At 38.0% G+C, this 136518-nt stretch overlaps 1 protein-coding gene across 5 annotated transcripts; it reads left to right on the plus strand.

The window, feature by feature from the left end:
* The first annotated feature begins 213 nt into the window (after positions 1–213).
* On the plus strand, positions 214–65755 carry RBM41 (RNA binding motif protein 41). 5 transcript variants are annotated; one of them, XM_033849448.2, is made up of 9 exons: positions 214–265; positions 3375–3491; positions 4054–4246; positions 4940–5144; positions 7026–7097; positions 36418–36821; positions 43617–43730; positions 57820–57967; positions 59916–65755. In XM_033849448.2, the coding sequence occupies exons 1-9, from the start codon at positions 258–260 to the stop codon at positions 60080–60082; spliced, it is 1428 nt and encodes a 475-aa protein (XP_033705339.1). In that variant the 5' UTR covers positions 214–257; the 3' UTR covers positions 60083–65755. The 5 variants fall into 5 exon arrangements, with proteins under 5 accessions (XP_033705339.1, XP_033705337.1, XP_033705338.1 ...); XM_033849446.2 differs by lacking the exon at positions 214–265 and adding an exon at positions 272–573; XM_033849447.2 differs by lacking the exons at positions 214–265; positions 7026–7097 and adding an exon at positions 272–573.
* The last annotated feature ends 70763 nt before the right edge of the window (positions 65756–136518 follow it).

A 136518-nucleotide genomic window follows, 5' to 3' on the forward strand; every position in this document is an offset into this window, starting at 1 on the left:
CAAAGGCGACTCCTAGGCTTATGAGCTGGATATTTTGGATGTTACCTTTAACCTATACAAGAAATCCAAGAGAAATACTTGAACAATTCACAATATACCGGTTGCTCAGTACGTACTCTGGGTTCCTAGCAATGCGAGACTACAATTCCCAGAGCCCTGCGCTCCACCACAATCCCCTTAGAGTCGGCCGCGCAGAGTTCTGGGACTCGAAGTCCGCGGCCTATTTACCCAAGTTAGAGCTAGGGGCCTGTGGAAACATGAAGAGGTAAGGGCTTGTCTGAGAGCAGACGGCGAAGGGAGGTCTGTTCTATCTTTTAACTCTTCAAGTGGCTTTTGTTACTTTGGGTTTGGGGTTATGTCACGTTCTGGGGATGCGGTTTCGTGTGAGCGGGAAGACAAAGGAGGAGGGAAAAGGGGAGACGGGCTGGACAGGCCTGTAGGGCGAAGTTCAGGAAGGGCCGCCGCTGCTGCCGGTCCCCGTAGGCATGTCCTCCCGGCACAGGCACCTAGGCAACGGCGCCGGCCCCGGGACGGATGCCGTGACTCCTTCCTATTTCAGACGGACCTACCCAGGTAAAAGGGTCTTGGCCGCTTGATGAAACCGGCCTGCGCCGGAGAAACGCGGGCCAGCTCCTCCCTGTCCCGCCCTACCTCCACCCCATTCTCAGAAAGGGGCCCAGGGTGGGCGCGTTTATTCGCAGTGTTTGTGTGTTAAAGAGGACTTTCTCGGGCTCAGAGACCATGTAGTATTTTCAGGTCTTAAAGTAAGCAAGTGATACTTTGTTGTTACAAATTTAGAAGCAGGGTGCCAAACCGGTTCCACGTACTGTAAGAAAAGAAAGGCACCGCTGCGAGCGGTTCCCCCTACTGGTTCTGCAGGAAATGGCAGCTTTAACGTGGCTGGTCTTTGTTGAAAGCCTGAGCTTACAATTATTGACAGTACACAAAGCCTTTTTAAAGGATCCTCATTAAATTAGTTTTGTATTCATTCTGCAAGTAGAATAATCACTCTGGAATAGAGCGGTGCATTTAAATTCTTACTGGTATAATGCTCTCCTGCACTGTCAAGTTTCTGCCTCTTTTTCAAAAAAAGTTTCTGATTTTCCTTGTCTCAAAATGACTTTTAAAAAATGTTTATGATATCTTTCATACATGCAAAATAATGTATATATACAGGTTAAGGAATAATAATAGACTCGTACTCACTACAAGCTTTAGAAACAGAACATTACCAGTATCAGTAGCATGGATGCTGTATCATTTGATAACAGCAGTATCATCGATACAGTATTCATAGAACATTACCAGTATCAGAAGTCCCTTGTGTGCCCTTCCCTGAGTGCTTCTCTTCCCTCCCTGAGGGGATCACTAGCCAGCATTTTGCGTTAATCATTCCCTTGCTTTTTTCTTTTTAAATAGTTTTATCACATACGAATTTATATCTAAACAAAGTGTTGCTAGTGTTATCCAATTTTCAACTCTACGCAGACACATATTACATGAATTTTTTCTGTGACTTGCTTTTTTTCACTCCACATTTCTTTTTGAAATTCATGTGTACTGATGTATTTAGCTATGGTTTATTCATTTCAAAGCCACTTTAAACTTAGCAGGAACTTTCAGAATTCTAAACAATAAGTAACGATTAAGATACTGAAAATGAATTTTTGAAAACCCTGGGCCTATGGATACTTTAAAATTTCCCAAAGTTGGTATAAGTCTGTCTAAAGTATGGGAATCTTGCTTATAATTATGGGAGATACATCTTTTACGTCTCATCATAACCCCAGTAGTAAAGGGCTATTTTTGAAGAAAGGTATTTAATATTTATTTTCCTCATGGAATTAACTCACTTTGTTTTTGTCTTTTATAATCATTTGTTGCACACTTAAATGGTCCTGCTATTTCTTTACACTCAGAGTTTTTAATTATTTAGGGTTAGTTAGCTCATATTAGCATTACCTAGATTTCTACACAGTAGTGCTTAAGCTGTAAAATGTTATGACCCCCTTGATCTTTGTTTCTATACTCCCTTCTTTGGTAATCTTCTCCTCTCTCACAGCTCCAGATCCTGACAACACAGATGACTAAAGATTTCCATATGCAGCCTCAGACTCTTATCTATGCAACAGTTCTGCTATCACTTTCCTTTTAGCCAGTATCACATTGTCACCTCAGACTCAATATGTCTTTGGAGCATTCCTGATACTTCATGTTGGTATTTCAATTGTAATAGGTAGTTGACTCAACACGGCTAACACAATAATGACTTCCCTTTCCCAAACCATTTAGTCCATCTGGAATTTCCTCTTTAGTTCATTGGTCCCATCTCTCAGTTACACAGCTTGAAATTCAGGGTTATCTTTCACTTCTCCCTTACCCCAACCTTCAAAAGGCCTTTCTCATCTAACCCTTCCTTTCAGTTTCTATTACCACTCCAGTTTGTACTTCCATCACCTTATGCTTGATAAATTATAGTTTCCTAACTAGTTCTTCTGGTTTCTTTCTTACTATTCCATACTATTCCATAGGCTTATTATAACCACATTCATTTTCCTAAACCATCGCTTGTACCATGTCACTTAACTACCTAATAAATTGCTTTCTACTACGTGTACATTAAGGTCCAGACCTCTTAGTTGGTGTATTTAAGGCCATTCACAGTCTGAGTCTAATTACCCTTCCGACATGATCTCCCAAGGCTCCCATACATGAATGCCAGCTAAATTGAACTTCTTATTATCCCCCAGAACGTATTTCTGTCTCTTCATACTCGTTCTCCCTGTTCTTTCCTTCATCATACTCAATCCTTCAAATGCCAGTGTAAGAATTACCTTTCCCAAGTCTTCATTTACTACCTTGCCTCCCAATTATCTTTCTTCTGTGAACTACTGATTTGGCATATGCTTCATAAAGAAGATATAAAAGATATAAAATCTTTCTTCCTCTCTCTCTCCCTCTGTCCCTCTCTCTCTCCCTGTCCTTTTCCCTCTCCCTCTCTCTCCCTCCCTCCCTCACTCACTCTCTCTCGCTCTCTCTCTCTCTCTCTCTCTCCCTCCCCCCCCTTCCCCTCTGCCCCGCACATGCACTCAACACATAGGTATCTGTTACCTTCCCCTAAATAAATTGCAAGTTTTTTGATGATAAAGACTCTGTCTTGAATATCTTTGACTCCATCAGTACCTAGCACAGTGCATTCATTGTGTGTAAACAGGTATTTAGTTAATGTTTGTGGAATGAATGATAAAGGACAACAAATAGAGAAGTGTCTTTGAACAAATGGGATCACTAATGGTAGATAATATAGATAAAGAATATATTTTGAGATTAACTGTCTCTTCTACTTTCCACATATATTCTTGTATCTATTCCAGGGTAAATAGCTGTGTGAAGAGTGATGAGCATGTCCTGGAGGAGCTGGAAACAGAAGGGGAGAGGCAGCTGAAAAGCCTCCTTCAGCATCAACTTGATACCAGTGTCTCCATTGAGGAGTAGGTATTGGTTTTGCAAACAGACGATCATAGACCCTCACCTCCAGGTGACAGACGCCTCTTGAAGTCTGGATGTAACACTCCTCTCCCAGCCCGCTTTCCTTGGCAAACTTCTACTTATTAGGCAGGGTTTTACTTCTGTGTCTCTTCCTCTAGGAAGCCTCCCATATCCCACTCCGTCTGGGCTAAGTACCTTTCCTGTATCTTCCTTTAACATACATAGCACTTATAATCCAGTATTATCATTGCCTGTTTACTTGCTTCTCTTCTACAGTTCTTCCACAAAAGCAGAAACTGTTTTTATCTTTTTTACTGTTTAATCCTCAGTACCTGGCACAGTCTCTGATGCGTAGTAGGTACCCAATAAATAAATATTTGATTCAGTCATTAGTCCTGGATTATTGGTGGAGTTCCATATCATTACAGTGGTGCTTCAGCCTAGAAATAGTATGTGAGAGAGAAATTGCCACTGAGTTTCATTGTGCCTCTTAATGGCGAGCCCCATTTCTGTGAATTGTGGTAACCTGAAGATGTCCTTACTCTCTTCCTGCTTGTTTTGCAGATGTGTATCTAAGAAAGAGAGCTTTGCTCCTGGTACTATGTACAAGCCCTTTGGGAAGGAAGCAGCTGGGACTATGACTTTGTCCCAGTTCCAGACACTGCATGAGAAGGACCAGGAGACTGCTTCTCTCAGGGAACTAGGGCTTAGTGAGACAGAAATCTTGATTTGGAAGAGCCATGTTTCAGGTGAAAAGGTGAGTGGGGCAAATTTTTTCTGGAGAACAAAAAGTAAGATCTTTTCATTTTGGTACTGAGAACCTTTTCATTTTTAGTTCTCACAACACTGAGCTTTGTGTCTGAATCTTCTTTGGTTTTTAGGATAGGGACCTTGGTAAAAAAGAAGCTGCTCCTTGACTTTTTTTTTTTTTTTTTTTTGCAGTACGCGGGCCTCTCACTGTTGTGACCTCTCCCGTTGCGGAGCACAGGCTCCAGACGTGCAGGCTCAGCGGCCATGGCTCATGGGCCCAGCCGCTCCGTGGCATGTGGGATCTTCCCAGACCAGGGCACAAACCTGTGTCCCCTGCACGGCAGGCGGACTCTCAATCACTGCGCCACCAGGGAAGCCCCTGCTTCTTGACTTTTTTCCCCCTAAACAAATGGGATTTTATTTATTTTTTTTAATTTTATTTATTTATTTTTGGCTGTGCCATGTGGCTTGTGAGATCTCATTTCCCTGACCAGATGTTGAACCCGTGCCCTCGGCAGTGAAAGTGCAGAGTCCCAACCACTGGAGCGCAGGGTATTCCTGCTCCTTGACTTCTTAGCTAACATGTCTGTAAATGACCATTTCTGGGCCCTGATCATTTTCTTTCTTGTTTAAGCCATCAGATTGTCACTTTTAGGGTGTGTCCTCTGTGATATATGCCATCTCATTTCTCTTATTTCAGAGGGCGAGACTTAGGGCAACCCCTGAAGCGATACAGAACCGTCTTCAAGATATTGAGGAAAGAATCTCAGAGCGTCAGCGCATCCTTTGCCTGCCACAGAGATTTGCAAAGAGCAAACAGCTGACCCGGCGAGAAATGGAAATAGAAAATTCTTTATTTCAGGGAGCTGATCGTCACTCCTTCCTTAAGGCTCTTTATTACCAAGGTATGTGATCGCCACTGACTTGATATGTTCTTTCACTGACAGGAAGATTTAACATCAGGGCATTAACTATGAAGAGTTAGTGAAGGGAGTAGGGGAAAGATGAACTATTGCTACTCTTGAGGAATGTATAGTCCCTTGAGAAAGACAAATATGTACCTAGTTAGTTGCAGTACAACATGAAAATTGCTATTGTAGAGACGTGAATAAAATGCTGAGGGGACACAGGGATAGAACATCTAAGTCTAACTGGGGGAGTCAGGAGTTGACATTTGTACCAAGTCTTGACTGATCAACAGGCACTTGTCAGGTAAATAGTGGGGAGAGGGCATTACAGATAGTGGGTGAGTAGGAATAGGATTGTGAAAGAACCTGGTGTGTCTAGGGAACAGTGAAAAGTTCAGTGTGGCAGGAAGTATAGGACACAGTGAAGACTGACAGGAGATGACGCTGGAAAGGTAGGTGAGGCTAGATTGTGAAGGGTCTTTAGGTAGAACTATAAACTAGCACAAAATATATAGATAAATGGTGTGTGTCTTAACCAGAAAGAATGGGTTTAACAGGTAAGTTTTGCTAGGCACTGTGGAAGGTATGCAGAAGTTTAAGAAATGGTTCCTGACTTTGTGCCAATTGCTGGTTGGAGAGAGAAACATAACATTTAGTAACAATGCTAGATACAGTTGTTAAGGGCTGTAGGAGTTCAGAGGAGGGAAAGGCCACTGTGCATTGACTGGCATTACTGAACATGGCCTCTCAGAGGAGGTAAAATTTAAATGTTCTTATAATACCACCAAGTCTTCAGGAGAGGGAAAGGCATTTCACTAGCAGCAGTTGTCGCAAGCACTATGGCATGTTTGGAGTTGTCATGAGAGACAAGGTTAGAAAGGAAGCTAAAATTTTTGAACTTTATTTGGCAGGTAGTATAGACCTATACAGAGTTCGTTATTCAGTTAGTCATTTTGGATATGGTTAAAGGTCTTTGAGCCAGGGGTAACATGATAAAAGCAGTATTTGAAAGTGATTAATCTAGTGGCCAGTAAGTAGGATGCACGAAAGGGAGAACTGGAAGCAGAACAATTTAGGAGGCATTACAGTCATTTCAGCAGGAAGAGCTGACTAGGATGATGGCAATGGAATTGGAAAGAGAAGTAGGTATGATTATAAGAGACATTACAGAAGAAGAATTGGTAAAACTTGTTGACTGAGAATGAAGGTCAGTGGAGAGAAATGTGTCAAAGATAGCCCAGGTGCTTCAACGCTGTGTAATTTAACAGTCGGCAAAATTAAGGAAGCCTTTATGGGGAAATTTTGAGGAAAGATGATGAGTTTGATTTTAAACATGTTAAATTTGTGAGACCGCAGGATCATCAAATGCAGATATCGAGGAGGCTGTTGGAAATGCAGCAGTGAAGCTCAGGGGAGAGGGCACAACTAGATCCATAGAATTGGGGCTCATCTATGCTTAGACCATAGGTAAAGCCAACAGAATGAATGAATGATTTGTTAGAGACAGAGAGACCATAGACATGGAAGAGCAGTGGTGAAGGAAGGAAAGAAAGAATGAACAAACAGCCTTTGGTGGAGAGACATTTATAGCATACTGATTAAGAACATGGGCTCTGGAGGCAGACTGCTGGGAACATCCTGGCTCCCCCCGCTTACTAGCTATAAGATGTTGGCAAGTTACTGCTCTATGCTTCATTTTCTTCATGAGAATATTAATGAGAATATTAATAGTAGCTATGTTTTAGGGTTGTTAGGAGAATTAAGAGAGGTAATACATGTGAATCACTTAAAGCAGTACCTGGTATTTGGGGTGGGTGGGTGGTATATGAATCTGTTCTGTTTCCTATCTTTGAAACTCCTTGCTTTACACCTTCACAGCATACCACAAAAAGACAAGTGCAGACAAGTACATGACCTCAATGAAGAGGAAGATAAAATTAGGCACAAAAGGCAAGTCGAGAGTTTTCTTACAGTGTTAGATTTAGGAATGTAACCTAGGGTCCCAGACTTCTAAGTTGAGTTCTTATTTAATTCCATATTCAGTATATGACAATGTTTATAGGACATGATCCACAGGGAGCATATTATCCTGATACAGAATATTAAAGAGAGGAGTTAGTAGAAGTTGTAATAAAGCTTTTACATTTAGTGTTGTTGATATTTTTCTCTATACCTTTAAGTTATTATACCAGACATAAAATGACCTTAATGAATTTTAGATCCTATTTTGTAACTAATTCTGAATACTTTTATTAATCAGTAACGTATAACTATTGATGATGATATAATAGCTAATATTTTACTTTTGAAATGAACTTAAAATAAAATTGCCTGTTTATTTGGGGGGGGGCTATGTGTACAATTCTGTGAATTGTAAATCGTGTAAATCACATAGATTCATGTAACCACCACCACAATCAGGATAGAGAACAGCTCTATGGCCCTCAAACTTCCTCATAGTATCCATTGATAGTCACTCCCAACTCCACCCATAATCCCTGGCAATCACTGATCTATTCTCCATCACTGTGATTTTGTCTTTTAGAGAACGTCATATGAATGGAATCATACAATATATAATCTTTTGAGAGTGACTTCTTTCACTCAGCATAGTGCCTTTGAGATTCATCCAAGTTGTTGTGTGTATCATTCATTTTGCCGAGTAGCATTGCATTGTATGAATGTTCCAGAGTTTGTCTATCCATTCACCCATTCAAGTGCATTTGGGCTGTTTCCAGGTTGTGGTGATTATGAATAATACTGATATGAATACTCTTGTACAGGCTTTTGTGTGAACATAAAATTTTTATTTCTCTAAGGTAAATATCTAGGAGTGGGATTACTGGGTCATATGGTAAGTGTTTGTTTAACTTTATAAGAAACTGCCAAACCATTTTCCAGAGTGGCTGAACCATTTTGCATTTTCACCAGCAATGTATGAGAGTTCCAGTTGCTCTACATCTTTGTCAGCATTTGGTATTGTTGGTATTTATTTTAGTTATTCTAATAGCTGTGAAGTCTTATCTCATTGTAGTTTTAATTTGCATTTCCTTAATGGCTAATGATGTTGAACATCTTTTCATATGCTTATTTGCCATCCTTATATCCTGTTGCTAAAGTGTCAGTTCAAATCTTTTGCTGTTTTTTAACTGAGTTGTTAATTTTTTCCTGATGACTCTTGAGAGTTGTTTATGTATTCTAAACACAATTCTCTGTTGGATATATGATTTGCAAATATTTTATCCCAGTGTGTAGCTTGCCTTTTCATTCTCTTAACAGTGTCTTTTGCAGAGCAAACTTTCTTTTATTGTGGTAAAATATACCTAACATAAAACTGACCATTTTAACTATTTTTTAAGTGTATTAAGTATATTCACATTGTTCTGCAACAATTGTAACCATCCATCTCCAGAACTTTTTCATCTTCCCAAATGGAAACTTTTTACCCATTAAACACTAACTCCCCATTCTCCCTTTCCCTCATCTCCTGCCAACCCCCATTCTGCTTTCTGTCTCTATGAATTTGAATCCTCTAGGTACCTCATGTAAGTGGAATCATAGCAGTGTCTTTTTGTGTCTGGCTTATTTCACTTAGCATAATGTCTTCAAGGTCATCTATGTTGTAGCATGTATCAGAATTTCCTTCCTTTGTAAGGCTAAATACTATTTCATTGTATGTATCTACCACATTTTGTTTATCCATTCATCTGTCAATAGACCCTTGTGTTGCTTCTACCTTTTGGCTATTGTGAATAATGTTGCTGTGAACCTGGATATACAACTATCTGTTCCAGTCCCTACCTTCAATTCTTTTGAATATATACACAGAAGTGAAATTGCTGGATCATATGGTAATTCTATGTTTAATCCTTTGAGGAACCACCATACTGTTTATAGAGGCTATACCATTTTAAATTCATACCAGCAATGTACAAGGGTGTCTTTTGCCCATTTTTTAGATGAGTTGTTTATTTGTTGTTGAGTTGCAGTTCTTTATATATTCTGGATATTACTCCCTTATCAGATATATGATTTGCAAATATTTTCTCCGATTCTGTGGGTTGCCTTCTTAGTCTGTTGATAGTGTCCTTTGATGCACAAAAGTTTTTATTTTTGATGAAGTCCAATTTGTCAGTTTTTTTTTTGTTCCCTGTGCTTCTGGTGTTATATCCAATAAATCACTGTCAAATCTAATGTCATAAACCTTTTTTCCTATATTATCTTCAGAGAGTTTTATAGTTTTAGCTCTTATGTTTAGGTCTTTGATCCATTTTGAGTTAACTTTGTTTATGATATAAAGGGTCCAAATTCATTTTTGCATGTTTGATATCCAGTTTTTCCAGTACTACTTGTTGAAACGACTGCCTTTCCCCATTGAATGGTCCTAGCATACTCTCTGAAAATCATTTGACTATAAATGAAAGAGTGTATTTCTAGGCTCTCCATTCTATTCCATTGGTATGTATGTCTGTCTTTATGCCAGTACCACACTGTTTTAACTACTGTAGATTTGTAGTAAGCTTTGAAATCAGGAAGTGTAAGACCTCCAACTTTGCTCTTCTTTTTCAAGATTGTTTTAACTCTTTGGGTCCCTTGAGATTCCATATGAATTTTAGGATGGATTTTTCTTTTTCTTTTTTCTTTTTTTTTTTCGGCCATGCCGGGCAGCTTGTGGGATCTTAGTTCCCCAACCAAGGATCCAACCCAGGCCCACGGCAGTGAAAGCACTAAGTCTTAACCACTGGACCACCAGGGAATTCCTGGATTTTTCTATTTCTGCAAAAAACGTCATTGGTATTTTGATAGGATTGCTTTGAATTTGTAGATCACTTTGGGCAGTACTGACATCTTAACAATATTAAGTCTTCAATCCATGAACATGGAATGTCTTTGCATTTATTTCATTTATTTGTATCTTTAATTTCTTTCAGCAACATATTGTAGTTTTCAGTGTACAAATTTTTTTGCATTAATGCAAATATTTTAAATTTTGATACAGTCCAGTTTACGCATTTTTTCTTTCATGGATTGTGCTTTTTTTATGTCTAAGAACTCTGTCTAATACCAGATTATGAAAAAGGATTTATTCCTTTACTTTCTCTTTTTTTTAAACCTTATTTTTTATTTTTATTTTAAATTTTTGGCTGCATTGGGTCTTCGTTGCTGCACATGGGCTTTCTCTAGTTGCGGCGAGCAGTGGCTACTCTTCGTTGCAGTGCGCGGGCTTCTCATTGTGGTGGCTTCTCTTGTTGCAGAGCACGGGCTCTAGGCATGCAGGCTTCAGTAGTTGCAGCACGTGGTAGTTGTGGCTCACGGGCTCTAGAGCATGGGCTCAGTAGTTGTGGTACACGGGCTTAGTTGCTCTGCAGCATGTGGGATCTTCCCGGACCAGGGCTTGAACCCGTGTCCCCTGCATTGGCAGGCAGATTCTTAACCACAGCACCACCAGGGAAGCCCTATTCCTTTATTTTCTTCTAACAGTTTTATGGTTGTATATTTTACATTTAGATCTATGATCCACTTTGACTTACTTTTTACATAAGGTGTGAGGTTTATGTTAAAGTTCACTTTTTTGCTTATGAATGTCCAATTATTCCAGTACCAATTGTTGAAGAGAGTATTCTTTCTTCATTTACTTGCCTTTACATTTTTGTCAGAAGTCAGTTGACCATATATTTGTGTTAATAATTAACATGATAGTTAATGGTGAAAGACTGAAATCTTCCTTCCAATACCAGGAATAAGACAAAGATGTCTACTCTCACCACTTCTATTTACAGTGGAATGAAATTAGAAATCAATAATAGAAGGACGTTTAGGAAATTTACAAATATGTGGAAATTAGACAACACTCTACTGAATAACCAAGGGATCAAAAAGAAGTTAAAAGGGACATTAGAAAATACTTTGAGATGACTGAAAAAAAAATAACAAAACTTAAGGAATGCAGTAGAAGCAGTACTTAAGGGGCTACCTAAAGCTGTAAATGCCCATATTAATAAAGGAGAAAAGTCTCAAATTTATAATCAAAACTTCCACCTTAAGAAACTACAAATCTTTGTCCAAACCCACAGAATATACAATACCAAGAGTAAATGGTAATGTAAACTATAGACTTGGGGTGATTATGATGTGTCAGTGTAGGTTCATCATTTATAACAAATGTCCCACTCAGGTGAGAGATACTGATAATGAGGGAGGCTGAGCATGTGTGGGGGCAGGGGAGCATGTGGGAAATCCCTGTAACTTCCCCTCAATTTTGCTGTGAACCTACAGCTTCTCTAAAAAAATAAAGTTTAATGAAAACAAAACTACAAAAAGAAGAGCAAACTAAACCCACATCAAGCTTAAGGAAGGAAATAATAAAGATTAGAGCAAAAATAAATGAAAAAAAGAATTAAAAAATAGAGAAAATCAAGAAAACCAAAAGTTGGTTCTGTGGAAAGATCAACAGAATTCACAGTCCTTTAGCTAGACTTACCAAGGAAAAAAGGGAGACTCAAATTTCTTGTACCCTGTTCTACTTTGATTCTTTTTTGCATGGAATATCTTTTTCCATCCTTTTACTTTCAACCTTTTTTTTTTAAAACAAAACAAACCAAAAAAAAGTGTGTCTCCTGTAGACAGCAAATAGTTAGATCATGTTTTCTTTTTTAAATCATTTTTTAATCCATTCTTCCAATTATGTAGAGTGTTAATTTATATTTAATGCATTTAAGTGGAGTCTGTTGTTAAGGTAGGATTTACATCTGCCATTTTGCGATTTATTTTCCGTATGTCTTGTATCTTTTGTTCCTCTATTATTCAGTTTATTCCTTCATGTTAAATAAGTTTTTACAGTATGTCATTTTAATTAACTTGTTGCTTCTGTTACTTTCTGTTACTCTTTTAGTAATTGCCCTGGGAATTATAATTAACACCTTAGCTTAAACAAATTTGTATTAAAGTGCCAACTTAATTTCAATAATATTAAAAAACTTTGTTCCTTTTTAGCTCTGTTCTCTCCTTCTTCCTTTGTATTATTATTGTCATACAAATGACATCTTTCTAGATTTTAAGCCCACCAACAGAGTTTTATAGTTATTGCTTTACACAGTTATCTTTTAAGTCAGATGGAACAAGAGTTACAAGGACAAAAATGTTTATAGTGTCTTTAATGTTTACCTATGTAGTCAAATTTACTAGTGTCTTTGTGTGAATTTGAGTTACTGTTTAGTGTCCATTTATTTCCGTCTGAAGGACTCCCTATAGTTTTTCTCATAGGGCAGATCTTCTACTGGTGAACTCTGTCAGTTTATGTTTATCTTGGGATGTTTTAATTTCTCCTTTAGTTTTAAACTATAGTTTTTTGCTGGACATTGAATTTTTGGTTGGCAATCTTTTTCTTTTAGCAGATAAAATATGTCATCTCACTGCCTTTTGGCCCCTTGTAATTTCTATTGAGAAGTCAACTAATAATCTCAGGACCCCTTGTCCATGGTGAACCTCTTTTTTCTCACTGCTTTCAAGATCCGTTTTTCATCTTTTGCTTTTGACAGTTTGACTACTTGTCTTAGTGTCTCTTTGGACATACTCCACGTAGGTATCTTCGTGTTTATCCTACTTGGAGTCTGTTGAGGTTCTATGATGTATGGATTAATGTTTTTCATCAATTTGGGGAAGCTTTCAGCCATTAACTCTTCAAATATTCTTTTTACCCCTTCTTCTTCTTCTGAGATTCCATTATGCATGTGTTGGTATGCTTGCTGGTCTCCCATAGGTCCCCAAGGCGCTATTATTTTTTCTTCATTCTTTTTTCTTTCTGCTCCTCAAATTTAGTAATCTTCGTCAGATGAGGTAGTTGACATATCTTCAGGTTTGATGATTCTTTCTTCTGTCAACTCAGATCTCCTGTTGAGCCCCTTTAGGGTATTTTTCATTTCAGTTATAGTACCGTTCAACTCGAAAATTTCTATTTGATTCTTTATTATAACTTCTATCTTTATTTTTATTCTCTGTTTGGTAAGATATTCTGAAATATTCTTTTATTTCTTTATAAAATGATTTCCTATAACTGTTTGAATAACTTACGATAACTGATTTAAAGATTTTTCCTGAGAAGCCCAATGTGCTTCCTCAGGGGAGTTTCTATCAGCTCTTTCTTTTTTCCTGTGTATGGACCATACTTTCTTGGTTTTGGGGGGTTTCGTTTTGTTTTTCTCAGTGTCTTTGTCTTAGTCATCTCAGGCTGCTATAACAAAGTACCATAAACTGGGTGACTTATAAACAACAGATATTTATTTCTCACAGTTCTAGAGGCTGGAAATCTAAGATCAGGGTTCCAGCATGAACAGGTTCCGATGAGAGCCCTCTTCTGGGTTGCAGACTGCTGAATTCTTGTTGGATCCTCACATGGTAGAGAGCAGAGAGAGGAACCAAGCTCTGATGACTCTTATAAAGGCACTAATCCCATTTCTGAGGGTTTCACTCTCAGGACCTCATCTAATCCTAATTACTACTCAGACATCCCCATCTCCTTTTATCATCACACTGAGGTGTAGGGATTCAAGATACGAATTTTGGGGGGACACAAATATTCAGTCCATTACAGTCTTATAATTTTTTTTGTTGAAAATTAGACATTTAAAATGATATTATGTGACAACTCTGAAAATCAGTCAACCCCTCCCCACCCAGTGTTTGTTGTTGTTGCTCTTTGTTTGTTTAGTGATGTTCCTGGACCAATTCTGTCAATTTTGAATTCTTTGTCATGTAAAGCCACTGAAGTCTGTCCAGTTAGCATAGTGGCCCACTAATGATTGGAGAGTTTTTCTTAAATGTCTTGAATCAAGAACTCTACCAGCCTTTACCAAGGCGCTGTGTGTGTCTGCGTCTGTGTGTGTGTGTCTGTGTGTATCTGTGTGTGTGTGTGTCTGTGTGTATTGGGTCACTCCTTCAGTGCTCAGGCGGCCAGTTTGCAACTTGGTCTTCAACTTCACTTCCTGCTTATGCAGAGCCTCAAGATCAGTCATAAGTGAGAGATTAGTGACTTCTCAGGCCCTTACTTTCCTTGGCATATGCATAGCCCTGCACGTGTACCTTACCTTCTAGAGTCCCAGGAATATGTCTGAATATTTCAAAGCCCCCTATGGATATCTCATTCCCTATTTTTCTTTCTTTTTTTTTAAATTGTGGTAAGAATACAACATGAGATCTACCCTCTTAACAAACTTTTAAGTGTACAATACAGTATTGTTAACTATAGGCATAATGTTGTACAGCAGATCTTTGGAACTTAAGTCATCTCATATTATTGAAACTTTATAACCATTGAATAGTAACTCCCCATTTTCCCCTTTCCCCTGGCAACAACCATTATACTCTTGGCTTTGATATTTGTGATTTCAATTCTTTTGGATAAATACTCAAAAGTGGGATTGCTTTATCATATGGTATTTCTATTTTTAATCTTTTGTGGAACCTTCATACTGTTTTCCATAGCAGTCATACTATTTTACATTCCCACCCAAAGTGTACAAAGATTCCATTTTTCCAGATCCTCACCAACGCTTGTTATCTCTTATCTTTTTGATAATAGCCATCCTTACAGGTGTGAGATGATATCTCATTGTGGTTTTGATTTGCATTTCCCTGATGATTAGTGATGTTGAGCACCTTTTCATATACCTGTCGGCCATTCATATATCTTCTGTGAAGAAGTGTCTATTCAAATACTTTGCCCATTTTTTAATCAGGTTTTATTTTTATGCCATTGAGTTGTAGGTGTTTCCTATATGTTTTGGATATTAACCTCTTATCAGATATGTGGTTTGCAAATACAGTTGACGCTTGAATAACACAGGGCTTAGGGGCACTGACCCTTCGAGCAGTCAAAAATCCATGTATAACTTTATATTCAGCCCTCCATATCCATGGTTTCACATCTACAGATTCATCCAACCACAGGTCTTGTAGTACTATAGTATGTATTTAGTGAAAAAAAAATCTGCATTAAGTGAACCTGTGCAGTTCAAACTGGTGTGGTTAAAGAGTCAACTGTATTTTCTCCCATTCTATAAGTTGCCTTTTTACTCTGTTAATTTTTTCTTTTGCTATGCTAAAGCTTTTTAGTTTGACGTAGTCCCACTTCTCTGTTTTTGCTTTCGTTACCTATGTTTTGGAGGTTATATCCAATAAATCATTGCCAATACCAATGTCAAGAGGCTTTTCCCCTGTGTTTTCATCTAGGAGTTTTAGAGTTTCAGGTCTTATTTTTAAGTCTTTAATCCATTTTGTTTTGTTTTTGTGGTACGCGGGCCTCTCACTGTTGTGGCCTCTCCCGTTGCGGAGCACAGGCTCCGGACGCGCAGGCCCAGCGGCCATGGCTCACGGGCCCAGCCACTCTGCGGCATGTGGGATCTTCCCGGACCAGGGCACGAACCTGTGTTCGCTGCATCATCAGGCGGACTCTTAACCACTGCACCACTGGGGAAGCCCAATCCATTTTGAATTGAGTTTTGTGAATGGCATAAGATAAGGGTCCAGTTTCACTTTTTTGCACAAGGATATCCACTTTTCACCATTTGTTGAAGGGACTATCCTTTCCCCATTGTGTATTCCTGGCACTCTTGTCAAAGATCAATTGACCATACATGTGTAGTTTATTTCTGGGCTGTCTATTCTTTTCTACTGGTTCATACATCTGTCTTTAAGCCACTACCATACTGTTTTAGTTGCCATAGCTTTGTAGTATATTTTGAAAGCAGGAAGTGTGATTTCCCTATGTTTCGTATTCCTTATGTTTCCTTTTAAGTTTTTTTTTTTGTCAGCCTCTTGTTAGCTCCAACTGATAATGCCATCTCAAGCAGCTGCAGTGTTAAACAAGCCCCACTGATTGGTTTTGACATGATCTAGGGATGGGCTGTTCCACAGAGTGAGATATGAACCAAGTCAAAGACAAACCCTTGGAGTGTAGCTTTTCATTGAGGTGCTAGGAAAGTCAAACAGTGACAGTTCTCTGAGGATGGTGCTTTTGGGGAGCACCAGAACTGCTCTGCTTCCTCTAGTGTCAGTTAGGCTGCTGTTTTTCACAACTATCATAGTGGCTACTGAAAAACTGGAGAGAGGGAAATGGGATTATGGAAGTTAAAGTGCCACAAATCTTACTATTCTGACTGCTACTCAGCTGTTTTTCTTGAATAACTGTTCCTCATATTGTTGCAAGCCTTTACTTAATTTCCAGACTTATCAAAAGTTTGATTTTGACAACTTTTGCTGGTGTTCTTTTTGCTTTTATGGAGCAGCAGATTTTCAGAGGTCCTTACTCCAACATTCCAGAATTGCTTTCTCTCCATTTTACTTTTATCCTATCTATATTGTTATATTTGAAAGTGAGTTTCATATTTTGAAAAAAGCGAGTTTCTTAAAGAATGTAGGTGGGTCCTTTTTTTTCACTTCTTTATTGAGATGTATTTTACATACCATAAAACTCATTTTAAATGTACAATTCAGTGGTTTGTAGTAAATTTAACAGAGTTGTTCAACCATTACCACAGTCTAATTTTAGAACATTTTCATCACCCCAGAGATTGTTTTCAGTCACTGTTTCTACTTCCAGCCCAGGCAGCCACTGGTCTACTGTCTGTCCCTATGGATTTGCCTATTCTGGACATTGCATATAAATGGAATCATATAATATATGGCCTTCTTTAACTTAACACAATGTTTTAATTATGTCTAGAACTAGTACTTTTCCCAGTACTGAGGGATTTCCCAGTACCAATGGGCTTTGTGTGTAAGCTGAAGACATCTTCAACAGTCATCTAAGCAGTTGATAACTCCACTGTAGCCTTTACTCCCTGCTTGCGCAGAAACTCAATATTAGTCAGTGGTGAGAGCTTACAGATTTTTCAGGTCTTTCCTGAGCACACACAAAGCTCTGGCCATGTGGACAGTCCTGTGCACATGCATGGCCTTCTAGATTCCTAGAAATATGTCGGAGCTTTTCAGAGCCCCCTAAGGACATTTTATTCCCTAGGATTTCCTTCTAAGCTTTTTGGTTAACCTATTGTTTGTCTCAGCTACACCACCTCAGCTAGCCAGAAAATTCAACAACTGCCTCTGATTGTTTTTGACAGAAGGTCTCGGGAAAAAGGCTGTTAGCACTGGATGAATTTTGAGCTGAGTCAGATAAAGAGAATGTTGCTTGTGTGATCTTCCAGGGAACCACTAGACAGATCAAGTAATGACAGTTCTCTGGGAATGGGGCTTTAAAGGAACTCCAACTCTGTTCTTTCTTCTTCAGCGGTTGCCAGGCTGCCGATTTCACTGTGATTTGGGGTTGTTGGTCTTCAAGGTTACTAATGACATGAGAGAAAGGGATGAGAAAAAGGCAAGTTAAAATGCCACAAAACTTATTATTCTTACTGATATCCAGCTATGTTTTTTCAATAAATGTTTCCAAGATTGGTTAGTTTTCAGAGTTCTGAAAAAGTTAATTCTGACATTTCTGCCAGTGTTCTCATTGCTTTTATGGCAAGAGAAATTTAAGAGGTTCTTTTTTTTTTTTTTTTTTTGGCTGTGCTGGGTCTTTGTTGCTGCGTGCGGGCTTTCTCTAGTTGCAGCAAGGGGGGCTACTCTTCGTTGCAGTGTGCGGGCTTCTTATTTTGGTGACTTCTCTTATTGTGGAGCATGGGCTCTAGGTGTGTGGGCTTCAGTAGTTGTGACACGTGGGCTCAGTAGTTGTGGCTCGTGGGCTTTAGAGCACAGGCTTAGCAGTTGTGGCACACGGGCTTAGTTGCTCTGCGGCATGTGGGATCTTCCCGGACCAGGGCTTGAACCCGTGTCCCCTGCATTGGCAGGCGGATTCTTAACCACTGTGCCACCAGGGAAACCCCAAGAGGTTCTTAACTCTGTCATTTTCACTGACATCCCCTTTCTTAACAGCATTTTCTGAAGCTTGAGAGTTTGTGATTTTGGTGAAGTCTAATTTTTTTTATGACTTCTGCTTTTGGTCTTGTAACTAAGATTTCTTTCTAACCCAAGATCACAAAGATTTTCCTCATATGGCTTAAAGCAACAGAAATTTATTATTTCACAGTTCTGGAGGCTAGTTCAAATCAAGGTGTTGGCAAGGCTGTGAGGATGAATCTGTTCCATGCCTCTCTGCTAGCTTCTAGTGGTTGCTGGCAGTCCTTGGCTTATAGATGTTTCACTCCAGTCTCTGCTCCTATCATCATATGATATTCTCCCTGTGTGTCTGTGTCTCTGAGTCTTCACATGGTCTTCTTAAAAGGACACCAGTCATTGGATTTAGGGCCCACTCTAATCCAGTATGACCTCGTCTTACCTAATTGTATATGCAAATGCTCTATTTCTAAATAAGATTACATTCTGACGTCCTGGGTGGACATAAATTTGGAAGGGATAATGAAAAGGATCATGACAAAGAGTACTTAAAACATATGTTCAGTCAGATCAATAAATAAAACCTTGCTAATACTCCAAGAGTCGCCATATGCCCTTCAGAAATCACAATCCCTGTTAATTTTACTTACCCCTATGCTATAATCACACAACGCATTGTTACTATTATTATTTTGAACACTTATTGTTTAGATCAACTAAGAAAATGAAAAATAATATTTGATTTTACCTTATATTATTGCTTATTTAATACTCTTCCTTTCTTTATGTAGATCTAAGTTTTGCCCCTATATTATATTCCTTCTCCCCAAAGAACTTCTTTTAACATTTCTTGCAGAGTAAGTTGTTTTTGTTTGTCTGAGAAAATCTTTATTTCTCCTACACTTTTGAGGGATAATTTTTGCTGGATATAGACTTCTACACACCACTATGTATAACAACAAGGATTTACTATATAGCACAGGGAGCTATATTCAATATCTTGTAATAACCAATAATGAAAAAGAATCTGAAGCTATATACCTGAAAGTAACACAATATTGTAAATCAACTATAGTTAAATAAAAAAATTGTAACTATGAAAAAAAAATGATATCACAACCCCCTGCCCATCATATATAACCAGTGTCCAGACTTGTGATAGTAATTTCTATGTATTTCTTTGTATTTTTACCACCCATACGTACAGCACTAAACCGTGTTCAGTTTTACCAGTTTTTAAGCACTATACCAATGAATTTTACAATATGTATTCTATTGGGTCTTTCTTTCTACTTAACATTATATTTTTGAGATTTATTCATATTGAAATGTGTAGCCATAGTTCATTCCTCTTCATTGCAGTATAGTATTCCTTTATCTGAACATACCAACCTTTATCCATTCTACTGTGGTTGGACACGTGAGTTGTTTCCATTTGTGTGGGTATAAGTATCAGTGCTGCTACTGTGATCATTCTTGTACATGTATCCTGGGACACATGTGCAAGAGTTTCTCAGGGTCTAAGAGTGGAATTGAGGGGTGAAGAGTTCACACATCTTCAGCTTTAATAGATGTAAACTCTCTTTACATCTATTAAAGGGATTGTCCCAAGTTAAAATTCCACCAACCATGTGTGAAGGTTCAGGTTGCTCCATATCCTTGTCCATGCTGCGTATTGTCAGACTCTAATCTGATGGGTATTTGCTTATATTTCATTGTATTCTTCTTCCCTTTCTTAATAATTAGCATTCATTTATATTGCTTTTTATTTTCTTAGTCTTTAGTAAAGTGTTATTTTCCATGCCTTCTATTTTTAAAATTTCAAACATGGAGAAAAATTGAAAGAATAGTACATCCATACCCCTCACCGACATTCAACAACTGTTGACATTTTGCAACATTTGCTTTACATCTCTTTTCATCTACATGAGAATGGTTTGTGTGTGTGTGTTTGTGTGTGTGCGTGGTTTATCACTAAACTGTTTGAAAGTAAGAGACATTAAGAAGTTTTACTCCTAAATACTTGATTATGTATCTCCTAAGAATACAAAATGTCTCCTATATTATCACAGTATTATGATCTTAAGATATTTAATATTATCACACTAATATTATCTAACATAGAGTTTGTAATTAGATTTCTCAATTTTAAATCCAGGATGCAATCAGGCATCACACATTGCATTTACTTTGCTTTAGAATAGTTCCGTTGACTCTGCATGTGTGTGTGTGTGCATGCGTGTGTGCGTGCACCTGCACATATCTGTCTGTGTGTCTGATTTTCAGAACATTGATATTTTTCAGGAGTCCAGGTCTATGTTGTTTGTTTCATTGTGATTTTAATTTCATTTTCTTGATGAGGTTGGAAACCTTCTCAGACATTTATTGACCATTTGGATAGCCTCCTTTGTGAAATGGCCGTTCAATTCTTTTGCCCTTTTAGCAAATGTAGAAATGTCTGTTTCCTGCATGAATGTCTTTCCATCTGTTTTTATCTGTGTCCAGATGCAGTCTTGTTTCAGAGGTCACTCTAGGTATGCATCAAAGCAGTAGTTCAGCCCCAAAGCCCTGTGGTAGATATGGCAGATCTCAATGATAACTACTTACCTTCAGTACTGCTACAGAGAAGAGGGAGGTAGAAAAGTGTTGTGATTATATGTCATGAATAGTCTTATCTCCAAACTTCATCTCTAATCTTACATGCATTTCTTATAAATTTAAAAAAGTTCTTTATCATTGTGGATACTTGCTCTTTGTTGGTTATATGTGTTGAAATTGTCTATTCCCATTCTTTGGCTTATCATTTCACTGCCTTTATGGTTTCTTTTCATGAATAAAAGTTCTTCTTTTTTTTTTTCCTCCCGGTACACGGGCCTCTCACTGTTGTGGCCTCTCCCGTTGCGGAGCACAGGCTCCGGACGCGCAGGCTCAGTGACCATGGCTCACAGGCCCAGCCGCTCCGCGGCATGTGGGATCTTCCCAGACCGGGGCACGAACCCAGGTCCCCTGCATCAGCAGGCGGACTCTCAACCACTGCGCCACCAGGGAAGCCCTCTCATGTGATTTTGATTGAGATTCCATCAAGGAAATCAGTTAAGGACAATTGACTTGTTTATAGTATGAATCTTCAAATCTTGGAATGTAAATATGGTATATATTTTCATTCATTTAATTGTTCTTTAATGTATATTTTCTGTTTTCTATTCTAACATTTTGTGAAACTGAATAGGTTTTTTTCTTAATTTTTAAACAGCTTTATTAGGTATATAATTTACATATAATGAAATTCACCTATTGTGTTCAATTAGGTGCATTTTACTAAATTTATTGAATTATCAATCATTACTACATCCAATTTTAGGACTTTTCCATGACTGCAAATTCCCTTGAACCCATTTGTGGTAAATTACTCCCATGTCTACCCTAAACCTTTGTCTCTACAAATTTGTCATTTCTAGATATTTCATATAAATAGAATCTTATAATATATGATCTTTGAAATTTTGCTTCTTTCAGGTAGCATGATGTTTTTGAAGTTTGCTCATGTTGTAGCATGTATCAGCAATTCATTCCTTTTTGTTGCTAAATAGTTTTCCGTTGTATAGATATACCACATTTTGTTTATCCCTTTACCACTTGATGACACTGGGTTGTTTCCACTTTGGGGCTGTTATGAACAATGCTGTAAACATTCATGTCCAGGTTTTTGTGTGGATATGTTTTCATTTCTCTTGAGTGAATAGAATTTCTGGGTCATACAGTAACTCTATGTATAAACTTTTGAGGAACTGCCAAACTGTTTTCCAATGTTTCCAACTGTTTCCCAAGTAAAATGGAGGCACCATTTTACTTTCTCATCAGTGATGTATGAGCGTTCCTACTTCTCTACATCCTTGCTAACACTTACTATTGCATATTTTTTTATTCAGCTATTCTTGTGGGTGTGTACTGTTATCTGATTGTAGTTTTAATTTAAATTTCTGTAGTAACAAATAATCTTGATACTTTTTCAAGTGTTTATGAGCCATTCGTATGTCTTTTTTTGATGAAATGTCTATTCAAATCTTTTACCCAGTTTTTGATTGGGTTGTTTGTTTTCTTAGTATTGAGTGGTAAGTGTTCTTTATGTATTCTGAATACAAGTCCTTTACAAGATATATGCTTTGCAATTATTTTCTTCCAGTCTGTTTCTTTTTGTTTTCTTAATGGTGTTTTTTGAAGCACAAAAGTTTTTAATTTTAATGAAGTTCAATTTATTAATTTGTTCTTTTATGACTTGTGCTTTTGGTATCATATCTAAGAAATCTTTGCTTAATTCAAGGTCAGAAAGATATTCTCCTATGTTTTCTTCTAGAATAGTTTTAGCCTTTACAATTATATTTATTATTAATTTTATTTTTCTGTGTGAGATAAGGAATCAAAATTCATATTTTTGTATGTGTATGTCCAATTGTCCCAGCATTGTTAATTGTAAAGATTATTATTTCCCCATTGAATTTTCTTGGCACTTTTGTAGAAAAATCAGTTGATCACAAATGTTAGTGTTTATTTCTGGACACTCATGTTGATTCCATTGATCTATATGCGTACACTGTATATATGCCTATCCTTATGCTCTGAATCTCTTTACCTTTATAGTAAGTTTCAAAATCAGATAGTGTAACTCCTCCAATTTTGTTCCTTTTTCTCAAAATTGCTTTGGTTATTCTAGTTCCTTTGTATTTCCATGTAAATTTTAGAAGCAGCTTGTCAACTTTTTTACAAAAAAAGCCTGCTGGAATTTTATACAGATTGTGTTGAATCTGTAATTCAATTTGGGGAAATTGCTGTTTTAATAATATTGAATATTCTAATCCATGAATATGTAATGCATCTTCCTTTATTTTGATTTTCTATAATTTATTTCAGCAATGTTTTGAATTTTTCAGATTATATATACTTCTTTTACTAAGTTCTAAATATTTTATTCATTTTGAGGATATTATGAATAGAATTTTTCTTATTTCATTTTCTGATTGTTACATGTAAATATATAGGAATACAGTTGTATATCCATCTTGTATTCTGTGACTAAACTCTTTTATTAGCTATAGTAGTTCAGTGCATACCTTAGGATTTTCTACATAGACAATCATGTTGCCTATGAATAAAGACAGTTATTTTTTCCTTTCCTATCTGGTTCCCAGTCTAAGGGGGAAAACATTCAGTTTTTAACCATTAACTATGATCTTACCTCTAGGGTTTTTGTGCATGCTCTTTAGCAGTATATTACTTTCTTATGGGTACTGTAATTACCATAAATTTAATGGCTTAAAGCAACACAGAATTTTTCTCTTACAGTTCTAGAGGTCAAAAGTCCTAAAATCAAGATGTCCACAGGGCTGCATTTCTTCTGGGGTTCTCTAGGAGAGCCTTTTCCAGCTTCTGGAATCCACCTGCATTGCTTGGTTAATGGCCCCTTCCTCACATTACTCCAACCTCTACTTCCATCCTACCTCTCCTACTGTTTCTGACTCTTCTTCCTCCTTCTTATAAGGACCCTTGTAAATTACATTGGGATCACCTGCATAATCAGTGACTTAATCACATCTGCAGAGTTCCTTTTACCATGAGACATTTTCACAGATCCTAGGGTGTAGGATGCAGGCATCTTTGGTGCCTACCACGTGCACGTAGAGGAGATTCCCTTCTATTCCTAATTATTTGAGGATTTCTTGAAAATCATGAATGGGTGTTGGATTTTTTGTACTACTTTTTCTGCACCTACTGTAGTGAGCATGTGGTTTAAAGTTTTAATCTGTTAACATGACATATTTTACTAATTGATTTTTAGATGTGAAAACAATCTTTCATTCCTGGGATAAATACACTTATAAGTGTATCATGATAATCATTTTTATATGTTGCTGGATTAAGCTTGCTAATATTTTGTTAAGGATTTTTGTGTCTGTTTTCATGAGGGATATTGGTCTGTGGTTTTCTTTTCTTGTGATGTCTTTCCTTAGCTTTGGTTTCGGTGTAATAATGACATAGTAGAATAAGTTGGAAAATATTCCCTCCTCCTTTATTTTCTGAAAGTGTTTGTGCAGGGTCGATATTATTTCTTAAATATTTGATAGAATTCACAAATGAAACCATCCGTACCTGGACTTTTCTTTGTGAGCAGTTTGTTGATTACTAATTCAGCCTGTATATCTTATAGGTTTTTCAGCTGTTCTTCTTGAGACTGCTTTGTTAATTTATATCTTCCTTTGAATTTGTTCATTCATCTAAGCTTTCTCATTTGTTGGCCTAAAGTTATAATTAATGTTCCCTTTTAATCATTTCCATTTCTATAGGGTCAGTAATGATGCCTCCCTTTTAATTATTGACTTTAGTCATTTTTGTCTTCTCTCTTATTTTCTTGGTTGGTCTAGCTAAGGGTTTGCCATTTTGTTAATCTTTTCAAAGAACCAGCTTTTGGTTTCATTGATTCTTCTCTACTTTTAATGTTTTGTGTTGCACTGATTCCCTAATCTTTATTATTTCCTTCCTACTCCTTTGTATTTAGTTCGCTCTTTTTCTACTTTCCTAAGTTGGAAGCTCAGATTATAGATTTGAAAACATTCTTTACTGATATAAGTGTTTAAAGCTTTGTACATTGTTTTTTGTTTGTTTCTTTTTGTTTTTTGTTTTTGGCCAGTGACAACATCACGCACAGAGTGCATGATGCATTTTATTTTTTTTATTTATATTTGTTTACATCTTTATTGGAGTATAATTGCTTTACAATGGTGTGTTAGTTTCTGCTTTATAAAAAAGTGAATCAGTTATACATATACATATGTTCCCATATCTCTTCCCTCTTGCATCTCCCTCCCTCCCACCCTCCCTATCCCACCCCTCCAGGCGGTCACAAAGCACCGAGCTGATCTCCCTATGCTATGCGGCTGCTTCCCACTAGCTATCTACCTTACGTTTGGTAGTGTATATATATCCATGCCTCTCTCTCGCCTTGTCACAGCGTACCCTTCCCCCTCTGTGTATCCTCAAGTCCATTCTCTAGTAGGTCTGTGCCTTTATTCCTGTCTTACCCCTAGGTTCTTCATGACATTTTTTAAAATTCTATATATATGTGTTAGCATATGGTATTTGTCTCTCTTTCTGACTTACTTCACTCTGTATGACAGACTCTAGGTCTATCCACCTCATTATAAATGGCTCAATTTTGTTTCTTTTTATGGCTGAGTAATATTCCATTGTATATATGTGCCACATCTTCTTTATCCATTCATCCGATGATGGACACTTAGGTTGTTTCCATCTCCAGGCTATTGTAAATAGAGCTGCAATGAACATTTTGGTGCATGACTCTTTTTGAATTATGGTTTTCTCAGGATATATGCCCAGTAGTGGGATTTCTGGGTCATATGGTAGTTCTATTTTTAGTTTTTTAAGGAACCTCCATACTGTTCTCCACAGTGGCTATATCAATTTACATTCCCACCAACAGTGCAAGAGGGTTCCCTTTTCTCCACACCCTCTCCAGCATTTATTGTTTCTAGATTTTTTGATGATGGCCATTCTGACTGGTGTGAGATGATATCTCATTGTAGTTTTGATTTGCATTTCTCTAATGATTAATGATGTTGAGCATTCTTGCATGTGTTTGTTGGCAGTCTGTATATCTTCTTTGGAGAAATGTCTGTTTAGGTCTTCTGCCCACTTTTGGATTGGGTTGTTTGTTTTTTTGTTATTGAGCTGCATGAGCTGCTTAAAAATTTTGGAGATTAATCCTTTGTCAGTTGCTTCATTTGCAAATATTTTCTCCCATTCTGAGGGTTGTCTTTTGGTCTTGTTTATGGTTTCCTTTGCTGTGCAAAAGCTTTGCAGTTTCATTAGGTCCCATTTGTTTATTTTTGTTTTTATTTCCATTTCTCTAGGAGGTGGGTCAAAAAGGATCTTGCTGTGATTTATGTCATAGAGTGTTCTGCCTATGTTTTCCTCTAAGAGTTTGATAGTTTCTGGCCTTACATTTAGGTCTTTAATCCATTTTGAACTCATTTTTGTGTATGGTGTTAGGGAGTGATCTAATCTCATACTTTTACATGTACTGGTCTAGTTTTCCCAGCACCAGTTACTGAAGAGGCTGTCCTTTTCCACTGTACATTCCTGCCTCCTTTATCAAAGATAAGGTGACCATATGTGCGTGGGTTTATCTCCGGGCTTTCTATCCTGTTCCATTGAGCTATGTTTCTGTTTTTGTGCCAGTACCATACTGTCTTGATTACTGCAGCTTTGTAGTATAGTCTGAAGTCAGGGATCCTGATTCCTCCAGCTCCGTTTTTTGTTCTCAAGATTGTTTTGGCTATTCGGGGTCTTTTGTGTTTCCATACAAATTGTGAAATTTTTGTTCTAGTTCTGTGAAAAATGCCAGTGGTAGTTTGATAGGGATTGCATTGAATGTGTAGATTGCTTTGGGTAGTAGAGTCATTTTCACAATGTTGATTCTTCCAATCCAAGAACATGGTATATCTCTCCATCTATTTGTATTATCTTTAATTTCTTTCATCAGTGTCTTATAATTTTCTGCATACAGGTCTTTTGTCTCCTTAGGTAGGTTTATCCCTAGATATTTTATTCTTTTTGTTGCAGTGGTAAATGGGAGTGTTTTCTTGATTTCACTTTCAGATATTTCATCATTAGTGTATAGGAATGCCAGAGATATCTGTGCATTAATTTTGTATTCTGAACTTTACCAAATTCATTGATTAGCTCTAGTAGTTTTCTGGTAGCATCTTTAGGATTCTCTATGTATAGTATCATGTCATCTGCAAACAGTGACAGCTTTACTTCTTTTCCGATTTGGATTCCTTTTATTTCCTTTTCTTCTCTGATTGCTGTGGCTGAAACTTCCAAAATTTTGAATAAGAGTGGTGAGAGTGGGCCACCTCGTCTTGTTCCTGATCTTAGTGGAAATGCTTTCAGATTTTCACCATTGAGGACGATGTTGGCTGTGGGTTTCTCATACATGGCCTTTATTATGTTGAGGAAAGTTCCCTCTATGCCTACTTTCTGCAGGGTTTTTATCATAAATGGGTGTTGAATTTTGTTGAAAGCTTTCTCTGCATCTATTGAGATGATCATATGGTTTTTCTCCTTCAGTTTGTTAATATGATTTATTACATTGATTGATTTGCGTATATTAAAGAATCCTTGCATTCCTGGAATAAACCCCACTTGATCATGGTGTGTGATCCTTTTAATGTGCTGTTGGATTCTGTTTGCTAGTATTTTGTTGAGGATTTTTGCATCTATGTTCATCAGTGATATTGGCCTGTAGTTTTCTTTCTTTGTGACATCCTTGTCTGGTTTTGGTATCAACATGATGGTGGCCTCATAGAATGAGTTTGGGAGTGTTCCTCCCTCTGCTATATTTTGGAAGAGTTTGAGAAGGATAGGTGTTAGCTCTTCTGTAAATGTTTGACAGAATTCGCCTGTGAAGCCATCTGGTCCTGGGCTTTTCTTTGTTGGAAGATTTTTAATCACAATTTCAATTTCAGTGCTTGTGATTGGTCTGTTCATATTTTCTGTTTCTTCCTGATTCAGTCTTGGCAGGTTGTGCATTTCTAAGAATTTGTCCATTTCTTCCAGGTTGTCCATTTTATTGGCATAGAGTTGCTTGTAGTAATCTCTCATGATCTTTTGTATTTCTGCAGTGTCACTTGTTACTTCTCCTTTTTCATTTCTAATTCTGTTGATTTCAGTGTTCTCCCTTTTTTTCTTGATGAGTCTGGCTAATTGTTTATCAATTTTGTTTATCTTCTCAAAGAACCAGCTTTTAGTTTTATCGATCTTTGCTATTGTTTCCTTCATTTCTTTTTCATTTATTTCTGATCTGATTTTTATGATTTCTTTCCTTCTGCTAACTTAGGGTTTTTTTTTGTCCTCCTCTCTCTAATTGCTTTAGGTGCAAGGTTAGGTTGTTTATTCGAGATGTTTCCTGTTTCTTAAAGTAGGATGGTATTGCTATAAACTTCCCTCTTACAACTGCTTTTGCTGCATCCCATAGATTTTTGGGTCCTCGTGTCTCCATTGTCATTTGTTTCTAGGTATTTTTTGATTTCCTCTTTGATTTCTTCAGTGATCACTTCGTTATTAAGTAGTGTATTGTTTAGCCTCCATGTGTTTGTATTTTTTACAGATCATTTCCTGTAATTGATATCTAGTCTCATAGCGTTGTGGTTGGAAAAGATACTTGATACAATTTCAATTTTCTTAAATTTACCAAGGCTTGATTTGTGACCCAAGATACGATCTATCCTGGGGAATGTTCCATGAGCACTTGAGATAAATGTGTATTCTGTTGTTTTTGCATGGAAAGTCCTATAAATATCAATTAAGTCCGTCTTGTTTAATGTATCATTTAAAGCTTGTGTTTCCTTATTTATTTTCATTTTGGATGATCTGTCCATTGGTGAAACTGGGGTGTTAAAGTCCCCTACTATGAATGTGTTACTGTCGATTTCCCCTTTTATGGCTGTTAGTATTTGCCTTATGTATTGAGGTGCTCCTATGTTGGGTGCATAAATGTTTACAATTGTTATATCTTCTTCTTGGATCAATCCCTTGATCATTATGTAGTGTCCTTCTTTGTCTCTTCTTATAGTCTTTATTTTAAAGTCTATTTTGTCTGATATGAGAATTGCTACTCCAGCTTTCTTTTGGTTTCCATTTGCATGAAATATCTTTTTCCATCCCCTTACTTTCAGTCTGTATGTGTCTCTAGATCTGAAGTGGGTCTCTCGTAGACAGCAAATATATGGGTCTTGTTTTTGTATCCATTCAGCCAATCTGTGTCTTTTGGTGAGAGCATTTAGTCCATTTACATTTAAGGTAATTATTGATATGTATGTTCCTATTCCCATTTTCTTAATTGTTTTGGGTTCGTTATTGTAGGTCTTTTCCTTCTCTTGTGTTTCTTGCCTAGAGAAGTTCCTTTAGCATTTGTTGTAAAGCTGGTTTGGTGGTGCTGAACTCTCTCAGCTTTTGCTTGTCTGTAAAGGTTTTAATTTCTCCATCAAATCTGAATGAGATCCTTGCTGGGTAGAATAATCTTGGTTGCAGGTTTTTCTCTTTCATCACTTTAAATATGTCCTGCCAGTCCCTTCTGGCTTGCAGAGTTTCTGCTGAAAGATCAGCTGTTAACCTTATGGGGATTCCCTTGTGTGTTATTTTTCTCTTGCTGCTTTTAATATGTTTTCTTTATATTTAATTTTTGACAGTTTGATTAATATGTGTCTTGGCGTATTTCTCCTTGGATTTATCCTGTATGGGACTCTCTGTTCTTCCTGGACTTGATTAACTATTTCCTTTCCCATATTAGGGAAGTTTTCAACTATAATCTCTTCAAATATTTTCTCAGTCCCTTTCTTTTTCTCTTCTTCTTCTGGAACCCCTATAATTCGAATGTTGATGCGTTTAACGTTGTCCCAAAGGTCTCTGAGACTGTTCTCAGTTCTTTTCATTCTTTTTTCTTTATTCTGTTCTGCAGTAGTTATTTCCACTATTTTATCTTCCAGGTCACTTATCCGTTGTTCTGCCTCAGTTATTCTGCTATTGATCCCATCTAGAGTATTTTTAATTTCATTTATTGTGTTGTTCATTGTTGTTTGTTTCATCTTTAGTTCTTCTAGGTCCTTGTTAAATGTTTCTTGCATTTTGTCTATTCTGTTTCCAAGATTTTGGATCATCCTTACTATCATTATTCTGAATTCTTTTTCAGGTAGACTGCCTATTTCCTCTTCATTTGTTAGGTCTGGTGGGTTTTTATCTTGGTCCTTCATCTGCTGCGTGTTTTTCTGTCTTCTCATTTTGCCTGTCTTACTGTGTGTGGGGTCTCCTTTTTGCAGGCTGCAGGTTCGTAGTTCCCGTTGTTTTTGGTGTCTGTCCCCAGTGGCTAAGGTTGGTTCAGTGGGTTGTATAGGCTTCCTGGTGGAGGGGACTAGTGCCTGTGTTCTGGTGGATGAGGCTGGATCTTGTCTTTCTGGTGGGCAGGTCCACGCCTGGTGGTGTGTTTTGGGGTGTCTGTGGACTTATTATGATTTTAGGCAGCCTCTCTGCTAATGGGTGAGGTTGTGTTCCCGTCTTGCTAGTTGTTTGGGATAGGGTGTCCAGCCCTGTAGCTTGCTGGTCGTTGAGTGAAGCTGGGTGCTGGTGTTGAGATGGAGATCTCTGGGAGGTTTTCGCCGTTTGATATTATGTGGAGCTGGGAGGTCTCTTGTGGACCAGGGTTCTGAATTTGGCTCTCCCACCTCAGAGGCACAGTGCTGACTCCTGGCTGCAGCACCAAGAGCCTTTCATCCACACGGCTCAGAATAAAAGGGAGAAAAAGTAGAAAGAAAGAATTAGTAGAAGAAGAAAAAAAGAAAGAGAAAGAAAGAAAGAAAGAAAGAAAAAAAAAGGAGGGAGGGAGGAAGGAAAAGAAGAAAGAAAGAAAATAAAGTAAAATAAAATAAAGTAATATAAAATATAATAGTTATTAAAATAAAAAAGTAATTATTAAGAAAAAAAACGGACGGATAGAACCCTAGGACAAATGGTGGAAGCAAAGCTATACAGACAAAATCTCACACAGAAGCATACACTTACACACTCACAAAAAGAGGAAAAGGGGAAAAAAGTCATAAATCTTGCTCTCAAAGTCCACCTCCTCAATTTGGGATGATTCATTGTCTAAAGGAGGGAAGGAAGGAAAGAAAGAAAGAAAGAAGATAAAGTAAAATAAAATAAAGTTATTAAAATAAAAAATAATTATTAAGAAAAGAATTTAAAAAAAAAACAAAAACGGACAGACAGAACCCTAGGACAAATGGTGGAAGCAAAGCTATACAAGACAAAATCTCACACAGAAGCATACACATACACACTCACAAAAAGAGGAAAAGGGGAAAGAATCATAAATCTTGCTCTGAACGTCCACCTCCTCAATTTGGGATGATTCGTTGTCTATTCATGTATTCCACAGATGCAGGGTACATCAAGTTGATTGTGGAGCTTTAATCCACTGCTCTTGAGGCTGCTGGGAGAGATTTCCCTTTCTCTTCTTTGTTCTCACAGCTCCGAGGGGCTCAGCTTTGGATTTGGCCCCGCCTCTGCGTGTAGGTCGCCGGAGGGCGACTGTTCTTTGCTCAGACAGGACGGGGTTTAAGGAGCCGCTGATTCAGGGACTCTGGCTCACTCAGGCCGGGGGGAGGGAGGGGCACAGATGCGGGGCGGGCCTGCGGTGGCAGAGGCCGGCGTGACGTTGCACCGGCCTGAGGCGCGCCGTGCGTTCTCCTGGGAGAGTTGTCCCTGGATCCCGGGAACCTGGCAGTTGCGGACTGCAGAGGCTCCCTGGAAGGGGGGGTGTGGATAGTGACCTGTGCTCGCACACAGGCTTCTTGGTGGCGGCACCAGCAGCGTTAGCGTCTCATGCCCGTCTCTGGGGTCCACGCTTTTAGCCACGGCTCATGCCCGTCTCTGGAGCTCCTTTAAGCAGCGCTCTTAATCCCTTCTCCTCGCGCACCAGGAAGCAAAGAGGGTGGAAAAAGTCTCTTGCCTCTTCGCAGGTCCAGACTTTTCCCTGGACTCCCTCCCGGCTAGCCGTGGTGCACCAGCCCCTTCAGGCTGTGTTCATTCCGCCAACCCCAGTCCTCTCCCGAGCCTCAGCTCCCAGCCCCGCCCGCCCCGGCGGGTGAGTAGACAAGCCTCTCGGCCTGGTGAGTGCCGGTCGGCACCGATCCTCTGTGTGGGAATCTCTCCGCTTTTCCCTCCGCACCCCTGTTGCTGCACTCTCCTCCGTGGCTCCGAAGCTTCCCCGCTCCGCCACCCGCAGTCTCTGCCCGCGAAGGGGCTTCCTAGTGTGTGGAAACCTTTCCTCCTTCACAGCTCCCTCCCACTGGTGCAGGTCCCGGCCCTATCCTTTTGTCTGTTTTTTCTTTTCTCTTTTACCCTACCCAGGTATGTGGGGGGTTTCTTGCCTTTTGGGAGGTCTGAGGTCTTCTGCCAGCGTTCAGTAGGTGTTCTGTAGGAGTTGTTCCACGTGTAGATGTATTTCTGGTGTATCTGTGGGGAGGAAAGTGATCTCTGCATCTTACTCTTCCACCATCTTCCCAGAAGCTCCTCTGTACATTGTTTTATCTGTATCCATAAGTATTATGTTGTGTTTTCATTTTCATTTAGTTCAGAGTATTTTAAAATCTCCTATGGAAGTTCTTTGACCTATGGATTATTTAGAAGTGTGTTGTTTAATTTCCAGATATTTATATTTTCTCAGATTTCTTCTAGCAGTATATCTCTAATGTGATTCCATTATGGTCAGAGAAATACTTTGATTTCAGACTTTAAAATTTTTTTGAAGCATACTCCCACCTTGGAACCCTCACTCCAATATCAGGATGATAGATTACTTCACTTCCTGTAAGGCTTCTCTCAAATGTCACCTTCTCAATGAGACCTACTCAGACCAACAGTAAAATTGCAACCAACACTACCACCACCTTCTAGCCCTTCCAGTTATCCCTTATGCTGCTGTACTTTTTCTTTTTCATAGCACTCATAACCTTCTAGCATACCATATAATTTACTTAGTTCTTTGAAGATAGGGATCTTTGTTTTATTAATGTGTCCCAAGAACCTAGAATACTACCTGGATCATAATAGTCACCGAATAAATATTTTTGAGTATATACATTAGTATATTCATCCACTTGGTCATATGTAACCAAAATTTGTTCACTTTTGTTGTAATATAGGATTTCATTATATAAACTTACTACAATTTTATAATTGATTCTTCTTAGGTGGATACTTATATTTTTGCTAGTTTCAGGCCTGTTATAAATAGTACTGATCTAAATATTCTTATTATTGTATTCTGGTGCACTATGCCCAAATTATTCTAGGGTATATATGTAGGAGTGGAATTGATGGGTCATATTATGAGCATATATTCAGCATTAGTAGGTAATGTCATGGTGATTTGCACTGTGGCTGCACATTCCTACCAGCAATGTATGGGGGCTCCATTTGCTCTACAGCCTCACTGACATGTGGTATTGGTATTCTTTTTTATTTTTTGCCAATATGGTATTCCCTTCTTAATTAGTATTTCCCTGAATTCTAATATTGAGCACTTTTGCATATATTTATTAGCCAGTGTATTTCCTCTTTTGTGAGGCACCTTTTTCTGTCTTTTGCCCATTTTCCTAATGATTGTGTTCTTTATCAGTTATTTGTATAGCAAATATCTTTTTCCATTCCGTGAGTTTTCTGTTTAGGATATTTTGATGAACAGAAGCTTTTAATTTTAATGTAGTTGAATTTGTCGATATATTCCTTAATGGTTAATGCTTTTTGAGTCTTAAGAAATCCTTCCATAAATATTCTTATACCTTGCTGGTGGAAATGCAGAATAGTACAATTCCTACAGAGTGGAATTTAGCAATGTATAGAAAAATTACATACACATTTGCCTTTTATCTCAGCAGTGCCACTTCTTGGAATCTATTTCAAATATATACTGAGAAAATACAAAATCCTGTATGCAGAAGGCTGTTTGTCAGGGCATTATTCACAATAGCAGAAAAGACTGGAAACAACACCAAGGTGCATCAGTAAGGGAGTAGTTGAATAAACTATTGTACATCCACACAATGAAGTACTATGCAGCTATAAGAAGGAAAGGGAAGAGCTCTATACATTAATATGGAATTATCACCAGGATATATTGCTAAGTGCAAAAAAGTAAATTGTAGAAAGTGAAGTAAGTTACCTTTTACGTAGGACAGGGGGTGTAATGAATTTTATATATATATATATATATATATATATAAACACACACATACACATAAATATGTGTGGTGTGTTTGTGCCTATTTGCTTATATTTCAAAAAATAAACAATGGAACCATAAATCCAAAACCTAATAAAATTATAACTTATGGAGAAGGAAAGGAGTGGGATGAAGGGGACAGAGGTGGAAGTGAGACTTCTGTGAAGGTACTGTATAACACAGTTTTCACTTTAGACCCATGTAAATGTTTTGTGTAGTTTAAAAATTTAATCAAAAGGGAAAAAAGATCAATCCTTAACATTTGTAAACAGCCTGAAGCAAATGAGCCTAACTATGAATAAAGTTGGTAGCATAACCATATAGAGAAAATAATTATTTAAAATAACTTCAAAACAGTATTTGTATATTCCGAATGGGATATATTTTAAGGTCAAAAGTAACTGCAAAGAATTATAAAACTGTATTAAGTAGTTTTGTTGTTGATAGTCATATTAGTATTGTTGATAACCATATTAGTATTGTTACTGACACTTAAAAGTTCTATATATTGTAGGAAAAAGCTAATAAATAATTTTGTTAATATCATTAGGAGCCAATATCTTAAGCACATGTGAAAAGAGATACAAGTCAAAAATCAAGGAGTTTGAGTTAAAACCTTGTAATCTTAAATTTGAAGTGGAAATACCAGTATGAATTTATGATTTATTTTTCGTAAAAATTTTCCTACCTTTGTTCACTGAAAAGGCCTAGAAGCAACAACAACTCAACATTTATGAACAGAACTAGCAACGTATTGTGGTTTCTAAACACTATTTCCCACTAACAGGAGCCAGTGGTCCTTAGAGAAATATTCCAGCTTTGAGTCAAGAAATATGCAAGATGAGCTTAAGACATCTTGCTGTGCCAGAAAACTGGAAAGCAATACAGGAGCCAATTTTAAGGGACTTTCACTAGTCCTGAGTGGGATAATTTGACTACTAAAAAAAATGACTACATTTAATTGAAACACATCAAATATATGAAAATACAGGTCTCACAATTATACTAAAAATCATCATTTTTAACACTTTTAAAGTACCAACTTGGGCTTCCCTGGTGGCGCAGTGGTTGGGAGTCCGCCTGCCGATGCAGGGGGCGCACGCGGGTTCGTGCCCCGGTCCGGGAGGATCCCGGGTGCTGCGGAGCGGCTGGGCCCATGAGCCGTGGCCGCTGGGCCTGCGCGTCCGGAGCCTGTGCTCTGCGGCGAGAGAGGCCACAGCAATGAGAGGCCCACATACCGCCAAAAAAAAAAAAAAAGTACCAACTCATTACTTTTATAGTTGGTAAATAATGGGAAGCAAATCAAGCATTTATCCTGCTTTTGCTGTATGAACTGTATGTAGGGAAACCACATAGTTGATGACGGTAAGTCCATTATAGAATTCCAGATAATAAATACAGAAGAAATAATAGAAATAATAAGTACAAAATAAATAATAGAATTAGGGGAGCCCCGTTTTACAACTCTTAATAAATTAATGGATTTAGGCAATGGTCATCAATAGATGCAAAACCCCTTAGGTGAAATGTGAATGGGAAAACTTCATAATGGAAAGATCAGACTAATACCACCTGAATCCACTGATCAATTTTAGCATCACTAGAAAGGGGACCACTAAACATTATGTGCCTTATGACATGATGTAATAGGAAATACACATCTATATAATATAAGGAGGATTCTTGCCTAAAAATATTGAACCCAAATCTAAATCAGCACTATCCAATTCACCTTTCTACAATGATGTAAATGGTTTTTATTCTGCCCATTATGGTATCCACTAGCCACATGTGCTTGTTGAGCATTTGATATTCCTAATTTAACAGAGGAACTGACATTTTAAAAATTAATTTAAATAGACTCATGTGGCTAGTGGCCACATTGAAAGCATAGCTCTAGTTTTAACTGCCAGTTTGTAAGAAATAGAGGGGATTGAGGAACAAGTTAAATAATATGAGGAGCAGCCAGTCAAATTCATTTGTTCTATGAACAAATGATGTGGTTTCTCTATAAATCAATGGGATGGGGAAGAAACAGGTTGGAGGGGTGGGAAAGAAGGGGCACTGTTTGTTTGTTTTTTTAATGAGGCTTAAAAGATATAACAGCCAATGGCTGGTTTAGATCCTAAACCAAGTGTAAAAAGATATCTTTGAGAAAATCAGGGCCATTTGAATATGAACTCAGTAGTAGATAATGCTAAGGAATTATTATTAATTTTGTGAAGTGTGATAATGCCATACTAACGTTTTTCAAATGTCTTTATCAGTTAGATGCATGTACTTGCATGACCCTGAGAGTGAGCACCTCAAATTTTGTACCCCAGGTGCCTCACTTGCCTTACCATAAGCCCAGCCTTGCCCAAGATGCACTGTAATAACATAGCTATATATTATTGTCATTTTTCACAGGTTGTAAACACCTGCCCCAGCAGAGTTTCATTATCTGAGATTCAAATTTTAATTTCTATTAATTTGTCAAAGGTTGTATTGGTAGGCTTTGTAGAACTTCCCTATCTCTTTGTCTTGATCCAGATGAATCCCAAAAGAAGAACAAAGGTGATCCCATGAACAACCTGGAAAATTTTTACCAAGAGATGATAATGAAAAAACGTCTTGAAGAGTTCCAACTAATGAGAGGTGAACCCTTTGCTTCCCACTCACTGGTCTCAGCTACATCAGTGGGAGATAGTGGCACAGCTGAGAACCCGTCATTACTCCAGGACAAGGGAAAACAGGCAGCACAGGGTAAAGGTCCCAGTCTCCATGTGGCAAAAGTTATTGATAATTCACCTGAGCAGTGTTGGACGGGGCCTAAGAAGCTGACGCAGCCAATAGAATTTGTCCCAGAAGATGAGATCCAGAGAAATCGTTTGTCAGAGGAAGAGATCCGAAAAATTCCTATGTTTTCTTCATATAATCCAGGGGAGCCAAACAAGGTATAGGCCAAACCAAGAAAAAAAAATGGGTTTTTTTTATTTACTTCTACCTAAAGTAATACTTTTATATTAGCTTTGATTATACCAAAGAATCATGACATAGGCACAGTGATTGTGTTTTTCCTTAACCTTGACTATTCATTCTCTGCTATATAAGTAGCTCTGACTGTATAAGTAACATATTTCCTTATGATGTTCTTTGTGGTTTTCTAAGGTCTTAAGCTACTCTTAGACTTTTAAAGAAATCTTGATCAGACTCTTGATGGACTCTAGTCCATACCCACTAGAAACCCTCAACTGAAAAAAAGTGACCTCTAATTTCCTAGGCTACTAATAAATCAAGTAGTATTCATAGTACCACCATATCTGGTAGCCATGGTGCCTGGTTGTGAGTAGGGTTTACTATTACCACATGAGTTTTCTCTTCAGAATGCTCCACCTGGCTTTTATATGACATATGACTTAAGTTGCTGATAGCTAAGCAGCAAAGTGAAAGCACAGGGCCTCTAAGCCTTGAGGAATTGGCAAATATCTAAGAAAAGTTGTAAATAATCCTTGTTTTGTTGATCATATCATTATTTCACATTCATGGTATGTGTTACATACAGAATTGAAAATTTCATTATCATGTCACTCAAAGAAGCAACACAAGCCCCTGGAGTATATACTTGATTGTGTCTAATTTAAAAAACAAAACTAAAAAAATAATGTTAGCTTCTGGCTGTCCCTGAATTTTTACAAAGGCATCGTAAGTAAGGAATATTAAAGCAGTTTCCTTTGAATGATTGCATTTCTAATATATTCTTGATGTTCAAGGGTAGCTTGATTTTTATTTATTTTTTATTATGAAATATTACTCATTATAAAAAGTTACAGAGAATAATATAGCAAAAACCTTTGTACCAAGCCAGCCATCTTTATCAATTCTTGCCTTTTTTTTTCTTGGCCATGCCACGCAGCTTGTGGGATTTTAGTTCCCCTGACCAGGGATTGAACCCAGGCCCTTGGCAATGAGAGCGCAGAGTCCTAACCACTGGATCGCCAGGGAATTCTCTATCAATTCTTAACAGTTTCCATATATGCCTAATTAAAAAAAAATAAGGCCTTATGGAGACGCCTGAAGACTTTCGTGTATCCCTCCCCAATCCCATTCCTCTTTCTCCTTTCCAGTGGTAACCACGATCCTGTATTTGCTATTTATTGTTCCCATCCGTGTTTTTATATTTTTACTATATATCTATATATTCATAAACAACATATAGTTTTACATATTTTTTAAATATATAGATGATATCATACTGTACATACCCTTCTACAACTTGCTTTTTTGACTCAATATACATGTTTTTGAAATTTATTTCTAAAGATATAAGGAACTATGTAGCGTTCCGTTGTAGAAAGATACTATAATTCATTTATCCATTCTCCTGAAGATTTTTTCTTTTCATTTTTTTCTGTTATAGACAGTTCTGCAGCAAACATTATTGTACATATCTCCTGTTGCATATGTACAGGAGTTTCTCTAGGACAGGTTTTCAAATTTTAATTTACTATTAGTAGGTCACAACCAGCAATTTTTTAAAGAAATGAAATAGAATAGAAAACATCAAAGTGCATTCCATAGAGTGGTAAGGATGATTATTGTTTCTTGAAGCTTTTGTTTAATATGTGTGTGTGTGATATGTATGTGGGCCAGAATATAAAATGCATTTCTTCCTATACATCTCAGTCAAAAAGGCCAGAAAAATATTGCTCTATTGCAGTGATTCTCAAATGTTAGTGTGCAGCGGAATCACCTGGAAGACTTGTTAAAACACAGATTGCTGGGTTCCGCCCTCAGAATTTTTTGTTCTATACATCTGGAGTAGGGCCTGAGAATTTGCATTTCCAGTTTCCCAGGAGATACTGATGATGTTGCTGGTCTGAGAGTGACATTTTAAGAATCACTGTTCTGTATTACATATCTAGGAGTGGAATTCCTGTGATACAGGGTATGTGTATCGTCACCTCCATGAGCAGGGTTTAAGAAATCTCTTTTACATCTTTGCTAAGACTTTAAAGTTTTTGACTTTTTATTTTTGCCAGTCTAATGTGTTTGAAAGGTATCTCATGGTTTTAATTTGCATGTTCCTGATTTCCAGTGAAGTTATGCATGTATTTATACATTCATTAGTCTTTCAGGAACCTTCTATGAATTGCCTGTTCTGTTTCTTTGCCCATTATTTGATTATTTAGTTTTTAATATTATTTATAGATTTTGATTATTTAGTTTTTGATATTATTTATAGATTTTATTTTAAAATTCTGGATACAAACCCTTGCTGCACCTGGTGAGTAGCTTATATTTTTAACATTGTTTCTGATTTCTTTTGTTAAGCAGAAGTCTTTCATTGTAACGTAATTAAATCATCAGTATTTTATTTGATGGTTTGTGCTTTTTGAGACATTTTAAGGAAATCTTTCCCTACAAATCAATAAGAAAAAGAGAAACAACCCAATAAAAATGGCCAGAAGATATGAACAGGCAATTCACAGGGGAGAAAACATGAATGGACAATTAACTTATAAAGTCTCATTAGTAATCAAAGAAATGCAAAATAAACTACAATGAGATACCATTTAACACCCAGGATGTTGGCATACATTTAAAGGCCTGACTGTGCCAAGTATTGGTGAACATATGGAACAGTAAGAACTCTTAATATACCGCTGGGTGAATACAAATGAGTACAGCCACTTTCAAGAACATTGTGGCAATATCTAGTAAAATGAAAGATGCTCATACACTGTAAGTCAGTAATCCCACTTCTTGGTATCTATCCTAGGTGAACTCTTACACACGCACATTAGATGTTATAAGGATGCTCATAGTAGCATTGTTTATGAACAACATACATGTTCATAAGCAGGAGAATGGATAAAGCATGGTATATCCATAAAATAGAATACTATACAGAAGAAAAAATGAATGAAATAGAACTACAGGTATCAACATGGATGAAACTCAAACAATATTGAATCAAAAAAGTTTGTTGCAGACTTTGGGTTTCAGTGCCAACATGTAAAGTGCTTAGAAGTCATCACTGCTCTCTTAGAACAGGAAGAACAGCTGAACGAACTAAAAATCAATGACTTTTCTTGGACCTATCGGGGATTTGACATCAGAGAGCAAACTGCAATCCTGAAATCTGGAGAGACAGGCAATTACAAAGAGTGACAGCCCAGATCTGCTTATCAGGAGCAGAAAGCACTAGAGCCATAAACTGGTAGGAACACTTAAGTGGTAACTTTGACAAATTGCAGGAAGCAGAGTGTAGATTAGTGTTTGAGTAACAAACACCTGGGGGCCACAGTCTATGGGGGTCCCCACATTTTCATGACTTTTACCTTCAGGAACTCCACTGGGTTCTCAGTGTGAAGAGCCAAGAAAAAGTCTCCTGCTCCTGGCATGGTGACAGGAAAAGTAATCAACTTGAAATACAACCAGATCTTCTACTTAACAAAGAGCTATCCAGCAAGTAAAACAACTTTACCAAAGCCTTCTCTAGTGTGGGAGAAGGGAAATTATCCAACTCCAGGCTCCTCTAGCCTTACTGTCTCATCTAAGAGAAAGAGAATAAAAGCTGTGAAATACTTGTGAAGGTTACAGGCTGGGTACATGGGCACAATAAAAGACTGAAACTTAATTATAGGATTGCAGAATGTTTTCCCATACCCCACACCTTACTACCACATCAGCAGGGCTTCAGTACGTTAACTGTGGATTACAGTCGAAAGACCTGCAAGACTCAGACTCTAAGACGTTTTTAGGGAAACCCAAAGAAAACAAGGGAGACAAAAACAAGGACGTTAGAGGAAATTGAAAAACCTCTGACACCTACAGCTAGAGTAAACATTAAACACAGCCCAGCTTCTAGCCAGATTAACATAAAACCTCACATTAATGACTTGTTTATCTCAGTTTCTATTATGTTATGCATTGTGTCTGGTTTTCAGCAAAAAAGAAATGATAAGGCATGCTAAAAGAAAAACCACAGTCTCAAGAGACGAAACAAGAAGCATCAGAACCAAACTGAGATACAACGTAGGTTTTTGAATGATCATATATATGGAATTTAAAATAACTATAATTAATATGATAAAGAGTCTGTTAGAAATAGTATACAACATGTAAGAACAAATGGATAATGTAAGCAGAGAGATAGAAACTCTAGAAAGATGCAAGAAATCAAAAACACTATAACAGAAATGATGCCTTTGGGAGTTCCCTGGTGGCCTAGTGGTTGGGATTCTGGGCTTTCATTGCCATGGCCCAGGTTCAATCCCTGGTCAGTGAACTGAGATTCCCGCAAGCCATGCGGCATGGCCAAAAAAAAGAAAAAGAAATAATGCCTTTGATAGGCTCATGAGCAGACTGCATACAGCCAAGGAAAGAATTAGTAAGCTTGAAGTTACGTCAATAGAATCCTCCCAAACTGAAATGAAGAGATTACAAAAAGACTTTAAAAATGTAACAGGGGCTACCCTGCTGGCACAGTGGTTGAGAGTCCGCCTGCCAATGCAGGAGACACGGGTTCGTGCCCCGGTCCGGGAAGATCCCACATGCGTGGAGCGGCTGGGCCCGTGAGCCATGGCCGCTGAGCCTGCGCGTCCGGAGCCTGTGCTCTGCAACGGGAGAGGCCACAACAGTGAGAGGCCCACATACCACAAAAAAAAAAAAAGTAACAGAATATCCAAGGACAATTTCAAAAGGTGTAACATACACATTATTGGAATAGCAGAAGAAGAAAGGAGCAGAAGAAATATTTGAAGTAAGAATGGCTGAGAATTTCCCAAAATTAATGACAGACACCAGACCACAGATTCAGAATCCAAGCAAAGAACACAAAGTAGGATAAATACCAAACAAATACACCTAAGCATATCATGTTCAAACACAGAAAACTGTGAAGACCAAGAGAAAATCTTGAAAATGGCCAGAGAAAAACTCTCTACCTATAGAAGAACAAAGATAATAATTATACTGGATTTCTCATCAGAAACCATGCAAGCAAGAAGAGAGTAGAGTAAAATATTTAAAGTGATGAAAGGAAAAACACCCACCTAGAATTCTGTATCCAGGAAGAACAATCATTTAAAATTGGAAGAAAAATAGTTTATCAAACAAACAAAAACAGGGAATGTACAACAAACTAAATTAATATTGGATTATAACCCAAAGTATAGAATATCTATGAGTCAATATTGATAATAAAATGACTGAATGAATCAATAAATGGGGGAGAGGAGACAAATATCCCATGAAGAAGAATTCTAAATAGTTTATGTAGATGCTCCACCTCAAGGAAGGGAAGCATAACTCCTGACTTCTTAGTTTTGAGCTACTCTTAGTGACTTCTTTCCAAAGAGTACAGTATGGAAATACAGAAGAAAAAAAAAAAGTAATGTTGCAGTGTAGAAACCCAGCAAACACTGCCTCAGGTGATTGAAGCGAAGATCAATCATAAATCATGTTGATAGTATGTGTGTTTGATATGATGTGATAAAAATTGTACTTTTTCTCTGTAGTCTTCCTCCTAGTAATCCATAACCACAATATAACCATAGGAAAACGTCAGAAAAATTCTAGTAGTGGGGACTTCCCTGGTGGTCCAGCAGTTAAGAATCCACCTGCCAATACAGGGAACACTGGTTTGATCCCTGGTCCAGGAAGATCCCACGTACCGCGGAGCAACTAAGCCCGTGCGCCACAACTACTGAGCCCACGCTCTAGAGCCCGCAAGCTGCAACCACTGAGCCCACATGCCACAACTACTGAAGCCCGCGCTCTGTAGAGCTCATGCGCCACAACTACTGAGCCCATGTGCTGCAACTACTGAAGCCTGCATGCTCTAGGGCCTGCGTGCCACAACTACTGAGCCTAAGTGCTGCAACTACTGAAGCCCGCATGCCTAGAGCCTCTGCTTTGCAATGAGAGAAGCCGCCACAATGAGAAGCCCATGCACCACAACGAAGAATAGCCTCCCTCTCACCACAACTAGAGAAAGCCCACGTGCCGCAATGAAGACACAGCACAGCCAAAAAATAAATTAAAAAAAAATTCTAGTAGTGGAGCATCCTACAAAATACCCAACCAGTACTCCTCAAAAATGTCAAGATCTTTAAAAACAAGAAAAGCCTGAGAAACTGCCACAGCCAAAAGGAGACTAAAGACATATGAAAACTAAATGTACTATGATATCCTGGATGGGATCCTGGAACAGAAAAAGGACATTAGGGAAAAACTAAGGAAATCTAAATAAACTATGGAATTTAGTTAATAATAATGTATCAATATTAATTAATTTATTTAAAGAAACGTACCATAGTAATGTAAGATGTTAATTATAGGAGATATTGGGTGTGGGGTGTATGGGAACTCTTTGTACTACTCAGTTTTTCTATAATTCTAAAACTGTTCTAAAAAATGAAGTATTTTTAAAAAATTTAAACAGGTAGCTGCAGAAAATGCATACAGTATAATACCATATATATAAAGTTCAAAAAATACAAAACAACACTGTTTGTTGCAGAGGGATACCAGGAAGAGCTTCATCTCCTGTTATCACTTGGAGTTTCTGTTTTTCTCTTTCACAGAAATATTTATCTTGTTTTTGGGCCTAGCTGTATCTTTGTGTGTATCTTTGTATATATGAATATATACATATATATATATATGTTGTGGACATATACATACATACATACCCATGTGTATGTATGTATGTATGCATGTATGTGTGTATATTTTTGGAACAGAGAAGATGCATCCAAGCAAGAAGTGACCGAGCCACCTTGACCAGAAGTCCTCTTGATTTTTTAAAAAATGTTCATATCAAAGGGAATAATCTTAGTATGGATCTTTCCTACTTGGTGAGAAACTTGCAGTATTTTTCACATACCTCTCCCTTTCTCTGGTTATTTAATTTGGTGATGCTTTCATAATGAGTATTTCAGAGCCAAAACTCTGCATCACCTGAAATTACTTAAGTGAATCACAAGTCAGTTATTCTATGCCCTTGCCTTTAAGATATGAGTCTGGTTAAATGCTAAATATGTGAACATCCAGCTTCAAAGGCTTTGAGAAATAAAGAGTCTACTGCTTATTGCAATGTTTAATATATTTACTCATATGTTTCAATGGTAAGTCATTTAAGCAGGCTCTGTTTTCTAGCTCTTTGCTTTTGCTGCTCCTGTCTGAATTTTTCTCAAGTTTTTTTTAAGCTGTAGAGCATATAACTTATGCTAGCCAATGTGTCTCTTTTTTTCTCCTCCAGTGCAATAAAATGCACATAACCTGAGATCTACCTTTAACAAAATTTCAAGTGTACATTACAGTATTGTAAACTGTAGGCACAGTGTTGTACAGATCTCTAGAACTTTTCATCTTGCATGACTGAAATTTATACCCACTGAACAGCAACTCCCTATTTCCTGATCCTCCCAGGCCCTGGAAACTACCATTCTACTTTCTGCTTCAATGACTTTGACTACTGTAGATACCATATATAAGTGAAATTTTGCAGTGTTTGTTCTTCTGTGACTGGCTTATTTCACTTAGCATAGTGCCCTCGAATTTCATCCATGTTGTAGCATATGACAAGATTTCCTTCCTTTTTTCTAGCTAAATCATATTCCACTGTATGTATATACCACACTTTTTTATTCATTCATCTGTGGTGGACATTTAGGTTGCTTCCACCTCTTGGCTGTTGTGAATAGTGCTGCAGTAAACATGTGAGTTCTGATATCTCTTCAAGATTCTGATTTTAATTATTTGGATAAGTAACCAGAACTGGGATTCTTGGATCATATGGTAGTTCTATTTTTAATTTTTTGAGGAACCTCCATACTGTTCTCTGTAGGGACTGCACCATTTTCCATTCATACCAAAAGTGCACAAGGGTTCCAATTTATCCACATTCTCATCAACATTTATTTTCTGAATGTGTTCTTTGAAGAAATGCCTATTTAGGTCTTTTGCCCATTTTTTTCAAGTTGTCTTTTGCTGTGAGTTGTGGTAATTCCTTATATATTTTAGATATTAACCTCTAATCAGATATATGATTTCCAAATATTTCTCCCATTCCGTAGGTTGCCTTTTCACTTTACTGACTGTTTCCTTTGCTGTGCAGAAGTGTTTTAGTGATGTAGTCCCACTTTATTTTTGCTTTTGTTGCCTGTGTTTCTGCTGTAATACCTAAGAAATCATTGCCAAGGCCAGTGTCATGAGGATTTTCCCCTATATTGTCTTCTGGAAGTTTTAGAGTTTCAGGTCTTATGTTTAAATCTTTAATCCACTTTGAGTTGATTTTCGTGTATGATATAAATAAGAGGCCAATTTTATACTTTTGCATGTGGATATCAACTTTCCCAACGCCATTGGTTGAAGGGACTATCCTTTCCCCATTGTGTATTCTTGCCCCGCTTATTAATCAGTTGACTGTACATGTGTGGGTTTATTTCTGGGCTCTCTATTCTGTTCCATTAGTCTACATGTCTGTCTTTATGCCAGTATCATACTGTTTTGATTATTGTAGATTTGTAATATATTTTGAAATTAAGAAGTGTGAGGCCTCCCCAGTTTTGTTCTTACTTCTCAAGATTGCTCTGGCTATTTGGGGGTCTCTTCTGGTTCCTTATGAATTTTAGGATTGTTTTTCTATTTCTACAAAAAATAACATTGGGATTTTGATACGAATTGCATTAAATCTGTAGACCACTTTGGATAGTGTGGACATTTTAATAATATTGTCTTCTAGTCCATGAACATGGCACATCTTTGAGTTTATTTGTGTTGTCTTTAATTTCTTTGAGCAATGTTTTGTGATTTTCAATGTACAAGTCCTTCACTTCCTTGGTTAAGTTTTTCTTCAATTGAAGTATGTTTGACATACAAAAAAAGCTGTACATATTTAATGTATGCATCTTGGTGGGTTTGAAGATAAATATACAACATGAAGCCATCACCAGTACAATGCCCTAAACTTAACCATCACCTCCAGGAATTTCCTCCCTCCATTTTTTCTTTTGATAAGAATATTTAACATAAGATCTATCCTTTTAACAAATTTTTAAGTATCCAATACAGTATTGTTAACTATATATACTCTGCTGTACAATAGATCTGTAGGACTTACTCATCTTGTATAAGTGAAACTATATACCCTTTGATGAACACCTCCTCAATTACCCTTCCTCCTAGCCCCTGGTAAACACGATTCTATTCTCTGCTTCTATGAGTTTGACTATTTTAGATTCATGATATATGTGGGTCATGTAGTATTTGTTCTTCTGTTTCTGGTTTATTTCATTTAGCATGTCTTCCAAGTTCACCTACGTTGTAGCAAATGACAAGATTTTATTCGTTTTTAAGGCTGGGTAATACCTTGTTGTATTTGTACACCACATTTTCTTTTTATCCATTCATCTGTCAATAGACATTTAGGTTGTTTCCATGTCTTTGCTATTGTGAACAATGGTGCAGTGAACATGGGAATGCAGATATTTCTTCCAGATTCTGATTCCAGTTCTTTTAAATATATAGCCAGAATTGGGATTGCTGGATTATGTGGGTTCTATTTTTGATTTTTTAATGATCTTCCAACTGTTTTCCATTGTGGTTGTACAAATTTACATTTCCACCAACAGTGTACAAGGGTTAAAATTTTTCCACATCCTTACCAACACATCTTTTTTTTTTTTTTTGCTTTGCTTTTGAGTTTCAGGAATCCCTTATATATTTTAGATATTAACCTTTCATTAGATATATGATTTGAAAATACTTTCTCCCATTCTGTAGGTTGCTTTTTAACTTTGCTGATTGTTTCTTTTGCTGTGCATATTGGTTTGAATTGATGTAATGACACTTGTCTGTTTTTGCTTTTGTTGCTTGTGCTTTTTCACAGCATATCTAAGAAATTATTGCCAAGGCCAGGGTCAAGATTTTTCTGTTTTCTTCTAGGAGTTTTAGAGTTTCATGTCTTATTTTTAAGTCTTTACTTCCTTTTGAGTTGGGTTTTGTATAGGGTATAAGAGAAGCATCTAATTTCATTCTTTTGTACTGGATATCCAGTTTTCCAAACACCATTTATTAAAAAGGCTATCTTTTCCCCATTGTGTATTCTTGCCCTCCTTGTCTAAGATCAGTTTATGATAAATGTGTGGTTTATTTCTAGGCCCTCTATTCTATTCCATTGGTCAATATGTCTGTTTATTTTTATGCTAGTACCTTACTGTTTTGATTACTGTAGTTTGAAATCAGGATATGTGACACATCCTACTTTGTTCTTCTTCCTCAAGATTGCTCTGTTGATTTGGGGTCTCTTGTGGTTCCATATGAATTTTAGGACTTCTTTTATTTCCATAAAATTTGTAATTGGTTTTTTTTTTTTTTTTTTTTTTTTGGCTGTGTTGGGTCTTCTTTGCTGCGCACGGGCTTTCTCTAGTCGTGGCGAGCAGGGGCTACTCTTTGTTGTGGTGTGCAGGCTTCTCATTGTGGTGGCTTCTCGTGTTGCAGAGCATGGGCTCTAGGTGCTCGGGCTTCAGTAGTTGTGGTGCAAGGGCTCTAGAGTGCAGGCTCAGTAGTTGAGGCACACAGGCTTGTCACTCCGCAACATGTGGGATCTTCCCAGACCAGTGATCGAACCCGTGTCCCTTGCATTGGCGGGCGGATTATTAGCCACTGCACCACCAGAGAAGTCCCTGTCACTGGGATTTTGATAACAATTGCATTGAATCTGTAGATCACTATGAATAGTATGTACATTTCAACAATATTAATATTTCTAATCCATGAATATGCAATGTCTTTCCATTTATTTGTGTCTTTCAATTTTTTTTAAATGTTTGTTTTTTTTTTACTGAAGTATAATTTACAATGTTGTGTTAGTTTCTGGTGTACAGCAAAGTGATTCAGTTTTTTATACACACACACACACACACACACACACACACACACGTATACAGTTAGTCCCCTACATACAAACCTTCAAGTTGTGAACTTTCAGAGATGCAAACGTGTGTTCACATGTCCAGTCATGTAAGTTAGTTCACATGTCTGGCGTACATTGTCACATGCATGCATCCTCTACAAGTGATTATGTTTTTGTGTACTTTACAGTAGTGTATAGAGTACAGTAGTACAGTATCTTTATTTTAAGCCCAGGATGTCCGGAAGCAAGCATAAAAGCAGTGGTGATGTAGCTGGTACTGCTAAGAAGTGCCAAGTGATAACAATGGAAACAAAAGTGAAAATAACTTGAGAGAGTGGAGTGAGGCAAAACAATGGTAGATGTCACTCGTTCTTATAACATGAATCTTTCAACCATCAGCATGATTTTGGAGAACACGGACAAGATCATGTAACATGTGAAGTCTCCTGTGCCAATGATGTCAACAATAGTATCAAAGAAGTGTGGAAAAGTGATGGAGGAGATGGAGAAACTTCTCAGTGTGTGGATGCAGGATCAGCATCTGCGTCGAGTCCCACTCAACTTAATGCTGATTTAAGAGAAAGCTAAAAGCCTTTATGAAGACTTGAAGAAGAAACACGGCGAAGAATCCAAGGGCGCATCTTTTAATGCCAGCCGTGGCTGGTTTCATCAGTTCAAGGCTAGAGCCAACCTTCACAACATAAAAGTAAGTGGCGAGGCAATGAGTACAGATAACAGTAGCTGCCCGGGAATTTCCTGAAATGTTTCGAGAAATTATCGATAAAGGTATGTATTTACCCGAGCAGGTTTTTAATGTGGATGAGTCAGGACTGTACTGGAAGAGGAAGCCAGACCGAAGTTACATCAGTAAGGAGGAAAAGTTGATGCCAGGCTATAAAGCAGCAAAGGATAGGCTATCTCTGTTGTTTGGTGGCAGTGCTTCCAGCAATATGAAGCCGAAGCCTCGCTTAGTTTATCATTCAGAGAACCCAAGAGCCCTTAAAACATAGCCAAGGGCTCTCTTCCTATTGTGTGGAAGAGTAACCCCAAAGCCTGGGTTGCACAGCCATTTTCCAGAACTGGTTTTTCCACCAATTTATCCCGGAGGTAGAGAAATATTGCTTGGAGGAGGATGTTCCATTCAACATTCTTTTGCTGCTCAACAATGCTCCAAGCCAACCCCCATTCATGGACGACTTTCATCCCAACATCAAAGTACAGTAGTGCATATGCCACTGAATACTACATCGCTCATCGAACCTATGAACCAGGGAGTTATAACAACGTACAAGAAATATTATTTACATCACACTTTTCATCAGGCAGTAAAGGTGAGTGACAAATCAGGAACAACTTGGCGACAATTTTGGAAGGACTATGACATCTACAAGGCCACAAAGAAACATTGACTCTGCTTGGCGTGAGGTTATGGCCGTCACCATGAATGGGGTTTGGAAGAACCTTGGCCCACAGTTTGTTCACGGTTTTCGTGGATTTGAGAAGGTGGATGAGGAGTCCAAAGAGGCCTTCAGCAATGTAGTGACCCTCAACGAGCAGCTGGATGGAGCTAGATCTGCAAGAGGACGACTTCATTGAACTCCTTGCTGTGCAGCATGAGGAGCTTACTAATGAAGACCTGGTGGAATTGGAGGCCCAGAGAAAGGACGAAGAGAGACAAGAGGAAGAAGTAACTGAAGAACCGAAAAGATTCACGATGCAGGAAATGGCAAGGGGATTTTCTTTATTTAAGGAGGCATTGTTAGTTTTTGAGGCATAGGACCCAAACGTTGAAAGGTGCACAAAGGTTGCTGCAGCCGTTCAGAATGCAATCCAGTGCTACCGTGTCATCTATGATGAGAAGAAAAGAGCTACTACCCAGACATCACTAGATCATTTTTTTTAAGAGGGTAGATAGAATTGAGTCGAGCAAGGAACCAGAACCTGTGCCATCAACATCAGGCGTGAGTGAAATTGCAGCTTGCCCTCCATCTCCTGTTGCTGATGGTCCTTCAGCTCTACCATCTCCCACCTCCTCTCCCTCCTCCAGTCAGTAACTCTTCTTGCCTGTTCACTGGATGCCAGCCTCTGTATGCCAGCTGTTGTACTGTACTACTGTACTTTTCAAGGTACTGTACTGTAAGGTATAAAATGTTTTCTTAATTTTTTATGTTTGTTTTTTATGTATTATTTGTGTGAAAAGTATTATAAACTTATTACAGTACAGTACTAAACAGACAATTGTGTTAGTTGGGTACCTAGGCTAACTTTGTCAGACTTATGAACAAATTGGACTTAGAACACACTCTTGAAATGGAAGTCGTTCATATGTAGGGGACTTACTGTATATAATTTTTCAGATTATTTTCATTATAGTTTATTACAAGTTATTGAATATAGTTCCCTGTGCTATAGAGTAGGATCTTGTTGTTTATCTGTTTTATATATAGTAGCTTCTATCTGCTAATCCCAAACTCCTAGTTTATCCCTCCTCCCTGCCTTTCCTCTTTGGTAACCATAAGTTTGTTTTCTATGTCTGTGAGTCTATTTCTGTTCTGTAAATAAGTTCATTTTTATCATATTTTAGATTCCACATATAAGTGATGTCATATGATATTTGTCTTTGTCTGACTTTCTTCACTTAGTATGACAATCTCTAGGTCCGTCCATGTTGCAGCAAATGTCATTATTTCATTCTGTTTTGTGGCTAGGTAGTATTCCATTGTATATATATACCACATCTTTTTCCATTAATCTGTTGACGTATATTTAGGTTGCTTCCATTTCTTGGCTATTGTAAATAGTGCTGTTATGAACACTGAGGTGCATGTATCTTTTTAAATTAGAGTTTTCTCCAGGTATATGCCCTGGAATGGGATTGCCCGATCATATGGCAACTCTGTTTTTAGTTTTTTAAGGAACCTTCATACTGTTCTCCATAATGGTTACACCAACATACATTCCCACCAACAGAGTAAGAGGGTTTCCTTTTCTCCACACCCTCTCCAGCATTTATTATTTGTAGACTTTTTGATGATGGCCATCCCAACTGGTGTGAAGTGATACATCATTTTAGTTTTGATTTGCATTTCTCCAATAATTAGCGATGTTGAGCATCTTTTCATGTGCTTATTGGTCATCTGTATGTCTTCTTTGGTGAAATGTCTATTTAGGTCTTCTGCCTATTTTTGATTAGGTTGTTTGTTTTTTTGTTATTGAGTTTTATGAGCTGTGTGTATATTTTGAAAAGAAGCCCTTGTCAATTGCATCATTTGCAAATATTTTCTCCCAGTACGTAGGTTGTCTTTTAGTTTTGTTCATGGTTTCCTTTGCTGTGTGAAAGCTGATAAGTTTGATTAGGTCCCATTTGTTTATTTTTGCTTTTATTTCTATTGCCTTGGGAGACTGACCTAAGAAAACATTGGTATGATTTATGTCAGAGAATCTTTTGCCTGTGTTCTCTTTTAGGTGTTTTATGGTATCCTGTCTTATATGTAAGTCTTTAAGCCATTTTGAGTTTATTTTTGTGTATGGCATGAGGCAGTTTTCTAACTTTATTGATTTACATGCAGTTGTCCAGCTTTCCCAACACCACTTGCTGAAGAGACTGTCTTTTCTCCATGGTATATTCTTGCCTCCTTTGTCAAAGATTAATTGATTGTAGATGTGTGTGTTTATTTCTGGGCTCTCTGTTCTGTTACATTAATCTATATGTCTGTTTTTGTGCCAGTACCACGCAGTTTTGATTACTGTAGCTTTGTAATTGTCTGAAGTCCGGGAGGGTTATGCCTCCTGCTTTGTTCTTTTTCCTCAGGATTGCTTTGTCAATTCTGGGTCTTTTATAGTTTCTTATAAATTTTAGAATTATTTGTTCTAGTCTGTGGAAAATGGCATGGGTAATTTGATAGGGATCACATTAAATCTGTAGATTGCTTGAGGTAGTATGGCCATTTTAACAATATTAATTCTTCCAATCCAAGAGCGTGGTATATCTTTACATTTCTTGAAATCATCTTCTGTTTCCTTTATCAGTGTTTTATAGATCTCAGCATATAAGTGTTTCATCTACTTGGTCAGGTTTATTCCTAAGTATTTGATTTTTTTGATGCAATTTTTATTTATTTATTTTTTATTGAAGTGAGTTACAATGTTGTGTTAAATACTGCTGTACAGCAAAGTGACATATATATATATATATATATACACATACACACACACATCCTTTTTCATACTCTTTTCCATTATGGTTTATCACAGGATATCAAATACAGTGGGATAGGATATTTGCTATACAGTAGGACCTTGTTTATCTGTAGCTTTATCCTTTTTTTTTTTTTTTACAAAGGAACTGTTTATTAACTAACATGTAATTCTACTAACTTTCTATGTCTCATGGTCATAACCACTGTCAGGATGTTGTTAAGGCCACTGTGTCCCCTTTATGAGATCCATAAGAAGAAACTGCTGACTCGTCTTTTTTTTCTTTAAAACATCTTTATTGGAGTATAATTGCTTTACAATGTTGTGTTAGTTTCTGCTGTATAACAAAGTGAATCAGCTATGTGTATACATATATCCCCATATCCCCTCCCTCTTGCGTCTCCCTCCCACCCTCCCTATCCCACCCCTCTGGTGGTCACAAAGCACCGAGCTGATCTCCCTGTGCTATGCAGCTGCTTCCCACTAGCTATCTGTTTTACATTTGGTAGTGTATTTATGTCCATGCCACTCTTTCACTTCATCCCAGCTTACCCATCCCCCTCCCTGTGTCCTCAAGTCCATTCTCTACATCTGTGTCTTTATTCCTGTCCTGCCCCTAGATTCATCAGAACCTTTTTTTTTTAGATTCCATATATACGTGTTAGCATACGGTATTTGTTTTTCTCTTTCTGACTTACTTCACTCTGTATGACAGACTCTAGGTCCATCCACCTCACTACAAATAGCTCAATTTAGTTTCTTTTTATGGCTAATATTCCATTGTGTATATGTGCCACATCTTCTTTATCCATTCATCTGTTGATGGACACTTAGATTGCTTCCATGTCCTGGCTATTGTAAATAGTGCTGCAGTGAACATTGTAGTACATGACTCTTTTTGAATTATGGTTTTCTCAGGGTATATGCTCAGTAATGGGATTGCTGGGTCATACAGCAGTTCTGTTTTTACTTTTTTAAGGAACCTCCATACTGTTCTCCCTAGTGGCTGTATCAGTTTACATTCCCACCAACAGTGCAAGAGTGTTCCCTTTTCTCCACACCCTCTCCAGCATTTATTGTTTGTAGATTTTTTGATGATGGCCATTCTGACTGGTGTGAGGTGATACGTCATTGTAGTTTTGATTTGCATTTCTCTAATGATTAGTGATGTTGATGATGTAATTTTTAAAGGGATTTTTTTAAACTTTCCCTTTCTGATATTTCATTGTTAGTATAAAGAAATTCAACAGATTTCTATATGTTAATCTTGTATCCTGTTACCTTGCTGAATTTGCTTATCAGTTCTAGTAGTTTTTGTATGGAGTCTTTAGGGTTTTCTATATATAGTATAATGTCATCTGCATATAATGACAATTTTACCTCTTCCCTTCCAATTTTGATACCTTTTGTTTCTTTTTACTGTCTGATTTCTGTGGCTAGGACTTCCAGTCCTATGTTGAATAGAAGTGGTGAAAGTGGTCATCATTGTCTTGTTCCAGATTTTAGTAGGAAGGCTTTTCACTGTTAAGTATTATGTTGACTGTGGGTTTGTCATAAATAGCTTTTCTTATGTTGAGATATGTTCGCTCTGTACCCACTTTGATAAGAGTTTTTATCATGAATGGATGTTGAATTTTATCAAATGCTTTTTCTGCATCTGTTGAGATGATCGTGTGTTTTTTGTCTTTTCTTTTGTTGATGTGGTGTATCACATTGATTAATTTGCATATGTTGAACCATCCTTGTGACCCTGAGATGAATCCAACTTGATCATGGTGTATGATCCTTTTTATGTGTTGTTGGATTTGGTTTGCTAATATTTTGTTGAGAATTTTTTGCATCTATGTTCATCAAAGATACTGGCCTGTAATTTTCTTTTATGGTAGTGTCTTTGTCTGGATTTGGTATCAGGATGATGGTGTCTTCATAGAATGACTTTGGTAGTGTTCCCTACTCTTCAGTCTTTTGGAAGAGTTTGAGAAGGATTGATATAAGTTCTTCTTTGTATGTTTGGTAGAATTCCCCAGTGAAGACAACCAGTCCTGGACTTTTTTTTTGCAGAGAGTTTTTTTAAATTACAGATTCTATTTCACTTCTAGTGATTTGTCTGTTCAAACTATCTATTTATTTTTGATTCAGGTTTGGTGGACAAGTTTCTAGAAACTTGTCCGTTTCTTCTAGGTTGTCCAATCTGTTGGCATATAATTGTTTATAGTATTCTCTTATGGTTTTTTTGTATTTCTGCAGTATCAGTTGTGATTTCTCCTCATTTATTTGGGTTCTCTCTCTTTTCTCATTGAGCCTGACCAGAGGTTTGTCAGTTTTGTTTACATTTTCAAAAAAACAGCTCTTGGCTTATTGATTTTTTTCTCTTGTTTTTTGATATCTATTTCATTTATTTCCTCCCTGATCTTTATTATTTCCTTCCTTCTGCTGACTTTAGGTTTTGTTTGTTCTTCTTTTTCTAATTCTTTTAGGTGGTAGGTTAGGTTGTTTATTTGAGATTTTTCTTGTTTTTGAGGAAGGGATTTATCACTACGAAGTTCCCTCTTTGGACTGCTTTTGCTGCATTCCATAGATTTTGTATGGTTGTGTTTTCATTGTCTTTTGTCTCAAGGTATTTTTTAACTTCCTCTTCGATTTCATTGTTTTTGACCTATTGCTTTTTTAGTAGCATGTTTCATCTCCATGTAATCATTTTTTTTCTCGTTTCTCTTTCTGTGGTTGATTTCTAGTTTCATGCTGTTGTGGTCAGAAAAGATGCTTGAAATAATCCCTGGCCTCTTAAATTTGTTGAGGCTTGTTTTGTGTCCTAGTATGTGGTCTGTCCTAGAGAATGTTCCAGTGTGCACTTGAAAAGAATGTGTATTCTGGTTGTTGTTGTTGTTTTGTTTGCTTTGGTGGTTTTTGTTTTTGTTTTTGTTGGATGCAATGTCCTGAAAATATCAATTAAGTCTGTCTGTTCTGTTGTGTCATTTTGTTGCCTTATTGATTTTCTGTCTGGAATATCTGTCCATTGATGTCTTTTGAGATGATTTGTGATTTTTATCCTTCATTCTGTTAATGTGTTGTATCTTATTGACTGATTTTCATATGTTGAACCATCCTTGCATCACAGGGATAAATCCCATTTGGTCATGATGTGTGATCCTTTAAATGTGCTTTTGAATTCAGTTTACTAGTTTTCTGTTAAGGATTTTTGCATCTGTATTCATCAGGGATATTGGCCTGTAGTTTTCTTTTCTTGTAATGTCTTTTTCTGCTTTTGGTCAGGGTAATGATAGCCTCATAGAATTAGTTTGGGAGTGTTTCCTCCTCTTCAGTTTTTTGAAAGTGTTTGAGGAGGATTGGTATTAATTCTTCTTTAAATGTTAGGTAGAATTCACCTGTGAAGCCATCTGGTCCTGAGCTTTTCTTTGTTGATTACTGAATCAATTTTATTGCTAGTTATATATCTATTCAGATTTTCTATTTCTTCATGATTTTGTCTTGGTAGGTTTTATGTTTCTAGGAATTTATCCTTTTTTCTAGGTTATCCAATTTGTTGGCATATAATTATCAGAGTAGTCTCTCATAATTCTTTTTTATTTCTGTGGCATCCATTGTAGTGACTCCTCTTTCACAGCTAATTTTATTTGAGTCTTCTTTTTTTTCTTAGCCTAACTAAAGGTAGTCAATTTTGTTGATCTTTTTAAAAAACAGCTCTTAGTTTGGTTGATTTTTTTCTATGATTTTTCTAATCTCTATTTCATTTATTTCTGTTCTAATCTTTATTATTTCCCTCTGATAACTTTGAGCTTAGTTTATTCTGTTTTTTCTAGTTCCTTGAAGTATAGAGTTAAGTTGTTTGAGAGCTTTCTCCTCTTTTAATTTAGGCACTTAATGCTATAAAATTCCCTCTTAGCATTGATCTTGCTGCGTCCAATCAATTTTGGTATATTATGGTTTCATATTCATTTGTCTCAAGGTATTTTCTAATTTCCCTTTTGATTTCTTCTTTGACCCATTAGTTGTTCTAGAGTATTTTTGTTTAGTTTCCACAAATTTGTGAATTTTCTAGTTTTTCTTCTGCTATTGAAAGTGAGGTATTGAGATCTCCTAGTAATACTGTGTTGCTTTCTGTTTCTTCCTTCAGTTTTCTCAATGTTTGCTTCATATATTTAGGTGCTCTGATGTTGGATGTATATATATTTATAGTAGTTATATCTTCCTGGTGAAATTGACCTTTTTATCGTTATATAATATCCTTTTTTGTTTCCTTTGAAAGTTTTTTACTTAAAGTCTATTTTATCTTATATAAGCATGGCCAACCCTGCTCTTTTTTGGTTACAACTTGCATGGAATTTATTTTTCTATCCTTTCATTTTCAGCCTATGTATGGCCTTAAATCTAAAGTGAGTTTCTTGCAGACAGCACATAGTCAGATCTTGGTTTTTCTTTGTTCAGCCACTCTATGTCTTTGATTAGGGAGTTTAATCCATTTATAGGTAAAGTAATTATTGATAGGGAGGACTTACTATTGCCATTTATTCGTTGTTTTCTGTATTGTAGCTCTTTTGTTGCTCTTTTTCTTTCTTGAGGTCCTCCTTTGTATTTCAGTGAATTTTTGGTAGTGAAGTGCTTTTTTCCTTTCTCATTTTCTTTTGTGTATCCTCTATAGGTATTTTCTTTATAATTACAATGGAACTTACCCAAAACATCTTATAACAATCTATTTTAAGCCGATAAGACCTAAGTTCAATCACACTTAAGAGCTCTTTTTTGTTTTCTTGAATATTTCTTTTTTTAATAGCATCCCATTCATAATAGATAGAATATTTTCTCTTATTTCTCTGAGGGTATTAGTGATGGCTTTTTGAAGTGTTTTTTTTTTTTTCGTCCTTGCATAGTTTCTGTTTTCTCCCATTTGCTTTCATTTCTTTGTTTGCTCTGTTCTCTTTCACATTAGAGGCTTTTCTCAGATGCCTGATAATCTGTGCTCATATTTATGAGTAGGGGCCAAAAACAGATTGGAAGCTCTGAGCAAATGAGTGATCCTTATTGACTTTGAGCTTCACTTAAAGTCATCTGGCTTGTCCATTTCTTGGGGAAATTCCACATCCAAAATCAGCATTTTTAGATCTTTCTTCTTGGGGTAATCAGATTCCCCAGAGAAGACTTCAGAACTCTTGCATGGGAGGGTACCACCAGCATTGTGGGAGCCTAATGGGAGGAAGTGTTTGGGGTATCCTCATCATTCAGAATGCATTATTTCTCTTAATCTCCTAGTTTTTAGGAACAGTATTCTCATCCTCAACTGTATCTAGCTCTCCCTGTGTTCAGAGAATGAACCTCCAGTATTCACCAAGATTGGGAGTGGTCTTTACCCAGTAGCATATTATAGGGGAGGTGTTTAAAGATCTAATCTATTTTTAAAGAGTTTTCAACCTACCCACCTTATCTTAACCCCAGCTCTTTACATCCATTTCCAGAGACACCTGAATATATCAGTTCCTAAAATGTTTGAGGATTCTTAGGTGTAGATTGGGTTAGTTCCTGGCTTTCCCCACTGCTGGTTTAAGATTCAGCTTTCTTGAGTACACTCGTTCAGTTATTTTCCAGCTTCCAGAATATTGTTGCTATTGCCTCCTTTCCTTGTTCTTCCTTACCTTGTCAGTTTGTATTAAAAAAAAAAGTCTCTATAGTTTTTGGAGAGTTTTCTGGAGGGATTGAAATTAGATGCATGTGTTCAATCCACCATCTTTATCTGAAACTAACTAATTCCTACCACAATTAAATAGTTGCCTTACCTCCCTAATGTGTTATTTCTGGTGATCCTTGGTTTATATTAGGTGTTATACCTGAAGAACCTTAGCCCTCGGGTGACCGAAAGAGATCTTGTCTCATTATTCGCTCGGTTCCAGGAGAAGAAAGGACCTCCAATTCAATTCCGAATGATGACTGGACGAATGAGGGGGCAGGCTTTTATCACTTTTCCCAGTAAGTAGTTTCATCTGGATAATTACTCAGTTGTAGCATAAGTTCATTAGTGACTACTTGTCCCCTCTCTTGTTTAGGTATAGCACTTTGATTTCTCTACAGCACATGAGAAGTATGTGCTTGGCCAAGCACATGGGAGGAAGGGAAGAGAACTAAGGAAAACATGTTTTTAATTTTTCTCTACTTTCCCTTCTGTGCTTCCTCTCCTCCTTTGACAGTGCACGGCCACTTTATACCTTTGTCCTCACTTTTCCTCAGTCTTGGCACTTCTACTCACGCCATCAAAATTTACTTTCCCTTTGCTGAAAATAGTATTTCTAGTCCAAGTTATAATTATGTTAATTATTAATATATTGGTATTCTGATCAGAACACTTGTACTTGCATTATGCCCTATTCCTTTAGGACTAAGAGACTGCAAGATATTATGCTATTATGCTATATTATGCTAATGCATTACTAATTCATAATTAACTAGTAGGTGATATATTCTTTTAACTATTGTTTGCATCTTAATACATGATTTCAGTATCCTAAGCCAAAGGGAGAAATAATACAGGCATATCTCAGAGATATTACAGATTCGGTTCCAGACCACTGCAATAAAGTGAATATCCCAGTGAAGCAAGTCACATGAATATTTTGGTTTCCTAGCACATGTAAAAGTTATGTTTGTACTATACTGTAGTCTATTAAGTGTGCAGTAGCATTTTGTCTAAAAAAACAATGTACATAACTTAAAAATACTTTCTTGGTAAAAAATGCTAGCCATCATCTGACAGTGCAAGGTTGCTAGAAACCTTAAATTTGAGGGAAAAAACTGCAATATCTGCAAAGCATAATAAAGCAAAGTGCAGTTAAAAAGTTATACCTGTATAGGAATTTCAGTTCCTATGACAGACCAGACTTTCTTTTTTTGGTGGAGGCTGGGTAGGAGCTGTGCCTTTTATTATCCCTAAAGTATCATCATTTATATACAGCCTAGTAATCTATTTAAAGGGAAGTGCTTTTATACATGAGCAGTGCCAAACTCCTCTGCATTCTTTTCATACAGCATTGTACCATCTTTCCTATCTCATTGAAGGTTTGTGGATCCTCAACGCTAGTGATTTTTAGTCTTTTCAAGTGTGAGAACCCTTTTTAAACTTATAAAATTACTTCATGCACCCCCACCTAATATGATCTATTAATTGAAAACATATGTAATAAAAAGGCTTTATACACTAAGTACTTCTAAATAAATAACCATTTTAGTAATTATACATGCATTTGAAAATTTGTAGTGCATACATATATGAGACATAAATTGGTTCAATCTAAAAACATTGCTTGTCCACTTATGATTTCACAGACTCTAGGCAGTAATTCCATTCCTTCCTAATTTCCCACATCCAGGCTCTGAGGCCCATAAATCAAATCCTCCTGCTATATGCTATATACTCTTACACCTCAAGCTTCCATATGCCTGCAAGCATTCTTAAACTTACTTATCCTAATGAGGGCTCCTACAACCACTCTCTGATCAAAAGGAAAAAGTAGCAAAATGTCCTCAATACCATGATAACTTCTTTTATTTGTCTTCCCCATTTTGAAAATGATTTCATTCTTACAGTACCTATAATCTGTTATCTAAGATAGAGGTTTGTGTATTATTAGTTATAGCTTAACCCTCTTTAACACACTGTCTGTATCCTTGTTTCTTTACCTATATCATTGAATTAGGAGAAGCTCTCAAACATCCATTTTAAGATTTTATTGTTGTTATTCTTAGCCATTAGTTTAATCTTGCTGAGTTATTACAAATTTGAGATTGTAGAAAACCCAATAAAATCAAATAATTACGTGGCCTTATAGCCTACACTGAACTCCAAGGCAAAACAACATAAACTAGACTTGGAATAAAATCGATTAAGCCACATATAAACTGATGTTTTTTCTTTCTCTTTTAGATGCAGAAATAGCATGGCAAGCATTGCGTCTAGTAAATGGATATAAACTACGTGGGAAAATATTGGTGATAGAATTTGGAAAGAACAAAAAGCAGCAGTCAGATCTCCAGGCTGCTTCTCTAATATCATCTACTACAGATAATACTACAGAAATCAGTGGCAGCTAGAAGACATAAAGATTGTGAGTCCCAGGAGGTCTTTCTTGCATCAGAATCTAAGATCTAGGATTTGTATATAGATAGCAATTTATTTGGAATTGAAGAAGAGAAGCTAACTGAGGGAGAGAAAACTGAATTAAAATCCCTTTCAGCTTTTGGAAAGAATTGGTAGAAAACATTTTCTATAATCAAACACTCTCTGGGATAGACAATATAATGAGTATGGAGGATAGGGAATAAAGAGTATCATTTTCTCAGGATAAATTACAGTAGATTACTTCCAAGGGTTTTTTTTTAATCATTATAATTTATATGAGGTCTTAAATATTTGTCCCTTGAGATAACATTCTTTCAAGACTGGCTCCTATATATACAAAACTAAAAAATGAATTAAGTGTTGAAATATTTATTTATAGAGCCCATTTGTCCCTAAATTTATTTTCCTAGTAAATAAATGACCAAGACTCCAGGCCTAAACATCAGCAAATGCTCTTGAATGAGACCTATCAGCAGTAACAGTAGGTAGTTTTCATAAGTTAGTCAACATATTTAATGGACATTTCCCTATTAAGTTATCACTGTCTTCAAATAGCTTTATATTTTTTCTAATGAAAGAATTTAGATCAAAACATTAATGTTCTCATAGTCATTTAAGCTAGCTACCATTGAGTAATGATTGAATTAAAAGCAATAAACATTGAATCATTGTCTATTACATGTTAGAGATTAGATATATTAATTTTAGAAGAGGAACATACTAGCAAAGAATAACTAAAGAGGGGTAGAAATAAAGAGCTCTCTAGAAGAGAGACAGCCTACCCCAAATCCCCCAGTTGTTTGTTTGTAGTTGCTGGAGAATAGAAAGATGATATGATATAGAGGAAGTAGTACAAACTTTGGAGTCAGACCTGTTTGAACTTCACAGCCATACTTACCACTCTGTGACTTTGGCAAGTCACTTAATCTGAGCCTCAGTTTTCTCATCTATAAAAATGACGATAATAATACTACTTACCTCATTGGGTTGTGATGTTTAATGGGATAATTGTATCCAGGTTGAAGATCAGAAAGAAAAAATAATGAAAATTTAATGGGGTAAAGAACCATTAAGCACTCCAACATACTTGTAATGGGAATATCAGAGAAAGAAAGGAGCAGAAAAAATATTCCAATAAATAATGGCTGTAAAATCCCAAATTTGATGAGAAACATTATCTACACATCTGAGAAATCTCAATGAACCCCAATTAGGATAAATAAGAAGAAATCAACAAACATACCATAATAAGAATGCTAAAACCCAAAGACAAAGAGAAACTTTTAAAAGCAACATGAGACAACTGAAGCAACTTACAAGGGAACCTCAATAAGAGTAATAGATGACTTCTCATCAGAAACAATGGAGGTGGCAGTGGGAAAACATATTCAAGTGCTGAAAGAAAAAGACTGTCAATATAGAATCCTATATTCAATAAAGCTGTTTTTCAAAAATGAAGATGAGATAAAGACATTCCCACATAGTCAAAAACTGAGAGACTATGTTGCTGTCAGGCCTGACTTACAGGAAATGTTAAAGGAAGTTCTTCAGGTGGAAAGCAAGTGACCTCAGACGGTAATTTGAATCTACACATCCAAAAAATTAGCATAGGTAAAGGTAATTATGTAATTATAAAAGACAGTCAAAATACATTTTTCCTTTCTTGATTTAAAAAGCTATTTTATAAGACAATATGTATATAGTTGCATTGTTGGATCTATAACATATAAAACTGTAATATATTTACCAATAACAAGACAAAGGAAGTGGGTGGAAACAAAGCTGTATTGGATTAAAGAAATGACTCTAAAATGGTAACTCAAATCCATAGGAACAAATGAAGAAAATAAGAAATGGGAAATAAGGTTAATATTAAAAAGTTGTAAATATATACTTGTTCTTTCTTTCAGCTTCTTTAAAAGACATAAAATTATATTAAGTAATAATTATAATGATGTATTGTTGGGTTTGTAATATAGAAATAATAATAACAATAATACCACAAAAAGTGAGAAAAGGAGTAGGTTTATATAGCAATAAGGTTTTTATATCTCATTGGAATTTAGTTAGTATATAGCTGAAGCCAATTAAGTTAAGATGTGTATGGTAAACCCTAGAGCAACCACTAAAGAAATAACTAAAAATATATAGTGAAAATATTAAAGACGTTTAAATGTTTTATTAGAAAACATTCAAAGCAAAAGAAAGCAAAAAGAGGAATGGAGGGCTTCCCTGGTGGTGCAGTGGTTGAGAGTCTGCCTGCCGATGCAGGGGACACGGGTTCGTGCCCCGGTCTGGGAAGATCCCATATGCCACGGAGCAGCTGGGCCCATGAGCCATGGCCGCTGAGCCTGCGCGTCCGGAGCCTGTGCTCCGCAGCAGGAGAGGCCACAACAGTTAGAGGCCCACGTACCACAAAAAACAAACAAACAAACAAACAAAAAAGAATGGAGAAACAAAAGCTTGAGACATATAGAAAAGAAACCGTAAAATGGCAGTCGTAAGTCCACCTATGTTAATAATAAATATGAATGGATTAAACAATCCAATCAAAAGGCAGAGATCATCAAACTGGAAAAAAAAAAGACTTACCTCTATGCTTTTTATTGGATTCACACTTTAGATTCAAAGATACAGACTGAAGGTTAAAGGATAGAGAGAAATATCAGGCAAATGGCAACTATAAGAAAGCTGGAGTGGCTATACTATTATCTAAAGTCTATTTAAAATGGACTTTAAAACAAAAAATGTCACTATAGATAAAGAGTGACATCTTATATTGATAAAAGTCAATCCATCAGAAAGATATAACAATTAGAAACATATTAAGCTAACAACAGAGTACCAAAATACATGAATCAAAAACTGAAATGTGGCTTCCCTGGTGGCGCAGTGGTTGAGAGTCCGCCTGCCGATGCAGGGGACACGGGTTTGTGCCCTGGTCCAGAAGGATCCCACATGCCACGGAGCAGCTGGGCCCGTGAACCATGGCTGCTGAGCCTGTGCATCCAGAGCCTGTGCTCCGAAATGGGAGAGGCCACAGCAGTGAGGGGCCCACGTACCACACACACAAAAAAAAACCTGAAATGAATGGAGAAATGTAAAAGTATACAATAAGAGTTGGGGAATTACGTACCCCATTTTCAATAAGATCTAGACAGAAGATGAACAAGGGAATAAAAGACTTGAACAATGCTATAAATCAACTAGACCTTAAAGAGACTTATGGAACACTTCACCTAACAAGAGCAGAATACACATTCTTCTCAAGTGCACATGAAACATCTCCAGGATAGACCATATCACATACCATAAAACAAACAGCAATAAATTAAAGTGGATTAAAACTATGCAAAGTATGTTCTCTGACCACATGGAATGAAGTTAGAAATCAGTAACAGAAAGTTAGGAAACACAAATATGAATTAGACACACTTTTAAATGACCAGTGGGTTAAGGAAGGAATTACAAGATTAATTTGAGATGCGTGAAAATGAACACACAAAATGCCAAAACTTCTGGGATACACCTAAAGCAGTGCTTAGAGAGAAATGTATAAGTACAAATGCCTATAATTTAAAAGAAGAAAGATAACATATCAGTAACCTCACTTTACACCTTAAGACACTGGAAAAAGAGACTAACTAGAAAAAGCAGAAGGAAGGAAATAAGAGATAAATGTATAGAGAATAAAAAGTCAACAAAACCAAAAGTTGGTTCTGTATAAAGACCAACAAAAGTGATAAACCTTTCAGTAGGTTGACCAGGAAATAAAGGAGATTCAACTTACTAGGATCAGAAATGAAGGCGGGAACATTGCTACCAACCTTATAAAAATTTAAAACAAAAATTATGAAGGAACACCATGAACAATTTTATGCCAATAAATTAGGTAACTTACTTGAAATACAAAAATTCCTAAAAATACATGAATTACTGAAACCAATTGTTGGGGGGGGGGGGACAAAGAAAATCTGAAGATAACCTGTAACAAGTAAAGTGGTTAATTAGTAATTTTTTAAAATACCCATAAAGAAAAGCATAGGCTCAAATGGATTCTTAGATTAATTCTCACAAACATTAAAGAAGAATTAATACAAGTTCTTCACAAACTCTTCCAAAAAGTAGAAAAGGAGGGAACTCTTCTGATATATGCTACAACGTGGAAGAACCCTGAAAACATGCTAAATGAAAGAAGCCACTCCAAAAGGCTATATATTATATGATTCTAAATATACAGTGACAGAAAGTAGATTAGTGGTTGCTTAGGGCTTCAGGTAATAGCTGAAGTGTATGGAGTTTCTTTAGAACTTGATGAAAATGTTCTAAAATTGTGGTGATGATTGTACAACTCTGAATATACTACAAATCATGAATTGTACACTTTAAATGGGTGAATTTTATCTTACCTGAATTATATTTTAATAAAGTCACACACACGTACAAATACTGGTTATAACCTAAATGTCCATCAGTATGAGAATGGATAAATTATGGCACAACCATTTAGTGGAATACTATACAGGCATTAAAATAATGGATATATCTATTAATGCATTCTGACCTGTATGATGTCCAGGATTTTGTAATAAGTTAAAAAGTTATATATATATATGTGTGTGTGTGTGTGTGTGTGTGTGTGTATACATATATGTACACACACACACATATATATATGTATATATATATAATACTTTTTTATAAACAAAAGCATTTGTGTATGTATGGTATATGTATATATAGATATTTCTGAATAAACTTAGGAAAAAGCTGGGAAATACACATACCAAACTGTAAACCTTTTAGAGGTGGGATTGGATAGGCTGAAAGGGGACTTGCTTTATAAAATTTTTCAAGTGTGATTTGGGCTGATTTTTACTTTTTTCAGTATTTTTTTAAATAAAGAAAATTTTAATATTCTACCAGTGACTTGGCTTCCAGAATATTTGTCAGGCCTGCTCTGAGGATATCATCTAACTATACTCAGGACAAACATCTATTCCTTTGATATACTGCTCACTTAGGATTAACTCCAATTTTAAATATAGTTTAAAGGACAAGAAGTAAGTTATACTGGTATAACCTCTTGCACATGTTACCCAGGAGCATACTTCTAAGCTGGACTTTTCAGAAGAAACTTCTTCCTGTTGGGTATAAAATCTCACCTCTGCCCTTTACTAGACCTGCAGACCATTAACAATAGAGGAAAATAAAAATGGAGGATGTCCCTCAACTGGTGCATAGATAAACTGTGATATATATCCATACAATGGAATACTACTCAGCAATAAAAACTATTATGAACTATGATACATGCAACAACTTGGATGAATCTCAAATGCATTTTGCTAAGTAAAAGAGGCCAAACTCAAAAGGCTACTTACTGATAGATTCCATTTATATAACATTCTGGAAAGGATGAAACTATGGGAACAGAACAAATCAGTGGGTGACGGGTTAAAAATGAGAGACTGATTACAAAAAGGTAGCATAGGAATTTGTTTTATAATGGAAATTATCTGTATCTTGATTATAATTACATGAGTGTATGCATTTGTCAAAACTACTAGAATTGTACACCAAAAAGGATGAATTTTACTGTATGTAAATGTTTAAATAAATGTAACTTATAATGGAAGAAAGAAGTTTCTCAAAGTCATTTCCATAAAGTATTGTTCCTATTCTGTGGTCTTTTGATCACTATTGAAGACTTAAAGTCACTTGGCTACTATTCCTTATTTTCTGTCCACAGGTCAGCAGAAATCATCAGTTTAAAAAAATCTATATACACATATACACACTAACCCACCATAAAAAAAATCAAAAGACAAACTGGAAAATAATTTGCCACACACAGGAGCTAATTTCCTTAATATAGAATGCATATAGTTTTCTTAATATACAAAAGTCAAGAATCCAACTAAAAAGTGGGTAAATGAAAATTTATAGAGAAACTGAAATATAAATGCCTGATAAACTAAGAAAAATGTTCAGAGTAGTAATACAAATTAGGAAAATTAGCTCTCTTTTTTTGCTGCATCTTTTTTAAAAAACCTTTTTAGATTTATAGAAAAGTCACAAAAATAGTAAAAGAGTTCCTATATATCCTTCACCTAGCTTCCCCAATGTTAACATCTTACATAACTATAGTACAGTTATCAAAACTAGGAAAATAATTTTTTTTTTTGGCTGTGTTGGGTCTTTGTTGCCGCACAAGGGCTTTCTCTGGTTGCAGCGAGCAGGGGCTACTCTTCGTCGCAGTGCACAGGCTTCTCATTATGGTAGCTTCTCGTTGCAGGGCACGGGCTGTAGGTGTGTGCGCTTCAGTAGTTGCAGCACACGGGCTCAGTAGTTGTGGCAGGTGGACCCTAGAGCGCATGGGCTTCAGTAGTTGTGGCACACGGGCTCAGTAGTTGTGGCTCACGGACTCTAGGGTGCACAGGCTTCAGTAGTTGTGGCACATGGGCTCAGTAGTTGTGGCACGCAGGCTCAGTAGTTGTGGCACATGGACTTAGTTGCTCTGCAGCATGTGAGATCTTCCTGGACCAGGGCTCGAACCCGTGTCCCCTGCATTGGCAGGCAGATTCTTAACCACTGCAGCACCAGGGAAATCCCAGAAAATAATACTGATGCAGTACTATGAACTAGTGTGCAGACCTTATTTGATTTTTTCTGTTTGTCCCACTAATGTTCTTTTATGATCCAGGATTCCACACTGCATTTTATTATCATATATCCTTAATCTGTCCCTAATTGTGACAGTTCTCACTGGTCAGTTATTTTATAGAATGCCCCTAACTGGGGTTTGTCTGACATCTTCTCCGGATTAGATTGAGGTTATGCATTGTTGGTGAGAATACCACCGAAATGGTATTGTCTTTTTTAGTGCATCATATCAGGAGATACCTGATGCTGACATGTCTTAATACTGGTGATGTTAACTTTGATCATTTGGTTAAGATACTGTCTGCTATGCTTCACTATAAAGTTACTATTTTCCTCTTTATAATTAATGAATATCTTGTAGGAAGATACATTGAGACCATTCAAATATTCTGTTTCTCATCATACTTTTGCCCACCAAATTTAGCATTCATTAGTGGTTCTTATGGTGACAATTACTGCTGTGGTGTTTACCTAATGGTGATTTTCTGTTTCTTCCATTTTATCTATATGTATTCATTGAAATTCTCTGAGGAAGATGTCCCTTCTCTCCCATTTATTTACACATTGACTTATAACAGCATAGACTAATGGATGTTTATTTTATTCTATGACTTATAACCTAATACTGTCATTGTTTTGTTGTTCAAATTGTTCCAGCTTTGACCATTGGGAGCTTCTATGTCATTTTGACATGTCCCCATTTTTTGATTACTTCCTTATTTTCTGGCACTACAAGATGTTCCAGGCTCATCTTATGTATTCCCTACCCCAGTGATAGAATCAACCATTTCTACATGGTGCCCTAGTTCCGTTTATTGGAAAAAACAGTATTTAGAAACCAAGATCTGGGCACTAGATGTCATGTTTGTATAACCTGTCCGAAGGTTAATATTACAAAGATTGATAACATCAAATGTTTCCAAGGGTATGGAAAATAGACACTCTCATACACATTGGATGAGAGTATAAATAAGTATAACCCTTATAGGAGGACAATTTGGCAGTATCCTTTTTTTTTAGGTAGTAAAACATGGCAGATTTATTCACAAAGCATGGATGTATAAACAAAATAAGTCTACATGGCCTCTAAACTAAACAATTTCAGCAAAGAAATAATCTTTCATAAGAAACTTTTAGTGTAAATGAAGAATAGTTTGTCTACCCAGAAAAAAAAAAAACCAGAATACAGGAAAAAGGAAAGCTTTTAGCACTAAATGTAGGCAACCCCCGATTTTTTTTCACACACACACACACACACACTGTATTTTATTTTTACAAGAGATAAATAAACTGACACCAAGCATTGTAAATGGATGACCACAACAAAAGCAATGATTGCAATAATCAAACACAAAACACACTCATACTGTCATAATATTGACATTCAGTCCAGTAATCCTCCACTGTAACAGCTCCTTTACTTTGCAGTGAAAATTGATTTATATATTTCTTGCCTCTGAATCCTTGTGGGATTTTTTTTATTCAAACAGAAAGTCACAAAAAGTATAATCATCCTCATCAGTTCACTCAGTACCATGTAATTAATTTTTTTTTCATCTTGATCTTTTGTTAGCCCTTTTATGAATTCATCAGTTTTCCATTAGAGTTCTGAAAATGCTTATTCATTCAGTTCAGCAGTATAGTCAGTTACCAGAAACCTGTACTTGTCAGAGTCTTTTCCATGAGTTCCTTGAAGATGAAACCCTTTTATAGGAACATTTTTGCAAAAGCATCAAAGTACACCCAGAACTGTCTGTAAATGACAAAAGACTTAAAAATGACCACGGTTAAAGATTTGATGAAAGTTCATAATAATGCAATTGACAAGGAAATTTAGTTATTTCTGATACACATTTTAAAGTAATAACTAGAATTATGACTTATAACATTATACCAGAACATATAAGATTTTTAGGAATTTCATGTAATTTCTGAAACATTTATATTAACATATTTCCATACAAATAACCCAAAGACAGTTTAGTATTAGTTGGGGGTTTTTTTTGTTTGTTTTTTTATACTGCAGGTTCTTATCAGTCATCAATTTTATACACATCAGTGTATACATGTCAATCCCAATCGCCCAATTCAGCACACCACCATCCCCACCCCATCATGGTTTTCCCCCCTTGGTGTCCATACGCTTGTTCTCTACATCTGTGTCTCAACTTCTGCCCTGTAAACCGGTTCATCTGTACCATTATTCTAGGTTCCACATACATGCATTAATATATGTCAGTATCTTTTAAAAATTGAATTATGAAGATCTAGAAAATCTACTTCTAGAAGTCCGTTATACAGAAATACTTATAAATATGCTCAAATATATATATATATATATATGCACAAGAATATTGTTTGCAGTATTGTAATAAGAAAAACCTTGAAACAACTTAGAAGTTCCTCAATAGGGGACTTATTAAGTAATCAAATTGTAGCACAACCATATGATAAAATATCATGTTGGCATTAAAAGGAAAGAGACTGATCTATGCATATTGATATGGACCTTTGCTTCATATATTTTTTTAAATTATTTATTTGGCTGTGCCAGATCTTAGTTGCGGCATACGGGATCTTTAGTTGTGGCATGCGGGCTCTTAGTTGCAGCATGCGGGATCTAGTTCCCTGACCAGGGATCAAACCCAGGCCCCCTGCATTGGGAGCGTGGAGTCTTAACCACTGGACCATCAGGGAAGTCCCTGCTTCACATTTCATTGAGATAATAAAAGCAATCTCATGAGGACTTCATCTTTTTATCACCAAATCTACTGTCTACTTACATTTGTGCCTACATTCTAGCTTCTTCCATTGTGGTTAAGAGTGTGGGATCTAATGCCATGTTCAAATACTGACTATAATTTACTAGCTGTGTGACTTTAAGTTATTTAAACTTGCTATGCCCTAGTTTTTTCATTTTTAAAATTAATGAGGGTAGTAATAGTATATAACAACATAGGGTTGTTTTGAGGATTAAATGAATACCTGTAAGGTTTTGAATAGTATCTGGTACATACTAAGAGCTCAATAAATGTAAGATTATCATTACAGTGAAGTACCCCTGCTCCTATCAAAGGCCATCCCCTTTATTTATACTTTGGATTCCAGTCCCCTGATTTCTCAAGGCTTAACACAAGTAATTATACTGTCTGTGTCACCAATCTATTATTCCCATCAGCATATAAATATGTTATCGTATGTCCCATTTATTAAAAAAAAAAAACTTACAATACTTCACATTCCCAAACTATAGCTCCATTTCTCTATTCCACTCAGCACAATTTCTTGAAGTTCCCTATAGTCATGGTCTCCACTTCCATTTTCTCCTAAATCTGTTTCAATAAGACACTGTTCTTTACTACGTCTTTGGTAACACCTCTCCCATCCATCTTGCAAAATCAATGGTAACTTCTCTGTCCTCATCTCAAACGTTCAGCTGCATTCAATGCAGTTTACCACTTCCTCTTTCTTGAAACACTCTTCTCTTTTTAAAAAATGTATTTCAGGCGGCTGGAGGCGCGGACCCCAAGGCGGGCGGGAGACGTTGGGGCTGCTGCTGCCGCCACCAAGGGGCCTGTGTGCGAGCGCAGGTCGCTCTCCACTCCCCTCTTCCGCGGAGCCTGTGCAGCCCGCCACTGCCGGGTTCCCGGGATCCGGAGACGACTTCCCCGGGAGAGCGCACGGCGGGCCTCGGGCTGGTGCAGAGTCACGCCGGACTTTGCCGCCGCAGGCCCGCCCCGCATTCCGTGCCCCTCCCTCCCCGCCGCCGGCCTCCGTACGCCAGAACCCCCGAATCAGCGGCTCCTTTAACCCCGTCCTGTCTGAGCAAAAAACAGACGCCCTCCAGCGACCTACACGCAGAGGCAGGGCCAAATCCAAAGCTGAGCCCCTGTGAGCTGTGAGAACAAAGAAGAGAAAGGGAAATCTCTCCCAGCAGCCTCAGAAGCAGCGGATTAAAGCTCCACAATCAACTTGATGTACCCTGCATCTGTGGAATACATGAATAGACAGCCAATCATCCCAAATTAAGGAGGTGGACTTTGGGAGCAAGATCTATGATTTTTCTCCCTATTCCTCTTTTTGTGAATGTGTATGTGTATGCTTCTGTGTGAGATCTTGTCTGTATAGTCTTGCTTCCACCATTTGTCCTAGGTTCTATCCGTTCATGGTTTTTTCTTAAAATTTTTTTTCTTAATAATCAATTTTAATTTTAAGAACGTTATTATACTTTACCTTCGTCCTTTCTTTCTTTCTTTCTTTCCTTCCTTCCTTCCCTCCTTTAGACAACGAATCATCCCAAATTGAGGAGGTGGTCTCTGACAGCAACATTTATGATTTTTCCCCCTTTACCTCTTTTTCTGAGGGTGTATGTGTACGCTTCTGTGTAAGACTTTGTCTGTATAGCTTTGCTTCCAACATTTGTCCTAAGGTTCTATCCGTCCCTTTTTTTTTTCTAATTAAGAATTTTTTAATTCAATAACTTTATTATACTCTATTTTATTTTTACTGTATCTTCTTTCTGTTTTCCCTTCTTTCCCTCCTTCCTTCCTTCCTCCCTCCCTCCTTTCGTTCCTTCTTGCCTTCTTTCCTTCCTTGCTTCTTTCTTTCTTCCTTCCTTCCTTCCTTCCTTCCCTCCTTCCTTCCCTCCTTTAGACAACGAATCATCCCAAATTGAGGAGGTGGTCTCTGACAGCAAGATTTATGATTTTTCCCCCTTTACCTCTTTTTGTGAGGGTGTATGTGTACGCTTCTGTGTAAGACTTTGTCTGTACAGCTTTGCTTCCAACATTTGTCCTAAGGTTCTATCCGTCCTTTTTTTTTTTTTCTAATTAAGAATTTTTTAATTCAATAACTTTATTATACTTTATTTTATTTTTACTGTATCTTCTTTCTTTTTGTTTTTCCTTCTTTCCCTCCTTCCTTCCTCCCTCCCTCCCTCCTTTTGTTCCTTCTTGCCTTCTTTCCTTCTTTGCTTCTTTCTTTCTTTCTTCCTTCCTTCCTTCCTTCCTTCCCTCCTTCCTTCCCTCCTTTCCTTCTTTCTTTCCTCATACGTCTACTAATTCCCTCTACTTTTTCTCCCTTTTATTCTGAGCCGTGTGGATGAAAGGCTCTTGGTGCTCCAGCCAGGAGGCAGGGCTCTGCCTCTGAGGTAGGAGAGCCAACTTCAAGACACTGGTTCACAAGAGACCTCCCAGCTCCAGATAATATCAAACGGCGAAAATCTCCCAGAGACCTCCATCTTAACACCAGCACCCAGCTTCACTCAACGACCAGCAAGCCACAGTGCTGGACAACCTGTGCCAAACAACTAGCAAAACAGGAACACAACCCCACCCATTAGCAGAGAGGCTGCCTAAAATCATAATAAGGCCACAGACACCCCAAAACACACCACCAGACGTGAACCTGCCCACTAGAGAGACAAGATCCAGCCTCTTCCACCACAACACAGGCACTAGTCCCCTCCACCAGGAAGCCTACACAACCCACTGAACCAACCTTAGCCACTGGAGACAGACATCAAAAACAGGAGGAACTACGAACCTGCAGCCTGCAAAAAGGAGACCCCAAACACAGTAAGATAAGCAAAATGAGAAAACAGAAAAACACACAGCAGATAAAGGAGCAAGATAAAAATGCACCAGACCTAACAAATGAAGAGGAAATAGGCAGTCTACCTGAAAAAGAATTCAGAATAATGATAGTAAGGTTGATCCGAAATCTTGGAGATAGAATGGACAATAGAATGGACAAAATGCAAGAATCAGTTAACAAGGACCTAGAAGAACTAAAGATGAAACAAGCAACGATGAACAACACAATAAATGAAATTAAAAATACTCTAGATGGGATCAATAGCAGAATAACTGAGGCAGAAGAACGGATAAGTGACCTGGAAGATAAAATAGTGGAAATAACTACTGCAGAGCAGAATAAAGAAAAAAGAATGAAAAGAACTGAGGACAGTCTCAGAGATCTCTGGGACAACATTAAACGCACCAACATTCGAATTATAGGGGTTCCAGAAGAAGAAGAGAAAAAGAAAGGGACTGAGAAAATATTTGAAGAGATTATAGTTGAAAACTTCCCTAATATGGGAAAGGAAATAGTTAATCAAGTCCAGGAAGCACAGAGAGTCCCATACAGGATAAATACAAGGAGAAATACGCCAAGACACATATTAATCAAACTGTCAAAAATTAAATACAAAGAAAGCATATTAAAAGCAGCAAGGGAAAAACAACAAATAACACATAAGGGAATCCCCATAAGGTTAACAGCTGATCTTTCAGCAGAAACCCTACAAGCCAGAAGGGAGTGGCAGGACATACTGAAAGTGATGAAGGAGAAAAACCTGCAACCAAGACTACTCTACCCAGCAAGGATCTCATTCAGATTTGATGGAGAAATTAAAACCTTTACAGACAAGCAAAAGCTGAGAGAGTTCAGCACCACCAAACCAGCTTTACAACAAATGCTAAAGGATCTTCTCTAGGCAAGAAACACAAGAGAAGGAAAAGACCTATAATAACGAACCCAAAACAATATAGAAAATGGGAATAGGAACATACATATCGATAATTACCTTAAATGCAAATGGACTAAATGCTCCCACCAAAAGACACAGATTAGCTGAATGGATACAAAAACAAGACCCTTATATATGCTGTCTACAAGAGACCCACTTCAGACCTAGAGACACATACAGACTAAAAGTAAGGGGATGGAAAAAGATATTCCATGCAAATGGAAACCAAAAGAAAGCTGGAGTAGCAATTCTCATATCAGACAAAATAGACTTTAAAATAAGGACTATTAAAAGAGACAAAGAAGGACACTACATAATGATCAAGGGATCGATCCAAGAAGAAGATATAACAATTGTAAATATTTATGCACCCAACATAGGAGCACCTCAATACATAAGGCAAATACTAACAGCCATAAAAGGGGAAATTGACAGTAACACATTCATAGTAGGGGACTTAAACACCCCACTTTCACCCATGGACAGATCATCCAAAATGAAAATAAATAAGGAAACACAAGCTTTAAATGATACATTAAACAAGATGGACTTAATTGATATTTATAGGACACTCCATCCAAAAACAACAGAATACACATTTTTCTCAAGTGCTCACGGAACATTCTCCAGGATAGATCATATCTTGGGTCACAAATCAAGCCTTGGCAAATTTAAGAAAATTGAAATTGTATCAAGTATCTTTTCTGACCACAACGCCATGAGACTAGATATCAATTACAGGAAAAGATCTGTAAAAAATACAAACACATGGAGGCTAAACAATACACTACTTAATAATGAAGTGATCACTGAAGAAATCAAAGAGGAAATCAAAAAATACCTAGAAACAAACGACAATGGAGACACAACGACCCAAAACCTGTGGGATGCAGCAAAAGCAGTTCTAAGGGGGAAGTTTATAGCAATACAAGCCCACCTTAAGAAGCAGGAAACATCTAGAATAAACAACCTAACCTTGCACCTCAAGCAATTAGAGAAAGAAGAACAAAAAAACCCCAAAGCTAGCAGAAGGAAAGAAATCATAAAAATCAGATCAGAAATAAATGAAAAAGAAATGAAGGAAACAATAGCAAAGATCAATGAAACTAAAAGCTGGTTCTTTGAGAAGATAAACAAAATAGATAAACCACTAGCCAGACTTATCAAGAAAAAAAGGGAGAAGACTCAAATCAATAGAATTAGAAATGAAAAAGGAGAGGTAACAACTGACACTGCAGAAATAAAAGAGATCATGAGAGATTACTACAAGCAACTCTATGCCAATAAAATGGACAATCTGGAAGAAATGGACAAATTCTTAGAAATGCACAACCTGCCAAGACTGAATCAGGAAGAAATAGAAAATATGAACAGACCAATCACAAGCACTGAAATTGAAACTGTGATTAAAAATCTTCCAACAAAGAAAAGCCCAGGACCAGATGGCTTCACAGGCGAATTCTATCAAACATTTAGAGAAGAGCTAACACCTATCCTTCTCAAACTCTTCCAAAATATAGCAGAGGGAGGAACACTCCCAAACTCATTCTACGAGGCCACCATCACCTTGATACCAAAACCAGGCAAGGATGTCACAAAGAAAGAAAACTACAGACCAATATCACTGATGAACATAGATGCAAAAATCCTCAACAAAATACTAGCAAACAGAATCCAACAGCACATTAAAAGGATCATACACCATGATCAGGTGGGGTTTGTTCCAGGAATGCAAGGATTCTTCAATATACGCAAATCTATCAATGTGATAAACCATATTAACAAACTGAAGGAGAAAAACCATATGATCATCTCAATAGATGCAGAGAAAGCTTTTGACAAAATTCAACACCCATTTATGATAAAAACCCTGCAGAAAGTAGGCATAGAGGGAACTTTCCTCAACATAATAAAGGCCATATACGACAAGCCCACAGCAAACATCATCCTCAATGGTGAAAAACTGAAAGCATTTCCACTAAGATCAGGAACAAGACAAGGGTGCCCACTCTCACCACTCTTATTCAACATAGTTTTGGAAGTTTTAGCCACAGCAATCAGAGAAGAGAAGGAAATAAAAGGAATCCAAATCGGAAAAGAAGAAGTAAAGCTGTCACTGTTTGCAGATGACATGATCCTATACATAGAGAATCCTAAAGATGCTACCAGAAAACTACTAGAGCTAATCAATGAATTTGGTAAAGTAGCAGGATACAAAATTAATGCACAGAAATCTCTGGCATTCCTATATACTAATGATGAAAAATCTGAAAGTGAAATCAAGAAAACACTCCCATTTACCATTGCAACAAAAAGAATAAAATATCTAGGAATAAACCTACCTAAGGAGACAAAAGACCTGTATGCAGAAAATTATAAGACACTGATGAAAGAAATTAAAGATGATACAAATAGATGGAGACATATACCATGTTCTTGGATTGGAAGAATCAACATTGTGAAAATGACTCTACTACCCAAAGCAATCTATAGATTCAATGCAATCCCTATCAAACTACCACTGGCATTTTTCACAGAACTAGAACAAAAAATTTCGCAATTTGTATGGAAACACAAAAGACCCCGAATAGCCAAAGCAATCTTGAGAACAAAAAAAGGAACTGGAGGAATCAGGCTCCCTGACTTCAGACTATACTACAAAGCTACAGTTATCAAGACAGTATGGTACTGGCACAAAAACAGAAAGATAGATCAATGGAACAGGATAGAAAGCCCAGAGATAAACCCATGCACATATGGACACCTTATCTTTGATAAAGGTGGCAGGAATGTACAGTGGAAAAAGGACAGCCTCTTCAATAAATGGTGCTGGGAAAACTGGACAGGTACATGTAAAAGAATGAAATTAGAACACTCCCTAACACCATACACAAAAATAAGCTCAAAATGGATTAAAGACCTAAATATAAGGCCAGAAACTATCAAACTATTAGAGGAAAACATAGGCAGAACACTCTATGACATAAATCACAGCAAGATTCTTTCTGACCCACCCCCTAGAGTAATGGAAATAAAAACAAAAATAAACAAATGGGACCTAATGAAACTTCAAAGCTTTTGCACAGCAAAGGAAACCATAAACAAGACCAAAAGACAACCCTCAGAATGGGAGAAAATATTTGCAAATGAAGCAACTGACAAAGGATTAATCTCCAAAATTTACAAGCAGCTCATGCAGCTCAACAACAAAAAAACAAACAACCCAATCCAAAAATGGCCAGAAGACCTAAATAGACATTTCTCCAAAGAAGATATACAGACTGCCAACAAACACATGAAAGAATGCTCAACATCATTAATCATTAGAGAAATGCAAATCAAAACTACAATGAGATATCATCTCACACCAGTCAGAATGGCCATCATCAATAAATCTAGAAACAATAAATGCTGGAGAGGGTGTGGAGAAAAGGGAACCCTCTTGCACTGCTGGTGGGAATGTGAATTGGTTCAGCCACTATGGAGAACAGTATGGAGGTTCCTTAAAAAACTACAAATAGAACTACCATATGACCCAGCAATCCCACTACTGGGCATATACCCTGAGAAAACTGAAATTCAAAAAGAGTCATGTACCAAAATGTTCATCGCAGCTCTATTTACAATAGCCCGGAGATGGAAACAACCTAAGTGCCCATCATCGGATGAATGGATAAAGAAGATGTGGCACATATATACAATGGAATATTACTCAGCCATAAAAAGAAACGAAATTGAGCTATTTGTAATGAGGTGGATAGACCTAGAGTCTGTCATACACAGTGAAGTAAGTCAGAAAGAAAAAGACAAATACAATATGCTAACACATATATATGGAATTTAAGAAAAAAAAAATGTCATGAAGAACCTAGGGGTAAGGCAGGAATAAAGACGCAGACCTCCTAGAGAACGGACTTGAGGTTATGGGGAGGGGGAAGGGTGAGCTGTGACGGGGCGAGAGAGAGTCATGGACATATACACACTAACAAACGTAGTAAGGTAGATAGCTAGTGGGAAGCAGCCGCATGGCACAGGGATATTGGCTCGGTGCTCTGTGACAGCCTGGAGGGGTGGGACAGGGAGGGTGGGAGGGAGGGAGACGCAAGAGGGAAGAGATATGGGAACATATGTATATGTATAACTGATTCACTTTGTTATAAACCAGAAACTAACACACCATTGTAAAGTAATTATACCCCAATAAAGATGTTAAAAAAAAAAAAAATGTATTTCAGGTGTACAGCATTATAATTTGATATCTGTATATACTACAAAGTGATCACCACCACAAGTGTAATTATCATCCATCACCATACAGTTGACCTCCTTCACCTGTTTCACTCACCCCTCCAACCCCTTTCCCCTCTGGTAACCACTAATCTGATCTCTGTATCTATGAGTTTGTTTTTGTTTTATTTTGTTTGTTCATTTGTGTGTGTGTTTTTTTTAGATTCCACATATGAATGAAATCATACAGTATTTGTGTTTCTCCATCTGACTTACTTCACTTGGCATAAGACCTTCAAGATCCACCTGTGTTGTCACAAGTGGCAGGATTTCATTCTTTTTTGTAGCTGGCTAATATTCCATTGTAGGTATATACCACATCTGCTTTATCCATTCATCCATTGATGTACAATTAGATTGTTACCATATCTTGGCTATTGTAAATAATGCTTCAATGAACATAGAGGTGCAGTTATCTTTTTGAATTACTGTTTTCATGTTCTTCAGATAAACACTCAGAAGTGGAATAGCTGTGTCATATGGTACTTCTATTCATAAGTATTTGAGGATCCTCCATACAGTTTTCCATAGTGGCTGCACCAATTTACAGTCCCACAAACAGTATATGAAGGTTCCCTTTTCTCCACATCCTCTCCAACATTTGTTATTTCTTGTCTTTTCAATAATAGCCATTCTAACAGGTGTGAGGTGATATCACATTTTGGTTTTGATTTGGATTTCCCAAATAATTAGTGATGTTGAACATCTTTTAATGTGCCTGTTGGCCATTTGTATGTCTTTGGAAAAATGTCTGCTTAGATCCTCTGCCCATATTTTAATTGGATTGTTTGTTTTGCTGTTGTTGAGTTACATGAATTCTTTTTGGATATTAACTCCTTATTGCATATGTGATTTGCAAATATCTACTCCCATTCATTAGGTTGCATTTTCGTTTTGATGATGGTTTGCATCACTGTGCAGAAGCTTTTTAGTTTGATGTAGTCCCTTGTTTATTTTTGCTTGTTTCCTTTGTCTTTGGAGTCAGATCCACAAAAACATTACTAAGACCAATGTCAATGAGTTACCACCTGTGTTTTCTTCTAGGATTTTTATGGTTTCAGGTCTCACATTCAAGTCTTTAATCCATTTTGAGTTAATTTTTGTGTATGATGTAAGGTAGTGGTTCAGTTTAATTCTTTTGCATGTGACTGTCCTGTTTTCCCAACACCATTTATGGAAGAGACTATCCTTTCTCCAGTGCATGTTCCTTGATCCTTTGTTGCAGATTAATTGTCCACACATCTGTGGGTTCATTTCTGACCTTTCACTTCTGTTCCATTGGTCTTTGTCTCCGTTTTTGTGCCAATACTATACTGTGTTGATTACTGTAGTTTTGTAGGTTAGTTTGAAATCAGGGAGCATGATAGCTCCAGTTTCATTCTTCTTTCTCAAGACTGTTTTGGCTATTCGGGATATTTTGTGATTCCATATAAATTTTTAGAACTTTTTTGTTCTTTTTCTGTGAAACATGGCATTAGAATTTTGAAAGGGATATCATTGAATCTGTAGGTTGCTTTGGGTAGTCTGGACATTTTAACAATATTAAGTCTTTCAGTTTGTGATCATGGAATATCTTTTCCCTTTATTTGTGACTTCTTCAACTTCTTTCATCAGTGTCTTATACTTTTCAGTGTATAGGACTTTCACCTCCTTGGTTTAGTTTTTTCCTAGGTATTTTATTCTTTTTGAAACAATTGTAAATAGGGTTGTTTTCTTTCTGATAGTTCATTATTAGTATATAGAAATGCCACAAATTTTTGTATATTGATTTTGTATCCTGTGACTTTACCAAATTCACTGATTAGTTCAAACAGTGTTTTGGTGGAGTCTTTAGGATTCTCTCTATATAGTATTATGTCATCTGCAAATAGTGACAGCTTTATTTTTTCCTTCCCAATTTGGATGCCTTTTATTTCTTTTTATTACCTAGTTGCTCTGGCTAAAACTTCCAATACTATGTTGAATAAAAGTAGTAAGAGTGGGCATCCTTGTCTTGTTTCTGACCTTAGAGGAAAAGCTTCCAGCTTTGCACCATTGAGTATGATATTAGCTGCAGGTTCATTATATATGGTGTTTATTATGTTGAGTTACAGTCCATCTATACCCACCACTTTGTTGAGAGTTTTTATCATAAATGGATGTTTAATTTTGTCAGATGCTTTTTCTACATCTATTGAGATGATCATATGATTTTTATGCTTCATTTTGTTAATGTGATGTATCGTGTTGATTGATTCACAGATGTTGAACCATCCTTGCATCCCTGGAATAAATCCCACATGATTGTTGTGTATGATCCTTTTAAAGCACTGTTGGATTTGGTTTGCTAATATTTTGTTGAGGATTTTTGCATGTATGTTTATCAGTGATGTCAGCCTGTAATTTTCTTTTTTTGTGGTGTCCTTATCTGGTTTTGGTATCAGGGTAGTGCTGGCTTTGTGAAATGTGTTTAGAAGGTTTCTCTCCCCTTCAATCTTTTAGAAGAGTTTGAGAAAGAATGAACGAAAACATTCTTTGAATGTTTTATAGAAGTCATCAGTGAAGCCATCTGGTCCTGGGTTTTTGTTTGTTGGAAGCTTTCTCATTACTGTTTCAATCTCCTTACTAGTAATCAGTCTATTCGGATTTTCTATTTCTTCATGATTCAGTCTTCAAAGACTGTATTTTTCTAGGAATTTATCCATTTTTTCTAGGCTATCCAATATGTTGGCATATAATTGTTCATAGTAGTCTCTTATGATGTTTTGTATTTCTGTGGTATCAACTGTAACTTCTCTTTCTTTCCTGATTGTATTAGAGTCCTCTCTTTTTTTTCTTGGTTAGTCTAGCTAAAGGTCTGCCGGTTTTGTTAATCTTTTCAAAGAACCAGTGCTTAGTTTCATTGATCTTTTCTGATTTTTTTAAGTCTCTATTTCATTTATTTCCACTCTGATCTTTATTATTTCCTTCCTTCTACTAATTTTGGGCTTCTTTTGTTCTTCCTTTTCTAGTTCCTTTAGCTATAAAGTTATATTATCTATTTGGGATTTTTATTGTTGCTTGAGGTAGGCCTGCATTGCTATCACTTCCCTCTTAGCCCTACTTTTGCTGCATTCTCATAGATTTGGGTATGTTGTATTTTCATTTTCATTTGTCTCCAGATATTTTTTAAATGTACCCTTTGATTTCTTCAATTACCCATTGGTTGTTCAGTAGCATGTTGTTTAATCTCCACATTTTTTGTAATTTTTCCTGTTTTTTTCTTGTGATTGATTTCTAGTTTCATACCATTCTGGTTGGAAAAAATGTTTGATATGATTTCAGTCTTCTTGACTATATTGAGACTTGTTTTGTGACCTAACGTGTTATCTACCCTGGAAAATGTTTCATGTGTACTTGAGAAGAATGTGTATTCTGCTGCTTTTGGATGGAATGTTCTTTATATATCTATTATGACCATTTGCTCTGTTGTGTCATTTAAGTCTGATGTTTCCTTATTGATTTTCTGTCTGGATGATCTACCCATTGATGTAAGTAGGGTGGTAAAGTCCCCTACTCTTCAGTTCTCCCTTTAAGTCAGTTAATATTTGCTTTATATATCTTGGTGCTCCTCTGTTGGGTGCATTTATAAATGTTATATCTTCTTGCTGGACTGACCCATTTACATTACATAACACCCTCCTTTGTCTTTTGTTACAGCCTTTGTTTTAAAGTCTCTTTTGTCTGATACAACTACAACTATTCCAGTTTTCTTTTTATTTCCATTTGCATAGAATATGTTTTCCCATCCCTTCACTTTCAGTCTTTGTGTGTCCTTTCTTCTGAAGTGAGTCTTTTGTGTAGATGGGTCTTGTTTTGTTTTTTTATGTTTTTGGGGTGTTTTTTTTTTGTAAAGCAATTGTACTCCAACAAAGATGTTAAATAAATAAATCATATTGGCTGAATAACAGACACAGGTGGCACACACCCATCATCTGCTGACACAGGGTAATGAACAAGCGTAATGTATTCCCCAGCTCACTGGAAGAGAAGGTTCTCGAGAAAAATGCTACCGCCTTATTTTGTATTCTAGTAATAATATACCTCGCTTGGACCCATAAAGGGAATTAACGGCCAGCTCATCGGAATGGAAATTATAAAAAATAGCTTTAAAGCAGGGTTCAACAAGCCTTTTCCGTAAAGGGCCAGAGAGCAAATATTTCAGGCTTTGCAAGCAAGACAGCCTCTGTCACATCATCATCTTTGCTTTTTTAGGTTTATTTTCTGTGTGTTTTTTTTCCCCCCAACAATGCTATGAAAAATGTAAAAACCATTCTTAGTTCCCAGGCCATACAAACCATTGCTGGCCGACCCCTGCCTTAGACCATGGTAAGAAAGAATAGGACACTTGGAGTCCCAAGTCCCTCACAATTCAACCCAAGGGGCAAATCCCCGTCCATGTCTGATTTACCTCCTTCAGTCTCTCCAGCTCGTTTTGGCGGGCCTGTTTGGATATTTCCACTTCAGTCATCTGCTGTCCTAGAGTCTCATTCTCATCTTCAGCTTTAGCTCTCTTTTCCTCCACAGTTTCAAGTTCATGGTGCCACCTGACCGACACATATTTGGCCACCTTTAAGTCCTGCTCTAGACTTCAGATGAGCTCGCCGTCCACCTGCCCGGTCTCTGCCACCTTCAGGCTCTTCTGCTCAGCCTTCCTGAGGCAGTACTGCAGGATTCGGCAGTTTTTATTGGCGTGGTCCAGTTCCTGCCGAAGCTCCTGCAGCTGGTAAACATCTTCCTCTCAGTAACTGTCTCTCATCTCTTCCATTTCAGCACGGAGTTCATCCAACTCATCATTTAGTGTCGGCTGTGAGCCAGGCCCTGTTAGACACTCCAGCAGCTCGGGCAGCGGCATTGTTTCATTTCATCCTCATAACAAACCTGACTACGAATTACTTCTGTCTTCTTGAAGGATGAGGACACGGGTGTGGGAGGTGAAGTCAGTGCCGCAGCCAGTGCATGCTGGCTGGGACTCATACCCGAGTCTGTGCAGTGTTCAGTCCTACACGCTGTCGCCTCGGAGAACCTGGAGCTTGAGTGCCGCTTCGACCACTGGACTTGTTTTTTTTTTTTTTAATCCATTCAGCCACTTTATGTCTTTTGATTGGAAAATTTAGTCGACATACATTTAAAGTAATTATTGATAGGTGTATACTTATTGCCATTTAGTTAACTGTTTTCTGGTTGTTTTTGTAGTTCCTGTTTCTTTCTTTTTCTCGTTCTTTCTTCCCTTGTGATTTGGTCATTTTCTCTAGTGTTATATTTAGATTCCTTTCTCATTTTTTCTTGTGTATTTACTATAAGGTTTTTGTCCTTGTTGTCACTGTGAGGTTCACATATATCATCCTATGTAAATAGTAGCCTGTTTTAAGCTGGGAGCAACTTAAATTTGAAATACATTCCAAGGCTTTATCTTTTTTTCTTCCCCCACCACATTTTATACTTTCAATGACACGTTTTGCATATTTTATTTTATGCATACCTTAAGTAATTATTGTAATTTTAGTTAATTTTACTGCTTTTGTCTTTTAACCTTTATGCTTGCTTTATAAATGATTGATCCACTACCTTTATTACATATTTACCATTTCCAGTGAGATTTTTACATTCATATGTTTCCTTATTAATTAGTGCCATTTCTTTTTCAGCTTAAAGAAGTCCCTTTAACATTTCATGAAGGGCTGGTTTAGCGGTGATGAACTCCTTTAACTTTTGCTTATCTGGGGAACTCTTGATCTCTTCTTCAGTTCTGAATGATAATTCTTCCAGGTAGAGAATTCTTGGTTGGAAGTTTTTTTCCTTTCAGCACTTTGAATATGTCATGCCAGTCCCTTCTAGCATGTAAAGTTTCTGCTGAAAAACCTGCAGATAGCCTTATGGGGTTTCCCTTGTACATGACAAGTTATTTTTCTCTTACTAATTTTACGATTCCTTCTTTATCCTTAACTTTTACCAGTGTATCTTGGTATGTTTCTTTAGGTTCATCTTATTTTGAGTTCTCTGGGCTTCCTGGATCTGGTTGTCTGTTTCCCTCCCCAGATTTGGGAATTTATCAGCCACTGTTTCTTCAAATAGTTTTTTTGTCCCTTTATCTCTCTTTTCTCCTTCTGGGACTTCTACAATGTGAATGTTATTCTTGATGTTGACCCTAAGGTCCCTTTAGGTATCTTTACTTTTTAAAATTCTTTTTTCATTTTGCTTCTCTGTCTGGGTGAGTTCCATTGTTTTGTCTTCCAGCTCACTGATTTGTTCTTCTGCCTCATCCAGTCTGCTATTGAACCCTTCTAGTGTATTTTTCATTGCAGTTATAATTTCTGTTTGGTACTTCCTTGTATTTTCTATCTCTTTGTTGAAGTTCTTACTCTGTTTATCCATTCTTCTCCCAAGTTTGGTGAGCATCTTTATGACCATTACTTTGAATTCTCTCAGGTAGATGGCTTTTCTCCATTTAATTTAACTATTTTTCTGAGATTCATCTTGCTCTTTCTATTGAAATATATTCCTCTGTCTCCTTATTTGGCCTAATTCTCTTTATTTGTTTCTATGTATTATGTAAATCAGCTATCTTTTCCAGTCTTGAAGGACTGACCTTATTTAGAGGATGTCCTATAGGGCTTAGAGGCACAATCCAGAGCCAGGCACTGAAGTAGTGTCTCCTATGTGGGCTGAATATTCTCTCCTTTTGTGGCAAGGCTGTAGCTACTGTTGCAGTCTGTTGGTGGGTGGGGCTGGCCCCTGGACTTACTGTGAAGCCTGGTTGCAGCTGCTACAGTACACTGGTGGCCATGGTTGCCCCCAGATTGGCTATAGGACTCAGCTGTGGCTAGTGCATGCACTGGTTGACATGGCTGTGACTTGGCTGGCTGTGAGCCCTAAGATGCAGGGGTGGGTGGAGCCTTTAATTGGATGTGCCCACTGGTGCTCACAGTGTAGAAGGAGAATTTCAAAATGGTGCCCACCAGCACTAGCATTAGCAAGGTAGCCTGAGATCACATCAATTGCTTCTGCCAATGTCCCATTTCCCATGTAGCATCCCAACTGATTTATGTCTCTCTGGCAGATGCTTCAGTATTTGTAAGTGGGTCCCCTTCACTTATGATCCATGCACTTCTTAAATCTGTTTTTTTTTTTTTTTTGGAGGGGTTGGTTTTGGGGGTGGGTGCTGGTTTTGGTTGAGTGAGCCTGTGTATGGGCCCTTTTTTTAAAAAAATCATCTTTATTGGAGTATAATTGCTTTACAATGGTGTGTTAGTTTCTGCTGTATAACGAAGTGAATCAGCTATACACATACATATATCCCCATATCTCCTCCCTCTTGCATCTTCCTCCCACCCTCCCTATTCCACCCCTCTAGGTGGACACAAAGCACTGAGCTGATCTCCCTGTGCTATGCAGCTGCTTCCCACTAGCTATCTATTTTACATTTGGTAGTGTATGTATGTCCATGCCACTCTCTCACTTTGTCCCAGCTTACCCTTCACCCCCCTGTGTCTTCAAGTCCATTCTCTACATCTGTGTCTTTATTCCTGTCTGCCCCTAGGTTCTCCAGAACCCCTTTTTTTTTTAGATTCCTTGTATATGTGTTAGCATATGGTATTTGTTTTTCTCTTTCTGACTTACTTCACTCTGTATGTGCATGGACCCTTTAAGACAGGGTTTTCCATTCCCTGTAGTTTTATGTTTTTCCTGGACATATTCCTCATTGGTTTTCAAAGCCAGGTGTGTGGGGGGCTCATCTGTCTTGGGCAGGATCTAGGGGTTGGGGTGCCTGATGTGGAGCTCAAATCCCTCACTCCCTAGGGAAACAATCTGTACTTTTGTGATCACTCCTAATTGTGGATCACTATGGCTGGGGTGTGCTTTTTTCCTTGGCAAGAACATATCTTTGTCTCTTCTACCCATCTCAATGCTGTCCTTTTATCCTTTGTTGTGAAGGCTCTGTTAACCCAGTTTTCAGGTCCCTTTATGGAGGAATTATTCTATATGAAGTTGTAGATTTGTTGTGTCCATGAGATGAGGTGAGTTCAGAATCTTTCTATGACATGATCTTGAACCCTCACCTCTGAAACATTCTATTCTCTTGACTTCTATAACACCACAATCCTGCTTTACTTCCTACTTCCTTTATAAATTCTCAGTCTCCTTTATGGCTTCTTCTATGCTTCTCTAAGTGTTATACTGCCCCTGGTCTCCTTCCCTAGCCTGTTCTTTTCTGAGTTTTTTTTCTCCCTGAAAGTTCTCAACTAGTTTCATGACTTATATTGCTATCTATAGGCTTATGACTCACAAATCTACTGTTTATTTCCAGCTTAGACCTTTCTATTGAACTCCAGATTCTTATAATCCAACTGACTCCCTGACAAGGCCACTTGAATGTCCAAAGCTATCTCAAATGTAACGTGTCCAAAATAAAAGTCTTGAATATTTATTTCTCCCAACCCATCATTTTTCTAGTCTTTCCCTCATTAGTAAATGGGATTGCCAGCCGAATTCTAAGTACATTCTTCATTCCTCCCTTCCTCTCACTTTCCACATAAATCCATAAGTAATCCTGGAGATTACTTCCAAAAGTTAATTTCAAAAACATACCAAGAATCACCCATTTTTCTCCAACTTTACTACTAATCCAATTCACCCTAGTCCAATTCATAATTGGATAGATTATGACATAAGCCTCCTAACTGGTGTCCTTTCTTCCACTGTTGCCTCTTTACAATTCAGTCTCCAAAGACCAAAGAGAGGAATCTTTTAAAATATAAATTTTATCCTGTAACTAATTGGCTTAAAACCCTTTAATAACATTTCACATTAGTTAGGAAGAAAATTAAACTCTTGTGAGTGATGTCACTGGAAATGGAGGAGCCGGGAAAGCCAGGGGTCTATCTTTCCACTAATGCAATGATTAAGCTGGCAAAAACTGTCAAAATCAACTTTTTTGAACTCTAAAATCTAATAAAAACTTTGAACTACCAGGGTGGTGCTTGATGAACAAAGAGTTTTAGTAAGATAGTGTTATGACACTTTTACCTACCTGATTACCATCCTCCAATCAACAACTCAGTGACAACCAAGGAATGGCCAGCTTACTGGTACCAAAGTGGGAAATGCCGAACTTGTTCTCAAAGAGTTGTGGGTTTGTGTTTTGACCTGCCTGATTGCTCACTAAGGGATCAGCTAAGGGACTTGCCTTTGTTTTGCCATCCCCTGTCTCCAAACTCTCAGGACTGGAGTCTCCACTTGGGCAGCAATTTTTTCCCCAATTAAAAAAAAATTGTAGTAAAACATACATAACATAAGATATGCCATCTTAACCATTTTTAAGTGTACAGTTCAGTGGTATTAAGCACATTCATATTTTTGGGACCATCACCATCCATCTCCAGAACACTTTTCATCTTGCAAAACTGAAGCTCTATAAACGATAATTCCCCATTCCTCCCTCCAACCAACCCCTGGCACCCACCATTCTATTTTATATTTCTATGAATTTGATGACTAAGTACTTCATATAAGTGGAATAACACAGTATTTGCCTTTTTGTGACTGGCTTATTCCATTTAGCATAATGTCCTCAAGCTTCGTCCATGTTCTGACATACATCAGAAGTCCCTTCCTTTTTTAAGGCTGAATAATATTCCATTGTATGTGTATACCACATAATGCTTATGCATTCTTCCATCAATGGACATTTGCATCACTTCCACATTTTAGCTATTGTGAATAAGGCTGCTATGAACATGAGTGTACAAATACCTCTTCAAGGCACAGCTTTAAATTTGGGGGTTATATTCCCAGAAGAAGAATTGCTAAATCATATGGTAATTCATTTCTAACTTTTTGAGGAACCAACAAACGGTTTTCCACAGTGGCTGTACCATTTTACATTGCCATCAACAGGGTACTAGTGTTCCAGTTTCTCCACTTCCTTGCCAAAACTTTTTTTTTCTTTTAAAAAATATTTGTCAACTGGTGTAAGGTGGCATCTCATTGTGGTTTTTATTTTGAGTAGCAATTTTAAAAAATATTTAAAAGCATATAGCAGCTGCAGCTGCTTGAGGCAAGGTTGGGAAGAAGGTAGGAGTTGGGGGGGCATAAGAACTTTGAAAGCTCCTACATATATTGAGGGATCTAGAAGACCATGCATGCTCAGGAATAAACACATGCTCAGAAAAGACTACAGAGACCCTAAGTTGTCACCTTTGGCCGATCTTTAGCCTCTGTGCAAAGGGGAAATAAAAACTAAGGCAGAGTTGTAAATGCCCTGGCTAAGCATTGAAGGAGTGCCTCAACTTAGAGTAAATCTACAAAGACCAAGACACTATTTTTATTTGCTTTGTTTTGTTTCAGATATTTAAGGAAATCACTAAGCTAACAGAACAGAGACTTCAATGACCACACACAACAAAGAACACAGTCATAAAAATAGCTTAGAAAATCACTAAGTAAACAACTAACACAAAACAAATGACAACAACAAACTATGGGGAGGGAGGAGAATTTGTTCTTCAGGGCTGTAATGTTATACTTTTCAAATTATCCAGTTTTCCACAAAAATTATGAAATATGCAAAGAAACAAGAAAGTGTGGTCCACAGGAAAAAAATAATGCAAACTTCCCCTGAGGAAGCCCAGAAATTGGACTTACTAGTCAAAGCCTTTAAAATACCAGTCTTAAATATGCTCAAAAAGCTAAGAAAAACCATGCACAAAGAAACAAAGGAAACAAGTAGAAAAATGTCTCACCAAATAGAGAATATCAATAAAGAGAAATTACAAAGAGAAACCAAACAAATTCTGGAGCTGAAAAGTACAATCACTAAAGGGGTTCAACAACACATATGAGCAGGCAGAAGAAAGAATCAGTAATCTTTAAGGCATAATGGTTGAGGGACTTCCGTGGTGGTGTAGTGGTTAAGAAATCACCTGCCAGTGCAGGGTACATGGGTTCAATTCCTGGTCTGGGAAGATCCCACATACCACGGAGCAACTAAGCCCATGTGCCACAACTACTGAGCCTGCACTCTAGAGCCCATGAGTCACAACTGGTGGGCCCACACACCACAACTACTGAAGCCCACACACCCTAGTGCCTGTGTGCCACAACTACTAAGCCCACGTGCCACAACTACTAAAGACTGTGCACCCTAGGCCTGTATGCCACAATTACTGAGCCCATGTGCTGCAACTACTGAAGTCTACATGCCTAGAGCCCATGTTCTGCAACAAGAGGAGACACTGCAATAAGAAGCCCATGCACCACAACAAAGAGTAGCCCCAACTCACCACAACTAGAGAGAGCCCATGTGCAGCAACAAAGACCCAATGCAGCAAAAAAAACAACAACAACAACAAAAAAACCATAATGGTTGAAAATATATAGTCTGAGATACAGAAAGAATGGAGGAAAATGAAGAGAGGTAGAAAAGTCTAGGTAGAAAAAATGTCCTCTACCAAAAGGGAAGGATCTATTTTCAAATTTTGCCCTTGAGACTTGTAGTTAGAACTAAGCAGTATTATAGCCACAACTCAATGTCAACCTAGCTCAGTTCCTAACTGGTTTGAGATGATTAGCTCCTTACTCATTTTCCTGACAAAGAAAAGAACTTACCCTCTCTGGGAGGAAAAAAACATTGGCATCAGACTCTATGGTCACTTTAGGCACAATGTTGACCATACAAAAAATTATGAGGCATACGAAGAAACAGGAAAATGTGACCCATATCAAGAGGAAGAACAGTCAATAGAAGTAGACCCACTGGTAATCCACATGTTGGATACACTCATACATGCTACAACATGGTTGTGCCTCAAAACATTATGCTCAGTGAAAGAAGCCTGACACAAAAGGTCACATAGTGTTTGATTATACGTATGTGAAGTACCCAGAATAGATAATACATAGAGACAGAAGGCATATTGGTGGTTGCTAGGGTCTAGGAGGAGGGGGGAATGGAGAGAGACTAATTCATGGGGTTTTATTTGGGGGTGATGAAAAAGTTTTGAAACTAAAGTTAGTAGTTTCAACATTGTCAGTGTACTAAATGCCACTAAACTATACACCTTAAAATTACTAATTTTATGTTTGTGTATATCCTGTCAATTAAAACAATTCCTTGAATGGGTTTACTAGCACAGCAGTCCCCAACCTTTTTGGCACCAGGGATTGGTTTCGTGGAAGACAATTTTTCCACGGCCTGGGGAGGGGATGGTTCAGGCAGTAATGCAAGTGATGGGGGTGAGGGTTCAGGCGGTAAGGCAAGCAATGGTTCAGGTGGTAATGCGAGCAATGGGGAGCAATTGGGAGTGGCAGATGAAGTGTCACTCACTAGCCTGCCACTCACCTCCTGTTGTGAAGCCCGGTTCCTAACAGGCTGCATACTGGTACCAGTCCACGGCCCGAGGGGTGGGGACCCCTGTACTAGCAGACTGAACATAGCAGATGAGAGGAATAGTGAACTTAAAAACAGTTCAATAGAAACAACCCAAACTGAAGCATAAAGAAAACATAATGGAAAGAAGAGAAAAAAGCATAATAAATATGTGGGAGATTGTTGGTCAGTTTAATATATATGTAAGTAGAATCCCAGAAGGAGAAGAGCAAGAGAATGAAGCAGAAAAAGAATATTTGAAAAGGTAATGTCTGATAATTTCCCCAAAATTATTACAGGCATCAACTCATAGATCCAAGAATCTCAGTGAACCCCAAGCAGTTTAAACACAACAAAACCATACCTAGGCACATCATAGTCCAACCTCTGAATCAAGGATAAAGGGAAAAACCTAAAAGCAGCCAGAGGATGGAAAAGGCAAGTTGTCTTCAAAGAAGTGAAAATAATATTAACAACATACCCCTCAATACAACACAATCCACGGATGCCAATATATAGTGTAACCACATCTTTAAACAGCTATAAGAACTAGAGAAAGAAGAAGAAGAACAACAAAAAAAAACCCGAAGTTAGTAGAAGGAAAGAAATCATAAAGATCAGAGCAGAAATAAATGAAATAGAAACAAAGAAAACAATAGCAAAGATCAGTAAAACTAAAAGCTGGTTCTTTGAGAAGATAAAAAAAACTGATAAACCATTAGCCAGACGCATCAAGAAAAAAAGGGAGAGGACGCAAATCAATAAAATTAGAAATGAAAAAGGAGAAATCACAACAGACACTGTAGAAATACAAAGGATTATAAGAGACGACTACAAAAAAACTATATGCCAATAAAATGGGCAACCATGAAGAAATGGACAAATTCTTAGAAAGGTATAATCTTCCAGGACTGAACCAGGAAGAAATAGAAAACATGAACAGACCGATCACAAGTAATGAAATTGCAACTGTGATTAAAAATCTTCCAACAAGCAAAAGTTCAGGACCAGATAGCTTCACAGGTGAATTCTATCAAACATTTAGAGAAAAGCTAATGCCTATCCTTCTCAAACTCTTCCAAAAAATTGCAGAGGAAGGAACACTCCCAAACTCATTCTACGAGGCCACCACCACCCTGATACCAAAACCAGACAAAGATACTACAAAAAAAGAAAATTACAGACCAATATCATTCATGAATATAGATGCAAAGATCCTCAACAAAGTACTATCAAACAGAATCCAACAACACATTAAAAGGATCATACACCATGATCAAGTAGGATTTATCCCAGGGATGCAAGGATTCTTCAATATATGCAAATCAATCAATGTGATACACTATATTAACAAATTGAAGAAGAACCATCTCAATAGATGCAGAAAAAGCTTTGGACAAAATTCAACACCCATTTATGATAAAAAAGAAACTCTCCAGATATTGGGCATAGAGTGAACCTACCGCAACATACTAAAGGCCATATACAACAAACCCACAGCAAACATCATTCTCAATGGTGAAAAACTGAAACCATTTCCACTAAGATCAGGAACAAGACAAGGTTGTCCATTCTCACCACTATTATTCAACATAGTTTTGGAAGTTTTAGCCACAGCAATCAGAGAAGAAAAAGAAATAAAAGGAATCCAAATCAGAAAAGAAGAAGTTAAACTGTCACTGTTTGCAGATGACATGATCCTATACATAGAGAATCCTAAAGATGCTACCAGAAAACTACTAGAGCTAATCAATGAATTTGGTAAAGTAGCAGGATACAAAATTAATGCACAGAAATCTCTTGCATTCCTATACGCTAATGATGAAAAATCTGAAAGAGAAATTAAGGAAACACTCCCATTTACCACTGCACCAAAAAGAATAAAATACCTAGGAATAAATATACCTAAGGAGACAAAAGACCTGTATGCAGAAAACTATAAGACACTGATGAAAGAAATGAAGGATGATACAAATAGATGGAGAGATATACCATGTTCTTGGATTGGAAGAATCAGTATTGTGAAAATGAATATACTACCCAAAGCAATCTACACATTCAATGCAATCCCTGTCAAACTACCAATGGCATTTTTCACAGAACTAGAACAAAAAATTTCACAATTTGTATGGAAACACAAAAGACCCCGAATAGCCAAAGAAATCTTGAGAAAGTAAAACAGAGCTGGAGGAATCAGGCTCCCTGACTTCAGACTCTACTACAAAGCTACAGTAATCAAGACATTATGGTACTGGCACAAAAACAGAAATATAGATCAATAGAACAGCATAGAAAGCCCAGAGGTAAACCCACGCACATATGGTCAACTAATCTATGACAAAGGAGGCAGGATATACAATGGAGAAAAGACAGTGTCTTCAATAAGTGGTGCTGGTAAAACTGGACAGACACATGTAAAAGAATGAAATTAGAACACTCCCTAGCACCATACACAAAAATAAACTCCAAATGGATTAAAGACCTAAATGTAAGACTGGACACTATAAAACTCTTAGAGGAAAACATAGGAAGAACACTCTTTGGCATGAATCACAGCAAGACCTTTTTTGACCCACCTCCTGGAGTAATGGAAGTAAAAACAAATGGGACCTAATGAAACTTATAAGCTTTTGCACAACAAAGGAAACCATAAAGAAGGTGAAAAGACAACCCTCAGAATGGGAGAAAATATTTGCAAACGAATCAATGGACAAAGGATTAATCTCCAAAACATACAAAAAGCTCATGCAGTTCAATATCAAAAAACCAAAACACCCAGTCAAAAAATGGGCAGAAGGGGCTTCCCTGGTGGAGCAGTGGCTAAGAATCCGCCTGCCAATGCAGGAGACACAGGTTCGAGCCCTGGTCTGGGAAGATCCCACATGCCGTGGAGCAACTAAGCCCGTGCACCACAACTACTGAGCCTGCACTGTAGAGCCCATGAGCCAGAGCTACTGAGCCTGTGTGACACAATTACTGAGCCTGCGCTCTAGAGCCCATGCTCCACAACAAGAGAAGCCACCACAATGAGAATATCACGCACCGCAAAGAAGAGTAGCCCCCTCTCTCCGCAACTAGAGAAAGCCTGTGTGCAGCAACGAAGACCCAGGGCAGCCAAAAATAAATTAATTAATTTAAAAATTTTTTTAAAGTTTTTAAAAAAGGGCAGAAGACCTAAATAGACATTTCTCCAAAGAAGACATATAGATGGCCAAGAGGCACATGAAAAGATGCTCAACATCACTAAATATTAGAAAAATGCAAATCAAAACTACAATGAGGTATCACCTCACACTGCTCAAAATGGCTATCATCAGAAAACCTACAAACAATAAATGCTGGAGAGGGTGTGGAGAAAGGGGAACCCTCTTGCACTGTTGCGTGAAATGTAAATTGATACAGCCACTATAGAGAACAGTATGGAGGTTCCTTAAAAAACTAAAAATAGAACTATGATATGACCCAGCAATCCCACTACTGGGCATATACCCTGAGAAAACCATAATTCAAAAGCACACAGGTACCACAATGTTCATTGCAGCACCATTTACAATAGCCAGGACATGGAATCAACCTAAATGTCCCATGGCAGATGAATGGATAATGATGTGGTACATATATACAATGGAATATTACTCAGCCATAAAAAGGAACGAGGGCTTCCCTCGTGGAGCAGTGGTTAAGAATCCGCCTGCCAATGCAGGGGACACAGGTTCAAGCCCTTGTCCGGGAAGATCCCACATGGCACAGAGCAACTAAACCCGTGAGCCACAGCTACCGAGCCTGCGTTCTAGAGCCCATGAGCCACAACTATTTGAAGCCTGCGTGCATAGAGCCCACACTCCGCAACAAGAGAAACCACCGCAATGAGAAGCCCACGCACTGCAACGAAGTGTAGCCCCTGCTCACCGCAACTAGAGAAAGCCCACGTGCAGCAACGAAGACCCAACACAGCCAAAAATAAATATTAAAAAAAGAAGGAATGAAATTGGGTCATTTGTAGAGATGTGGATGGACCTAGAGACTGTCATACAGAGTGAAGTAAGTCAGAAAGAGAAAAACAAATATTGTATATTTGGAATCTAGAAAAATGGTACAGATGAACCTATTTGCAAGGCAGAAATAGAGACACAGACGTACAGGACAAGTGTATGGACACCAGAGGGAAAGGGAGGGTGGGATGAATTGGGAGATTGGGATTGACATATATACACTAATATGCACTAATATGTATAAAATAGATAGCTAATGAGGACCTGCTGTATAGCACAGAGAATTCCACTTTGCTGTATGGTAGAAACTAACACAGAGCACCCAACATCCATTTTGGGGATGTTTGTTAGGAGCAGCCTGAGAGGGTCCCCTGTGTGTTTCATACATGTATTAAAAACCACAATTTTAAAAATAAATTAAAATGTTAAATATTTTGGTAATAAACGGAGGAAACAAGTAAAAAAAAAAAAAACTGTGATAAAACTACCACTCTGTAATTCTATGTCCAGTGAAATACCCCTCAAAAATGAAAGTGAAATAAAGATGTTTTTGCCTCATACCAGTCAAAATGACTGTCATCAAAAAGTCCCCAAACAGGGCTTCCCTGGTGGTGCAGTGGTTGAGAGTCCACCTGCTGATGCAGGGGACATGGGTTCGTGTCCCGGTCCGGGAGGATCCCACATGCCGCGGAGCAGCTAGGCCTGTGAGCCATGGCCGCTGAGCCTGCGCGTCCAGAGCCTGTGCTCCACAATGGGAGAGGCCACAGCAGTGAGAGGCCTGCGTACAGTGAAAAAAAAAAAATCCCCAAACAATAAATCTTGGAAAGGGTTGTGGAGAGAAGGGAACACTCCTACACTATTGGTGGGAATGTAAATTGGTATACAGCCACTATGGAGAACAGTATGGAGGTTCCTTAAAAAACTAAAAATAGAGCTACCATATGCTCCTGCAATCCCACTCCTGGGCATATATCTGTAGAAAAACATGGTCTGAAAGGATATATACACCCCAGCATTCATTGCAGCACTGTTTACAGTAGCCAAGACATGGAAGCAACCTAAATGTCCATTGACAGAGGAATGGATAAAGAAGATGTGGCACATATATACAGTGGAATATTATTCAGCCATAAAAAGAATGAAATAATGCCATTTGCAGCAGCATGGATGGACCTAGAGATTGTCATACTGAGTGAAGTAAGTCAGACAAAGGGAAATATTGTATGATATTGCTTATATGCAGAATCTAAAAAGAAATGATATAATGAACTTATTTACAAAACAGAAACAGACTTAGAGAACGAACTTATGGTTACCAGTGGGGAAGGGATAGTTATGGAGTTTGGGATTGACATATACACACTGCTATATTTAAAATGGATAACCAACAAGGACCTACTGTATAGCACAGGGAACTCTGCTCAATATTATGTAACAACCTAAATGGGAAAAGAATTTGAAAAAGAATAGATACATGTGTATGTATAACTGAATCACTTTGCTGTACACCTGAAACTATCACAACTTTGTTCATCAACTATACTCCAATATAAAATAAAGGGTTAAAAAAATAAAAAATAAAATAAAAAAATTTTAAAAGATGTTTTTGGACAAACAAAAGTTGTGAGAATTCATTGATAGAAGAGCTGCACTATAAAAAATACTAATTCTTTCAGGCTAAAGAAAATTATACTATTACTTTGAAGAACAGAACTACAGAAAAGAATGAAGGGCAGAAGGGGTATATATGTGGGTAAATATACAGATGGTCCCCAAATCAGGATAGTTTGACTTACGATTTTTGACTTTATGGTGGTGTGAAAGTGATAAGCATTCAGTAGAAGTCATACTTCAAATTTTGAATTTTGATCATTCCCAATGATCAAATGACTTAGCGATGTTTGATATGATACCCTCTCCTGAAGCTGAACAGTGGCAGCAAGGTCCACCTACAACCATTCTGTTTTTCACTTTCAGAACACGGGTTCGTGCCCTGGTCTGGGAGGATCCCACATGCCGCGGAGCGGCTGGGCCTGTGGGCCATGGCCGCTGAGCCTGTGCGTCTGGAGCCTGTGCTCCGCAACGGGAGAGGCCACAGCAGTGAGAGGCCCGCATACTGCAAAAAAAAAAAAAAAAAGATTGCAGTACCCAAGGAACAATGCCACTTTTCTATATTCCTTTAGGGAAGCAGAGCGATTTCCCCACAAAGGCATTAATTACTTAAATTTAAACTTCAACCAGAATGAGGCCTTGGGGTCTCATTTCAGTTGTGAAAATAACAGAAAAACGTTCTATGACACCATACCCTAAGTGTAAAAGTGCATTCAGCAGAGCTGTGGTCTAGGATCCTCATAGAACACTTCAAGCTACTTCCAAAAATCAAGTTCAAATCATCACTTTTTAGATTGCTGTAAAACAAAGTGTAAACTTTCTTTTTCCATTACTACTCAAACTGCTTCAACAAAGCAAGTCCTATATTCCTGAGGGAAGCATAGAAAGGATATCAGTGAAATTTAATTTTGTCAGAAAAGTAAATACAAAAGAAATTTCCAGTAAGTCATATTCCTCTGTTCTCTGGGAAATAACATATTCAGTGTCTGAATTTCCTGAAAAAGGCTCTGGACAGGTTGGGAAGCCACTAATCTGCAGGGAACCATTTGGTCCTTGGCATAATTTTTTCTGCATTTGAAAATGTATTATTAGTTATTTTAGTATAAAACTTATACATACCTGGGAAGGGAAAAACAGACTTTAATGTGGAGAACCTTGGGAAACACCACCTTAAGCAAGAGATCAATGTTTTTTTGTTTTGTTTTTAATTAATTTATTTATTTAGTTTTGGCTGTGTTGGGTCTTTGTTGCTGCACGTGGGCTTTCTGTAGTTGCAGCGAGCAGGGGCTATTCTTTGTTGTGGTGTGCGGGCTTTGTTGTGGTGTGCGGGCTTTTTCATTGCGGTGGCTTCTCTTGTGCGCAGGCTCTTGTGGCTCTAAGTGCGCAGGCTTCAGCAGTTGCAGCACACGGGCTCAATAGTTGTCATGCATGGGCTTTAGGGAGCGTGGGCTTCAGTAGCTGTGGTGCGCAGGCTCAGTAGTTGTGGTGCATGGGCTTGGTTGCTCCGGGGCATGTGGGATCTTCCCAGACAAGGGATCGAACCAGTGTCCCCTGCATTGGCAGGTGGATTCTTAACAACTGAGCCACCAGGGAAGACCCAAGAGATTAATGTTAACATTAGCAGTGATAAATTATGTTGAATATCATGTACTCTCAATATAATGCAATGGGACATATCACTTCTATGGTATTTTTTTCCAAAAACTCATAACTCTAGTCTAATTAGGATAAAATATCAGATAAACACAAATTGAGGGACATTCTACAAAATACCTGACCAGTACTCCTCAAAACTGTCAAGGTCATGAAAAACAAGGAAAGAAACTGTCACAGACCTGAGCCAACTAAGGAGACATGGCAACTAAATGCAATGTGGTATAGTGGATTGGATCCTGGAAATGAAACATGGAATTAGTAGAAAAACTGGTAAACTATTATTTAAGTCTGGAATTTAGTTAATAATGACCAGTGTTGCTTTCCTAATTTTGACAAATATGCCATGGTAATATAAAATGATCACATTAAGAGAAACTGAAACTGTATACTATTTTGCAACTTTTCTGTAAATTATTCGAAAATAAAAAGGCTTATTTAGAAATGTACTACATGATTGTGGTAGAAAGAAAAAAATGAAAGAAAGAATAAAGAAGGAAAAGAAGGAAGTAGAAGATAGGAAGGAGGGATGGAAGGAAGGAAGGAAGGTGGAAAAGAACAAAACAATAATAAATATAAAGAGTGAAGAATTTTTAAAAATCCTCTAGAGGCAAACTATTATTAAAAAGTTTTTGTGTATAATTGCAGACTTTTATTCCATGCACCTAGGCATATTCAAATATATATGATTTTTTATACAGAGAAAGGATATTATACATGTCTTATAACTTGATTTTTCACTTAATATATAATGACTATATTTCCATTAATTCATACATTCAGTCAGCAAATATACAATGTCTGGTAATTATTCAAAAGGAAAGAGTATGTGAATATGGCTTTTAGCACTTCTTGAAGGTATTATTCTGCAAGTCATGAGAGGTATCAGAAAAGGAAAGGGAAAGAGTTGAGTACATGGCAAGTAATTTTTAAAAGAGTGAATCTTTGACTAAGGATTCAGAAGGGGGGCGCAGATGTTACTTTATATGCCCAGATTCCTTGGGTATGAAGACACTTCTACAGCCCAAAGCCTAGTCATTTCACACGAAAATTTAGGCCCGTTCTTCGGACAGTTGGTGGGGAAAACAATTTAGCCTCTTGTGGATCATGAGGGATGAAGAACTGAGGATTATAGCTATTGCCATTATAAGTCTGCCTGAAGGTGAAACTCAATTTCTTATTCGCAAAATAGAATACTGGACTTTAAAATGGGCTCTTACAGAGAGTATTTTTATGTTGTGCCTTTTCAGATGTACTGCTGATCTAGGTACTTACCAATGCTAAGCTAAGTGCTATCAGCAGTAGCACTAATAAAACTTAATTTTATTATTCAATACAGTATTTTCTATAAATCTGGGGCCAAGATTAAGATGTTGATGCTGTCTATTATAACACATACCAACAGATTATTTAAACTATCTCCAATGAAGGGTTCAGGGCAATCTATAGCTCTCAAAGTGCAGGACACTTGAGTGAAAAATCACCAAAAGCTTGGGGCTGCCTCCAGAGACTGGGTCTATGGTGGTGATCAACTCTGTGGTCATGGCAGCTTGTCAATGTTCCAACTAGGAGGTAAGGACAATGGACAAAATGCACGCTAAAATGGCGAGTTAAAGGAAAAACCAAAGGTTTCCTAGAAAAAGCCTATATAAGCTATCTTCAGACTAATAAATACTTTGCTTGAAGGATAGCATAAATGAGTACTGGTTAATGGTATATTACATGATACCCTGTGCCAGTGCAATGGAAAAAATTGGTTATACCTCAAGAATGCTATTCCCATGGTTGTGAGAGTTTCTCATGATGGCATTAGCCACTTGGGGAAGGAAAGAACTGTAGACATAGGCTCTAGCTTGAGGCTGAAAATGACTAGGGACACCAGGGTCAAATGTGAAAATTCTCCCTGCATTCAATGAAAAATGTTGCCACCTCTTCTTACATAGGAGGATACAAGAGGAAGCCTGCAACCCAGAAGAGGGCCCCCTCACTCTACCATGCTGCACCTTGATTGGGACTCCCAGCCTCCAGAAATTTTGGGAGGTCAGAAATCTGAAATTAGTTTCGCTGCACTAAAGTCAATGCATAGACAGGACAAGGATCTCAGTCCTATAGCTGCAAGGAACTGAATTCTGCCAGCGGTGAGCTTGGAAGAGAATTATGAGCCTCAGATGAGATAGCAGCCCAGACTGACATGTTGATTGCAGCCTTGTGGGACCCTGAACAGAGGACTCAGTCGAACTGTGCCTGACTAAAGACCCATGGAAATTGTGAGTTAATAAACAGGTAAAAAAAATTCTTTTTAATGTTGCCAACACAGCAGCTTCCCTGGAAGCCATTCAAAGCCAAATACTCTTAGAGTTGGTGCCCTGAATTCCAAAACAGAACATAATAAAATGCGTTCCCAAAGAGACAAATCTTACTCTTAGCCAATCAGCCACATGCTCAGAATTCAGAAGAAAGTGCAGGAGAGTGTTTCCCTTGCGGGAGAACTGGAAGTAGCTCTTCCACGCTCTGCAGCTCGCCTTGTCTGCTCCACTACAAGTGTGTTGAATCCTGTCTTGATTCTTAGAGCCACTCATATAGTCACCTAGGGAACCTCTTCCTTTTTTGGAGTATTATCTCTACCTTCATTCCTCCACAGGTCCCTCCTGCTCTTAAACCTCTGTGCTTTCGTCTTCTCAGCTCCTACATTTTGTTTGCTTTAGACTTTGACCCAGGTTGTTTGTCATTTGTTCCATCTAGTTTTTTCATGGAAGATGTAAAGATCTTTAAATCTGTGTAGAAGGAAGATAGGGTGAAGGAAGTCACCCCCATCAATCTGGCATTTGAACATAACTTCTGTGAGTTATCATGTTAAAAGAATCCCAGTCGGGCTTCCCTGGTGGCGCAGTGGTTGAGAGTCCGCCTGCTGATGCAGAGGACATGGGTTCGTGCCCCGGTCTGGGAGGATCCCACATGCTGCAGAGCGGCTGGGCCCGTGAGCCATGGCCGCTGAGCCTGCGCGTCCGGAGCCTGTGCTCCACAACAGGAGAGGCCACAACAGTGAGAGACCCGCGTACCGCAAAAAAAAAAAAAAAAAAAGAATCCCAGTCTCTTTAGTCTATTTACAGTTGCATTTAAAATAGCCTTCTTCTTGGGACTTCCCTGGTGGCGCAGTGGTTAAGAATCTGCTTGCCAACGCAGGGGACACAGGCTTGATCCCTGGTCCGGGAAGATCCCACATGCTGCGGAGCAACTAAGCCCGTGCGCCACAACTACTGAGCCTGTGCTCCAGAGCCCGTGAGCCACAACTACAGAAGCCCACTCTCCTAGAGCCCATGCTCTGCAACAAGAGAAACCACCACGATGAGAAGCCCATGCACCACAACAAAGAGTAGCCCCCGCTCGCCACAACTAAAGAAAGCCCACGTGCAGCAAAGAAGACCCAACGCAGCCAAAAATAAAAATAAATAAATAAAATAAAATAGCCCTCTTCTATTATCGTACTTCCTGTGTATTTGTACTCACATTCCTCCACCCGCAACACACACACCATTCTAAGATGGGACAAGTGAATAAAAAGACTAGATTTTACTGTTGTGAAATTATAATGGAAATTTTATGTTGGCTGCAGTTAGTATAGTATAATGAGCTCCCTGTCCACCCTCCATTTTGCACAATCCAGTGTCCATTTGCCTCCATTCATAAATTAGGAGAGGGTTTTGTTTTGTTTTGTTTTATTTTAATTATGGGGAGAGAACAAAAAGAGATGAAGAAAGAGGATAGAGGTGTTGATATAGAATGTGTCCCCAGCCCTGTGGACTGAGTGACCTCTTGTGGTTAGAGAGGCTGAGAAAGCTAGAAGTTGCAGGGAACATTCAAGAAAGGCTCTGGGGAATTCCCTGGTGGTCCAGTGATTAGGACTTGGTGCTTTCACTGCCGGGCCCAGGTTCCATCCCTGGTGGAGAACTAAGATCCCACAAGCTGCGCGGTGCGGGCGTGGCCAGAAAGAAAGGCTCTGAAACTCTGGGTACAAGCAAGTTGGCTTTAGAATCCAGACAACACAGTGTAACACAGAGTAGGGAGGCCCTTTACCTCTTCATGGGACCATGTACAGGTCTGATACACCAAAGACTGGGCATTTTAGAAGCATCTAGAGATAGCCTACTTGACACTATAGGTGGTGTCAGTGGTGATGCTTTTCTGAGTAGCTTTACAGGCAGCAAATGTAGACAAAGGGGATCCAGAAAAGGAGGAAGGAACAGAGTGCCTGCTGAGTGGAAACCAAAGCTGATAGATCAGTTTGTAGTCACATGTGAGGCACCCCCTTGCTGCAGTCTCACAGCACATATTTGAATTATATACATGTACACATACACATACACACATATTTATGAAAATGTATTAACTGCATTAATGTGTATGTAGAAACACAAAAGAATCTATAGTTAAATATAATTCATAAGTGAATTTTGCAAATTCAGTGGGTAAAAAGTCAATGTGCAGGACTTCCCTGGTGGCACGGTGGTTAAGAATCCGCCTGCCGATGCAGGGGACATGGGTTCGATCCCTGATCTGGGAAGATCCCACATGCCACGGAGCAACTAAGCCGGTGCGCCACAACTACTGAGCCTGCGTGACTAGAGCCCGCGCTCCGCAACAAGAGAAGCCACCGCAATGAGAAGCCCACACACCGCAACGAAGAGTAGCCCCCGCTCGCCGCAACTAGAGAAAGCCCGCGTGCAGCAACGAAGACCCAACGCAGCCAAAAATCAATAAATAAAATAAATAAATTTATTTTAAAAATTCAGTGTGCAAAAATCAGTTTTATTTCAATATACTATCAAAAAGCAATTGTAAATGAAAAATTGAAAAAGATACCATTTACAGTCACATAAACTACCTAGGCATTAATCAAACAAGACTTCTACACAGGAAACTACAAAGTATTATTGAAAAAAGTTGAAACAGAAGAAAGCAAATGGAGGAATTTGCTAAGTTCATGGACTGGAGGATTCAATATTTTAAAGATGTCAGTTCTCTCCAAATTGATTTATAGATTGCAATCCAACCAATCAAAGTCTCTGTACATTCTCCTCCTTCTCCTTCTCCTTCTTCTTCTTCTTTTCTTGTGGAAATTGACAAGCTGACTCTATAAAGCAGTGCAAAGAGCCAAGAACAGCCAAGACATTCCTAAAGAAGAGCAAAGAGGATTGATGCCATCAGATAGAGAAACTTATAAAAGTACATTAATAGTTTGGTCTTTTCAAAAGGGTAGACAAATAGAGCAATAGAACAGAGTCCAGAAATAAGCCGACACATATATGGACATTTGATTTATGACAAAGGTGACACTGCAGAGTAATGAGAAGTATTTTTTTAAATTAATCCTTCTGGGTCAATGGAATATCCATAAAGGATGAAATGAATCTTGACCTCAACCTCAATTTATACAAAAATAATTTCAAAGTGGATTGTAGATCTAAATGTGAAAGGTAAAACAGTAAAGCTTCTAGAATATAACATAGTAGAATATATTCATGAAATTGGAATAAAGATTTCTCAAATAGGACAAATAACACTAACCATTAAATGAAAAGATTTATAGATTGGAATACATTCAAATTTAGAACTCTGACCATCAAATTATATCATTAAGAGAGTGAAAAGGTAAGCCAAAGAGTAGGATATGTTTGCAAAATTTTTAACTGACAAAGGACTCATATACCAAATACATAAAGAACCACTAAAAATCAGTAAGAAAGAGAGAAAACCCTATAGATAAAATAGGCAAAAGACTTGAATAAACACTTAATAAAAGAAAACATTAATGAAGAACAAACATATTTAAAGGTGTGCAGCATCATTAGTCATCAGGGAAGTTTAAATGAAAACCACAATGATGTACCACTACACATCCACTAGAATGTCAGAATTAAAGGGTGATGATAGCAAATGATGTGATGTGGAGCAACAGAAACTCTCGTATATTGCTGGTAAAAAATGTAAATTGTTACAACCACTTTGGAAGGTCGTCTGGCATTCTCTACTAAATCTGAACATGTAATATTATACATGTATATAAAAGGCCTAGCACTGCAGTAACATTTCAATAAAATGATGTGTAAGATATATAGGAATAATCTTTCTTGGATAAAGTACTTTGAAAAGCCAGTAGGGTGAGGGAAAGATTCTATGGGGGCATGGATTTTTAACAAGAGTAGATTGTTGCTTTTTGACTTAACCACTAGTCTTTTGTTTAGCTAAGTGGGGCACCAAGATAAGGATGAGTTGAGTTTCTATGGATAATTGCGGTAGTATTGAAAAATAATTTCTGTGAAGGAGAAGAAAGGATTGATAACATGAGAAGAATTCTTCATTGAAAAACAGAGTGTTTGACAACTATCTGAAATTTCATAAAGATGCATGATGTAAACTCTTTCCCTGGTTCCCCCAATATATTTGGTAAAAAATCTATAGCCCCGTTTTATGAAACAGCATTTGGGAAGGTATAAGGAAGGTCATTACCAGGAATCAGATTTTACTGCTAGCCAGTCACTTTAGCACAGAGTCAAGGGGATGTGACGAACCTGGCTTTATTTTTCCCCATCAAATCATCAATGAGTCAAAAATTCTCCTTCAATGGGCATTAGGGAGTGCCACATTTCTCTCCCATCTCCTCCACTTCCAGGAGACCTTCTTAAGTCTTTCTCCTACCCCGTACGTTTCCACTCTTGAATTTCCCACCTGAGAAGATTTTATATAGATGTTTTGGATTCTTAGAGGTCTGTGAAATAAACAGACCCTTCCCTGATATTGCCGACAGTTTGCTGATATGTTAATGTGCTACCTGTCTCAAGCCCATAAGAAGAGGAGAGAAAGAGAAGGTAGGGGAAGAAGACTCTTCCCTACCAGAAATGCAAATTTATTAAAGATGTGTGGGCTTGCATTTACTTAGGGGATGCACTGGTGGAACTGAAATAAGAGGGAGGGCTACTGGGGGATTCTGTCACATATTGGTGGCTATTGTTGTTATTCCAACCATATTTAGAAAGTAATATAACCCTCTCGTTATCGAAAAAAATGAACCTACAGCTTGGAAGTGGCCCTTTCTTCTTAGAGGCTTCAGCCTTGAAGTTGTCCTGGAAGATGTCATAGTACCTGTCCTTCCAGCCTTCAGCTGGTGGACATGAACGCAGATTTTGAAGATCCAAGAAATTCGGGAGTGATATGAGATCAGGAGAATCACTTTAAAAGGATCAGAAAGAATGTACTGCTCAGGGAGGTGCAGAGGCTATAAATTCAATGAAGGAGGGTTTTAATTACAAGATTGATGATAAAACCAGCTGGCATTAAGCACATGGCAAAGGAAGTAGAAAGAAGAAACCAAGACCATTTGACGACAGCAGTTCACTGTGTGCTTGGAAAGTAGCCAAGAGGAGCTTAAGGGAGACAATTCTGGGTCCAAGGTTGTTGTAAGGTGTTACTATTACATAGTGAAATTGTGGAAAGATTAGAGGAAGGTTACAGAGTAAGAAAGTGAAGAAAGGGAGAGTGCAAAGTCAGAAAAGAACAATGTCTATTGGGGAAAGAAAAACTTACCTTATAAATAACATGTATTATTGGGCTCCATTCTCCTGCTGTAGGAAAAAGCAAAAACAGCTCTGAAAATTTGCTGGTAAGGTACACCCAAATAACTATGACTGATTGTACTTGAAATTATACACACTATAAAGTGTGGTATAGAAGTGTTTTAAGTGACAACTTATTCCCAAGGAACACCAGGCTCGTTAGGGGAAACAACTTTTCAAGACCCAAGTATGATCTCTGTCACTTAACTATATGTTTGGCTGTGATTTCCATTTCTAAATAATCATTGTACATGGATGGACAGGGTAAACATTGAATCTATACAATAAGTTGCCTGTCTTATAAACCAGAAAAGAGAATATTTAGTTCATTTTGATATTTAACATCCTCTGGTGGTTAGAAGAAATGACTTAACTGAAATTCCAATAGTTTAAAAATATAAGCATACATGTACCTATTCCAGGCCAGATATCTTAGTCAGTTTCTACTGACTACTTATAGGTAAATCATAGAAGGAAAGCCCCCCCAAACGTTGTGCACAGCCAGGTTAAGAAAAAGAATGGTTCATTCTCAGTGGTGAAACTTAGAAACTGGTGGTCTCTCCCTGCAAAATTCAGCCTTTCCAACCAGGTTTTAGTTTGAAAGAGATGCATTAAGCTAACTTTTGTGCTGAAAGAGAATAGTCCCTGTGGTGCTTAAGTACTCTGTGTTTCTTCCTGCAGAATATTCTTCAAAAAGACCTGGATCAAGTATGACTAATCTCTAACATTTTGGTGAGAGTAAGTTATTCCTGGTGACCTCCCCTTACAAATATCTGAGAGTAAGAGATCCCTGCTTCTTACCGCATTGTGTAAGTCCAATTCAATGGCAGGTGTACATGTATGTGTCGAGGCAGATACCCCCTCATGTACTAGTCATGATGTATTTTGATATTTTCTGCAGGTGTCTCTAGATGACATATTTAGATATTTTATGAATCATATTCTAACGAGCAGTACTTTGAGATATCACCACCTGATTAGAGTAATTTATTTATAGGTTCTTCATTATTTGGCAATTTGATCGAATCTACATATTTGCAGTGATAAACACGTATGTGTTCCAAAGAAAATGCTCACCAAGTATAAGTTATTTTTGGTAGGTTTGTACTAAGATAGATGTTGTAGAAATCAGCCCATTTCTGACTAATGAAGGCAAAATCTCTCCAAGTGAAGAGAACAGTGTCATCAGATACTTAAAAACAATTAAGTTCATTTAATTGAGTTTTAAGTTAAAAGTAATTGAGTTCATGGAGCAATAACATGTTGTTGTTGTTTTAAATATTCAACTGAAGTTTTTTCATTACTTTTAACTTAGTGTTTCTCCACACCAAACACAATTGAAAATATGTGTAAATTTTTCTCAAGAGAAAACAAAATCAATTTTGTCCTTTTTAATCCCTGAATTTATATGAAGTAGGGTAGGTCCCATTAGCCAATTTGCAAATGGGACATTTCTTTAAAGTGGGCCTTAGTATTCACAAACTACTTCTCCTATTGAGTAATTCCATGATCCTCCTCTCTGCAATTGATTAGACTCCAAGTATTATTGTTGATCTATGCTTCCTCCTTCAGCATAAGCAGTGCTTGAATTATCTATTAGGTCCTTGGGGGACTCTTAGATTTACAACAGGGTTGGGAGAAAACCGTATGGGAGTCAAAGCAATACACAGATGAAAGGACTCCCTCCCTACAAGGGGATATGTTGTTCTGTTCCACCCAGAAGGAAGGGGGAAATAGGTCTGGTTGGAGTTTTCACAGTAATAAGGGAGGGACCATTCAGAAATCTGCTGCTGTATTAAAATAAGTAATTCCTCTGTTGCTATGGCTTTATAATTTATCCAACAAACATCTAGAAAGATATCAGCATGTTCCAAAAAAGCTTAGAGAAGTTTTTTAAAGTTCTATATTTATTCATAAGGGAGATTTTGTTGCATTACATATGCCAATGTTTTATATTATCTTGAGGCCTTCAGAGACTCTGCTTAGAGTTAGCAAGCCTTCTGATATAGTTTTAATTCAAGTTCTGATACAAGTGTTTTCCCCTTTTCTGTGATCATGACTGAAGCCAGTGAAGAATGATGGATGCACACACACACACACACACACACACACACACACACATACACACATTCACACAAGTGAGTCAAGGGAACATGATTCTCCACTTTGATAATACCAAGGAGTTCTGCCAGCTTTGAGATTTTCTCATTTGGCTCTTAGGGAGGTTTTCCAACCACCGGCGTATACTTCAAAAGGCTCAGACAGTAACATACATGTAAATAGGTGGGGCCTATTAAGTAAGGTAGTTGGACAGCTCCTTCCAAGTGTAATTTCAGAGGGCATTTCATTCATTGATTGATTCATTCAAAGGAACAGACTTATGTAAAACCCAACGAGGTGCTGGAGATAATAATGGTCAATAATATGGACCTAGGCCCCAAAAGTCACTCAGACTAGTTGGCGAGACAAAGTAAACACTCAATTTTAATGCAGTATGATAATTACTAAAATAGTGGTGAGAGGAATGATACTAGGAATCCTCTTAGGATTGCTTGAAGATGAGTTACTTGGGATCCCTCTCCCCTCAGTGAAAGGGACTGCACATGACCTCAACTTCCTCCAAAGCCTTCGGGTATTGAGAAGCCGGCATTACCAGCAACTCCTAGGAAAACTGACACCTAAGTGCAGGTCATTTGGTGTCAGATCTTGAGCTCTCTTTGCTCTTCTGACAAGGCTGCTCTCTCACTTGCTCTATTAAAAAAGGGAGAGCAACAGGGGCCTGATTCCCTCTGCTAGAGCACAGACCCAGTGTGCCCAGCTGCATCTGGCCCTTGCACAGCTCTCCCCAGGATTTCAGTAGAACAGAGAGCTGTGCATCTGCTCCCTGTGTCCACCTGAGCACTGTGTATGACATTTGAGGATTCAGTGGAAGCAGTTAGGAGAAGTTCCCACCGTGTCTGGATCATGGATGCTTCTCAGAGGCAGTGATGTCTAAATTAAAGCCATCAAGCTGCAAAGTTAATTAGGTAAGGAGGAGGAAAAGCAAGGTGAGAACACCCCAGGCAGAAGGAACCCCAGGCTCGCAAACTTGAAGATGAGCAAGTTAGTGTGTTAGGGAAAGCGACACTAGTTCATCATGGCAGAACTATCTTGGGAGGAGAAAAATGAAGAAAGATGAGGCCTCAGAGGTTACCAAAGTATAAATATGAATGAAGTCATAGTAAAGACTTAGGATTATACCTTAAAAGCAATGAGGGTATGCTTGTAAGTTTTTTTATTATTGTTGGAGTAAAATTGCTTTACAACGTTCTGTTAGTTTCTGCTGTACAATGAAGTGAATCAGCTATGTGTATACATATATCCCTTCCCTCTTGGACCTCCCTCCTACCCCCTCCATCCCACCCATCTAGGTCGTCACAGAGCACCGAGCTGAGCTCCCTGTGCTATACAGCAGGTTCCCACTAGCTATCTATTTTACACATGGTAGTGTATTTATGTCAAACCTAATCTTCCAATTCTTCCCACCCTCCCCTTCCCTCCCTGTGTCCACATGTCCATTCTCTACGTCTATGTCTCTATTCCTGCCCTACAAATAGGTTCATCTGTAGCATTTTCCTAGATTCCACATATATGCCTTAATATACGGTATTTGTTTTTCTCTTTCTGACTTACCTCACTCTGTATGACAGACTCTAGGTCCATCCATCTCCCTACAAATAACTCAGTTTCGTTTCTTTTTTATGGCTGAGTAATATTCCATTGTATATATGTGCCACATCTTCTTTATCCGCTCATCTGTCGATGGACAATTAGGTTGCTTCCATGTACTGGCTATTGTAAATAGAGCTGCAATGAACATTGTGGTCCATGACTCTTTTTGAATTATGGTTTTCTCAGGGTATATGCCCAGTAGTGGGATTGCTGGGTCGTATGGTAGTTCTATTTGTAGTTTTTAGGGAACCTCCATACTGTTCTCCATAGTGGCTGTATCAATTTACATTCCCACCAACAGTGCAAGAGGGTTCCCTTTTCTCCACACCCACTCCAGCATTTGTTGTTTGTAGATTTTCTGATGATGCCCATTCTAACTGGTGTGAGGCGATACCTCATTGTAGTTTTGATTTGCATTTCTCTAATAATTAGTGATGTTGAGCAGCTTTTCATGTGCTTCTTGGCCATCTGTATGTCTTCCTTGGTGAAATGTCTATTTAGGTCTTCTGCCCATTTTTTAATTGGGTTGTTTGGTTTTTTGATATTGAGCTCCATAAGCTGTTTGTATATTTTGGAGTTTAATCCTTTGTCCATTGCTTCATTTGCAAATATTTTCTCCCATTCTGAGGGTTGTCTTTTTGTCTTGTTTATGGTTTCCTTTGCTGTGCAAAAGCTTTTAAGTTTCATTAGGTCCCATTTTTTTATTTTTGTTTTTATTTTCATTACTCTAGGAGGTGGGTCAAAAAAGATCTTGCTGTGGTTTATGTAAAAGGGTGTTTTTCCTATGTTTTCCTCTAAGAGTTTTATAGTGTCCAGTCTTACATTTAGGTCTTTAATCCATATGGAGTTTTTATTTATTTATTTTGTGGTACACGGGTCTCTCACTGTTGTGGCCTCTCCCGTTGCGGAGCACAGGCTCCGGACGCGCAGGCTCAGTGGCTATGGCTCACGGGCCCAGCCGCTCCACGGCACATGGGATCTTCCTGGACCGGGGCACGAACCCGTGTCCCCTGCATCAGCAGGCGGACTCTCAACCACTGCGCCACCAGGGAAGCCCGGAGTTTATTTTTGTATATGGTGTTAGGTAGTGTTCTAATTTCACTCTTTTACATGTAGCTGTCCAGTTTTCCCAGCAGGAAATGATTGATCTAAATTATGCTTTAGATAGACCACTCTGGCTCAAATATGGTTTAACGATTAAGAGGAACTAGATAGGAGATCTGATGTAACAAAAGAAAAGGAAAAAATTTTCAAGTTGTGATAAGTGATAAATAATAAATGAAAATAAAGCAGTGTGGTTGAGACTAGGCTTAGAGCTGAGTGGCAGGAAGGAGCCAACAACATGAAGATCAGGGTAAAAGCATTTCTTACAAGTATACCCTCTTTGCTTTTAAGGTATAATCCTAATGAATGTGGAATCACTTAGAACAGTGACTGGTACATAGTAAACACCATTTAAGTATTATCTTTTACTATGATGATGATGATGAGGAGGAGGATTAAGCTTTTACTGAAGTATAACATGCATATGAAAACAAGCATAACTATTGTATGTCCAATCGACAACATGTCTGGTAACTGACAACCAGATGAGGAAACAGAACAACCCATACATAGAATCCTCCTTGTACTCTCTTCTGTCACTGCCTGCCCCAAAGGTAACCACTATCCTGGCTTCTAACAATTCAGATGGGTTTTTCTTGTTTTTGTACTTTAAGTGAAATAATACAGGTTGTGCTTTTTTGTGTCTGGCTTCTTCAACTCAATGTTGTTTCTAAGAGTCATCCATGTTTTGGATGTAGTTGTGTGTTTTCCATTCCCATTACTATAAGTTACCTTACTGTGTAAATATACAACAATCTGTATATTTGCCCTACTGTTTATTTTAATTTTATTTTAAAATTTATAAATTATCAAAATATCACTAGGAGAAGAAATGGCTAAAAGTGTGTATCTGGTTTTCATTTTAAACCTATTAATTTAAAAAAATATGCATACATTACTTCTACATATTTATTCATAGTTGAGGAAGTAGCCACCACTCTACAATCCCAGCTCCACAACCTAGACTTTTTATTTCCCTTTTTAGTTCTTCTGGTGTCTATTTTATAACTCTTAATTCTACAGCTGACCCTTGAGTAACGCAGGGGTTAGGGGCACTGACCCTCCACACAGTTGAAAATCCACGTATAACTTATAGTTGTCCCTCCCTTATACGTGGTTCCTCCATATCTGTGGTTCCACATCTACAGATTCAACCACTGCGGATCATGTAGTACTGTAGTATTTACTATTGAAAAAAATCAATGGGGCTTCCCTGGTGGCGCAGTGGTTGAGAGTCTGCCTGCCGATGCAGGGGACACGAGTTCGTGCCTCGGTCCAGGAAGATCCCACATGCTGCGGAGCAGCTGGGCCCGTGAGCCATGGCCACTGGGCCTGCACATCCGGAGCCTGTACTCCGCAACAGGAGAGGCCACCACAGTGAGAGGCCCGCGTACCGGAAAAAAAAAATCGACGTATAAGCGGACCTGTTCAGTTCAAACCCATGTTGTTCAAGGATCAACCATATATCTATTCTTCCATTTTAAAAATTTATCAATTTTACATATCATTATGCTATTATGATATTATAATTATGATATTATTGTGAGTCTATGAACCATGATGATTTCAGTCACTAACCCCATTCCTAATTTTAATGTTTTATTATTTTTGGTCTTTGTAAAGTAAATAATATACTTGAATTTTCCTGTCTCATTTTTTCTTAACAATATCTACTATCTCCCACTCTGTGAAATGAAGATATTGGTACCCAGGCTCTTACCTCACCCCCACCTTCCTGCTACATACCAGCTTATTGTCTTAGCAAAATTAACATTGTATTCTGTTTTGTAACCAGATTAAGTCTTCCATGCTTTGTCTATATGTTGATTCTAAATTTTAAAAACCAAAACCCAACATTACATTATGATGGCTACCTAAATACTCACCACTTCTAGGTTAAGTGGTTTGCTGGGTTATAGTCTTATCTCTGCATGTCCAATGTCAGTCCCATACCCAGTGCCTCCAGTGCCTAAAATCATGCAATACACTTGGACATCTTTCTGGTTTTTCCTATAGTTTCTAGTTGCTTTACTCACTTGCAAAGAATCTGAAGAAAATCCAAGAAGAATTTTAGGGCCCTGGTCCTTAAATTCAGCTCAGTATATTCCACAGAAATCCCCTCTATATTTTTAGTTTTATAAATTCTCAGGCAAGTGCTGATTCCAGATAAATTCTGTAGAGACTGTTGATGTGAGTGTGGGTCCAAAATATATGCCTTATCATTCCCACAGAGTTGCTGTGTGCCTTTGCATGTCTGACTTGATGACATGTCCTCAGTTCTTTGCTTGAAATTCACTTATTAATGGAGCCAACTTTATGACTCAGCAGTTTCCTAAGAGGCTCAGAGTCAGCCAGGTCTCAGCAATAGCCTGTGTCCTGGAGAAGTTTGCTGGCCTGCCTTCTCCCTGTTCAAAATTGAGCTCTGGGGCTTCTCAGGCTGGTCATATTTGTCATCCCTTTCCTAGTGCTTCATGCCAGCTGAATAAAGGCTGTTATCTGTGGGCTTGTACCAGTAGGATTTACAGCATGAGATGAAGCTGAACTTATTACCAACCCTACACTAAAAAGGGCTATGATACCCGGGGCATCTGCATCCTGAGAACAAAAGAACTTGATTTCTTTGACTTGTTCAGTCATCAAATCTTCTTCAGGCAGATGTGGACTGTTTTTATTTAACACGATGTGGGATGTCAGCAAAAAATGGAACCCCAGAATTTTGCCACTCCATGAAAACAATGATAAAATGCAAAAACCAACAGAATAAACTTTTTAGGAAATCTTGAAACTGACCAAAGGCTTTCAGCAACATGGGGAGTATTTGTTCAAGAAAAACCACTGATTCTCAGTGAGAATAGCATATTTTGTGGTGTTTTAACTTGCTGTAGTCCTATTGCCACCCTCCCACTGAGGATAGCCTTGAAAATATCATCCCACATTCCCAATACCAGAAGGAGCAGAATTGACTACATTCGCAAAGAATTAAATGTTATTCTTCACAGCCAAAAAGTGAAAACAAACCAAATGTCCATCAACTGATGAATGGATAAGCAAAATGTGGCACATTTGTACAATGGAATATTATTCAGCCACAAAAAGGAATGAGGTAATGATGCATGCTACAACATGGCTTAAACTTAAAAATATTATGCTAAATGAAAGAACCCAAATACAAAAGGTCATATATTGTATTATTCTCTTTATATAAAATGTCCGGACTAGGCAAATCCATAAGGATAGATAGGAGGTTAATGGCTTCTAGAGAATGAGGGGAGAGGGAATTGGAGTGAGGTAAGGTGTTTCTTTTTGGAGTGATGGAAATGTTTCAGAATTGGATAGTAGTGGGAATTCCCTAGCAGTCCAGTGGTTAGGATTTGGCTCTTTCATTGCTGTGGCCCCAGGTTCAGGGAACTAAGATCCTGCAAGCCTCACAGTGCAGCCAAAAAAACAAAAAAACAAAAAACAAGAATTAGATAGTAGTGATGATTGCACAGCATTGTGAATATGCTAAAAAGTTTGTACACATTAAAATGATGAACTTTATGTTATTTGAATCTCAATTTAAAAATTTCTCTCTCTCAAAAAATAAAAATAAGTGCTCTCTCACACACAAAAAACTTGAGGAGATCCATAACTTCCCTATGCCCCTACTAACTATAGCTTTATGATTTGATCAGCTTCAGAATTCCTATTAAAGTTGGAGTAATTAGGAGCATTGTCTGTGAAAGTGATGTTGGCATGTGGAAGGGTGGGTGCCCCACTACCTAGGAGAGCTGGCTTGGGTCACATACAAGCCATCATCACGGGCTGCTTTCATTGGACTCGAGGTCAGTTTTAGGAGTTGTAAAGACCTTGGACACAGTCTTCCAAGAGGAATGGGAAAAGCCAGTTGGTGTCACACTTTGTTGAGGAAGAGCTAACATCTTAAAATCCATAAAACCACAAGACCAAGACAAACAATAATGATGGAAAACGACCCATAATTTGTTGCATGTAAGTGATTGAATTCTAAGTAGATTCTTAATATGAATATGAAAGGAAGAAGAGGAAGGAAGAAGAGGAAGTTTGCAGTCTTGATATGAAAGATGTCCTTCTTGTTTCGTGGCCATAGTTGTGCATGAGTATAAGTGATACCCCCACAGTTCTAGATACTTTTTATGTGCTAGACCCTGGGAAATGTGCTTTACCTGTTAGCAGATATAGAAAATATTACTATAATTCCTATTATACTTTTAGAATGAGTCTAAAAGAAGTCAAGAAGATCCAGGATTGGAACACAAAGCCCATGTTCGCAACCTCTTCCCCAAACCATCCCCATGGGTGCCTGTCTGCTAACCAACTCAATCAGCCTCTCATGAACATCTTAGACTGAATTGCTAGTTTTTGTTGGCATTCAGACACTGAATAGAGACAGTTGCTCTGGGAACCCGGCTGCATTCCCTTCAGAGGTGTTGCACAGCTGTGCTGGCCTTTGAAGCAGAGCCAGTTCCCACATCGAGGTCAGTTCCTTTTGTGAACAGAAGGTAAACCTACACAGAGGCTCACAAAGGAGCGACGGGGTCAAATGAAAGAAAGACTCTTAAGGAAGAGACATAGGTTCAGACACAGCGGATGCTGGAAAGGAAGAGCAGATTTGGGTCTATGAAAGTTATAGGGAACTCAAGAGCAGAATGTCTAGGCTCTATACTCCAGGCCTCACCCCAAAAGAATGGAATTTGAATCCTGACTCATCATGTATCCTTATAGCCAGCCACTTTCCTTCCACAACCGACTTGATTGAGCCTCGTTTCCTTGGTTCTAATCCAATAAGACAGAGACAACATGCTCCGCATTGCAAGTGTTGAGTGTTCTTCCAATCATACACCTCAAGGAATCCATTTACCCCTTAGAAACCCTTTTTCCAAAGGCACTTGTACTTCTGGCAAATAACAAGTGAATCCTAAACAGGATTTAAAATGCCACCCACCTGAATTACCAGTTTCAGAAATGGAATTTTCAAACCTTATTTCTCTTTTTCCTGAATCCACAGCCACTCATTATTTCTCACTCATCTTCCTTGGCCTCCCACGTAGGCCTGTCACAGAGTCAACCACTCAGGAATCGTCTCTGTAATTTCTGTGTCAGATGAGATGGAATCCTGCATGACTATGTTTTTTGACCAAATAAAAGTTTGAGTACAAATTTCAATAATGTAGTTACTCCAGGCACTCAACTCAGTGAGTTTGGATGTCAGTGACAGACAGAAAAGAAAACACAACTGAAATTAATGAACACATCCTGTCTATTGATTCATGTGTTTTTAAATGGGAAGCTGAAAGAGAAACCAGGATGAAAGATTCACAAAATAATCAAGTGGTCCAGGTTGGTATGTTAGGGATGAGACAAGTGCTAGAAATGTGTCATCATAACTGGCATCTGGACATGACATTTATGTCATGTCAATTAGGAATAAATGCTACTAGACCATTAGGTTTGGAGGTGATTTGCTGCAGACCTGTATCTCCCTACTGATCAACAGAGTTAGTATGGCTTGCAGTAGATGGCCAGTGAGGAGTCCCCTTTGCTATCAGGAGCACTATGCATGCCCCCCAGAGCTACATATTTTGCTGGAAATATGTTTTATCAAAATAAAAAGAGCCATTCTTCCCTAGGGAATCCCATATAGACTCCCAGAATTGAGACCCAAATATATCTGCTATAATACCTGCCATATTTGTGATACTCCCTAATATATAAAAATTCTCCAATGGAATGAATCTCTGCTATACAAAGCTGAGATTATGGTATCATTAGATCCTGTACTCCTCAGTATGGAAACACTTTGAGCACATTGAGAGAAGAACAGTGAATCTAGTCATAATAAGGTAGGATGAAGATACCTTATACTAATAGATTTCAGTCAAGAAGAAATCTGCACATTCACACTTGGGTAAGTTTAGAGAACAATTTAAGGCTATAACAGGCTTATTTTAAATAGGGAAGGCTTTTAATGAATGAGAGATAATAGGCATGCTAGTTAAGCATGTAGGATATCTGGAGTTAGAAGACTTGAGTGGAATTCCTTCCTCCAACTCTTCCCAGCTATGTGAACTTGAGCATAAGTTAATCTCAATTTTCTCATCTGGAAAATGCGTTAGATTTTTCCTCTTGGATACTCCGATGGCATCTTGCACTGCTTTCATTTTAGAACTGATCACACTATGTTGTAATTACCTAGTGACTTGTGTGCATTACTCACTTTTTCACAGTGGCATTCCCTGTCTGTAATCTAGAGATTATATACACACTCCTACAAGTGTAATTACTGACCCTTAGGGAGTGCTAATCCCTGGAGGTGTAATTGCTGAGCCTTAGGGAATGCTTATCAGGAGTTTCTGAATGACTCTCTAAAGCGGTTGAACAAATTTACACTCTCACAAGAAGTGTGTGAGTTCCTACTTCCCAACATTGTCACCACACTTGATGTTATCAGACACAGATTTTTTTCAATGATAACTGTAAAATGAGCAATCGTTTTAATGTGCATTTGCCTGATTACTAGCAAGGTTGAGTATATTTTATATGCTTCTTGTCCAGTTGGGTGTTCTCTTCTATGAAGTACCAAATTACATCCTTGGATCATTTTCCTATAGGACTGTTTGTCATGTTGATTTGTTGCCACTCTTTATATACTCTGTGCATAACCTTATTCTATGGTTTTAGAAACTGTTAGTCTGTGTGGATGTGTCTTGCCTTTTAACTTTTTATAATGTCTTTTGAATCATTTACATCACTTGGCATTTATTAAATCAGTATTCTGTTTATTTGAACATTGATTCACCAGTATTTGAAATAAATAGATCATAATAGGTTTAAATGTAGGTTACAAGGAATTAATTAAAAGTTAGTGGCGTGGGATTCCCTGGTGGCGCAGTGGTTAAGAATCTGCCTGCCAATGCAGGGGACACGGGTTCGAGCCCTAGTCCGGGAAAATCCCACATGCCACGGAGCAACTAAGCCGGTGCGCCACAACTACTGAGCCTGCACTCTAGAGCCCAGGAGCCACAACTACTGAAGCCTGAGTGCCTAGAGCCTGTGCTCCGCAACAAGAGAAACCACCGCAACAAGAACCCCGCGCACTGCAACGAAAAGTAGCCCTGCTCGCCGCAACTAGAGAAAGCCCATGCACAGCAACGAAGACCCAACGCAGCCAAAAATTAGTTAATTAATTAATTAATTTTTTAGAAAGTAGCACTAGGAAAGTTCTTATCTTTTCCTCCTTGAGTGTTGGGAGACTGAGAATAACTTCAAAAATGCAATTATCCTGAGGAATTTCCTTGACCTTCAAAATATAGCTAGCAGATGCTTATTTAAAAAAATAGAAAGACAACACCAAATACTGGCAAGTATGTAGAACAACAGTAACCCTCATTCATTGCTGTTGGGAATGCAAAATGGTGCAGCCAATTTGGAAGACAGTTTGGTGGTTTCCTACAAAACTAGACACACTCCTACCAAATGATCCAGTAATCATGCTTTTTGGTATTTACCCAAATGAGTTGAAAACTTATGTGCACACAAGAGCTTGCACATGGATATTTATAGCAACTTTATTCATAATTGTCAAAACTTAGAAGTAACCAGGAGGCCCTTCAATAAATAAATGGATAAACAAATTGTGGTACATCCATACATGGAAAATTATTCGGTGATTAAAAAAATGAGCTATCAAGCTGTGAAAAATATGGAGGAACCTTAAATGCGATTTAAAAGGTCAGTTTGTAAAGCTTACATACTGTATGATTCCAACTATATGACATTCTGGAAATAGAAAAAACTATACAGACAGTAAAAAGAACAGTGGTTGTCTGCAGTTCATAGGGAGTGGGGGAGGAATGAATAGGTGGAGTACAGGGACTTTTAGGACTGTATGTCTACCCTGTGTGATACTGTAATTATGAATAATGACATTGTACTTTTGTCAAAACCTATAGAACTTTACAATGCAAAGGGTCAACATGAATGTATGCAAACTTAAAAAATCACTTATGAGTTCAGGAAATCCCAAGAATACTGCAGACTGTGACAAGAAAATCTAACTGTATTACAAATGTACGAAACAACCTCTCTGAGGGGGTGGGAGGTGCTAACTTAAATAACTTTGGAACTTAATGGAGTCTGTAAGACTAAAGGCAAAATAAACTACCCCTAAGTATTGTATTCTAGAAAATAAGTTGTTTCCCATCAGGAATGGGTTAACAATTCTGAAAGTGCTATACATGTATCTGAAAATGAACAATTAAGTAAATAGATGACAAATGGGGGGAACCAGATTTCTGACTGTTGGAGTGAAAATTTACAGATCATCAAGGAGACTATTCTAGAATGACCTATGTCATGTGGTAATGGAATTAGAGCCAGCAACATCAATAATAACTTATGTTTAGCTTAATATAGCTACAGATGGTTACATATAAAAGTATTTATAGATATCGTGTGTACCATTATAAAGCCTGGCTATATAAGAATCATCAGTGGATGCTAAATCTAGGGGGAACTTTTCAAGAGAAACAGGACATATGCGTGGTCTTAAAGGGTTTCTCTACAGAGTGCTTATCAGTTGCAAGGGGAGAAATAGTAACTAGGTACTGTGGAAATCAGGCAACACTTAAACCAGGTGATCACAATTAACATCACCCGTGAGTGTCAGCTGACCACTGTGTTCCTCTAGATGCAGTACTCTGAACACATGTAGTATTCACTTATGCAGTATTCCAGAGGAGTATGCATAACCTGAACCTAATCATGAGGAAATATCTAACAAACCCCAAATAAGAAATGTTCTATTTTAAAAAGTGAGGAGGGAGAGATTATTCTCCAAAAAAATGAATGTCAAAAAAAAAAAAAGCTATGAGAATGTTCCAGGTTGAAGGAGGCTAGAGACACGACAAAGAAATACAACACCTGATCCTAGACCAGATCTTGTATGGGAGGGAAAGCATGGCTATAAAGATAAAGAACATTATTTTGTTAATTTACAAAATTGAAATTCAGATGGTAGATTAGATATTGTATCGATGTTAAATTTATCAGAGTTGATAACTGCACTGTAATTATGTCAGATAATAGTCCTGTTCTTGGGAAATAAACATGGAAGTATTTAGAGGTAAAGAGCCATGATGTATGCAACTCTCAGATAAGTGAGGGGAAAGAATCATATATGCCTTACTTTCTGTCACATAACAAGATATTCCACACTCATCTTGTATGTTTCCTGCCCAAACCCTGAAATCAGTCATTTTTCCAAAGAGCCCTGGTTCCCTGTATTGGGAAATTGTATTAGAGACAAAGACCAGGATGTTAGGTCTACGCTTTGTAACTGGGGTGTCTTTGCTTCTAAATTCTTTCAGTGGTTAGTGGTAGGAAGTATTAACATGCATATACACAGGCACAAACACACATATACATATATGCACATATGCATAGATGTATTTTAGAAATCATGCTGACTCCTTTAATTCCAATACATCCCCACAAGGTTCTTTTTTCTTGCCTATCTTATTCCATATTTGTAACTTCCCTTCTTCCTTAGTGAGAACCCTGGCTCCATATCACATCAACAACATTATAAGAATTAGAGCAGAAATCAATGACTCTGAAAACAGGAAATCAATAGAGAAAGTCAATGAAACTAAAAGTCGGTCCTTTGAAAAGATCAGTAAAATCAATAAGCCCCAAGTGAGGCTAAATAAGAAAAAAAAAAAGAGAGGACACACTTGAAGGAGAAGAACAAATTACTAATATCAGTAATGAAAGAGGGGACATTGCAACAGTCCCTCATGGACATTAAAAGGATAATAAAGGAATACTATGAATACCCCTATGCTCAAAATTAGATAATCTACATGAAATGAACCAATTCCTTGAAAGACACAATTTGCCAAAATTCACATAAGAAGGAATAGATGATCTGAATAGGCCTATATCTTATAAAGAAATTGAATCAGTAATTAATAACTTTCCAAAACAGCACCAGGCCCAGATGGTTCACTGGTGAATTCTACCAAACATTTAGGGAAGAAATTATACCAATTTTGAACAATCTCTTTCAGGGGGTAGAAGAAAAGGAAATACTTTGTAACTCATTGTATGAGGCCAGCATTTCCCTAATACCAAAACCAGGTAAAGATATTATAAGAAAAGAAAATTACAGGCCAATATCTCTCACGTACATAGATGAAAAAATCCTCAACAAAATATTAGTAAATCAAATCCAACAGTATATAAAAAGAATTATACACCCACAACCAAGTGGGGTTTATCCCAGGTATGCAAGGCTGGTTCAAAATCAATTAATGTAAATCCATCACATTAACAGGCTAAAAAAACCATATGATCATAGCAATAGATGCAGGAAAAGCATCTGACAACATCCATTACTCATTCTTGATAAAAACTTAGTAAACTAAGAATAAGGGGGAACTTTCTCAACCCGATAAAGAATGTCTACAAAAGATCACAGCTATTATCATACTTAATGGTGAGAATCTTGAAGTTTTCCCACTAAGATCAAGTAAAAGGCAAAGATGTCCCATCTCAGCACTCCTTTTCAACATTGTACTGGGGGTTCTAGCTAATGCAACAAGACAAGAAAAGGAAATAAAAGGTAAACAGCTTGGGGGGGAGAAATAAAACTGTCTTTTTTCACAGATGACATGGTCAGGTATGTAGAAAATTCCAAAGAATCGGCCACCACCACAATAACAAATAATTGATAAAAAACAAAACACAAAAAAGCCCCACAGACCTCCTGGAACTAAAGAGCAATCATAGCAAAGTTTCAGAATACGAGATTAATATACAAAAGTCAAATGCTCTCCTATATAACAGCAATGAACAAGGTGAATATGAAATTAAAAAACAATACCGTTTACATTAGTACCCCTTAAAAAGAAATACTTAGTCTTTTAAGTCTAACAAAGTATGCACAAGATCTGTATGAGGAAAACTACAAAACTCTGATGAACAAAATCAAAGAAGCACAAAGTAAATGGAGAGATATTCCATGATCACGGACTGCAAGACACAATATTGTCAAGATGCCTGTTCTTTCCAACTTGATTATAGATTCAATGCAATATCAATCAAAATTGCAACATATTACATTATGGATATCGACAAACTGATCCTAAAGTTCATATTGAGAGACAAAAGACCCAGACTACCCAAAATAATATTGAAGGAGAAGAACAAAATCGGAGGACTGACACTACCTGACTTCTAGACTTAGTATTAAAGGTACAGTAATTTAGACAGTGTGATATTTGTGAGAGAACAGTAAAATAGATCACTGGAACAGAATAGAGAGGCCAGAAGTAGACCAACATAAATATAGTCAACTGATCTTTGACAAAGGAGCAAAGGCAATACAATGGAACAAAGACAGTCTTTTAACAAAAGGTGCTGGAACAACTGGACATGCAAAGAAAATGAAGATCTTACATCTTTCACAAAAATTAACACAAAATGGACCATAGTCTTACATGGAAAGCAAAATGATAAAACACCTGGAGGATAACATAGGAGAATAGCTAGATGACCTTGGGTATGGAAGTAAAATTTTAGATAGAACACCAAAGGCATGATCCATGAAAGAAATAAGCTAAACTGAATTAAATTAAAGCCTTCTCTTCTGCAAAAGACAATATCAAGAGAATGAAAAGATAGACCACAGACAGGGAGAAAATATTTACAAATGATACATCTAATAAAGGACTGTTATCCAAAATCACAAAGAACTCTTAAAAGTCAACAATAAGAAAACCAACAACCCAATCAAAAAATGGGCCAAAGACCTTAACAGACACCCCACCAAAGAAGACATACAGATGACAAATAAGCATGTGAAAAGGTGCTCTATCATATGTCATCAGGGAAATGCAAATTAAAATAACAATGAGATACCGCTACACACTCCACACCTATCAGAATGGCCAAAATCTAGAACACTGATAACACCAAATGCTGATGAGGATGTGGAATATACAACACCAAGAGTGAATTGTAATGTAATCTATGGACTTTGGGTGATTATGATTTGTCAGTGTGGGTTCATCAATCATAATAAATGTACTGCTCTGATATGGGATGTTGATAATGTGGAAGGTTGTACAGGTGTAAGGGTATTTGGGAAATCTCTGTACTTTTCCCTCAATTTTGCTGTGAAACTAAAACTGCTCTAAAATTCTCTTCTAAATAAGTAAATAAAAGGAATTTCTCTTATGAGTTCAGTTGAACACATTTTAATATGTTTAAGTGGCATTTTAACCTCTTTTTATAAATGTCTTTTTTAACAATTTTTATAGAATTTCTGGTCTTCTATTTCTCTATTTAAAAATTCTTCATGTATTTGGAATATTAGCCTTTTATCTGATATAAATTTTGTATCCGTTTTCGCCCAGATTGTCTTTTTAAAAATTTTATAGGGACTTCCCTGGCGGTCCAGTGGTTAAGATTTTGCGTTTCTACTGCTGGGGGCACAAGTTTGATCCCCGGTTGGGGAACTAAGATCCTGCATGCCATGTGGTGTGGCCAAAAAACCAAAACAAAACAAACGAACAAACAAAAAGTGTATAATCTTTTGTTATTATAGAAGCAGTACATATGCACTGCACTAAAATTAGAAAATATAAAAAAGCAAAAATAAGAAAATTAAATTACATATTCTCACCATCTAGCAATTACCGCAGTTAATGTAAGAGGATTCTTTTGTGTTGATTATCTCAAATTTCTTGTGTAAATCCTTCTGGGTCATGATATAATGGTTTTGAATACATTCCTGGATTCATTTCATTAATCTTCTATTTATGATATATCTATTATCATTGGTAAAATTGCTCTATTGCAAGGTTCTTTTTTTCAGGTGCAGGAATGAATTTATTATTGTATTTGTTTGCACAGTTTTGAGAAAATACTGATTCACACAGAATAATATTTATAAAATTGTGGTGGTTTAAAAAGATGTGTGCAAATTATTTCACATTTTGACCATTTGAGAGGCAGGGTCTATATCCCCTCTCCTTAAATCTGTGCTTAGTGACTCACTCATTTAAAACAGCTTACTCTGAAATAGCCTTATACTCTTCATTTAAGCTGATAGGAAAAGAAGCTTTATTCAAAGGTCTTTCCAAAAATGAGCTAACCTGGCAGCAGAATTTAATAAAAATCAGAGGTCTCTAACACTGTTGGCATATGACACATAACTGTATCTGTGACTTTTATTAAGCTTTTAAAAGAAACTTAAAAAAATTAAGTCAAATAGGGGCTTCCCTGGTGGCTCAGTGGTTGAGAGTCCGCCTGCCGATGCAGGGGACACGAGTTCGTGCCTCGGTCCGGGAAGAGCCCACATGCTGCAGAGCGGCTGGGCCTGTGAGCCATGGCCGCTGAGCCTGCGCGTCCGGAGCCTGTGCTCCACAACAGAAGAGGCCACAACAGTGAGAGGCCTGCGTACCGCAAAAAAAAAAAAAAAAAAAAAGTCAAATAAAATGTTATGAACTGATACACCTATAACTATACCTGTATTAGCTCAGATTGCCATAACAAAATATCACAGACTGGGGGGCTTAAACAACAGCAATTTATTTTTTCACAGTTCTGGAGGCTTAAGAGTCCAAGATCAAGGTGCCATCAGGGTTGGTTTCTAGTGAGAACTCTCTACCTAGTTTGTAGATGGCCCCATTCTCACCGTGTCCTCACATGGCCTTTCATCTGTGTGCACTCTTGGAGGGAGGGAAGAGAGAGACCTGGTGTCTCTTCTTCTTATATGGATACCATTTCTATTGAATTAAGGCCCCACCCTTATTACTTCATTCAACCTTTATTGCCTCTTTGTAGGCTCTATCTCCACATACAGTCACATGGAAGATTAAGGCCTCAACAAATAGATCTGGAGGGTGGGGGGGACACAATTTAGTCCATAATGACATCCTAGAGTTCCCTGAAACATGTTGGAGAAAAAACTAATATAATCCGTTCAGCCTGCTTTCTTTACCTATGAGGAAGTAGGCCCAGAAAAGTACTATGGCATTCCCGAGTTCATATGGCTGGACTGTAACTCATGTCTCCCAACTATTTAGGGTTCTTCTTGCTACAACAAAAAATATGCTTTTCTTCCCTTTGTTCTTATCCATTTTGGTCTAAAAGCTTCCTCTCATTTCCCATAGGGCTCATTGCCTAGGGGCCAGTTTCTACTGAACTGTTTGAAAACATCTATTTTTCCCAAGCAGTTAGCAGAGAACCAAGATCCAAATCCTAGCTCACTCTGGACTCAGCTGAACCCTGGCACTCTCCACTCCGCAGCACACAGATAACTCTGGCAAGTTACTGTCTCCTGGGCCTCAGCCCCACTGGTAAAGATGACTATACTTTACCTGCCAAGTGGCTGGGCTGATCCAGTGAAGCCATAAGACTCTACAGCTCTAGGATTAACAAAGAACTGACTAGAATCTACAATTCCCATAGGGTGTACTTCCCCTTTCCTTAGTGAGACTCTACAACTTACCCTTTCATAATAGGTAATGATTAGAAGAAATACTTTTTGAAAGCTGTCAGTTCTGCCCTGAGCCAGAATCTCTTTCCAATCTTGGGATGGTGGCGGTGGTATTGGTGGAAATTGGCATTACACTGGCAAAGTCAGTTGCAAGAAGGCCCTGGTATCTAAAGCCCTGTTTTTACTTATGGCATTCCAAGAAACCCTGACCTTGTTGAGGGTTCTGCCCATGTAATTATTACTATTATTTTGTTGATTGAGATATAATTCACATACCATCACCACAATTTTAGGACATTTTCTTTGCCCCTCAAAGAAACCCCATACCAATTTGCATTCCCCTCCCCATTCCCTTTTCCATACCCCAACTCTAACCACCACTAACCCGCTTTCTTTCTCTATAGATTTCCCTGTTATGGACATTTTATATAAGTGGAATCATAAAATATGTGGTCTTTTGTTTCTGGCTTCTTTCACTTAGCATATTATTTTCAAGATTTATCTTTGTTATCACATATATCAGAACTTCATTTATTTTTAATAACTGAAAAATATTCCTTTGTGTGGCTATAATATATTTTGTTTATTCACTCATTAGTGGATGGACATTTGGGTTGTTTCCATTTTGGGCTCTTATGAATAATGCTACTATGAACATTCATGCACAAGTTTTTGTATGGACAAAATGTTTTATTTCTCTTGGGTATATATACCTAGGATTGGAATTGCTGGATCCTATGGTGTACTTGGTATAACATCCTTTTCATACTTTCTTTTAGTTCTTTAAACATAGTTTGCTTTAGTTACTTCAATATATTTAAAAGAGTCTAAAGTCTGTCTAGGAAATCCATTGCCTGGGCTTCCTCAAGGGCTGCTTCTATTAACTGCTTTTTACTCTGTGTATGAGCCATCCTTTTTTTGTATGCCTCATTTTTTTGTGTGTTGAAAACTAGATATTTTAAATAATATAATGTGGCAACTCTGGAAATTAGATCCCTCCCTCCACAGGATTTGTTGTTTGTTTAGTGACTTTTCTAAACTAATTCTGTAAAGTCTATATTCTTTGTTACGTGTGGCCACTGGAGTCTCTGCTCAGTTAGCTCAGTGGTCAGGTAGTCATTGGTGAATGATTTCCCTAAATGCCTGGAAGCAATAAGTTTCCCAGCCTTTGCCATGGGGCTCTATGTGCATGTTGGGGCATACTTTTGATACCCAGCCAGGACTTCACTTCCTGCTTATGCAGAGCCTCAAGGTCAGCCAGAGGTGAGAACTTACAGCCTTCTCAGGTCTTTGCTTGGGATTGCACAGCCCTGGACATGTACACGGCCCTACACATGTGCATGAATTTTTAGATTCCCAGGAATATAGACACTCTTCAAAGCTCCCTTGTACATCTATTTCTCCAAATTTTTAAAAAAATTTTTAATTTTTATTTATTTTTTGGCTGCATTGGGTCTTTGTCGCTGCGCGCAGGCTTTCTCTAGTTGCGGCGAGCGGGGGCTACTCTTTATTGTGGTGCGCGGGCTTCTCATTGCAGTGGCTTCTCTTGTTGCGGAGCATGGGCTCTAGGTGAGTAGGCTTCAGTAGTTGTAGCATGCAGGCTCAGTAGTTGTGGCTCGCAGGGTCTAGAGTGCAGGCTCAGTAGCTGTGGCGCATGGGCTTAGTTGCTCTGCAGCATGTGGGGTCTTCCCGGACCAGGGCTTGAACCTGTGTCCCCTGTGCTGGCAGGTGGATTCTTAACCACTGCACCACCAGGGAAGCCCTCCAACTTTTCTTTTTTAAGTTTTTGAACAGTTTGCCCCAACTCTTGTCGCTGCCTCAGGCAACTGTTATGTTGAACAATCACCACTGATGGCTTTTGACAAATGTTCCCAGGGAAAAGGCTTTTCAAACTGGATGAGATCAGAGTCGGGTCAAGTAGAGAGAAGCCTTTTGAGGGCTTATAGCACAGGGAACTCTCAGGCAGGGCAAATAATGACAGTTATCTGGCCATGCAGCTTTATAGGAGCTTCGACCCCATCTACCTGCTCCAGCTGGCCACTAGGCTGCTGATTTTCATTGAGATGGTGAGACTGTTGGTTTTGAAGGCTACCATGGTAATGAGGAAAGAGGGTTGGCAATGGGGCAGGATAAAATGCCACAAAGCTCATTGTTCTTAATGAAATTCAGCCATTTTTCATGAACAAATGCTCCCTGGATTGTTTCAAGCATTTGACTACTTTCCAGAGTTATAAGAAAGTTTACCTTGACCATTTTTTATAGCATTCTCATTGGTTTTATGGAGGAGAGAATTTTCAGAGGTCCTTACTCTGCCACTTCTGCTCAGGTCACCATTCAGTTACTTTTATAATTACGACTCAGCAGCAAGCCCACAACTGGTATGGCAGATAGTGCAAGCTGAGCTGCAGCAACTGGTAATTGTTTAAATTTACTGCATTTACATTATGTAAGTTGGTAGTTGAAACTATGTATTATAATATAAAGATTGGTTTACAACTAAAATGTATTATAATTTAAATAATTGTTTTTATAAATTGCTTCATATAAAAACTCATGCAGTATTGTAGAATTATATAGAGCTACTATTTCCGTTTAAATTTTCTGAGTCATGTTTAAGAATGTAATTATTCTCTAATACTTTAAAAAATCAACATTAATATTTTGTGTTATGATCCTCAATGTGAATATATTTTCTGAATTTAAAAAATGATTTTAAGACTTAATAAAATAGAGAGGTAATAATACCTATATCTGTTTAAATAATTATGAATTGTAGGATGTAATACTAAAGATGCTTGGTGTAAAAAGTTGAAAGAAAAAGAATAAAAAGCCACCATACAAGCCCTGTGTGAATTCTATGTATTTTTGCCTAAATATAAACTACTTCAGCTTTTCTAAAGCTCAAAGTGAAATAATAAATAGCTAATGTATTTTGACTATTATCTTTTTTTTTTTTTTTTTTTTTTTTGCAGTACGCGGGCCTCTCACTGTTGTGGCCTCTCCCGTTGAGGAGCACAGGCTCCGGATGTGCAGGCTCAGCGGCCATGGCTCACGGGCCCAGCCGCTCCGCGGCATGTGGGATCCTCCCAGACCGGGGCACGAACCCGCGTCCCCTGCATCGGCAGGCGGACTCCCAACCACTGTGCCACCAGGGAAGCCCTTGACTATTATCCTAATGATGTATTTTAATGACAGTAATGCTTTTCAAATTAACTTTTATACATTAAATAACATTACAATTTAAGTGTTGGATTAACTACATATATTGATAGTATAGTATATTGAAGTTAATAAAATAACATTACATATGAGAGAATAACATTACATAAATCAGGAGAAATTGAAAAGATTTCTTAAAAGAATAAGAAAAATACTACTATATTTCCCAATTCTGTTCACTCTTCAATGTCTTTGTTTCTTTCATACTGTTTTCTTCTCAAATCTTCAATACCTCCTCTCTCATCCTCAATCCCAGCTGGTGACCTTGCTTTCTACTTCATTAATCAAACAGAAGCATTAAGAAGAGAACTGCTATTTAAAAGAACATTTATGAAGCTATCACCCATATAATGACCACCCTGGACAAGAAATAGAATCCCTTGGTAACCCCGACTCCCTCGCTTCTCCTGCCTCCCTGCCCCCCACCCCACTGATGCCATTCTTCCACCCATCCTAGAGATAACTCCTATTCTGACCACTGTGATCATCATTTCTTTGCTTTTTTTGTATGTTTATCTTACATATAAGCATTTCTAAACAACACAGTTTTGTTTTACAGATGTTTGAACTTTATATACTTGCACTTGTCTGTATTATTTTGCGACTATCTTTTTTACTTCACATTGTTTGTGAGATTCATCCATGTTGTTTCAGATAGCTGCAGTTGGTACACTTTTATTGTTGTATAGTATATCATCATATGAATATATCACAATCTGTCCATTCTAACTTGATGGACATTCTGGCTGTTCCTAGTTTTTGGCTGTCACAAAACAGTGCTATCATGAATATTCTTATACATGTCTCCTAGTATACATAAGCACTTGAATTCTGTCTGATTGATTACAGGGTTGTTAGATCAATGGTTTCCTGGGGCCAATGTAACTGTGGGTTTTAGTTTGTATACAGAAGGTGAGATAGTGAATTTTCCATCTGGCCTTAGGGATGGGAGTGGGCAGTGAGGACAATGGTGGGGAGGGGCAAGGTGAGGCTGCCTTGATTCTTCCTTTCCCTCCACTCTGACCTACCTTTCACCATAGCACAGTCTTGATACCCTAAGGACCTTCTTAATGAATGAGAAGTAAAATGCATACTGGTTAAGAGCCTGGAAGAGCTGAAGTTAGAAAACTTGAATACAATTCTCTCCTCCAACTTTTTCCAGCTGTGTGTGTGACCTCGAGCACAACTTAGTTAACTTAGGTCTCAGTTTTCTTATCTGTAAAATGGGAATAACATTAATTATTTAAAGTGAGTTGTTGTGGGATTGGATGTGTTGGGACTGGTAATATGCCCAGCACAGCCCCTGGTTAATGTGCTATTTTTACCTCTAACTTGGACTAAACAGAATATAATGAACTCATCAAAAAGTATTTTTGAGATCTTTGACTTTTAAGAACTTGTCTTTGATTACTTTGAAGAGCGCAGATTGACTGAAAAGTCATTCTGTTTGCTGTCTGCACTAATTGAAAATGATTCCTCATTTTTTCAAGGCTCGTTTGGCTAGCTGTGATAACATGGGTGGACGTGCACCTATGGGCCATAGTTTGTAGGAGTCAGAGTAATGTTCAGTTGGTTGAATATGGATTCTTTGCACTATTGTTTCAGTTATCAATTGCTACATAACAACAACCCCAAAATGTAGTGACAGAATGACAATTTATTTGCTCACCATGTTGAGACTCAGAAATTCAGGCAGGGCTCAGGAGGCTGCATCTACTCCACATGGTGTCAGCTGGGGCAGCTCAGCTGAGGCTGGAGGACACAAGATGGCCCCACTCACATGCCTGGGATCTTGGTTCTGATTCTTGGGTGGCATGTCTTGGTTTTCTTTCATGTAGCTTCTCTTTCCAGTAGGATAGCTCCCCAAAGGGCAACAATGAAAATTACTACTTCCTTTTTAGGCCTGGTCTCAGAAATTGTGCATGACTTCTGCCGCATTCTATTTGTCAAATCCAGTCACAGAGCCAGCCTAGATTCAAGGACAAAGAAAATAGACTCTTGTTTGGTGGGAGGAGCAGCAAATTCAGAAATGCGCCTGCAGGACTGGAGGGATTATCATGGTCATCTTTGAAAACAATGTACCATAGATAGCTTGTGAGCCTTTGGACTCAGAATGCAATGGTCTTCATTAGAGCCGGATATGGCTATATCTGCATTTATTAGTCCCAGGTTACGAAGAAGCAGAATATCATCTTTTTTTTTTAACATCTTTTTTGGAGTATAATTGCTTTACAATGGTGTGTTAGTTTCTGCTTTATAACAAAGTGAATCAGTTATACATATACATATATCCCCATATCGCTTCCCTCTTGCGTCTCCCTCCCGCCCTCCCTATCCCACCCCTCTAGGTGGTCACAAAGCACCGAGCTGATCTCCCTCTGCTATGCGGCTGCTTTCCACTAGCTATCTACCTTACGTTTGGTAGTGTATATATGTCCATGCCACTCTCTCGCTTTGTCACAGCTTACACTTCCTCCTCCCCATATCCTCAAGTCCATTCTCTAGTAGGTCTGTGTCTTTATTCCTGTCTTACCCCTAGGTTCTTCATGACAGTTTTTTTCTTAAATTCCATATATATGTGTTAGCATACGGTATTTGTCTTTCTCTTTCTGACTTACTTCACTCTGTATGACAGACTCTAGGTCCATCCACCTTGCTACAAATAACTCAATTTCGTTTCTTTTTATGGCTGAGTAATATTCCATTGTATATATGTGCCACATCTTCTTTATCCATTCATCCGATGATGGACACTTAGCAAGTTTGCTTTGGGCAAGGGTGTGTGGGAAAGATGAAAGAACCAACAAAAGAGACTGAAAAGGTGCCTGACAGGAGGAAAGAAGAGAACAAAGGGGTGTGGAGGCCTGGAAGCTAAGTGAATAAACATTTTCGGGAGGAGGGGGCAATCAACGATAAGACAAACGGTGCTAAGGGGTTGAGTAAAATGAGTATTGTTTTTCTGGGAAGAACTATAAGAAACTGATAAAAAGTAGTCATCCTCAGGAAGAGGTGCTGGTGGAAGGGAAGGCTTCCAGTTTTCATAACCTACCTGGCTGTGTTTGAACTTTCTTACTATGTATATAAGTTACTTTTTTTTTTCTGATACGAATTTTCTGGGAGGTGACATTATGGACATTAAAAAAATCTTTTTAGGGCTTCCCTAAAAGGAGCTTGAAGGGCTCTTAAAGATCATCTAATCCAATTCCTTCATTTTACAAATGAGAAAATTCTGTCCAAGAGAGATTTAGTGTCTTGTCCAAATTTACACAGTACTGGGGCTTCCCTGGTGGCGCAGTGGTTGAGAGTCTGCCTGCCGCTGCAGGGGATGCGGGTTCGCGCCCCGGTCCGGGCTGGGCCCGTAAGCCATGGCCACTGAGCCTGTGCATCCGGAGCCTGTGCTCCGCAACAGGAGAGGCCACAACAGTGAGAAGTCCATGTTTCGCAAAAAAAAATATCTTTTTATAAAGGGCCCCTTATCACCAACAACTTTCCTCACCTTCCAACTAAAGTTGGAACTTAATGTTCCTTGAGTTCTTTGCTACTTTTTCTCTTGGGTGTCATATATAATCTAAAATGAGGCAGGCAGAAAATCTCTGACTTGGAAGTTCAATAATGTTTTCAGCTTTTAAATAAGGTTTTCAGGTCTCTGAAACAAAGTGAAACAGTGAAATCATCCACAGATGAACTGAGGAAAAGGGCTAATTGGGCTCTTCGAATGTATAGCTCTTGGAGCTACAATTATCCTCAGGTTGAAGTTGTTTTCCAGAGAGGGTGACTTTGCACCTCTGCTCAGCATCCCACTGAAGTGAAATGTGGTTTGAGCCCTCAGTGTCATATCCAGTTTCATTAGCATTAGGTTCCAATTCCCAGGGTGCTATTCTGTGAGAGCTCTGTAGACATTGGAAAGTGCTGCAGATGTGACTCTTGACCCCTCTGGGCCCTGGGCACTCTGCTGTTTCTCCCCTTCTCCCCCATGTCCATCAGTGGAAGGTCCCAGGACAAGACCTGTTCCTGCACAAAAGGCTCTCACCAGCCTGTGACTTCCCCTTTTTCTATCCACAGCTCCTGACCTCCAAATGTTCTGCTCCTCGGCTTCTGCCTCGCGCTCAGCACTGCCTCAGCTAGGCCTGCCTGCCACGCTGAGAATCCTCCCCCAGCCTCCACGCCAGTGCTTCACCACCCACTCCGCAGCCCCGCTGACAGGGCTGCAGCCTAATCCAGCCCGGGATCCGCAGGTCCTGCAGCCCCTCGTCACCCTTCCACTCAGATCAGCCGAGGTGACCAGCTCCGATCAAGATACACATACATACACAAATATACACATTGACATATACAAATACACACCATACAAACATATACACAAATACTAGCACACATGCATAGCACATGTATACATAGACACATACAGGGGCACACACACACAAATACACACACAGGCAAACACAGAGACGTGCGCTTCATTTGGCGCTGTCCTCAGGCCCAGCACACATACATTCCTAAAAATACACATATATATACAGATACACACATACAAACATATATACATATATATGCACACCTGGAAGGGCCACTGTCAGACCCAGTGAGGGCACCAGCTAGCCACAGAGATTGTGTGAGGGTTTGATGTTATTGAGACATTAGAGGATTCTAAATTGCTCTCCTTAGCATCAGAGAGGTCAAGTGGTCATTTTAAAGGACATCTGGTCCATTTTGCCAGCTCCCATATAGTTCTACCACCCTCACTGCATGGACCTTTTCATCTTCCCTGTTTCCATTTCTGGAAAGGTTACTTTGTCCCAGGTACCTTGCCAAGTATTTTACCTGTATCACCTTGTTTTATTCTCACAGTAACCCAATGATAGCAGCCATAAACACCATGCTATACAGCCTCTCTCCTTAACACAACACTGGTGGCCTTCCCTCCTTTTGGTTTCTAAAACACTTTCATATGCACTACTTTAAGTTGATTTTTTTTTTTTTTTTTTTTTGCGGTACGCGGGCCTCTCACTGTTGTGGCCTCTCCCGTTGCGGAGCACAGGCTCCGGACGCGCAGGCTCAGCGGCCATGGCTCACGGGCCCAGCTGCTCCGCGGCATGTGGGATCTTCCCAGACTGGGGCACGAACCCGTGTCCCCTGCATCGGCAGGCAGACTCTCAACCACTGTGCCACCAGGGAAGCCCGGCACTTCTTTTTTAGTGTAGCCCTGATGTGGTAAGTGTGTGAATTAGAATCTAAGAAATGATAAAGTCTGAAAGACTAAGCAAAAAAATATAGTGGGTTTGAGGACCCAGGAAAACAATGGGAAGAAGAAGAGTTGAAAATAACTCTAGAATGGATCTAAAGGGAAAATAAGTGTGGAACGATGAAGCTCTTATTAGTAGTAATGAAAAAAGAGGCAAGGCTGGAACATCTTATGCCCCAACGTAAGAAAGAACTTTAAAACGGGGGGCATGTCAGAAAGTCACAGGATCCAGCTTGGCATGTGGGATCTTCCTGGACCGGGGCACGAACCCGTGTCCCCTGCATCGGCAGGCAGACTCTCAACCACTGCGCCACCAGCGAAGCCCTTTAAGTTGATTTTGAGCCTAGCAATAACACTGTGAAGTACGAAAGCTTGGCATTGTCATTCCCATTTTGCAGCTGAGACTCATATAGGTTAAGGAACTTTCTGAAAATTGTAACAACTAATATATATAAGCTAGATCCTAATCCTCCATCCGTTCCAGTCGTTTTGTATATTTATTCCTTTGTTTATTTAGCATACATTTATGCTCCCTACCCATTTCCAGAGACTGTACCAGGTACTGTGAAAACAAAAACTGAATAAGACACAGTCTTGACTTCGAAATAGCTGGCATTCTAGAGGGGAAGAAAAAGAGGGATATATATATAGAGAGAGAGGGGGATATATCATGACGTCAGATGCCGGATGCTGGGATAGATACTTGGACAAACTGGGTAGAATAACTGGTTCTACTAAGGGAGCCAGCATCGAAAGGAGGCCACGTGTCACAGACAACTCAAAGGCCATGCTGTGTCCATGCTTCTGGAACATCTGCTTTGTGTGTTCAGCAGATGATAGTGAGGCTAGTTGGCCTTTGAAAAATGAAGTCAGTCACATTCACCTACCTTTCCCTTCTGCAAGGTGTGAAAGGCAGTAGTAGTTAATCAAAGTACACTTTCTGAGCCAATGCAATATCAATTCATCAATTATATAGGGACCAAAAGGATTCCTGTTTATCACAAATAGCTAAATGATTATAGGTGAGAATCTACATACTCAAAATGTGCCCCCTTCAAACTGCTTATGTCGTTTCCTAGCTATTGTAGAAAGTGAGTTACAGATGAGAAAATTCCAAATTAAACAAGATTAATGTTACCTTTTGCATAGGGGTCTTATGGTTTTTCTTTTTGATTTTTACTTTTAATTATTAGATGTCTTTTAATATTCTCTATCTCGCCATTTCTCTCTTTCTGTATCTGTCTCTCTGTCTCTCTCTCTGTCTTCTCTCCTTTATTATGGAAATTTTCAAACATACCCAAGAATAGAGAGAATAATATAACCCATACCTGTCATCTAGTTTCAAGAATTATCAACATTTCACTAATCCTGTTTCATCTATTTTTTCACACAGCCAAACTTCTTTTTCTGCAGTATTTTAAAGCAACTATAGTCTTATTTTTGAGAAGAGCTTGAAGAGGTGTGAAATTAGAATGAGAAAATCTATGTCCTTCCAAACCTCATGGGTCTTTAGTCCTAATTAAATTGCCAGCATGATTTTTTAAAAACTGTTTTAGCGAAATCTCTTTTCTTTTTCTTTTTTGCGGCACACGGGCATCTCACTGTTGTGGTCTCCCCCGCTGTGGAGCACAGGCTCCGGACGCACAGGCTCAGCGGCCATGGCTCATGGGCCCAGTGGCTCCGCGGCACGCGGGATCCTCCCGGACCGGGGCACGAACCTGTGTCCCCTGCATCGGCAGGCGGATTCCCAACCACTACGCCACCAGGGAAGCCCTAGCGAAATCTCATTTATGGCATTAGCTTAGCTAGCAACACACGGCTCAACTGGACAAGGTGTCTTTTGGCCCTCCTCCCTTTGAAAGGGTTTTGCCAGAACAAACAGACTGGAAAAGTTTGTTGTTGTTGTTTTTGACTGAACACTTCAGATAAGAACAAAACACAACGCAGAAATACATAGGAGTTGTGGCTGAATACCAAGGATACCACTGTTGTCACTGTTAGGGAATTCCAGTATATTTGGGTTTTAAGATAACACATTTCTCCTTTCTGTCATTGGAACTATGATTTCATTTATTTCCTTGTCCCCTATTTTCAGGAGAGCTGCCTCTCAGCTGATGGGCTTAAGATATCCTGGAAGTCTCTGTGATGATTACAAGGTGAAAAGTTCTAAGTACCTTACTGGAGCATAGCAGTTAGGCAACACCTTCATCAGCATCAGAAATGGGCAATGGTTTCAAATTCAGACATACCTAAAGGTAAAAGCTTCAATGTTACTTAAGATAGCAAAATAATTAAAACAACTTAAATGTTGAATAAAAGGGGAATAGTAAAGTAGATCAGAACACATCTATATAAATGGAATCTTGTAAAAGTATGGTTTGTTGGAAATTGCTTATTTTATCACATTACATGATAAAAGCAGTATATGAAATTATATGCCCAGGATGGGCTCAAATACATGAAAAATTCACGGAAACAAAATTGGAAGGTAATATGCCAAAAGATTAACAGTGGTTGCCTCTGGATGGTAGGGTTATGAGTGATTCTTGTTTCTTTTTATACTTTTCTGTCTTTTTCAAATTTTCTACAGTGAGCATGTAATTACTTGTATAATCAGAAAAACATTTTTTCTGAATAAAAGGGACAAGCAAGTCTCAAAATCTCAGTGCCTAGAAGCAGATCAGCAATCTGTTTTGAATGTTTCCAAGGCAGTGAACCAGGCAAAAGTAAGAAGGATGATTTCAGAGTCCCTAGGGGGGAGACTTGTGTAGTTAGTTCCTTGGAAACCAGAAGTTTTAGCCACTCAAAACACATGTAAGTGTTTTTGGTGTGAATCAAAACCTTCCATTAGACATAATTGCAACAGCAGCTGTTACACAACCTGTATAAACTATTTTTGGTGTGAACCAAAATTTTAACAACATAGAAACTCTGTTAACCATTTCATGGTCACCTAGGTGTAAACCTCATCCACTACTGGCCAGGTTTAGCTGCCTTAACAGAAGGGAAATTCCTGATATTGTGGTGGAGCGTGCAGAGAACGCTTAGCTAAGAATTAAGACAACTCTTCTGAGTGCTTCTTTTTCTTCTTCACAGTATTCTCTCAAAAGATAACAAGGCAATTTGAAATGGCTTTAATATTTACTGGATTTCTTAAAACGTTATAATTAGTTAATACCCATTGCAATAAGAATAAAAAAGTATATAAAGACATAATTTCCTTATTTTTTCTAGTTCCTTCCACTTGGAAAAACGACATTAATCTGAGGTGTATCCTTATGCACTTTTCTCTATGCTTATATAGTATGTACACACACACAAATAGAGACTTACTTCTCCCCTTATTTTCTTTACAAACATGGAGTGATACTTTACATCCAAATGAATCTTTAAGGCAGGGAAAGTACTCTGTATGATATACTGCAAAGATGGTTACGTGTGAGAGTACAGAACCAAGAGTGAACCCTAATGTAAACCATGGACTTTGGGTGATGATGACGTATCAACATAGGTTCATCAACTATAACAAATGCACCACCCTGGCGGGGATGTTGACAATGGGGGAGATTGTGCATATGTGGGAAGAAGGCAGTATATGAGAAAAGTTTTTACCTTCTTCTCAATTTTCTGTGAAGTTAAAACCGCTCTAAAAAATATAGTCTCAAAAAATTAAAAAAAAAATGAATCCAAACATAGACTCGCTTTGTTTGTCTTTAAAATACAGATTCCTGGGCCCCACCCTAAGCTTATTGAATGTGAGCTTTCAAAGAAGTTTAATGAGTTCTATAATCGGAAGAGTTTGATAAATGCTGCTCTATATATTATTCTGCAACTTGCTTTTAGCTCTTAACAATACACCATGGTTACCCTTTCAG

The sequence above is a fragment of the Tursiops truncatus genome, chromosome X (assembly GCF_011762595.2).
Source record: "Tursiops truncatus isolate mTurTru1 chromosome X, mTurTru1.mat.Y, whole genome shotgun sequence".
Taxonomy (NCBI): Eukaryota; Metazoa; Chordata; class Mammalia; order Artiodactyla; family Delphinidae; genus Tursiops; species Tursiops truncatus.

Bases quoted from the DNA above. Each gene is read 5' to 3' on its own strand.
- RBM41 (XM_033849446.2), top strand. From the start codon at position 356: ATGTCACGTTCTGGGGATGCGGTTTCGTGTGAGCGGGAAGACAAAGGA. The intron at 3,492-4,053 runs GTAGGTATTGGT...CTTGTTTTGCAG, and splicing joins ACCAGTGTCTCCATTGAGGA to ATGTGTATCTAAGAAAGAGA. The intron at 36,822-43,616 runs GTATAGGCCAAA...TTTTTGGAACAG, and splicing joins ATCCAGGGGAGCCAAACAAG to AGAAGATGCATCCAAGCAAG.